This window comes from Canis lupus, chromosome 11, assembly GCF_048164855.1.
Source record: "Canis lupus baileyi chromosome 11, mCanLup2.hap1, whole genome shotgun sequence".
NCBI classification, from domain to species: domain Eukaryota; kingdom Metazoa; phylum Chordata; class Mammalia; order Carnivora; family Canidae; genus Canis; species Canis lupus.
In genome coordinates, this window is record NC_132848.1 from 35,276,437 (window position 1) to 35,420,615 (window position 144,179).

The following is a 144,179-nucleotide window of genomic DNA, read 5'->3' on the forward strand; positions in this document are numbered from 1 at the left end:
AACTGTGGGAGATGAGGTTGGAGATGTCGGCAGGTCCAGACTGTGAGGGACTCTGTAAGCATGGAGGCCAGAGCCCAGTAGGCATGGTCCTCCTCACCTTCCTGGCCACACAGCTAGACTACATTTCCCAGCCTTCCTTGCAGTCAGATGTGGTCATGTGACTGAGTTCTAGCCAATGGCACCTCCAGTGGCCCAGGGCTTGCTGCTCTTTCTCCAGCATGGTGACCTTAGAAGTTAGAGAAGGTGGAGCCATAGTTGGCAGGAGCCTGAACCTTTGAATCACTATTTGGATGTCAGCTGCCCATTTCTCAGGATCCTCGTTAGGACTTCAGGTGCTATCTTAGGCTGTCTGGGATGCTACAATGAAGACCTTTCTGTGTGGCTTTGTAACAAAGACTTTTATTTCTCAGTGTCCTGGAGGCTGGGAAGTCCAAGGTCAAGTGCTAGCTGTCTTGCAGACAGCCGCCTTCTTGCTGGATCCTCTTGTGGCAGAGAGAGAGCTCTAGTCTCTTTTTCTTAGAAGTAACCTATCCCATAATGAGGGTTCCATCCTCATGACCTCATCCTAATTACCTTCCAACATTGCACTGGTGATTATAGCTTCAACATATGACTTTGGGGGGCACACAAACATTCAGTCCAAAGCATATATGCAAGAAGTAAACTTCTATTGGGTTTGGCCACTGAGATTTGGAGATGGGCCATGTCAATAGCTACACACCCAGGTAGAGATCATTTTTTCCCCCTTTGAAGGCATGGGATCCCAGGAGAAGATTTTTAGCAGGAGCACAAGACCACTTGATTTAAATTGTGGCTGATTTACTGTTTCGGACAGAGTAGTCTGTTAGCTGACTCCGTGAGGGTGAGGTTAATTAAAGGAGTGAGAATGTCCTTTGTCAGTGCATGTGTGAATCTCATTCTATTTTTGTAACCAGGAGGCTATTTGGCCACTTCCAGAGACATCACTGGGCAGACAGTGGGCAACGCTTTGCAAACCATCTATCTTACTGGGCAAATGTTTGGTCCCAAGCACCCAGCTTCCTGGTGGTCAGTGCTACTGGCTCCTTCAGACAGAAAGCGTAGCTCCACCTCACGGGCTTTGCAGCCCATTGCTTTCTTCTCCCACTTCTCCACCTCAATGAACAGTGTCTTGTCTCCCCAGTTTCTGAGACCCCCAAACTTAGGAGTCGCTCAAATGTCTTGATGGCTGACAATGCCCCGATGATGTGACCACTTTGTTGTTGTTGTTGTTGAAGGTTTTTCTTACTTATTAGAGAAAGAGCATGAGCGAGAGAGAGAGGGTGCATGTGCACAGAGGCCGGGGGAGGGGCTGCAGGAGGAAGGAGCAGCAGACTCCCTGCTGAGCTGGGATCCCAATTCAGGGCTCAGTCTCAGGACCCTGGGATCATGACTTAAGCCAAAGGCAGATGCTTAACCAGCTGAGCCACTCAGGCACCCCTGGACCACTTTCTACTCTTGCCCTTTCCCACTTTGCCTCGGGGCCCTCTGTCCTCTGTCACCCAGTGCCAGTCACACTGGTCTTCTTTCTGTTCCTCAGACCAAAAGCCAGCCTGTCATGGCTTTGGGGTCTTGGCACAACCTTTCCTTCTGCCCGGGGTACTCTTGCTCCAAGCCCTTTGCACAGCTACCTCTCCTCCTCCTTCAGGTTAAGGGATCGCTCCAAATATCATTCCTCAGAGAAGATGTCATGCCTGCCCCAGTAAGGTTGCCCTCTCATGGCCCTCAAGTCACACTCTTATCTTCACATTTCACCACCTTCTTGACACTCATTGGTGTCTAAGGCAGAGCCCTGGAAACAGGCCATGGTAACTGGTGACTGAATAGAAGGCAGCGTTTAGGGAACTGTGGTGGGAGCTCTCATTAGACCCTGGTGCCTAAGGCAGGTTGGGGTGGGGAGCCTGTGTGGGAGGGGCCGGAACAGAGTCAGGCTGTAAGCTGTCCCAGCTTCCACACTGTCCAGGGAGTGGGGGAGGCTGAGATGCACCCAGACCGTCCGAGGGACTACGGGATGTCATTGCTGGAGCAGCAGAAAAAGAATGTCTCATGCTACCTGGTGGCTAGGAGGGGATATCGGTGAGCACACATGAGCTGCCCCTACCCCCCCCATGAGGACTTTCATAACTCTCTTAGAGGGGCTTTTGATGGTAGTTGGAGCTTCCCCAACTGTGTGGGGGTAGAGCCAGAGAAACTCTGTTCTTGGTACTAGGAAGGGGAGAAAATTGTGGCTGAAATTACATCCCTTCTTGTTTAAGGGAGCTGGATCTGGTTAACTGGACTAAGGCAGCAAGAGCTGTAGAGAATGCTGATTGCACTCAGTTCTCCACGGTGGGGAAAGGCCGACCTCACAGGACATTCCTGTGGGCCTGTTATAAAGGGTCATCCTTGCCAGTGAGGGACTTTTGGTCTTATCGGTCTTCTGGCTGCGTCAGTCCAGGAACATTTGGGGTGGGGAGGTGTTGGGTATGTGCTGTGCTGTGGGGAGGAATCTATTCCAGCCAAGTAGGAGCTGGATGCTTTGAGCTAGACAGCCTTTTAGGAGAAACTACTTCTCCTATCCTCATGTTTCTATGAGGAAATTTTACCCCACTTTCCAGGTGGTGAAAAGTAGTAGGAAATAATGCATTTCCTCCCTTTTGTTCACTGAATCTTCCCCCAAGGGAGGAAGAAGGCATAATCTGATTAGCCGAACCAGGAGAAGGAATTGAGTATGTATGCTCACCTTTCCTTTCTCATTTTATGATGGCCTGTCTGTAGGATAGAAGCTATCTCCCAGAGCCCCTTGTACAGCTGCTCCGGTTGTGCACTGCAAAACTCCATGGGGTCTCATTTGTATAAAAGGAGCAAATGGCACCTCCTAGTTGAGCAGGGTACCCTGCATTCTCTTCCAATTCCAGTCCTCAATGGTCAGGTCCCAGAGGCAGATTTGGAAGTCCATTTTTCACTGTCCCAGTATAGGACTCTGTGGTAGGCAGGATACTGACTTCACACTCCCAGAGATATACACACATCCCAATTCCAGAAGCTCTGAATATATTACCTTACATGGCAAACGGAACTTTGCAGATATGATTAAGCTAAGGATTTTGAGACAAGAAGCTCACCCTGGATTCTCTGGGCAGGCCCAGTGGAATTGTGGCATCCATATAAGAGGGCAAGTGATGTGATAAGGAAAGACAGAGACGAGAACGCGTGATGCTGCTAGCTGCGAGACGGTGGAAGGGTCCAGGGGCCAAGGAATGAGGATTCTCCCCTGGAGCTTCCAGAAGGGATGCAGCCCTGTGGCACCCTGCTTTTAGCCTAGTGAAATAAATATGTGTTGAGTTTCCGACAACCAGGACTATAAGGTAATACAGATGTGTTGCTTTAAGTCACTACAGTTTGGTACTTTATGACAGCAGTGACAGGAAACAAATATAGACTCAGTTGGTATTAGGCTGTGATTCCCCTTCTTGCTGCCAGGGTCCCTGGCTCTTCTCCGGCAGGTGTGCTCCAAGCTCTAGAGCTCTGTAGTCCCAAACAGTAACCAGTAGCCATATGTGGCACTGAGAATTGAAATCAGGCACAAATTTAAAATTTACTTCCTCAGTTGTGCTAGCCACCCTTCAACGGCTCAACAGCCACAGGTGGCTTGGTTGCCTCATGGGCACAGCAGATATTCTCTTCATCACCAAAAGTTCTACTGGATGGCACTGGCATGAGCTTTGGGAAAGGTGATGGAAACCAGTTCGCCGGGGGTATCAGCCGTGTTGTCCATTCAGGCAACTCACTAATAGAGCCGCTGGTCTACCTCCCACCGGACTCCTGCATCTGTATCTCTAGGTGTATTTAGGGGGGCAGCGGGGCCCAGGTGAGATTGATCCTGTTAAGTCCCACGGCAACCAACAAGGACAGCGGTGTAGTAGAATGAAGCCTGACCCCTCATTCCCTTCCCCAGGTGGCCCAATTCTCTCCTCTAGACTTCTAAGTATCTTGATAGCCTCAAGGTCAGTTTTGTATTGAGGCTAACCTCTCTGCACCATGTAAATCCAGACCCAACGTCCAGCTCCTTCCTTGATTTCAGTGCAAACAATCTCCCCACACCAGGTGTTTGAGAGGCAGTCTAAAGCAGTGGTTAAGGGAGCAGACGCTGATGTCAGACTGGCCAGGCTTTGGGAACTTACCTGACTTCTCTGCGCCATAGCTTCCTCATCTGGAAAATTGGGATTATGAGTCATCGTGCGGGGCTGAATGGGTTAATCTGTGGAAATTTTTAAGAGTTGCTGGCACCTAGTAAGCCCATAAAAGGGCGTAGCTAATATTCATAGGTATTTTGGGCTTTACTGACAATATCAGGTTCACAGAGAGAAAGGAGATTGTATGCCCTGCTGTAAATAATTCAAACACGCAATTGTCCATTCCTCGTCTTTAGCATCTGCTTAGCTGCTGCCGCTGCTGGTTCTGATTAGCCCTCACTGACCGTAGTACCTGTCTCCTGGTCTTTGCCTCTTCTTTTCTTCCTTTTCTTTGGCTGAAGTGGGGGTTTTGACAGGATGTAGCAGGGTAGAGAGTTTTATAATACAAGTCTCTGGCTGCTATTTTACAAGGAGGGCTTTTTTTTTCAGTCCAAATTTATTACAGTTCATGTTTTATGCCAGGAGCGTTTGAGGCTAAAATCACTGTTATCTATTTCAGAGGAAGTGGGAGATGGGTGCTTCCAGACACAGTCTGTGAGCAATCGGCTGCGGCTGTGAGTCAGGAATTCCTGGTGCCCTTTCTGCAGGGTCTAGCCTGGGGGCTGTGCTGAGCTGGCTTAAGGTTGATTCCGGGGTGTTGTCTAAGCCCAGTGCCAGCATCATTCTGAGAGAGAAAACAAAAGGACCTTGAGTGGGGAACATGGGGGAACTCCGAGTCAAAAAGATCCAGGTCCTCCCCTGGACCCTCTCCCCACCCGCCCGTTCGGTGACCTTGAGTAAGTTAGTTCACCTCTCTGGGCCTCTGTTTCCTTACATGCAAATCAGTAACAATAGTTATATTATGAGGCTGCTGCTGTGGATCCTCTTGCTGGTGTATTTAAAAGGCAACAGTGCATTTAAAAAGCCTGGTATACAGAAGGTGCTCAATAAACAGTGGTTATAATTTCTCTTATTCAGTGCTCATAACATTATTATGAGGTGATGCTGTTGCCTGATTTTGACTGAGCCAATTGCCACAGGTGACAAAGCTCAGCTACATGAGAGCCAGGACAACAGCCTGCCTGATTCCAAATGTTAGGATTTTCTTTGTCTCTTACCTATGACACGAAGGAAACTCATGAATCCCTTCTCTTTGTAAAAACTGAACAATTCAGAAGCTTATAGGCTAGAAAGTGAAGTTCATCCCTCACCCACTGACCCCATCGTCCTCCTCAGAGATAACCACCACAAGCAGTTCATTACAGATGGGTTTAGTTCGTTTCCCATGAAGTCTTATAATAAGTTGCACGTGCATTTTTTCAACACGAATGGGATCCATCTGTCTATGTGGCCAGTTCTGGACCCTTAGCTCCGTGTCTTAGAAATTTTTACCAAAACTCCATGTCCAGCTTTGCATCTTTTTTGGTAACCACTATTTAAGATTCCATACATAGAATGGCTGTATAGTAAATGGTGTAATCACCTTTATTAATGATTTTTCTGTTGAAAGCACTTTGGATTGTTGGTAGCATTTCACATTTGAACTTTCACTTGGGGTCCATTTGATAAAACTTTCAATACTGATTGAGCATTGAACATCTGTCAGTGTTCTGCAGCTCTGAATTTTGCATCTTGCTTAGGAAGACCTCCTCGTCTCAAGCTTGTAAGAACATTCTCGCAGGTTCTCTCCTACTCTACTAAAACCTCATCGCGCTAGAAGTGGGGCCTGAAGTATTATCATTCAAAATGTGGGCTCAGTGTTATTGCGCTGAAGGGCAGAACTTGTTGGAAACGTTATCTGAATTCATTTGCTATAGGACATACTCTGCAGTTTGGGTTTTTTTTATTTTTTTTAAGTTTTATTTTAAATTCCAGTTAGTGAACATACAGTTTCAGGTGTACAAAATAGTGATTCAACACCTCCATATGTCACGCGGTGCTCATCACAAGTGTCTTCCTGAATCCCATCACCTGTTTCACCCATCCCCCCCAGCCACCTCCTCCCTGGGGACCATCAGTTCATTCTCTACAGTTAAGAGAAGGTTTCTTGGTTTGGGTTTTTATGTTGAAGCTTCATACATCTGGGATCTATTGTTTTGAATGATGTTGAGCAGGATCTAATTTTATTTTTCCCCTTGTGAACTGAAGGGTTGTGTCAGTGCCACATATTGGATGGTTTTTCCTTTCGTCTTTCTGATTTAAACTGTCACCTTTATCATTACAATTTGTCCCTCTATGTGAGTCTGTCTCTGGAATCTCCTGTTCCATTAATATATTTATAGGCTCGATCATGTTCATCCATCTATTTTGCTCTATTTCTCTGTAGTTGAGCCAATACTACATTGGCAAAGAATGCATATTCAAATAATACAATAAATATTTTTGAATGTTAATAGAGTGAATTACAATAATAGATGTCTTCATGATTCTTGTATTTCTGAGGTTAGAATGCTGGGTCTGATCCATTAATATTCATTAGGAATTTATGATCTATTTTGATGAATATGGACTATGGTTTTTTATTTGTGTGCTCTCCTTGTTTAGCTTTTGGCACAAGTGAATCCATAGTCTTTCCTACCTCCTCTCGGTTGCATTTCCACATATGTTAGTGACAGATTTTATTCTGGCTGTCATGACAGATCTGCATCTTTGCAGCATCAGTGAGAGGTTGTAAGTAAGAAAAACTCAGATCTTCATCCTGGATGAAATCACTGGAATCTGGGGGGGGTGTCAGAAAGGCATTTATAGGCTCAGTGACTCTGCTCAATGGAAGAACACTGGCATTGGTTTTATGAACTTGACTAAAAAATATGCCAGGGTTCTAAACTCTAGCAGAGGTGTTTTTCTGTTACATGTTTTCATGGATGTTTGCACGTGTGCTTGTGATGAGCCTCTATGCATGAGCGTATGGCGTATTATGTATATGCGTGCCAACACGTGAGCAAGGCTATGCCCACATGTAGATGCATATGTGTAAGAATGTGTGTGTTGAAGAAATTTTTGCCTCTATCCAGGCTGGTTAGGCAGGATGCCACAGGATTGCTTAAGTCTTTCTTCATGGGTTTTGTGGGTAGATGGACCGGTAGGCCAAGATGAGGTTCAGCTGGGAGAAGCTGAGGAAGGGAAAGTGAGGCATGGGACTGACAGCATGGCTTTGAGAAAGCGGTGTGATTTCACTTAACCTGCCCTGTTCCCCGCTCTTGTCCTCAAACTTGGTGGGAGCTGACGTCTGTGAAAGCCCCTCACAGGTCACAAGGGAAGGAAATGCCATCAAGCTCTGGATTCTTGTTTCCCAGATGTGCTGTCTGTCCCCAGCAAGGCTGGACAGTGACGTGGTAGCCCAGGAGCAGGTCTGTTTTGTATGTACTGGGCTGTCAAATAAACACGTGGGAATGTGCTTTCCCCCAGAAGCTGGTGGCCTGGTCACATGTCACAGGGCTTGGATGATCTTCAGATGCAAGCTGACTTCACTTCTCTGTGTCCTGTGGCTGGAGATGCTGGATCCTCCTCTCCTCCACTCCCCATGGCACACAGACAAGCCAAGGCAGACAAACTGCATCTCTCTCTAGAGCAAACACTGGACATGTGGTACCTGCTTTGGAAGCCATCTGTGGGTGACAGGAGAATTTCAGCTGCTCCCTCTTGCTGACCCTGCTCGGCTGGCAGACTCCACAAACTTTCCCTTCGACAACTGGATTTGCAGGTTTACAGTTGCCTGGATCAGGCTTCAGCAGAGGGGCCTCCACTCTGCTTCCCCACTTTAGCTGCTGTGGTGTGGGCAGCAGGCCTTGCATAGGTCTGTGGGTGTGATACCACCCGCACCACTTGTCAGCTGAGGACTGGGAAGCTGGAAGATTAGGCTGCAAGGGAGTCTCATCACAGTTGACTATGCAGTAAGGAGAGAAATTTGCCACCCCATAGTGACCCCCTGACCAAATCGTGCCAAAACTTTCCAGTCAGGTTGGGTATCATGGTAAATGTATTAAGACTCTTTTTGATAGAAGTGACAGAAACAACAACGACCACAAACCAAACCAACCAAGTCAAATTACCTCAAAAGGAACACAAAACTTGTTGGCTTATGATTGGGAAGTCCATGTAGGTTTTAGGCATAGCTGGATCCAGGCCTCAGCATCTTCAGAGATAACTCTATTTTTTCATCTCTTTGCTCTTTTCCCTCCCTCTCTGCATTGTTTTTGTTTTCTTCCCCTAAGATAGGTTAACTCCGTATGATGGGCAAAGGTGACCACTAGAAACCATGACTTCACATCCCCTCAAGAACTCCTGTAACAGGAAGCGATCTTCCTAGATTGTTTTAGCTGAAAAGTCTCAGTGAAGACTAGCCCACATGGCTCGGGTCATGTGCCCACCTCTCACACAGTCACTGTGACTGGAGAGGTAAAGTGTTTTGATTGGTCATCCCGGAGCTGGAGTGGGGGATTGGCAGTCCCCGGAGAGCACCTGGACCGGGGAGGAGTGTATCCACAACTGGAAGAGATCCTCAACAATCAAGATTTGTGTTCAAATCTTGAAATCAGAACAAATGGTGGCCCAGTTTAGGGAAGACAGGTGCCTTCACTTAAGTTGCTTTCTGAGCCTTGGTGGGTGACATTTGCCTTTACTCTGCAGCCACCTCAGAGTAGAAGAGAGAGATGAGATTATCGTACTGCTGATGTTCAGTGTGCTGATTTCTCCCTCCACCTCACATTTCCAAGGATCCTTGCAAGAAGGCCATCACTTCTTATATATAGTTATATATGCTTGTCTATTTCCTTCTTGCGACTCTGAGAATGAAATCTGGGAGGACCTGCCTAAAGTGTCCCTGCATGGTACTTTCCTTCTGGTCTGATCACATATGCACAGAGAAAGTGCCGTGTTGGCTGCAAATGTTTGAGAGGACATACAGGGTCTCCTGGCCAGTAATTGTATCTAAGGAGAGGACTGATGTGGAAGTGTATTAGTTTGCTCAGGCCGTCGGAACAAAATACCACAGACTGAGTGGCTTAACAGCAGACATTTATTTTCTTACAGTTCTGAAGACTGAAGTCTTAGATCAAAGTCTGGCAGGAGCTGCTTCTGATGAGGGCCCTCTTCCTGGCTTTCAGATGACCGGCTCCTTCTTCCTCACGTGGTAGAGAACTCTCTGGTGTCTCTTCTCATAAGGGTGCTAATCACATTGGATCAGGAGACCCACCCTTATGACCTCATTGAACCTTAATTACCTTCATAAAAGTCCTACTCCAAAGATATAGTCACATCGGTGGCCAGAGCTTCAATGTATGAATTTTGGCGGGGCCCGGGGCTGGGGAATAACATTCCTTCTGTAACAGGGAGGGACAGTAGATTCATTCTTAATCCCAGAGAATCTCAGTCTCCTATGATTATGTGTCGGAAATGAGGCTAAGTGACTTATATGAATTATCTTAATTGGCTTTTTCCTCTCCTATGAAACAGATATTTTCCTTTTGTAAAAGACTTTATTAATTTGAGAGAGGGAAAGAGAGAGCACATAAGCAGGGGGAGGAGCAGAGGGAGAGGGAGAAGCAGATTCCCTGCTGAGCAGGGATCCTGACTTGGGGCTCAATCTCTGAACTTTGGGATCAGGACCTGAGCTGAAGGCAGACACTTAACCCACTGCACCCCCGAGGTGCCCCGAAACAGATATTTTCCTTACCTCAATTTTCTATAAGGCACTCAATGTCAAAGGCAGTTAAGTAAGGTATGTAAGGTCACAGAGCTCCAAGAGGCAGAGCCAGAACCAGAACCCAAATCTGTTGAATTTAATCTTAGCCATGATGCTTCCAGACACTGACCACCTGCCTGGTGAGGGTCTGAACTGCAGTTCTCCTGAATGTCCAGGTGTACATTCTTCGATGGGCTTCAATGTCTGCCTATTTCACAAAGCACCTAGTTTTTAAATACACAGTTCCTACGGATCACAGAGAGAACTACAAACTGGGGAATCAAAAGCCCATGGTGTGTTGGTTTTGGAAAGAGTCTGATGTGCCCTGAGACACTCACCTGGAATATAGTCTGCTCATCATGCTCTTACTGACAGCCCGTCTCTGAAGTTAGATAGCATCAGTGTTCATGGTTTGATGGAATCATATCAGGAAGCAAAACATGAAAAACTAAGAGTTCATGGTCTTAGATCCCTCTTGCGATGGGCTTACCGTGAAGCTAATGAAGTTTTGGAGCCCCCCACTTGCCTGGGAGTGGGTCCAGAGTCACATTTATGTGGATTATGTTTTTACATATTCAAACTGTAACAGGCTAAGACTGCTAACTCTTCCCCACTCCATTTTGCCCCCACCAACCTTCTCTTTGGGTTGGTTGGTGTTGGGGTTACCACTGTTTCATGTAAGATGGTACTGGATGGTCCAAGATATTTTATATGCACAGTTTTGTCTTATTTTTCTTGAAAGGGGCTCCTGAATTGTCTAAGCCTCAGCCCACCATAACTGATCTGGTTCCTTCCCTGTTATTATTGGCTCCATGACTCAGGCTCCTCTTCCCATGTAGCCAAGCACCCATGGGCAACCAGTAGGATGGAGATCATAATGCCTCTGTCTTCATGTCACCCCAGGATCCCTTTCAGCTCTAAGTACAGAGTCAACAGCCAGCAGGTCCAGAGTAACAGCCTGACCTAGGAGCCTCTCAGGAACCAGCCTATTATTCATTAACAAGCCTGGTTATTTTATGGGCCAATTAGCTTGGGAGGCCGCAGAAGGGAAATTCCAACCCTGTGCAAGCCTGCATCTCCCCCTCCTCATCTCCCCTCTCCCCACTGTAGTTTGGGTCTCTGCCACTGTTTAAATTTAAGCTGATTTGCTATCCCAGCATCTGCAGTTTGATTATTTGACTATTGCCTGGCTCTTGGTCAAACCACCAGGGAGCCCACTAGCCAGTGATTAAATCTGAGCCTTGATTATAATGGTTTTATTTTAGTGGGGCCTCTGTTTATGGGCCCACTGGTAATAGAGTGCAGTGTTATTGTAATGAGGTAGTAGCCTCATAGAAATAATCAGGTGAAGCAAGTGGCTGAGAAACACTAGACAAATGGAGTCGATTATTTGGGCAATCCATCTCTACTTGGTCTTTCATTTTGTTGTGTAGGAAAAGAAGAGAGGGGCCTGGCTACTACCAAACATATACTGTGGTCAGGCATGATCTAGGCACCTGTCCACGATATACATTTTATTTTGAAATGATCCAATAATGTAGCATTATGAATGTACCTATATTTCCAGAGGAAGCGTAAAGAAGTTTCGAAAAATGTGCTTAGCCACACAGCTAGCAAGTGCAGGAGACACACACAGAGCAGTCTGACTTCAAGGGCTATGCTTTCACTTTAAGCTGACTGATGTGGATACACTTGTAAGACACTCCTAGCTCCTACTGAGTCTTTGTTTTTGTTTGGTTTTAGTCTATCGATAGTCTCAGTATTAGAGAAAGGCTCTGTGGTGGATGCTGCTTGGTGTGGAAACCACGAGAAGAATTCAGATGAAGTGATCTATAGGAAAAACCACCAAGATTGTTTTGGAGGCAACTTTAAGTTGCCATTTTGTTTCTTTAGGTCTTTGTGAGCATAGTGGGACCTGAGATGGACAGGTGTGCTACTCCAGGGGCAAGGGCCCATTCCAGCAGTGCCTCTAACTTCTGTGTGTCCTTAGGCAAGTCCCTGTCTCTCCACCTCTCTGATCCCTGCCTACTTTTCCAGCATTAACACCCACCATTCTCCGTCTTGCTTTTGCTGCTTCAGCTTCATGGAATGCAAGTAGCTTATTTGGTAAATGATCCCAGGAAATGCTGAGAAGGGAGACGCAACAGGAGACCAAGATGGGGAGAAAGGCAATAGGGGGATCATTATGTACAATCCTTTGTGGGCACCTGGAGCTTCATCCTGCAAGGGAATGGCCAGAGCCAGAGTGGAACACACATTTCAGTTATCCCACCCAAAGGCAGAGTGAGCTTCTGTGACTTGGGAAAAGCACCTAAAGAGTTGCAAGTTTGGGCAGTAGGAAGACTGGCTGGTGTATGTTGTCCAGTGCCAAGAGGATATTCTGATACAGGGAGAAAAATAAACCTTGATTTGTTTAAGCCACTGGAGCAGGGTCTTCTGCTATTTGCACCTGAAGAGATTCCCAAGATGAGCCCTTGTATAAGGGCATCTGGCTTTCTTGCAGTCCCATGAACACGTCACTGTTTTTCTTGCCTTAGATAGGGACTCCCTGCCCCCTATACTACTGCCTCTGCCCGTGTGCTTTTTCCTCTGTCCTCCCTCATGGCCTCTCTTCATCCTTTCAATGCAGTGCAGTTTCCAAGAGGGGCAGCATATGACCAACCCACCAAAAGTGATTTCTTTGAACCCAGGTCTGCCCAAAACCAGACAAAGCTCAAGACCAAGATTTTCTTTTTCCTTTTTTTATAACAAGACCCAACAAGGAGGAAATCACCCTGTCAAAGGCACTTACTCTCAATATCCATACTGAGTGATAACTAACAGTTCGCTCTCTAGCCCTGGGCCAGGGACCACACTCTGAGTAGCACCACTTCATACAGTTCCGGCCACTGTGTGCCCATTGAAGGGTACTCCAGTTAGCAGTTGCCACGTACAAACGCCACTCCAGAAACTTGTTGGCTTTTTTAAAAATTTAATTTTTACTTTTTAAATTTTTTAAAAAAGATTTTATTTATTTATTCATGAATAAATAAATAAAAAGAGAGGCAGAGACATAGGCAGAGGGAAAAGCAGCCTCCATGCAGGGAGCCTGATGCGGGACTCGATCTTGGGACTCCAGGACCACGCCCTGAGCCAAAGGCAGATCCTCAACCAGTGAGCCACCCAGATGTCCCACTTATTGGTTTTAAATCACAATTATTTTGGGGTGTCTGAGTAGCCCAGTCAGCTAAACATCTGACTTTGGCTCAGATCAAGATCTCAGGGTCCTGGGATTGAGTCCTGTGTCTGGCTCCCTGCTCAGCTGGGAGCCTGCTTCTCCCTCTCCCTCTGCCACTCCCCCTGCTTGTGCTCTCTCTCTCTCAAATAAATACATACACACATACAATATTTAAAAAAAAAATCCTGCCATGATTATTTTATCATCTCTCATCATTTCTTTGGGTCAGAAATTTGGGAAAGGTGTAGCTATCAATTATTGTTTGAGGTTTCTCATGTGGTTGTAGCCAAGTGGTGGCTGACATTGAAGAATGGAGTGGCTGAGGCCACTGAGGGCCTATCAGGTGTCTCTCTTCCTTTGTGTAGCCCCAGAACCATCCCCTATAGCCTCTCTGTGTGTACTGATTTGGACTTCTCCCCAGCACAGCAGTTTCAGGGTGGCTGGCTGCTGACATGGAGACACAGATGGAGACGGAAGGCCTCAAGAGTGAGTGTCATGGTAGGTAAAGGGGTATTTGAGTCACCTTTAGGAACTAGCCTCAGAAGTCATGTAGTGTGACTTCTGCATACTCTCTTAATTGAAACAGTCACAAAAATGCACCTATATTCAAGTAAAAGGGAAAAAGACCCTACCTCTTATGGGATAGTGGCAAGATTCTAAAAGAACATGTGACATGGGAGATGGTGTTGCAATTATCTTTGGAATATGCAATTTACCTCCCTAGGGTGGCATATATGGGGTGGGTAAGGATGAAGGAGGACAGCAGAAAGTCTTGTTAGTAAGTTGGTATGGGTGACAAATGCAGTGGGGTATCATCTAGGCAGGGAGAGAGAAGAGGAGGAGCTGATTTGTGTCATGTAGAAGGAAGAGATTGCTAGGACATGGTGACCAGGAGATGAGGAATGAAGGAAAGAGTGCAGCAAGGATGTGCCAAAGATTTCAGGCTCTGGTGTTTGGGCAGATGGTGGGACATTTGTTGCCCTGGAAAACATGGGAGGAAGAGCAGGAAGCAGGAAGGAATGGGGCTGTTAATGAGCTTGGCTTTGGCCAGGCCACATTGGTTTCATTGACTAGTTGATCAAATTCTTCCAAGTGGAAGACTGAACCACAGTGTGGAGATCGGAGGAGACCATATCCCAGGTCTTAGAATCTCTGCATTGGGATGTGTCAGGTACCCAGACAAAGACTGGGTGGCAGGAGGGCGTGATTATTCGGCCAATCCATGCAGCTGGGGAAGGAGGCTGTGGAGTGCAGCACAGCCCAGTGTTGGCCAAACTTGCCTGACTGTCAGAAATACCCAGGGAGCCTGTTAAAAATGAAAGTTCCCAGGCCGCATCCCAAACTTAGTGAATCAGAATCGTCCCGGGAAGGGCCTGGGAAGCCCTATTTTTAACAAATGCCCTAGATGATTCATGATGAGACGAGTTTGACCCGCACTGAGGAGGTGATGACAGGGCTCTCTGTCATGTAAAACTGGAGCATCGTTCACAAACACAACAGGTAAATGGTACCCTTTGCACTGTGTCGAGCTGTCACCTGGATTTAGAGCTCAGGTTCTGGAGACCAACATCTGAGTGTTGGTTTGGGCTCCACTGTCTCCTGTGTGATCATGGGAATGGGAAAGCCTCTCAGTGTCCACGTCTCATGTCTAAACTGGGGATTATGATTATATATGTATATTATATATGTATAATGATTACACGTGTGCATTCCCATACCGATCTCTGACACATGGGTGTTCATTTTAATTCTGACACTAACTGCCTGGAGTTAGCATCAGATCCATTACTTGAAGGGCAAGGTTCCCAAAGTTGCCCTTACTCAGATGCCAGCTGCAAGTGGGGTCCCCGGGCTACTTACACTTCTGTCTGACTTGGTTATGAACTTGGGGATTCCCATGACCTACCCCTTCCCTGGTTGATAATTCACTGGAAGGACCTACAGAACTCAGGAAGGTGCTATATTTATGATTACCATTTCATTATAAAAGATACAAATGAACAGCTGGTAAAGTCATACATAGGGCAAAAATTGCAAGGGTTCCAAGCGTGGAAGTTTCTGTCTCCAGGTGACAATGATACGCGTTTAGGTTGGAGAATCACTGTTCCGAGGCTCCATGTGAAATCGGGCTGTCCGAGCTGTGGGGGAATGCTAGAGACACGGATTTGGCAAACACCTTTGGCTTCCCACCCAGCAGCCCCATTCTTCCTTGCTCACTGCCAGGACAACAATTTGGTTTTGCATGTTGGTGGCTGTGCTGTTTCCAAGAGGCTGAGCCCTTACCCAGCCCTGGGATGAGTCGTGATCAGTGAGCGACAACTAAGGGGCCCTCCTTCCACTGGCCACCCGGTTTTGGCTCTGGCCAGGTGACCTGATGCTGGCAGGGTGGCAGGAGGGGAAGCGGACAGGGACTCTGCGAGTATCCATGCCAGTGGGTTAAAGAGCTAAGGAAGAAGCAGTCCCTTTTCTACCTCTAGTGCTGTTTTGTTTTGCTTCGAGAAAGTATGGGTGTTCATTTTTATGAGTGAAAAGCATTATTTTTCCTCCCCACTATCCACCCAACTCCCTCTGATCTAACTAATATGTGATGTGGGATTTCTCCAGTCCTGGGCAGGATACGTTGGCCCCCCCTTGTACGGGTCCCCCGGCACCCTGTACCTCTCCTTCTGCAACAGCCTCCAAGCTCTGGTTAGCAGTGGCCACTTCTCCCCAGTGAAGCTCTGTGAGGGGGGGCAGGCTTGCCCCCTGCTCCCTGGGTGCCTGGTCTGTGGGCAGTGCATAGTAGGTGCTCCCTGAATGAATGCTTGCCCACTGAGCAACCTGCGGCCTCCTCTCCAGTCCTGGTTATCGGCTCACTCTGTGGTGCTGTTTTTAAGTGGCCTATAGGACAAAAGGGCATGGATGATGAAAGCGGGGATAGAAAAAGGGGTTGAGGAATTTTGTGCAAATGAACCACATTCAGGAACAGCAAATTCACCACATTCTTTAGAAGCCTGTGAAAATCTGGCAGACAAAAAAGGGTTTTGTGAGTGGGTGTCAAATGATGAGTGTAACCATGGACATTTTTTTAGGAGTGGGGGAAGGGGTGAAAAATCTCTCTGTCCTCTTGGACAACAGAGAATGATGTCTTCTAATTTAAAAATGTCTCTCTTTTTAAGGGTCCAGTGGCTTCAGAGTATTTTTTTCTCTTGGAAAAACAAATACACTATGTTAACATCAACAAGGAAGGCTTCTCTGGAATGAAGCTGTATCTGTAGGTGACACTGCAGAGAAATTCTGCTCTAGACTTTGTAGCTCGGGGCAATCACTGGCAGTGAGAAGATTGATTCCTTGTGTTTCTTTTCTCAAAACGGTTTATTTTTAAAGACTATTATTTACTTATTTAGAGAGCATGCAGGGGAGGGCAGACTCTAAGCCTGGGGCCCTATGCCGGGCTCCGTCTCATGACCCTGAGATCATAACCTGAGCTGAAAACAGGAGTTGGTTGCTTAACTGACTGAGCCACCCAGATGCCCCTCCCAAAACATTTTTATTTTGAAGTAATTCCAGATCTAGAGAAAAGTTGCAAGAATAGCACAGATTCCCTAATATTCTTTCCCTAGATTCTCTAAATGTTGCCATTTTGCTACATTTATTTTCTCTCTAAGATATATATATATATATATATATATATATATATATTTTTTTTTTTTTTTCTTTCTGAACTGCTTGAGAGGAAGTTGTGGGTATGATGTCCTTTTATCTCAAAATAACTTAATGTGTATTTTCTCAAGTAACAAGGACATTCTCTTACAATAATCAAAATCAGGTGATTTCCACTAATATAATACTATAACTAACCTGCAGACCTTATTCAGATTTTGCCAATTGACTTAATAATGTCCCAGTAGCAGAACCCCCTCACATTTTTCTGGTTCTGAGTCCAATCCAGGATTGTGTGTTAAACTTAATCATTATGTCTCTATAATTTCATTCAATATGGAGTAAACTTCAGGCTTTGTCTTTCATGACCTTGACATTTTTCAAGAGTATGGGCCAGTTATTTATTTATTTATTTTTTTGGAATGACCCTCAATTTGGGTTGTGTGATGTTTCCTTATAGTAAGATACAGGTTTGCATTTTGGGCAGGAATATCCCAGGTACAATGCAGTATCATAAAGACTAATTTGAAAAAGGTGATTGGTTTCAAAGAGTTTGGTGTTTGAGGAAGATCAACAGCATCCCAGTCCTTAGAATCACTTGCTAGAGATGGTGTGATCTTGAGAGAGGCATTTTGCCCTCTGAGCCTTAGTCTCTGACCTGTGAAATGGGAAGAGTGGTAGCAGCTTACATTTACTGAGAACTTATGATGGCTAGAGGTTGTTCCAAATGGCTTATACTCATTTAATTCTCAGGACAACCCTATACCAGAGGTATTTTTATTTTTATTTTTATTCTCCTTTTACAGATGAAAATGAAGCACAGAGAGGTAAACAACTTGTCCACAGTCACACAGCTGGTATGTGGTGGTGATGGGTTTCCAACCAGGTTCCTCTGTCTCTAGAGGCTACCTGTTTAATTCCCATTGCCATACGGATTCCTTGAAGTGATACTTCAGAAGATTGCTTATGAGACTAAAGAAACACATGCAAGGCAAGATCATTGTTCATATCTTCCTTTATTCAATGTGTTTTTCATTTTATAAAGGACTTGGGTCAAGATGTTCCAACTTGGTGACACTGATGTGATCAAGGATCTAAGACTAACCCCAGTCCAGCTGACGTTTATGAGGCCCCTGGGCCTCATGAAGCAATGAAATCAACCTTGGGCCCTTGGGCTGTGTTAAGGGATGAGGGAGAGAAGGGCAACTCAGCATCTGCACTTGGTTTTGGTTCTTGGACACTCACAGATGGTTGATGCTTAGTGGAGGCTGAGCCTGTGGAACGAAGCCTTGTGAAGAAACCACCGATGCCATTTCTGTTGGGTTTTGGAAGGCTTTCAAGTTGCCTTATCTCAATGGCATATTCCTCAGGCCATCATAAAGTGTGTTCACATTTCCCAAGTGCTGGCTGGCTGGGAGAATGTAGGGAAAAGCAGGCAGATCAGATCCTTCCCGGCAGGACCACTGATGCTTTGGGATTCAAATGTGTAATGTCAGAGAAGGGTGGAAGAGATGTTTTGTTTTGTTTTTTATAAAATCTTTTTTTTTTTTAGATTTTTAAATTTATTTATTCATGAGAGACACAAAAAGAGAAAGAGAAAGAGGCAGAGAGAGAGGCAGAGGGTAGAAGCAGGCTCCATGCAGGGAGCCTGACGTGGGACTTGATCCGGGGACTCCAGGATCACGCCCTGGGCTGAAGGCAGCACTAAACTGCTGAGCCACCCGGGCTGCTTGGAAGAGATGTTTTGAAGTGATCTGAATCCATCAAATTTTTGAAGGGGTGACCACATGTAGTCATCTTTTTTCTTGCATGGATGAGAGGGGTAGGAAATGAATTTTTTTTTTTTTTTTTGGTAGTTATTCTCTAATTATTCCCAATTTCTTTGCCATACTCAGAAAATCTATTTTTTTTTAAAATTTTTATTTATTTATGATAGTCACAGAGAGAGAGAGGCGCAGAGACACAGGCAGAGGGAGAAGCAGGCTCCATGCACCGGGAGCCCGACGTGGGATTCGATCCCGGGTCTCCAGGATCGCGCCCTGGGCCAAAGGCAGGCGCCAAACCGCTGCGCCACCCAGGGATCCCGGAAATGAATTTTTTATTATCTGTGTGTAGGACAGGGTAATTAACTGGGCTCCATGGGTACATTTCAGGAATTCTAGGAACTTCTTGAGTTATGTATAGAATTGACTATATTGCAGTTGAATTGTGAGTGAACACGTATGTGTTCACATGTATTTCCTAGAGAGAGAGTCCCAATTTTTAATCAAATTTTCAATGTGTTTTGTTAGTTAAAACAGAAAAAAAAATCCTTGGTGGCCAGAAAGAGAATATGAAAGAGAAAGGGGGAGAGAAGGAGAGAGAGAGAAAGAGAATATTATTTCACAATAGTTATACAAGAAGTTGCTAGGAAACCATTCACTGACTTTGTGAATTATAAACATTTTCTTCTTAACCAAAATAAATAGACCTCATATCATTTCAATCATGAGAACACAGCTGCTTGTGTGTTGGGAAGGAGTGGGGCTGTTGTGTGTGTGTGTGTGTGTGTGTGTGTGTGTAGGGAGGGGTAGGACTGATGGAGAAGGGGAGGGAGGATGGGTGGAGTGGGGCTCTCTGAGAGTGCAGAGAATAGGAATGCAGGCTTTTTCCCATCTTCCTTCTAAGAAGGAGCAGAGACCTTCCTGCAGCCAGCCTTCAGTGGGTGCCCCAAGAGAATGATCCTTGCTGACAATGATGATGGCTATAGGTGACAGACCTGTCCTTTTGTACCCAGTGAATGTGTGGGAGTTTCTGCTTGCCTTCAAATTTGCAAATCTCACAAATGATTCATATCCCCGAAAGGAAAAACAAAAGTGAAGTAGGCCACTCTCCTACCTAGCCTCTGTTTCTCCCATGGAGCTCTTCTAAGCTCTGGGGCCTCATTCTGGGTGTGGCCGTGGCCTGTCCCATGTGGCTTATAGGGACGAGTGATCAGACCTCTCAGATTTCTAGGGCATTCAGATTTAAAATACTTGTTTTATATTCTACAGATTTTTGTTACCTCTGAAATAAAAATATGCTTGAAATCTCTCTCTAATTATCAGAGCTGAGGACCAGTTACTTTTAATCCCTGAATCCATAGGGACTTTTAAAAAAAGATTTATTTATTTATTTGAGAGAAATAGAGACAGAGACAGAGAGAGAGAGAGGGAGAGAGAGAGAGAGAAAGAGAGCAGGAGCAGCGGGAGAAGCAGACTCCCCACTGGGCAGGGAGCCCGATGCAGGGCTCAATCCCACGACCCTGAGATCAGGACTTGAGCTGAAGGCAGATGCTTAACCAACTGAGCCACCAGGTGCCCCCATGAGGATTCTTTTTTTATCTTTTCATCTTCTGCCTCCCTTCACCGGTTATATCCTAGGGTTTTTTTCGACTTTAAACTGGAGTTAGAGAGCCAGCTTCTTGTCATCACTACTAATATTTTATCATATATTTTTGTGAAGCCATATAATTCTTATTTTTATTATAGTTTTGGGCTTTCAATTTAAATATATACACTGATTATTCATAAATACCATACTATATTCACACCCAACCCTTTATTCTATGCCCTCCTTGCCCTGCTGTCCATGCTGTTCCCAGGTCCACCCCCACCCTCTTTGCCTGCCCTGTCCTTACACTAAATGCGCTACGCAATCTAAAACCAATCACTTGATGATATTTCTAGTGATTCTCCCCAACCTCCCCTCCATTATCAATCTTGCTCTTTTGCTAGATCAAACCCACAAACATGCATGTGTGTTCTCTCTTCCATCTTAAAAACAAATGAACTACTGATGACTCTACTTTCCCAAAGCCTTTCTATTCTGTGTTTCCCTTTGCAGGAAAATTCTTTCAAAAGAGTTGTCTATACCTTGTCTTTATCTCCTCTTCTCCCACTTTCTCTTAAACCCACTCTGATCTGCCTTAGTGTTCCACTGAAAGTACTGTGGGCAGGGTCCACGATGCCTAACCTGAGACTGTATCCAAGGCTCACTTCTTAGCCTTTGTCTTACTTGTCCATCAACTGCATGTTACACAGCTGATCACTTTCTCCTCCTTAATTTGCTTCCACCCTTGGCTTCTAGAGTACCACTGTCTCTCTGGCTGCTCCTTCTCTGTTACCTCTGTGTTCCCTCGTCTGCTACTGGAGAGCCCTAAGAATCGGACTTGGTCTTCTTCTCAGTTACACTCATTCCCCTGATACTTCCATCCAGCTTCATGGTTTTAAATGCCACTCATATGCTGAAAACTCTGATTGAAATTTCCATCTGAGACATCTCACCCAAACTCTGCACTCACACATCCAACTGTATACCCAACATTTCCCCTTGTATGTTTGATGGATTTCTCAAACTCAACATTTTTGACTCCTAAACTTGCTCCCTCAAAGCCTTCCCAAATTTAGGCAGTTGATAGCAATTCCATCCTTCTGGTTGCTCAGGCCACAAATGGTGTTATTATCATTGATCCTCTGTCACATCCTAAAGCAATCCCTCAGGAAATCATACTGACTTTCCCTTCAAAATAGGCCCAGAATAAGTTCATCTCCCATCTTTCACTGTGGTCTAAACCACTGCCTTCCCTGAGCTGGATTACTGTGATAGCCCCCTATGCTGTTTCCCTGCTCCCATCCTGGACCCCCATGGTCTAGCCTCAATACAGCACCCCAAGTGACTCTTTTATATAGACTCAGTTATGTACCCCTTTACCTCCTAAAATTCCAAAGTCCTACAGAGAAAGTCAAAGGCTTTTCAAAGTGTCTTTTTGGTGAGGTCCCTTTTCACCCCCTGTCCTCATCTCCTCCCAACCTCCTCTTGCCCATTCCACCTAAACCACCTTGGAATTCATGTGGTTCCTGAAATGGCCAGGTACACCCCCAGTGGAGGCCTTTTGCACTGGCTTTTCCTCTGCCTGGCACACTTCCCCTCATTTCCACGGTTCCTTTGAATCTTTCCTCAAATGCTGCCTCCACAGGCAGGCCTGCCTTAAGCACTCTGGCAAAAGCTGTAGCCTGCCCCACCCCTACCGTCCCACAACTCAGCACTTCTGATTACCTTGCTCTACTTTTTCTCAATTTTCCCACTGCATGTATCACTTCCAGAAGATATGTGATTTACAATTTTCCCTTATCTTTTGCTCACCCTGTTAAAGATTTTTTTACCTTTTGGAGCATCTCTTTGGGCATTTGAATAGGAGGTGTGGAGGAGGCATACCTGTAAGGTCACAACTTGCTGTCATGTGAACCCAGACGTTACTCCATGAATCCACAGCTCATCCTTGTTTAATTTTCTCTGTATTCCAATATTTGTTTGATTGGCACACAAGACATTTTATGATGTGCTTTCTCCCATGCCACCTCCAACCTTGCGCTTTTCACAAAATCTACTGTCCCATTGAACTGCTTGCAGTTGCCCTTAATTTCTGCTTTTTCTTGGCTACTGATTCTTTAAGGCTTAGCTTAAACATTATTTCCTTTCTGGAAGCCTTTTCTGATCATTTCAGTCAACATTTAAATCATTATTTTTTTAACAAATATTTATTGAGTGCCTACTAGGTACCATGGAGATAAAGTGGAAAGTGGAACAGATATGGTCCCTGCTTGTGGTGTGGTGTTGGGAATAGGAATGAATACGTCATCATATTTGTTACATGGGGAGTGGGGTAGAGGGGAATTCTTCCCCACTTCTGGTTGTTCTTTCCATGGAGACTCCAGCCTTTCAAAGTTTTGAAATTGCATATTTTGGATTGGTAACTGGGAATGAGAGTCTCAACCTTTACTTCCCTCTTTCTCTGGTACATGATCCACTTTTCAGGAAACACACATTCTGTTTGACTTCTCCAAATTTGAGTTTGGCATGGCCAGGCCCCAGTGTGGGTCTAGGGGGGTTGTATGCAGTGAAAATCCGATACTGCCTGCAACTGACCAGGTGGGTAAACTGGTCTCATTCTAGGGCTTAGTATGAAGAAGTCTACTTATCCATAGACCTAAAGTCATATCCTCTGATAGTAGCTTATTTCTAAAATTTATCTCTCAATTAGCTCAGAGACAGGAAAAGGATACCACTAGTCAGGCTCTCTCAAACCTTAGCAATAGTTTAGAGTAAAATTCTGAGTGGAATTAACTCCTGTAGTGTCTTTTTCAAATCTCTTTTATGATATTGGTTATATCACTGTAATGATCCACTTATAGATGTCTTCTCCTCTAGAGTGTGAGTCTCTGCCTCTGGTTGTGAAATATGTGCACTGGACAAAGGAGTCAGGCTGGAGGGACAAATAGGGGGTTAAAATTCTGGCTAGGGCTGTGCTGGTTGGTGGTTGTGCCTTTATCTGAGGTCACATCACCTCAGAAGGTGAGGTGCACTTTTCTATAATTTTCACAAAACCTTCTTGTGTTCCAGCAAAGCCATATGTCCTTGTATTTGATGAATGAATAAATGTATACTCTTTAGATGGGCAGCGCTTTTGCCTTACTGAAACATAATCATCCAGAAGGGAGGGATCACATCTATTTAACTTATTTTTCACCATCCCTAGTAAAATACAAGAAGCCAACATATCAGGCAAGACCCAGACAGAATTGTGTGTGTGTGTGTCTGTGAGGGGGGTGGGGGTGATACCACCTTTCTCAGACCATTCCCTTAATTTCCTTCATTATTGCTATTATTATTATTATTATTATTATTATTATTACTACTACATTTAAGAGTAATAGAAAAAACAGTGGATTTGAATTCAGGAGTCCTAAAATCTGAACTTTAGTTTTCTTTTATCTAAATGAAAATCCTGGGGCACCTGGGTGGTTAGGCATCTGCCTTTGGTTCAGGTAATGAACCCAGTGGCCTGGGATCCAGCCCCACATCAGGCTCCCTGCTCAGTGGGAAGCCTGCTTTTCCTTCTCCCTCTGCCCCTCCCTGCAGCTTGTGTGTGCTCTTTCTCTCAAATAAATAAGTAAAATCTTTAAAAATTTTAAAAAAATAAACAGAGATCCTATAGATCTCAATGGGTTGTGATAAGGACAAAACAATGCAATGTATGTGGAAAAATATTGCACGCCATAAATTTATACAGATGTTAAGGGGTGTTACCGTCATTCCTTGATTGCTTAAGTTATACTCAGAAGCATTTGGTAGTTCAATTACTGTGTAAGACTCACTCTGACAATGTTGATTCTAATGATAACAACACAGCATGCTTATTTCTGGAAAACACCCAGAGGCATCTCTTTGAATTATTCATTTTCCAACAGGTTTTTATAGGTTTTTATAACATAATTTGAAAGGGCCTAAACCTACATATTAAAGGGGATTCCACTTAGCATCTGCACATATATTTACTTTTCTTTCTGTTGCTTAGTGTTTGGTTACGGGAATGTTCAGAGAGATTCTCCTTGATGAAGCCATTCTGCTCGTTAATGAAACTATGCCCCACATCACACTTTTTCTAACCAGATATACTCTCATAGAGCAGGAGCATCCTTCCAACAACCATCTACTTTCAAGACCTTGTGAGAGTGTAGCCCTGATAATTGTGTGGAAAAAGGCAGAAAACCAGGGCTGATAGGTGCAGTAGAGGGTAGAGAGTAGAGGGATCAACATCAAGCCTTTGTATTTCCCTATGATTGTCCTGACTGTAGTTCCCCAGTAAAACATAATATAGTACATACAGAGCTGATGAGGTGTGTAGTACAACCTCAAGGGCAAGAGCAAAGTCAAAATAGGAATGCCAGAAAGTTTAAGGAGTAAGGATGTGGATACCAGGAGGGGGCTGGAGTTATTCAACTGTTAGAATTATCCAGGCCTGGGTTCAGTTCCTGGTTCTACCAGCTACTTCCCTACATTAGCCTCAGTTTCTTGTCAGTAAAATATGGCTACTGTCCTCATTCCTTGGCACTAGCAGAGGGATCAAATAAAGAATGCACTTTCAGAATAATGCCTTGAAAATAATAACTACATGGTTGCCACGATTGTAATTATTATATCAATAGTAATATCTTAAAAAAATAGTAATATCTTAACTGGTAGTTTCTAAATACTGTAAATGTAAATAAGGCAGTCATGGTGGTCAAGAGCTTGGGAAGCCAGTTGACCTGAGTTCAAACCCAGCTCTGCCCCTTACCAGCTGTGTGAACTTGGACATGTATCTCAACCTCCCCAAGCCTCAGTATCTTCCTCCATAAAATGGGAATAGAATCAGCATCTACTTCATATGCTTTCAAGAGACCTGAATTGCATAATGAAAGTAAAGAACTTGGATACTGGACACCTCATTGGACCAAGAGTCCTCAATCGTTTTGTGTTCTTTCCCATGCTTTGAAGTTGTCACTGCCAGATTAGGAGAGCATGGAGGATTCTGGCTGTGGGACACTGGGGATGTCAGAAGGCCGGGTGCCACCTACCCCACCGCCATGTACCTGAAGTTCTTTCTAGGATAAAGGGTTTAGGGGTTTCCTAGGACCATCATGATATCAGGACACAGTGCCTCTGCCAGAAGGAGCTGACAAGCATCATGGCTAAACTTTAGGAGTCAAACAATTCAATTCCTATATCCACCCCTTATATCTGTGGGACCTTAGGCAATTACTTAATCTTTCTGAGCCTCAGCTTCCTTACCTATCTTACAGATAAGATATCTGGCAAGGCCAGACAAGAATTGGGAAGGTCTGTTTTCCCAGGCCATTCCCTTAATTTCCTAAATTATTATTGCTCCATAGAGTTGATGTGAAGATTAAATGAGATAATAACTGCAAAAATGTGCCTGGCGAGGTAAATGGAAACTATTTTTATTAGACCAGCAAAAATCATTTAATCATACATTTTGGTAACTAGTTACTGAATGTCAGATACCATGCCAAGTACTGTGAGACCATTTCTGATTTATTCAATGAGTTTTTTAGTATTTTTTGTATGCTAGACATTATCCTAGGTACTTATCCATTAAGCCTTCAGAAGTCTAGATAAAACACCCCTCGAGGCTATTCAATTCTATTACTCTGTGAGGCTCCAGGTTGTGAACCAGTTTTTCTTAATTCATGCATCAAACAGGATACCAAGAATTTTGTGAAACAACTGAAAATATAAAGAGGAATAAAACTCCGCCCTACCCAGCAGAGGTTTCCAGCCAGGTAAGGCCATTTTGACATTACTGTCTTATCATTTCTTTCTTTCTTTGAATATCTTCTGTGGTTTATTTCTCTTTTGTTATATACTCAATGGTTATAATAATTAATTAATTGAATAGACATACATTGTGCATCTACTATGTCCAGGTCATAGTAGGTTTTGCTTGGAACATAATAAAGACATACGATTTAGTCCCTAACTTGAGGAAGTTCTAATTTAATGATGGAGATAAGATACCCATGAGAAGTCAAATAATAATCACCTAATTGTGTTTTTCTGAAATGATGACTTTGAGCAAGTATCATGGTTAAGAAGCAGGGACTTTATAGGCATCTGGACCTGACTTTAAGGCCTGTCTCTGCTCTTAACTAAGTCTTGACTTTGCCAAGTCACTTAAGCTCTTTGAAAGTTCTATCAGCTTTACAATTAGGACAAGACATTATTGGTTGAGTCAATGCCTGTAAATGCTTAGAACAAGCATTTACATTTAGGGGTTTCCTAGGACCATCAACAGCTTTTCCTGGCACAGAAAAGCTTGACTTTTAGTCATTATTATCTGAATTAATAGTATTATTATCATACTCAGAAAACCTCACTACCCCTAGTGTGGGTGTGCATGCGTGTCTATGCCCATTGTGTGGGTACAGTTAGACATTTCACATGTCATTCATGATCCAATCTGATCAGAGAGATTCATTCAATCATTCTTCCATTGAATGAATAGTCAGTGAACACCTACTATGTGTCAGGCATGTCCTGGATACTGGAACACAGCAGTGAGCAATCAACCCTAGAAGTCAAGGTCTCTGCCCTCAGGGAGCTTATCTTATAGTGATACATATAAAATACAGATAAAACCTAAACTACAGGCCGTGATAAAATGAAGGAAGGGGACTGAGCATCTTCCGTCTTGCTATGGCACAAAGACTACTTTATCCCTGGTCATAGCACCCCACATCTAGATGAGCAAGCGAGTGACCTCTTTGTTCAGGTCACCACTCTCTTTTCACATTTCAGCCTCTGAGTCAGCAGGACACTCCTCAGAAGATGCTCCTGTCATCAGTAGGAGCATGTCTGGTCTCCCATGACTCGGAAATGGGAGGCTGGGTGATAAAAGGCCAAGCCCAAGAGAGTAGCTGGACTTTTTGCAATCACATTAGAAGGAAATAATTATGGGCGCTCACATTTGATCTGATTATTGGTCCAGATGCATGGCGTGAGTGGCTAGTGGCCAGCAGGGAACAGCTGCTTTTGCTGTGACTGGTCCCTTCAGTGAGAGCAGGAAGGAGTCTAGTTAGCCTGATTTATTGAACTATTTAACATCCAGTGGATATTCTGTATTTTACTGTTATTTATGACTTGCTGAGTCCTGGCAGTAAGCTTTGGATGAAATAAGGTGCAGGTGGAAGGCATGGCCTGGGGCCGAGGGGGTTTCCGTGTAAGGACGGGACAAAGCAAAGCTTCCTCAGCTCTCACTAAGCACATGGGCTGAGAAGGTGGTGACATCTCCAAGGTGCGAGTCTAGCTTGTCCCCCATTCCAGGGATTCCTTTCACACCTCCGACGTGCTCCCTGTCTCCTGGGCCTTCCCTCCCCCTCTTCACAGACATGTCTCCCCCTGGCAGGCGGGGCTTCGTGGTAGCAAATGACCCTCAGGTCCAACCCACCCAGATATCTTTGGGATTTGGTTTGCAGGCCAGGCCGTGGCACCGCATTTTATGTTTACAAAAGTCAGGAAGAAAGAGAGAAGGGAGAGAGGAGGCCCAAGGAGGAAACAGCAGCGCACACAGAGGCCACTTTACTCCCATGAAGAGGAGCAGATGTTTCCCATGTTATATTTTCCACGTCTGAGCGGCTGAGATGTGGGGGCATCATCCCTGGCTGCTCCCAGGGCTCGAGGTGGGGGGTCTGACCAGAAGCGTGAGGTGGGCCAGCCCCGCTTCCTCTGCTTCAGTCACGCACAAGGCCCTGACGAGCCTGCTCGCTGTTTACACTCGCAGCCAGGGAGCCGTTGGGGAAAGCAGCTCTCTGACCACCAAACCGCCTCATTGGCTCCAGAAGCCTCCGCCTGGATGGCCATCCGGGTGACCCCAGCCCATCCCTGCCTGACCCCAGCTTGCCCACTCAGGGCTGCCTTTGAAACCTTTCTGTCCTCCCTCTTTCTGGACCAGTGCGTCTCCTCAGCCTCTGCTGCCCTGGGCTCGTCTGCCCCGCGAGTGCACTTGGTGCCCACACAGATTCCTCCGAGCCGCGGGGGTTCGGCTGCAGCCGCCGGAGGCCGTGTGCACCCGGAACGCCATAGACTAAACACTGAGTCACCGCTCACTTGCCTGCTCTCCCCAAAGCTCTGGTTTCGGAGGGAGGACCTGAGGGCTTCACGGAGAGAAATAGTTTCCCCTCTTCTTGCTGGGTGGTTTTAAGGTGCGGCAGCGGCGAGATTGCTGAGAAAGTTGTGGGTGGGCCAAGGGCCAAGGACAATGGACGTATCACTGGGTCAGCACTTGGTGTGAGCACCAGCTCGGCCTCTCTCACCCCCACCCGGGCACCCCCACCCGGGCACCCCCAGGCTGCAGCCACGAGCTGTGCCCTGTAACATACCACCACCACCCTATGCTCACGGAGGGGAGCAGCGTGGCAATCATGTCACTGGGTCGTCGCCACAGCCCCGTAGGAAGGCCAGGGAGGGGACTCCCATTTTGCAGATGAAGAAGTGGATCTCCAAGAGGCCAGTCTGTGGCTGGAGAGTGCTGGAGACCAGTCCGGGGGCCAGATCTCCCGGCCCAGTGCTCTCATCCCAGCAGGCGGTTGCAGGAAACAGCTGGCTTATGTAATGAGAAAAGACGGACTGGGAAATTCAATGTTGGATTCTTAGGGAAAAAGGAAACTGACCTCCCACAGTGAAGTGATCAAGGCGTGGCTCACGGGCCAACTGGGCATTGGTTCAGTGGCCTGTGCGGTGACCCGAGCCACAGTGCTCCATGGGTGGAGAAGAATATAGCAGAGTCCATTGGCTTTTAGGATCTTGACTGGAGAGCTGAAACCCTGGGAATTTGCTTAGCTTGCTTATCAGGGGCTGGCTTCCCCTGAGCTACCTGGTGAACCCGAATGCTTAGCGTGGCTGTTTGAAGATTAGGGCTAATCTGTTTACGGATGGGAGGGAGGTTTGGTCATTTCGTATCTTAGAGAGACAGTTAAAGTCACTGTTAAGGCATCTCCAAGAATAGCCCATCAGAGGAATCCACAGTTGAGGTTGATGAGAAGCAAATTCTTGTCCGCTCCATGCGTCAGTACCGCCCAGCAGCCCGTGCTGTCTCTGTTGTGTCTGCTCCATATGGATGGATCTATTAATGGCTAGAAGGAGGGTAGGAATGAGAAGGAAAGGAAGGTAAGAGAAGCACTTTATAATTTAGCATGACATACATCTCTGGCTCCTTTTTAGAATGCAACATCCAAAAGCTGGAGGATTCTCTTCTATCTGCTTTTCCAATTTTAGGAAAGCATCCAGTTGCCATCATAGACCTCCAGCTTACTTTTCTCCCAAAGCCATTTCCTTGGGAGTAGATGTTAATAAAAAGACTCTGACTTAGGGAATGTTCTTAAATATTTTTGACCATGATCCACACACCCATGTAAATGTGACTGAAACAAAAGTTTTACAGAGCAGTATTTACCCTTACTTTTGCAATTAATTCTGATAGGTTCTCTCTACTATATTTTATATTACTAAAAAAAAAAAAAAAAGGAACTGGTTGATCTACTAGTGCATGATTGGAAAAACTCTGTTATAGACATCTTTGTAAATGGTCTCATCAGCTTCTCATAAAATGGCTTCATTAATTCATCAGTCCCAGGCCCAGTACCCTGGACCCCACAGACGAAGCCAGTTACAGTCAGCTGCTTACCCACACAGAGCAGGATGATGATGGGGAGCAAGGTTTTATATCCTCAAACAAAGTGTTACCAGAAAAATGACTTCACAATAAGTAACTATGACCTAAATGGTTGTGGTGGTGGGGGAAAATCAAAGGACAAATGAGAATGACCAATTTAACTTCATTTTTCCTGCCACCTGGCCTTTTTTCATGCTGTTCCTTTCTCCTGAAACACTTTTCCATTCCTCTGCCTCTGTGCAAAGTCTGACAATCAAGGATTGCCTCTTCTAGGAATTCTTCCCTGACTACCTTTCCCTTGAAAACATTTGACCACCACTTAATTTGATGCATTGTCAGGACTTGTCAGCAGCTGAGTTAGAATACCTTAGTATCTTGTGATTGATTTCTTTTAGATGAATATCTGCCCAGCTTCATGTACTACCTGCAAACCATGTCTGTGAAGTGGTCTTCTGCACCCTGGTCCTAGAAGAGAGAACCAAGGGGTTAGCACTTGGCCAAAGCAGGGCAGTGGTGGGCCCTGCTCTTGGGCCCCGTGACATAGCCTCATGTCTTTATGTCTTTATAATCTATTCTTAGAATGACCATATGTCCTATTGGTTGGCCAGTCTTGTTTTATGCCTATTATCCAAGCATAATTATTTCTAGTATCCTATTTGCTCTTAAAGTGCACTCACCTTACTTTACACCAACTAGAGTTGGCTTCTGTTACTTATCATTGCACATTTATAATATCTGTAGCTTATAAAGCAATTTCACCTATATCATTCTCTTTCCAAGTTAATTATTTTCCCCTTAGAACTGCTCCTTCTTCTGTCTGCCACCACTGGCTCCCTGTCCTCTTTAGCCAGAGACCTGGGAGTTAGCCTAGACTCTTCCTTCTCCTTCACCTCATGAATCCATTCATTCATCCCTTAAAAAAGTTTGAGCACCCACCAAGGACCAAGCACTATGGTAGTTGCTGGGTATATAGGTGGTGAATGAAACAGTCTTTGTCCTCCTTCGGTTTATATGCTGGTTCAAGAAACAGCCACAAATAAATAGTTTCAAATTGTAATAAGCGTGGCAAAGGGAAAGAATAGGCTCTCTGAGAGAGAAGATTGGGGGAGGTATGTGGGGCTGGACTACTTTGTTTTGGGGGCACAGGAAGGCCTTTCTGAGGAAGGAACATTTGAGCTCAGATCTGAAGGGTCAGAAGGGCCAGTTAATGAAGGGATTTCAGTAGCAAGGGTTGAGTGGAGTTTTCACATTTTAGGTTGATCACTCTGAGATCCATGTGGATGAGGGGCAGGAATGGAAGGAGGGAGACCAATTAAAAGGTGACTGCAGTTGTTCAGACAAGGGTTTATGGTGGTTTACACTAGGACTAGCAGAGATAACTACAAATGGACAGATTGGGCAAGTATTTTGGAGGTGAAAAGCAACAGGATTTGGCAGTGGATTGGATGTGGTAGAGGGGTGGGGTTGGGGGAGAGGGAGAAGGAGGTGTCTACCAGGTGTGTGACTTTAGCCCAACAGTGGACAGTGGAACCATTTACTGAGTTAGGGAGGAGAAGATGAGAATATTTGATGATAGTTGTAGTGTGTAGATCAAGACATCAGTTTGGGATGCATTTAGCTGGAGGGGCTGGTGAAAATTCCAAATGCTGCCTATTTCAGCTTCGTGGGCATGTGCAGGGCTCTTTGCTCAGAAGGATGGGCCCTGTGCTTTGTTTAATGCTCTGCTATTGCCATCTTGAAATTCTTCATAATAAAGTGAAGTTGGATTGGACAACTGAGCATGTGTGCAAGTAGAAGGACACGCACTATGTATGTCTGCCATTCCTTGCCGCCCATTCACATATAGTAGTTGTCATGTCCCCGACACAGATTTTAGTAGATTCATGACGTGAAGGAGTTCAGTGAGACTCAAAGTGAGTATAAGGTAGATATATTACATCTATGATTGGCCAAGTGGGGCTACTGACAACCTCAAGAAGCCATACCTCCATTTAAAACAATTTTCTTAGAACACAGAAAGAAGGTAATAGTGTTCTAAGAAGCAGAAACAAGGAACCCATCTGTATCCTTACTTAGGCTGAAAATGTAGGTATAGAAGGAAAGGGAAACATAGACAACCCATAGTTCCTTTTTCCTTTTGTTCCTTCCTTACTCATTATTTTGGGTAGAATGTTGGTGAATTAAGAAATGAAAACAACTGAGTTAGTTTGGTGCAGCATTTCTACTGCTCTGGTAAAAATGAAATATGTATGCATGTAAGAGCCATGAAACAAGACTTGTGCACTTTTGGTGATTCTGCATAAGAGCTAAATGCTCTTCTATTTGCATTTAAAACTGACATTGCTCAGTATAAAGGTGAATGGTAAAACTCATGCTACTAATTTAAATTTTTAATTTTTCTTTACTTAGAATGACAATAAACAGCAAATTAAAAGTACCATGGGGGACACCTGGGTGGCTCAGTGGTTGAACGTCTGCCTTCGGCCCAGGGCGTGATCCTGGAGTTCTGGGATCGGGTCCCTCATTGGGCTCCCTGCATGGAGCCTGCCTCTCTCTCTGTGTCTATCATGAATAAATAAATAAATTTATTTAAAAAAAAATACCATGAAAAGTCGTAAGAGACACTCTGTGGAAGAAGAGAAAAATGCATTAGTATCTTTGATGGCACTTTTCTTCCTGCATTTTGAACAGGATCCCAAATTTTTATTTTACACTGGGGCCTGCAAATTATGGAGCTGGCCTTGAGTAGTGCATCAAGGAAACAGGATCAAGAGCCCTACGTTATCAAATTCTGTTGAATTAAATATCTTTTCATCTGTCCCCTGAGTCTTATTCATAAGACTTCCTTCATATCCCTCAATTCTATCACTATGTGAGACACTCACCCCCCATTCTTTAAGGGGGGGGGGCGTTGTCATGTCTAGGAGAAAGCAGAGCAGAGATACTGTACAGGGAATGGCTTAAAAAAGAGAGAACTGTAGAACCAAGGAGAGACAAGAGAAGTAGAAGGCAGGAGGAGGGGAGACTCCATGTGGGATGGAGACCTAGATCCCTAGGTCTACGTCCCCAAACCTAAGAGGCCTTGTCCTTTGTATGGTAGGAGGAGATAAGTCCTAATTGATTCCTGGTGTTGAGGCAGAACCACCCATGAAATACTAACTTCGAGGAAAACAGCAAGGCCAATTTTCTCTCTACATTGTTTTCCCAGAAGGTAAGTAGAGACAAACTCTACAGGGCTGTACCACTCAGTGTCTGTTTGAGGGGTTCATGTCCAGGACTTCAGAACCAAGGTATAATGTCTGGGTATTCCTGAACTCATTCTACTCTAGGCCTGAACAATGGTCCCACCTCCACAGATCCTACCATCTCCCCCTAGTTGCTACACTGTCAGCCAAGACATGCCAGTAGGTAAAGGAAGACCCCACTGTGAACTTCCCAGAGTGTGAGGGACCCTGTGAAGACATAAATAACACCAATCAAGAATCTCTGTGAGAGCTGAGCCATTTCTCAGTCCAGGAAGACCATATTACCCAGCCTCCTTTGCAGTTATAGTGGGGCCATGTGATTGGGTTCTGGCCAGTGGGATCTGAATGGGAGTGATTTGATGGTGAGATGGATGTTATAATGCCTGATGTTCTGGATGGAAAATCAGACTTAGGCAATTTTATGCAAGCTCACCAGATGGTTCTTTTATCAATGCTTCCTTGGGGGCTATCAGGGAAGGTGGAAAGCAATGAGTCTAGTGTGGCAAAATGGATATATCATGTTAAAAAAATAAAGATAATTATAATTTTAAAAAGATGGACACTTTGTAGCAGCTCTCTCTTTTTTTTCTAAAGATTTTATTTATTTATTTGAGAGAGAGAGAGAGATCATGAGCAGTGGGAAGGGGCAGAGAGAGAAGCAGACTCCTTGCTAAGCAGGGAGGCCAATGTGGGGCTCAGTCCTAGGACACTGGCATCATAACCTGAGCTGATGGCAGACGCTTAATTGAGTGAGCCACTCAGGGGTCCCTCGTGGCAGCTTTCTTAAGAGTGTATAAAATATTTGTGGTAAATTGCTACAATAATGGCCCCGGATGAATTCCTCCTCCTGGTATCCATGCCTTGGTGTGTTTCCCTTCCATCCTGATGCCATGTGACTTGATGTGGCCAATGGGATGTCAACAATCGTGGTGTCAGCAGAGGATCATGCTCATGGAACACAGTCTTCCAGTTGTCTCTGCTGAGCACAATGCACAGCCAAGCCACCAGGTAACTGCAGCTGTGTAAGTGAGTCCAAGTGAAACTAGTCGAAGAACTAGCGATACAGTAGTATCAACCCACATAATTGTGGCACTAAAACTGTTGTTTTAAATCACTGAGCTCTGGGGCAGTAGATAACCAACAAAATGTCTTAAGCATGTTTGTTTCCCCAGAACCTACTAATTGCCTGGCATATTTCTGCCCTCCATGCATTTTTATTGACATAAACTTTATCTTCCCAACAACCCTGTCAGGTAAGTATTACTGCCATTTTCTATTTATTTTTAATTATAAGAGTCACAGAAATTCTCATCCCAACCCTGCATGCTGAGGGAACTGATTATTTTATGGCTGTAATTGAGGTTTGGAAAGATGCAGAAACTGGCATCTGGTCACCCCAGCAGGCTTAGATCACCTATGCTATGTATATAGACTATAAAGAATTGACAGTCTTTGCTACTTGTTGAGTGCTTATTATGTGCTGGGTGCCAAGTGCTTTAGTTATACTGTATCACTTTCATTCTCCCCAAAACCACATGGAGTGGGCGCTATTAGCATCTCATTTTAGAAAAGGAGACACTGAGGATCAAGAAGGAAATGAGGCTGGTTAACAGCAGCTCTAAGCTCTAAACCCAGGACTGATTCCTCTCTCTTTTGCTCTTCACGATTTCACTTGATGTGGAGTCATAGTTCACATGGAGATTAGGTTCCAAAGTCAATGCATGGAACAAAATTCACACACTGTGAAAAATACTCTTGAAAATCTTCCAAGTCTCCTTTGAAGTTAAGCATATACTACTTTACTTAGTAATAGATATGTAGAACTATATAATATATTTTAGGACTGTATCATGTTTAAAAAATGGCTTTCAACATAAGCGTCACACTGTGGCAAAGTCTGGCTGGATGCTCACAAATTCCATTGCTTTTCTTCTGGGACTCACAGAAAGACTCCATTTCCTAGCATTCTGCAGTTAAATTGGGCCACGTGACTGAGCTCTGGCCAATGGAATATGGACAGAGTGATCTATGCCATCACAAGGGCTGGATCTTACATACTTCTGTAGTTCTCTAGCCTAGACGTTGGCAGACTATGGCCCAGAGCCAATCTGGACTGCTGCCTGTTTTTGTAAATAAAGTTTTATTGAAACATAGCCACACTCATTTGTTTACACATTGCCTCTGGCTGCTTTCATGCTATAACAGCAGACACAAGTAGTTGTGATAGAGACCACATGGCCAGCAAAACCTAAAATACCAAAAGGAAGAATATCCAATGGGAAAAAGTCTCTTCAACAAATGGTGTTGGGAAAGCTGGTCAGCCACATGAAAAGGAATGAAAATGGACCACTTTCTTAAACCATACACAAAAATACATTCAAAATGATTTAAACACCTAAATATGAAACTTGAAACCATAAAAATCCTAGAAGAGAACATAGGCAGTATGGTCTCTGCCATTGACCATAGCAACATTTTTCTAGATATGTCTCCAGAGGCAAGGGAAATAAAACCAAAAATAAACTATTGAGACAACACTAAAATAAAAATCTTCTGTACAGTGAAGGAAACAATCAACAAAATTAAAAGGCAACCTACTGAATGGGAGGTGATAGTTGCAAATGATATAGCTGATAAAGAGTTAGTATCCAAAATATATAAAGAACGTATACACATCAACACCTCAAACCCAAAAAATCCAGATAAAAAATGAGCAGAGGAAATGAACAGACATTTCTCCAAAGAAGACATCCAGATGGCCAACAGACACATGAAAAGAGGCTCCCAATCAGCCATCATCAGAGAATTGCAAATGAAAACTACAATGAGATATCATGGCACACCTGTCAAAATGCCTAAAATAAAAAACACAAGAAATGACAAGTATTAACAAGGGTGTGGAGAAAAAGGAGCCCTTTTGCACTGTAGGTGGGAGTGCAAGCTGGTGCAGCCACTGTGGATACAGTATGGAGATTCCTCAAAAAGTTAAGAATAAAACCACCCTATGACCCAATAACCATGCCACTAGGTATTTACCCCCAAATACAAAAACACTAATTCAGAGGGATACATGCTTTCCTATGTTTATAGCAGCATTATTTCCCACAGCCGAATTATGGAAGCAGCCCAAGTGTCTGTCAGTAGACAAATGGATAAAGAAGATGTGGTGTATATACCTGAATACCATTCAGCCAAAAAAGAAATGAAATCTTGCCATTTTCAATGACACACATGGAACTAGAGAGTATAATACTAAGTGAAATAAGTCAGAGAAAGACAAATACCATATGATTTCACTCGTATGTAGAATTTAACAAAAGAAACAATAAAGAGAAAGAAAGAGAGAAAGACAAACCAAGAAATAGACTCTTAAGTATAGAGAACAAATGGCTGGTTACCAGACGGGAGGCAAGTGGGGGGATAGGGGAAACAGGTGATGGGGATTCTGGGGTGCACTTGCTGTGATGAGCACTGGGTGATGTGTGGAAGTGTTGAATCATTGTATTGTACACCTGAAACTAATATAACACTGCCTGTTAACTATACTGGAATTAAAGTTTTCAAAATTGGAAGGGGAAAATTCTGGGGAAAAAAACCATTTACCAAAAGTTTGCTGACCTCTGCTCTAGTCCTCTCATGGTGGTGGCTACGATGTACTACGCAGCTCTCCCTTTAGCAATGACAACTTAATTCCTCAGTTGCTGGGAGTGCTGCTGGAAGGTGGTCCTCCTCTGCACTCACTGACTGATAACACAGAGATTTAACAGCATAGCCATCTGGCCCCAACTCACAACAGCTCTGAGAGGCCGCTCAGCTCCAGAATTTTTCAGTGGGTTCGCAGAAGCCTCTTGGTTGCAGCTCACCATCTCCTGCTGCCCAATCTTGCATCCTGGTCTCCCTTCCACAAGCGTTGATCCCAGGAGCTTTCCCTGATAAACATCCTGCATTCTAATCTCAATCTCAGAACCTTCTTCTGGGGAGTCCCACCAGCAGCAGCTGTCATCCCCTTCTGGAGTGTGTAATACGGGGATGTCACAGATGGAAGGTGCTGGACCTTGCATCACTGTTTAGAGAACAGTCACTAAGGAACACCTCCAGACACCCATCCCCTGTGACAGTGGGTTAGCGATCCGCCTCTATTGTGTGACGCCTCTAAGATTCGGTATTGTTCGTTACAGCAGCCGGCTCTGCTTATTTTGACAAATATATTCAACAAGGCAAGGTTTTATGTGATGAGCGGTCTATGAATACTGAGACCACAGATGACATAGACCCCCTCAAAGTCACTGCAGAGCAGCTGCCCTGTGAGTGGGATAGAAGAAGGTCAAGTCACTCACATCCGTGATACATTGTTCTCTTTTGGTCTCTTTTCGCCCTCTCACCAAGCACATTGAGCAGAATTCTCCTAAGTTAAATGTGGCCATGATGCGACTGCCCCTCCAGCCCTGTTTGGGGCTCCACTATCAAAGCATCTTTGAACAGCCTGCATTCTGCAATAGTTGAAGAATGAGTAGCATGTGGATGGCTGAGAGGTGGATAAGTGGGGGATCAAATCAAGCCCAGATGTCACTCAGTCTCCCCCGACCCAAGCTGTAGGCTGGAACAGAAATCAGAGGAAGAGTCCCCAGTGGGGGTTCCCAGGAGCTGAACATAAACAGCCCCTCTGAGGCCTGCCCACCGGGCATGGCTCCACTGCAGGACTGTCTGCAGAGGCAGCTGGAGCCCAACGTGGTCTTTTGTCTCCCCTCTCTCTGAAGTCATCCTAGGACACAGGTGTGCATCCCCCACAGCCAGCCGACAGAGAAGATGAATCAGCTTCCCTGAAAGACGTGCCCCAGAGCAGTCTGTCAGCTGAAACTTGTCTGAAGGAGCATGGTTCCCTCCTGACCACAGCTAATGAAAATTGTGGCTTGCCCGAGGAAGAATCTGTGCTATTCTTTAAAGGAACAGTGCTAACCACAGATGTGCAACATCTGGTATGTGGAAGGGGTTTCCCTGAATGAGGACTGTAACTGGACCAGCCAGTTCATGAGATGCCTTTGGGTCCAGGTATGTATTTTTCTACTTTCGGCTCTGGATTTGAGTTCTCAGAAGTTCAAGGGAGGTCCAAATGCCTCTTTCTATCACTTAGTATTTTTCATTATATACTCCTCCTTATTTATCTTCTATGTATGGTTCTTGATGAATATGACTGAGATGCCCCAAAGCCTATGCTCCTGCTTCCTCTAGGTCTTTGTTCCTGTCATTCTCCATGTCTCTATGGCCTCTCTATTTTAAGACTACAAATTTTGTAGGACTCTTTCCACCACAATTAAGTGAAACCCAGTCCAACTCCCTTAAAGCCAAAACCTACATTTAATGAGTAATGTAACTTAAAATTCAGAACCACTTGACTTCAAAGACAGGTGTAGCTGAATCCAGGGGTTCAAATGATCTTTCCAGGATCTGGTCTTTGTCTGTTTCTCCAGGTCCAGACTCTGTTTTCTTTTACATTGGCTCCAGTTTCAGGTAGTCACTGAATGGACTCCAGTCTTTTATGTCACCATATTAGCTCCTTCCTGGAAAGAGATTGTATTTTTCCCAGTTATCCTGAGGATGGGACTGATTAGACCCCTTGAGACACATTCATGTTCACTTATGAACTTAATCACTATAATCAAGGGGATGTGATCCCTATTGTTTGTCTAGGCCTGTGTCCCTTGCTCACTCCTAGAGTTTAGGTCTTTCCCCAGGGGAGAATAGGATTCTATTATGAGAATGGGGTTGAATGCATGTAGGACGAGGAAAGATCAGTAGATACATAATCCATAGCTTGCTTCTCAAGCTCAAGTTCATCCCAGATAAGATTCCCCTTTCTTGCCCCTATAGCACTCTAACAGTTGAATATGAGATTATATGTACCTCCTCTGCTTCTCCCACTGGGACTAGAGGGCCTTCTTTGTTAGGAAGGCATGGGGTAAGATATAGGTAGGACATGAGTGCTAGAAATTGCATTGTGTTTCCTTTCTTTGTTTGAAACCTAGTGAAATCAAATAGAAATGAGGCAGCTTTGAAGCAGGGGAAAATAGTTACAACAATTAATAGTTTGGAACAGGGAAGAAATGGGGCTTAGTGACAAAGACAGGGGCCAGTATGTATGAGGGCCCCTCTGCCTCATGCTCCCTAGTAGCTGCCTCCAGGTTCAGATAGGACGCCAAGATTTGCCATAATTTGGGGTCAGCCAAATACTCTTTGTGAATTATTGAGCTCTTGGTGGTCAGTGCTGTCTGCCTTATATTTTTCTTATACCACCCTATGTATCTAGCACTTTTGCAAGCACCTAATAATTACTTGACAAGTTTTTGTTGGGTTAAATTGTGATACCGGTGCCAAGAAATGGCAAGCCTGAAAACCAAAGAGGTGTAGGTTGTAATCAAGTCTCTTAACATTGGCTGAGCAAAGTAGCCATACCAAGAGAGCAGAGAACAGGATAACAGCTATTTTTGTCTGGTGTTTCTAGTTCACAATACTTGCATTGCTGGCTTACTCACAATAGCCCTGTGAGATGATCCAAATGCTATGGGGTAAACTTCAAGGTTAAGTCTAAGGCAAAAACTGGGTGTAATCAAAATTTCACTGGAAACTCCTATAAATCATCCACAGAGTACAGTTTAAAAGGTTTTGTGATTCAACCAAATACTGGAATACTTGTGAATTATGTGGCTGGGGACAGTAACATATTGCCTGTTATTTAGCAGGAGTCCATTCCCTAAGAGCAATATTAAAATACACCATTTATGCATTTAATGCAGCAAGTTGTTCACAACTAGAAAGAGACGGAAGAGCCGTTCCACATCTTTGGTTTTAAGATCATTTTGGGACACATGTGCATTGAGTGGATTGTCAAGTAGAATCTTCTGGACTACTTAAATAGTTGTTTTTATTTCTTTCTCTTTGTTCTTCATTAAGTGCAAATGGGTAGATTCATGTAAATTGTTGTATAATGCATTTCCCCAATCTTACTTGATTAAAAATGTTGGTTATAGATTTAGAAAGTGCTCAGCATGGGGCCAGGCCCAGGGAATTCAATGGTGAAGAAAATAGGTGTGATTTCTGACCTAATGGAGTTTATAGTCTTTGCAGATTGCTTTGTACCCAAAGAAACTAAAACCAAAGCTCAGAGAAGTGCCTGCCAAAGATTGCTCAGCCAGCAAGGGGCCGAGCTAGGATCTGAACCGGGGTCTTCTGGCTTTAACCCTAAGATTCTCCCAACTACTCCCCACTGGCTTTCATGGTAACTGAAGTCACTTCCAAAGCCAAAGTCAGAGTCCTGGAGTTCATTACAGAAGAAACAGACCATTGGAACTGGCCACTTGCCTTGGCAGTCAGGATCTGGAATTGAGTTCATACGTGGTGTTGAATTGTTCCCTCCAGAAATGGGATGGGTTGGAATGGAATGGTAATGAGGGCCCTGTTTGCCCCAGAGGACCCACTCCCTATCCTGCCCACCAGCCATAATGGTTGACCACCCTGTTTAAGCCCCCTATTGATTACAGAGAGTTGATTTCTTCTGATGCAAGTGGCTGAGCCAAGGGCAGTTACTGCTGAGCCATAGCCCCCCAAATTACTGCCTTTCAGATGAAGTATGTCAGGCGTCTTTCCCAACAGCCCTTTCCAAGGACAAAGAGGCTAGTCGTGGACTTGCATCTTCCTTGTCTGATACCCAGGGTGCATATGTTCTTTCTCCATGTGTACCCCAAATGGTCTGAGAACAAGGGTGCCCCCTTTCCAAGTCCCAGGCACCCTACGAGCCTCTCAGGCCCCTTCCAAAGAGGAGCCTTGAGGATGGTGCCAACAGGACGCATCAAAAGGCTGTGGTTTCCCTGGCTCTCAGTGTGCTGACCCAGCCCACCACTGGGGTTGCAGTGCCAGACCTGGGGTTCCTCATCACTCGGCACAACCATTTGGGTGATTTAAAGAGCAATCTTCATATTGAAGGCAATGGTGACTCCCCTCCCAGCCCCTAAGCTGGGTCGGATTTGCTTCATCAACTCAGTTTCATTAAGGGAATGTCTACAGTGAGCAGAGGCTCAGGTTAGAATTAATTCTTTTCTATTGTTCCTGTCAGAAATATAAAAATAAAGCATTTAGCTCAAGGAAAGTTGACTTCTCTCTCAGACTTGTGTATTTACTCTTTGGAGAAATGTCACTAATGGTGTTTTAATAATGCTTTATGTGCCTGGAGACCAATCATAAAAAGAACTTACTATTTACCAAAGCAACTGCTAGCCCCTTAATGATGGGCTAAGTATCAGCTACTGGCAGGATATGTAGTGGGTAAGTGTTGTGTAATTACCAAGCAAATTCATCATTATTTCTGTCTTATAAACCAGAATATGTGTTAAATAATACTTTGGGGCCACTGAAAGTAATTACCAAGTCCCATCTCTGTAAGAACTGTAATTATCCTACGGTTGCCCTGTGTTTACTAAGCAAATCTATGCAATTATTATCTAAAGCCCAAACTCTGCCCTCAGAGCCACAAAAGTGCACCCGAGGGCAGGTCTGCACCCAGAGTAGAAGCAGCATGTGCATGGGGTCATGAAGGTTCCAGGCCTCCACTTCCCAAATCCCAGCTCTGCCCTCATTCCTGGCCTCTGAAAAAAAAGCCACAAGCAAGGCTTTACCAAACAAGCTGATTGTGTCTTCTCTTCCCCCCCAAGCCCAGCCTCTGCTCTGGGCTCCCTGCTCTTCCAACCTGCCAGTCCCTACCATGAGATCTACTAGGGGGACCTCAGCCTCCGGCTGCAAAGGTTCAGTTCTGCACCTCCAGGAAGCTCTTTTCTTTTCCAAGGCTCACCTCATGTCAGGAACTGTACTGGTCTCTGAGGACCTGAAGATCGATAAAGTACGTCCCCTGCTCCTGAGGGCCAAGGTAGGAGAGGCAGACTGTTCCAGCAATGGTGGGTCTGGTACACAGAGGCTACATAGCACTGAGGTCAAGAGCTTGGGCTCTGGAGCCAGGCTGCTTGGCTTCAGATGTGCTTTCGCAAAGTGGAGATAATCAGAGGGCCCATGTTAAAGATCACTGTGTGAGTTATAGCAGGAAAGTGCTGAGAACAGTGCCTGGCACACCCAGCGGCTGTTCTGTGCCAGTTTGCTATTATTTGAACGTGGTAAACATGTGGGGGAATGCACGCCTGAATACTTCAGCACTCACATGCCATGGTGAAACAAAGCCTTCTCTGCTCCTGCCCAAGGAGGTATTCTTTTCTTCCTCAGAGCTCACAGGGCATCCCACCTCGATGTCTCTCGTGGCAGCTAGCATTTTCTACCAGGTACTGTGTTAACCAGGGTCAGTGTCTGACCTTCTTTACTGAGCATATTGAGTTCCAAGTTTGGGTTTTATTCATCATTGTGTCCCTAACGCCAAGCACAGAGCCAGGAGTGTAGTAGGCACCCGTTACATGTTTGTTGAATGAATAACAGTCACTCAATAAACACTTGTTTCAAAAAAAAAAAAAAAAGAAAAGAAAGAAAAAAGAAAGAAAGAAAAGAAAAAGAAAAAAAAAGAAAGAAAAAGAAAAGGAGCCCTTCAAAGTCCTATTTGACCACATGGCCAAGGCAGTCAGCCAAAACCACAGATTTTATTCTGTTTTCACTAATGTGGGTACATGTGGGGGTGTTGGATTTTGAAAGGATTGCAGAAGAGATTCCTTTATGACCCAGACTGGTGAACAAAAGGCCAATTAATTAAAAACAAAGAAACAAGGGCCTTGAGCATTATGGGTTCCTTTCTGCTCACTTGGTATTGATGAGCTGACATTTGACTGTGAGGCTGGATCTCCAGGCAGGACCCCGGCTCCTTTCACCCACCCCAGGCCGGAGCAGGCCGTGGTGAGCTGGACAGAAGAAAGCAGTATTGTTAACTGCTTTTGTTCAGGAGGTCCTCCAGCTGGTCCTGGGTCACCACGCTTCACTGTTTACTTGTGTGTTCTTAAGCCGCGGCCCTCCGTATTATCAGAAGATTAGATATTTCTTTCTTCATCGCCAACTGTTCCTCTCCCACCCACATGCCCACATCTTCCATCTCTTTCATTCCTCAGCTTCAAAATCTCTCTGGGTGAATGTTAATTAGGCTGAACACAAGCTGGAAGGTCAGTGGCCTGTGCCTCTTCTGTAAGTCACCCTCTCTCTTGTGGATTCCTCTATTTGATAATAGGAACAATAACCATGGTGGTATATTTACCATTTCAAAGAACTTTCCCATACATGATATCTTTTTGTCTGACTTACACGTCCATGTGGCAGGCATTTTATTATTCCCATTTTAGAGCCAGGAAATGTAAGGCCCAGGGCTGGTAAGTGATCTGCCCATCATCACAACCAGGAGATGGGAGAAAACTCAAGGACATGCTTTCTACCTCCAGAGCCTGTGCCCTTTCTCATATACCATGCTGACTGTGATGCTTTGAAAGACACAGGAAAGTCTGTGTGGTATCTACCAAATCTAGGACATTTGAGATGAAACATAGCTACAGTTGTAAGCATGTAACACTCATTGTCACTGCATTTGAGAACTTTCTAGATGATAGAGTCTGGTTGTTTCTTGGGTTGGACAATAGGATAGATGAGGGTGAGCTGGAGGTCAATGAGAAGTATGTTAACCAAAAAGCTAACTGTCCACCAAATGATTCACCAACTCCTGTCCATTCCACTCAACCAAAGAACATTCCAAGTTCAATATGTGCTCATCTGGGCTGCCTGGGGCCAGGACGAGGAAGTCCAGCAAGTATGACTCCTGTGCTCTTAAAGGAGCTTTCAGCTGCATCACAGAAGCAGGATGAACAGTAAATACCAGACAGAAAGGCTCATCCCCAATTATGGTTTAGAAAATACTGCTAAGGCACTTAGAAGTAAATGTAAGGATAACATACCAATTGGATTTCAGAGACTTAATATATAAAAAAGAATGTAAAAGAGCACATTAATGATTTTTATGTTAATTACATGTTAAAATGATATTTTGAATACATTGGATGCATTTCATTATTAAAATGAAAAAGACACAGACGTGAATGAGGTTTGACCTAGGCCTACAAGGATGGTCAGTGTTGGCACAGGGGGCAAAGTTGTGGCTTGGCCCCTGAGCAAGAAACTCAAACTTACAGGGCCTTGTGTTTATGTAGACTCTGGTAGGATAATAATGACAACCACACATAAACAATAAGAATTAGCATTTATAAAGTGTTTGCTGTACCTCACTACCTGCCCTAAGATCTTTGCATGGGTTAATTCATGTCATCTGCATGCTAACCCTATCCAGCAGATATCGGTATTATGACATGGAGACTCAGCCAAGTTAAGCCGCTTGCCTGACCCAGCTGGTAAGGACTGGAACCCATAAAAATTTGCTGCAGAACACAATTAATACTGCCCAACTGTTTAGAATAAGCATCAGGGTCCACATAACCTAACTGTGCCATGCATGAGACAACCTGGTACTGCTCATCCATGAATTAATTCTCTAAATACATGTTACCCAGAGATCAAGTGGGGGCCTAGCTTATGCATGGTATCACCATCCAAGAAACATTGCTTTAACAACCAACATTTCTTAAAAGCTATGTCAGCCTCTACAGACTGGCAAGAATATCACAGAAGATCCAGTTCATAAATCTCAGCAATATTTTTCAAATCTTCTTTGACTATTTCCATCACTTTCAATGTCTCTCCAACCTCAGAGTGGCCCCCAAGCCCCTCTCTTCTTCAATATCTGTTCTCAGCTTTTCACCAAAACCTCAGCTAAAACCCCGGCCACGTGACTCTTGGCTCGTCCCCCTTCCTCTCATCTTTTGGGGCCTCTGCTTTGCCAGTCTTTCTGATAGAACTGTTTCTCCAATGTAAGCATCTATTCACTGCCTGTTTCTTAAATTCTTACCACACCGATTTTCCTGGCATGTATGATAACTTCCAGGAACTCAACTGAAATCCCAAAAATGTCCTTTAGGAAAAAAAGGAAGATGATAAATGACCCAAGTTAATTTTTTTTTTTTTTTTCTGAAAGAGAGCTCATGAGGACGTAAGGGTGAATGTGTGAATGTGAGCATTTGAGAACATTTTCTTAAACTCTGTCTGCAGTGTAAGTATGTTGACTCCTGAGCCTGCTGCTAGATCATAGGGTTTACCTGTGTCTCATGCATGAGAGATGTCAGTATCTGCAAAGAGAGTGGGAGAGACCAACAAAGAAGCAGGACAGAATGGCACTCCGCATCCCCAGAAGTGAACATGAGGATAGCAGCAAGCACACTGCATGGGTTGGGAAGCCTTTACACAGAAAGAGAAGCCAGGTTGTTGAGACCCAAATGGGAACACGATAGGACTGAAATTGGGATTCCCACAGGAGAGATCCTAGAATTTCTCCAGAATACTGAGGGACAACACAATTTTCTACTTTTCCTAGAAGGGGAGCATACACAGATGCTCAACCATTTGTTAAATGAATGAAAATGGTTTGGTGGTTGGGAATTTGCCTGATGCCTCACTGCTCTGACCCTAGGCCCTAAACGTAGGATCAAAATAGAATCTGGAGTCCACTTCTTGCTGGAAGCTCTCCCAGACCATCCATTACGTAGAGATCTTCTCTGAACCCAAAGGCAACACCTAGCTTTCAAGACCCCCTCCACACTTTGCACCGAGCGCATATTGTCTTGTGCTGTGTGTTCCAGTTTCCCCATCAGACTGGAAGCCCCTGTGGACAGGGCATCATGGCTAGTGAGTCTCTGCCTCCTCTGATGTGGGTACATGGAGGCTGCTCTGTTGTGCTCCAAGAGTGAGAAAGTGTTGTAGAGAGACCATCACATCTGACTTCCTCCCTGCCAGATGGGGACACTGAAGCCCGGAGACTGGGCAACCCTTGGTGGCAGGTCAGGAGCTGAGCTGGGACCAGAGCCACCTGCCCAATCCTCTTTCACTTTGATGGGCTCCTGGCTGCCTCCACTGCTGCCCTGGGAAGGTGCAGCTGACTTTCACCCAGAACTCACCACAAGGTGAGAAAGGCAGTGGCTGGCACCCAGTGATCACTCAGCTTCTGTTAGTGTTCTAGCAAGTAGATGGAACCTGGAGTCCTTAGCTCTCCTACGGCAGGCCTCAGGAAGACAGTCGTGGGGCAGAAATGAGACGAGGAATTTAGTCTGTCCACAACTGCAATTCCAGATCTTACCAGAATGGCTCGTGGATATTCTCAATTAACATTTGCTGAATATTAATACATAATTCTTACAGTATCTGCATCTGTGTCCATTTTGCTGTCTCTTCACAATACTCCCATGTTTCCCATTTTATAGATGAGGAAGCAGAGACTCAGAAAGCAACGCAGTCAAGGCAAGCTCCTCCCACCGTCAGGTGGCAGAGTGAGGAGGGTTCATCCCCAGATGGATCTCTTTTCTCTGTCTCCCTGCCTCATGCATCTGTGAGTGGTTAGCAAGGCGTATTGCACCTTGTCTACTCATACGTTGGGTGCTCTGCTGGCTACATGCGGCACAACGTTAACAAGCCAGGTCAGTTGTGTGTGGTGTGATCGACACCATTAGTATGGGAAGGTCTGAACTACTGGCTGAAGTTCTGGGTGGATGTAGGGAAGGGAAGAGGGCCAGCCCCTAGTTCTACCTCGGCTTTCTTTAAATCACAGGCTCCTTTGCTTGTGGTTGGGTCGGCCAATGGTCCAGCAGCTCTGGGCCTCCAAGCCCAGGCCAAAGGTCACCTCCTTGGGGAGCTTCTCTGACCCCTTCAGGTTGTGAGGCATTTTCATCCCGAGCTGCTGTAGTACCGGTGCTCGCTGCTCTTTTCCCTCTGGTGGCTTGGTGTTGGGATCACCAGCTTTTGTCTTTGCCCTTCCTGCTACACAGAGAGCTCCTCATGCGCAGACACTGTGTTGTTTACCTGTCTCTAGCACCTAGAAAGTTCCTGGCATGACAAAGCAGATGCTTAATGAATCAATGTTGGTTGAATGAATGGCCACAAGGAGCTGGAAGGCATCCTTTACTCCTTGCTCCTCCTTTTCTCCCCACAAGGCTGTAAATGTCGGAGAGTTGGAGGGGACCAAGGGTGGTGGTGTGTATGTGTGTATACAAGAGTGTGCATAGGGGTAGATAAGCATGTGCACTTAGACAATCCTTCCTTACAAAGGTAGCTCAAGATCATGAAGCGTGGAGTGGCCTCTCCAGCCCAATTTGATCTATTTTCCTTCTGATCGTCTACTGCCCACACCACTGTCAGCACCTAACATGTTCTTTTTTTTTTTTTAATTTTTATTTATTTATGATAGTCACAGAGAGAGAGAGAGAGAGGCGCAGAGACACAGGCAGAGGGAGAAGCAGGCTCCATGCACCGGGAGCCCGACGTGGGATTCGATCCCGGGTCTCCAGGATCACGCCCTGGGCCAAAGGCAGGCGCCAAACCGCTGTGCCACCCAGGGATCCCTAACATGTTCTATCTTTATTGATTATGCCTCGTTGGGGGGAGGAGATGGTACGGTGGAGCTCCAAAGTAAATAATTGAAACAAGATGTCCCATGATGGTCTCCTGGCTCATTCTTAATCTTCCTGCCCTTTCTAAATGGCACTTGCTACAACAGGTTTAAAGTTTGCCTTGAAGTTTCCATTTTGGCTGTGAGTTCTGATTCCCCCAGCTCTCCCACATAGGCCCAATCCACAGGAGAAGCACAAATAGTCATCATATCAGAAAACCACAGATATTTTCTTTTGCTTCACATTCTGGGAAAGCCAGGCCAGATTAATCCTCACTCAGCCAGCACACCTTCTGGAACAGTGGGCAGGAGCCCTGCACCCTTAGATTCTTTTCTTTGTTAATCTCGCCACTTTGTAGCAAAGTGACTTCTTTACAGCTTGTAGACTGTGAACTCCTGGCTACAGAGTGAGGGCCACAGAGTATTTCTTTCACATTTTGTGCCTCCAGCGTCCAGAACAGTGTCAGAGATGTAGCTTTGAGTGGTGTGACTCGTGCAGGCATGAACAGAAGTGGGGGAACTGATAATGGGAGTGATAATCAGCAATTTCCTCCTCATCATCAAGGGAGGGTGTGTTATTGACCTCGCATCTCAGGCCCAGAATTCTTTTAAGCACTTTATATGTACTGACCTTTGTTTTCTTTGGCTGCTGCAGCAAATTACAACTTAATATCTTAAAATAACACAAGTATTCTGGAGGTCAGAAGTCCAACAAGGGTCTCATTAAAACTAAGGTGTAGGCAGGGCTGCATTCTTTCCTAGAGCTTCAGAGAAGACTCCTTTCCTTTGCCTTCTTCAGCTACATGGGATCACCCACAGTCCTTGGCTCCTGGCCCCTTCCTCCGTGCTGAAAGCTAGCCTGATGCCTCTCTGTGACCATTTTTCAAGAGTCAACACCTCCCTCTGACTTTTTTTCTCTGTCTCCCTCCTGCCTTGTGATTACATTGGGCTCACTGGATGATTCAGCATGATTTCCCTATCTGAAGGCCAATTGATTAGCAAACTTAATTCCATCTAAAAACTCAATCCCTTTTCCCTTTGTAAGATAGCATCTTCACAGGTGTAGGAGGAAGCATGTGGCCCTCCATTCTTCTGCCTACCATGCCTTGAAAGCGGGCACCATGATTATCCTCATTTTACCAATTAAGGTCCACTGGGATGAAGTAATTTGCCAAGGTCCACTAGCTAATTAGTGGCAAATTGGGATGGAGATACAAATGGTCTCAGTTCGTGTGTGAGTCACGCTTTTAACCACAGCACAGTGCTGCTTCCTGGTGATGTTAAGTAAAGCTTTTCATAGTGCTTGCTATGTGTCAGGCCTGTGCTAAGTGCTTGTCTTCACCTAAAACTAAGAAACCAAAATGAACACCCAAATGATGTGAGTCTGGTACGTGTCTTATTTCATCCTCTGAGTATGGAGTAGGTATGAAGTATGTGCCGTTATTATAAAGTAAGGATGTGGAATAGGTACTATTATTACAGAATATATAGTAGGTACTATTACTACATACAATAAAAATTGGGGGAGGTGTTCAGTTCTATACTTTTTGGCAAATGCACAGAGTCATGGAATCACGTCACCACTACACTCAGGTAAAGGAGAATTCTCTCCTCCTGCCCCTTTGTCCCCTGCCCCTGGCAACCCCTAATCTGGTCCATCCCTATAGTTTTACCTTTTATATAAAATCATATAGACTCTTCTTTCACTTAGCACAATGTGTTTGAAGTTCATTTATGTTGTGTTTATCAATAGTTCCTTTCAATTGCTCATTGTAATCCAGCGTATAGATTTGTTTATCCATTCTCCAGCTGAAAGATGTTTGGGTTCTTTCCAGTTTCTGGCAATTATAAAGAAAATTACTATGAGCATTCACATGCAAGTTTTTTGTGTAGATATATTTTATTAGATATATTTTATTTTTCTTGGGTAAATGCCTAAGAGTAAAATTGTGTCATACAGCAAGTGCCTGCCAAACCATTTTCCGAAGTGGTTGTACCATTGAATATTCCTACCCACAGTAGGAATAGTAGGCCATCTAGTAGGTTATAGGTGAGGGGTGTATTTGCTCTACTTCCTTGTCAGTACTTGATATTGGCAGTTAAGAGAAAAAGTTAACTGTTTTAATATATATGTATTGGTATCTCATTGTGGTTTTAATTTACCCTCCTCCAATGACTAATGATGTTGAGCATTTTTTTATGTGCTTCTTTTTCATCTGCATATATATATATATATATATATATATATATATATATCTTCTTTGATAACATGTCTGCTTAAATCTTTTGCCCATTTTTTTTTTTTTTCTGAGCTTTTTGTTTTGTTGTTGAGTTTTGAGAATTCTTTCTATGTTCTGGATCCAAGTTCATTGTTTGATGTCTGATTTGCAATTTTTTTTCTCCTAATCTTTGGGTTTTCTTTCATTCTTTAAACAATGCCTTGCAGAGAGTAAAAGGTTTTATCTTGATCAAGTCCATCTTATCCATTTTTCCTTTTATAAATTATGCCTTTGGTGTCATTTCTAAGAACTCTGCCAAACTCAAGATCACAAAGATTTCCTTCTAAGAATTTTAGAGTTTCACAGTTTGTTTTTAAGTCTATAATCCATTTTGAGTAAATTTCTAAAAGTAAAATATGAGGTATGGATTGAGGTCCACTTTCTTTTGTGTAGGAACGTCCAATTTTTCCAGCATCATTTATTAAAAAGGACTATCCTCTCTTTATTGGACTGGTTTTTTTGTTTGTTTGTTTGTTTTTGTTTTTTGTTTTGTTTTTTTTTTTTTGCTGAAAACCAACTGATCATATCTGCCTTGGTCTATTTCTGGATACTTCATTCTATTCCATTGATTTATGTGTTTAATTTTTCACCAATATCACGTGTCCTGATTACTATAAATTTGTAGTAAGTCTTGATATCAGATAATGTGGGATCTCTTCCTTTCTTCTTCTTCTTCAAAATTATTTTTGGGTATTCTAGCTCCTTTGCCTTTCTGTAGAAAGCTTTTTAGAAAGCTTTCTTTTTAGAAAGCTTTTTAGAAACAGCTTTTTGAGATCTTAAAAAAAAAAAAAAGCCTACTGGTATTTAATTCAGTATTGGGTTGAATCAACTTGGAGAGAAAGGGCATGTTAATAATATGGACTGTTCTAACTCATGCAAGCAGCTTTTCTGGCACTCTCTTGAATTTAAACACCCCAGACACCCACCTTTGCCAAAGCACACCTCTCTTGTTGCCTCCTTTCTCCTTGGCCCTTGTTTGGGCTCATGTGTCATTCTGAAGACTTTCACTTAGGCAAGATGACCAGGTGTGGAGGGACTTCTGGCCTCAGCCACATGCTCTATGGGGCCAGGCCATTTTCCTTGATCTTTTTAGGCTAGACACCTAGTCATCAAAAACAAAATCATGACATTTTATATAAAAATAATATTTATGGTTTCTCTTAAAAAGAGATGTGAAGGTCTGGCTCTCTTTTGCCTACATCATTGTCCAGCAATGACCAGCTGGAGCTGATGGCTAGGGACTCTCTAGTGCACCCTGCTTCCCATCTTTTATAATGTTTCTAGTCACTGCCTGCTGAGCCCCTACGTGCATTTGGACTCACAGGTCATGCTTTAGATCCCTATAGAGGACTTTGGTCCTGTGTTTATTCACTGATGTAACACTTATCAAGTACCTACTGATCTCCAGGCCCTATGCACTAAGAATACAAAAAAAGAACAAAACAAGCAGTAATTTTGACTTCCAAGAGCTTACATTCAGTGGGGAGCATACCCAATAAGCCAAGTAAGTGGCTCAAAGGATTCATGAGAATGTGAAGTGTTGGGGAGAAAAATAAAAGCAGAGAGGAGGGAGGTGGAAATGAAGGACGACACAGGATTGCAAGTGTAGTTGGTTGTGATTCAAGGCCTCAAAAGGAGGTTGAGGGGGTAAACCATTTTCACAGTGGAGGGAAGAACATTCCAGGCAGAGGGAACAGAGGGCGCCAAGGCTCTGAGTCTGGAGGTGCCTGGCCTGTCTGAGGAATAGCAAAGAAACAGTGGGCTCAAACAGAGTGAATGAACAGGGAGGGGGTAGTAGGAGATATCAAACAGTTGATGGGGTTCAGCTCATAAAGGGCCTTGTAGGCTATTGTAAGGACTCCAGACTTTTCTCTGAGTGATATCAACCAGGGAGTGACCAGGGCTGCCCTGGGTTTTAAAGCTGGGAAGGCATCACTTTGCTGCCATCTTGGAAATAGAGGATTGGTGTTCAGAGGTTTAGCATGGAGAACAATTAAAAGGCAATTTCAGTAATCCAGAAGACAGAGGCTGGTGTCAGGCCAGGGTGGTCATAGCGGACATGAGAACTGGTGAGAAGTGGTCAGGTTCTGGATAGCTTCGAGATTTGTGGGGTTTTGGTGACTCTTTCCTACCAACATTCCCTGGTGAGGGCCATGCCAGCATGTCCCTAAACTTTGAATTTCATGAAAAAGTAGCTGGAGGTCTCAGGACCTTTCTTCCTAGGAGACCTCTGAGCTTTTTATACAATTTGTTCAAAACCTTCTCCAGAGCTCTGGTGCCAAGAGAAGCAGAAGTACCACAAAGCTTCAGTAAACCATAGAAAACATTAGCCATAAACACTTCTGTTTCAGCTTTTCTTCAGTGCCAGGGAGATAGCCTTTGGGTCTTATACAGACAAAGGGAGGCCCCTTAAATAATATGTCCCCAAGCCCCATTAATAAACCCTTCCAAAGTGACTTGCTCTCTTCACCTGATAGAGAAGACGATGATGTGACTTTTAAAATTTCATCTATTTATCTGATACGTCATTTGCAAATATCTTCTCCATTCTGTAGGTTGTCTTTTAGTTTTGTTGACTGTATCCTTTGCTGTGCAAAAGCTTCTTATCTTGATGAAGTCCCAATAGTTCATTTTTGCTTTTGTTTCTTTTGCCTTCATGGATGTATCTTGCAAGAAGTTACTGTGGCTGAGTTCAAAAAGGGTGTTGCCTGTGTTCTCGTCTAGGATTTTGATGGAATCTTGTCTCACATTTAGATCTTTCATCCATTTTGTGTTTATCAGATAAAGGGCTAGTTTCCAAGATCTATAAAGAACTTATTAAACTCAACAGCAAAGAAACAATCCAATCATGAAATGGGCAAAAGACATGAACAGAAATCTCACAGAGGAAGACATAGACATGGCCAACACTCACATGAGAAAATGCTGTGCATCACTTGCCATCAGGGAAATACAAATCAAAACCACAATGAGATACCACCTCACACCAGTGAGAATGGGGAAAATTAACAAGGCAGGAAACAACAAATGCTGGAGAGGATGTGGAGAAAAGGGAACCCTCTTGCACTGTTGGTGGGAATGTGAACTGGAGCAGCCACTCTGGAAAACTGTGTGGAGGTTCCTCAAAGAGTTAAAAATAGATCTGCCCTACAACCCCAGCAATTGCACTGTTGGGGATTTACCCCAAAGATACAGATGCAGTGAAACGCCGGGACACCTGCACCCCGATGTTTCTAGCAGCAATGTCCACAATAGCGAAACTGCGGAAGGAGCCTCGGTGTCCATCGAAAGATGAATGGATAAAGAAGATGTGGTCTATGTATACAATGGAATATTCCTCAGCCATTAGAAACAGCAAATACCCACCATTTGCTTCAATGTGGTTGGAACTGGAGGGTATTATGCTGAGTGAAATAAATCAATCGGAGAAGGACAAACATTGTATGGTCTCATTCATTTGAGGAATATAAATAATAGTGAAAGGGAATAGAGGGCAAGGGAGAAGAAATGGGTAGGAAATATCAGAAGGGGAGACAGAACATAAAGACTCCTAACTGTGGGAAATGAACTAGGGGTGGTGGAAGGGGAGGAGGGCGGGGGGTGGGGGTGAGTGGGTGACGGGCACTGAGGGGGACACTTGACAGGATGAGCACTGGGTGTTATTCTGTATGTTGGCAAATTGAACACCAATAAAAATAAATTTATTATTAAAAAAATAAAAAATAAATAAATAAATAAATAAATAAATAAATAAATAAAATTTCATCTCCCAGGCACCCTATTTGTAGATCTTTTCCAAAAGGAAGATTGCAAAGAAAGATTTGCCTGTTATAAAATAGCAGAATAGGCTGAAATTGGTGTGACTGGGAACTAAATTAAGCTTGATGAGGTGAGGAGGTGTAGGGAAATTCTGTGAGGACCAAGAGGTCTATGCCCAGAGCTGGGAGCAACAACAGTTAAAGATTCCCCCAGAATGAAGGTGGACATGTCATAGTCCTGTGCAGTGCTGATTTTATGGCTTTGGTAGTTCTGTTTTGAGAATAAATCCCTTCCAACTCTAAAATTCTCTGGATTCTGAGGTCCCAAAATGGATTCTCACATGATAAGTATAATATTATATGTAATGGATTATTATACAAATAGGATTATTATGAATTGTTTTTCTTATTATTACTTCATTTTTAGAATCACTATCTTATCTCACATCTTCTTATCTGCATCATGTCTTTTTGCCACCCTCTGCAGGGGCGATCCCAAATCATTACTGTTGTCTCCTGCCCTCCAAAACCAGTTTACTTTGTTTTCAGCAGATAATTTTAGTTCTGACTTCTTTGAGAAAATAAAAGATATTAGTGATAAAAGTCCCTTTCTTGCATCCTCAAAACTCTACCTTCCTTCCCTTTTGCCTTAGAAGGAGTGTGTTGGAAGGAGGTAAGAGGACAAAGCCTGTGCCTTCCCACCTTTTCTAGAATGAATGTCCACTTCCTCTTCACTGCCTCTCTCACCTTCCTACAAACATGCCCACATTTCTGTGCTCCTGCCTTTGCCTTTCTGTGCAGCCACTGCCCTACATGTCTTCTCCTTGCTGAGCCTCTGAAATATCTTGGCTCCATCGTTGCTTTGATCTTTCTCAGTGTCCTGCCACTCTTCATCCAAAGCTTCAACCACTGCCACTTTATTAAAACCCCTCAAAGGTCCCCAGTGGTCTCCTAAGTGCTAAATTCTATGATTTTATCTCTGTCTTCATTCTCCCTCCTCGCTATTCGAATGTGGACAGAATCAAGAACATCACCTGGAAACTTGTTACATATGAGGACTTGGAGGGCCTACCTACTGGGCCCAAATCTTCATTTTAACAAGCTCTTCAAGTGACTCAGTAGCACATTAACGTTCAGTCTCTCTGAGGCATTTGACACAAGACTTGGAACACCTTCATCTCTATCACCTCAGTTTGTCTTTGGCTATTCTTTCTTAATCTCCTTTTCTTGCCTCTTTCTCTAATAGTTCCTCCCTAGGGTTCTGCCCCTTCTGTTCCTCCTGTCTTCTCTGGGACCCTCAATTACCACAAAATGATGATGATTCACACATTTCTATCTCTATCTTCAGAGATTCAGGCTTCTGCATCCAACTGCTTTCCAATTTTGCATCTGTTCGGCAATATTTCAAACACAACATATCCCCAGCAGAATCCATTATCTTCCCCACACCCCACTGTTGCTCCTCCTCCTGAGTTTCCCATCTTGATTCAGGACATCACTGACTCTCTGTCCTTTCACAAACACTGGACACCTTAGGGTCTTCCCTTCCTGCTCTTTTTCCTCCATGTCCAATTAGTCGGCAAACTGTCTATTCTACTCCAGACGGATCTGTCCAGTACCAATTCTCTTCATTCTTCCTACCACTGCTGGGGCTGAGGCCCTTATTGTCAATAATTTGGACTATTAAATTGGCTCCTCAGTGTTCTTTTACTCTTACCTCTTGCCTCTACCCTCCAGTCTATCCTACACTTTAACATTGGTACATGTTTCCAAAAATGTATGCCAAATGGTGATTTTCACTGCTTCCAAATGAACTGCAAAATACACAGGATCAAGTGTATGCTCATTATTTTGGTAGGCAAGGCACTCTGTGATCTGACCCCTGCTTATATCCCTTGCAAAATTTCCATTTGTCCTTTTCATTCCAGACATATGATATTTCTCACAGGTCTCTCTCTCTCTCTCTCTCTCTCTCTTTCTCTGCTCATACTTTTGGTCTTCAAACCATCTTCCTTTCCAGAATATCTTTCCTATTTTCTGACTCTTCTCATCTTTCAAGGCTCAATCATAATATCCCTGCCCCTGTGAAATCTTCCTTAAATTCTAAACAACAACAACAACAAAAAAACTGATCAGGTTTCTGTGCTCTGATGGACACTGTGTTCATATCACATCTATTCAATCTGGACATGGTGGTGTAGCTAGTTCTAAACTTCTGCCCTTCCAAGTACTCAATAGGCCTTGTCAGGGCAATGGCTGTAACTGATTCATTTCTGTGTCCAGTGTCTAGTACATAATACACACTCCATAAACACTGAATTGCATGAAGCAGTCGCCATTTGCCCCTATTTCTGTTGTGTGAAGTATGCTTAAAGATAAAGATGCAAATGTTTGTTTGTTCACTTATTTATTTTGCATATGGATTACTAAGGAGAGGTTTCCGCATTGTTCTGAGTGACCCGGGATTTGAAGCTCATGAAGACATTTTCTATCTTAAGCATTGCTGTGCAATCCTATCGGTACTGATGAGCTTTTGGTTCTCCACATGCGCCTACATCAGGGCATTTAATTTTTAGTCCCATCAAAGCTATTCCCCTCCTCAAATACACCCCAAACATTTCACACAGGATTGCTCTTGATAGTCTTGACACCAACTATGCACCCCTGCTATGTGGCAAAGGGGAGTCTTGTGGTTAAGAGCTTGAAATCTGGCGTCAAATATACTGGGATTCAAGTTTCTGCTCTGCCAAATCCTACTTTCTTAACCTTGACTAGATTGCTTAAATTTCTTTACTTGTAAAGTAGAAATTATAATAGTACTTACCTCATAGGCTTGTTTTGAAATTGTTTGAGTTTAACCATGTCAAGTGGCCAGTATATCCTGAGAACAGGAAATTGCTAATGATGATGAGGAATCTGTTGAGAATCAAACTGTGAGCTTAGGGCAGAAGACCAGCAGGTACCAGTGAAATCTGGCTCCATGGGACTCATTTGTGAGGCCAGAGAGGACCACACACGTTCCAGGGCTGCCACACCAACTTGCCTGACTTCTCAAGAATGAAGAAGTTGAGCAGAGACAAGACAACCCCTACTTGCTCAGATATGTTTTTTCTTTCAGAACAAATAACAACAACAAGCCCTTCCATTCCTCAGCCTCACATGTCAAGAATAGTTTCCAAAGACAGTTAACACATATAGTTTTCTCAAATACTTTCTCTTTGGGAAGAAAATTCTAACACAAATTCTTCACTGTGGGGGTCTGGTACAGGGTTATGGCAAATGATGGTGTCTCCTTTCCTTGCCTGAAATATGGGTGTGGCTTCCTACAGCCCTTGTGGTAAGATACAAATTTATTCCACATTCCACAGGCCCTTTGTATCGTAACTCCTGCCTCATCATCTTGGGCCTTAGTTTCCTCCAATGTAGAGTAGCAATTAAAAGTTCATCCTTTGGATTCAGGTCTTGTGTCTGCAAAACTCCTAGCTGTCTGGCAAGTTATTATTGTCAGGATAGCCTTTGGGTTTCTGAAGTGCCCCCAGCCCCCCTCCTTGCCATGGAGCTGTACCAATGGAGTAGTAGGCCTTAATTCATCAGCTTTGTTACTAATAAAGCTTGATGGGACCTGACAGCAAAATCAGGCGCCTGAAGTCTAGACATCTGTATTCATCTGTCGGTGACTCTTACCCAGGTGTTCAAAGCAGGTTTCCTCCTGTGGTAATAGTTGGCTTACTAGATGGAGAAGCAGAGAATGTGTGTGTGTGTGTGTGTGTGTGTGTGTGTGTGTGTGTGTGTGTGTATTACAGGAGGAATAGTGGGGATGGGAGTAGGTTACTCTGGAAAAGTCAAGAACCAGGAAGGGAATGAAGGACATGTACCCAGGGCTCCCTAATTGGGTACATCTCCTTGATGGAAGGAAATGAAAGATGGAAAGGCAGATAGAAGCCCCTTCCCAATCCTTCCAAGAGGCCTGTTGTTTCCCCCAGTACACACAGGCAGAAAGCCAAAAAGAAAGTGGATTACCACACAATCCTTCTGTCCTGGTTTCTTCATCTATCAATTGGAAGTAATAATAATAATAACAGTCTTTTGTTATTGTTGAGAGAGTTACAAAAGATAATATTCTTCTCTATGCAGACTTTTTTCCAAGGACCTGAGGACTGTCTTTCACAGCTGTCTGTGATTTAGAGCCTCTGTTCATGAGAACCACTGGTGTCCTAAGCCCTTCAATTATTTCCTCTACTTCTGGCAGGGTAGAGAGGCAGAGTGGGGTGGCTCATATTTCTCTTGTCAAGAATTAAAGCTTTTTTGTTATTGCTGCTGTTGCTTATCATTGCTTCAGACACACTCAGTGACCGTGGCACTTTTACTGAGGTTATACTATCAACTGCTACCAAATGGAAAGAATTTTCTGTCCCCACCTTAACTGGTCCCAGGAATTCAGCTCTATCAGTAGATTCCAAGAGAATAGCCTGTCCCTTCTTCATGTAATACTCTTCCCAAAGAAACTTGAAGAAATTCTTTCTGTACTGAGGTTAGAGAAGGTTTGTGTGGTGCCACCCCCACCCCCATGTACTATTTAACATCATTCTCCCAACTTAGAGTGGAATCTACCATCTCAAGTCATCCATGGCTAGGGTGAATGTCTTGACGGCCATGGGATATCCTACAAGGACTAGGAATGGTCTCTGTGCTCCTTCGTCTCCTTCATGGCCAAGAATCTCCATCCTAGAGTCCTGAGATCTAGCTTCAGTCTCCAACTCTTCCCATCCTGTCTCCTGGGAGTAATAGCCGGTCCTCAGCCTGTGTACCTATGGCGGGGCTTTGCTCTGGGACTCTAGGCAGAATTCTCAGTTCCCAAGGCAGGCATGCAGAATAACCCAGACCTGGCACCTAAACCCAGGAATCAAGAGACATTCAGGAAGAGCCTACTGCAATCCAGGCTGCTTCTCTCTTTTGAATTTGCAAGGAACACTGGTCTTAGTTGGGCTGCCTGGGGATCTGTCAGAGATTCATTGTAGGACTTTAGACAACTCGTGTGCACTTTCTGAACCTAAATCAAATGGATCAATCAGTTTTGAATCCAGGTGAGTCTGTCAGATTAAATTGTCAATTAACAGATCCTGCTGACAGTCCTTGGAGGTCCCTAGAAGTGAATCTAAACAGAATAATGTTAGCCAACCTCCATCAGGAAGGTTAAGCCTGCAGATTCTTGAGCCAGACTGCCTTGGTTCCAATTGCACTTCTACCATTACTAAACTTGGATCTTGGACAGTGTATAAGTTCTCTGTGCCTCATTTTTTCCCCCTATAAAGTGAAGATGATAATAGTACCTACCTCCTACGGTTGTTAAAATGAAGAACTTAGAACGGTACCTGGCATGCAGTAAACAACCCTCAGAAAGCATTAGCAACTTATATTATTTGTTCAGTCACAAGAAAGGCAGGGCGAGAATAATTAGAAAGAAGAGATATTATTAAATCTTCATCAACTGTTGCATGCATAATGTATTGGAGGGGACGGTAAGTGTAAATTTCTTTTCCTTATGATATTGCAACCATAGCAACAATAATGATGGCTAATCTCCATTGGCTCCATGCTATGTACTAACATTGTGCTAAGTACCCTATATGAGTTTATTATTTAATTTATAACAATCTCATTAGATAGTATTGTTATTAGCTTAGTGTAATTTGTGTTAGGTCACATCATTCTTAAGTGGCAGAGCTGGGACACAAACTCAGGTCTACCTGATGCCAAAACTTGTGATCTTATTGCAGTTGAATGGTTTGTATCCTCAAAGTCCTGACTAACTAAGAGGGAAAGCATGTATTCCTGGTCCAAGTCATTGTCAGGAAGAAGCCAGTCTTGGATACAAAAAGCCAGAGTGTAGTGAATAGGCACACAGAAACCAGAGTCATCTCAATTTCAGTGTGTTCAGACTTGTCACCATCTAGAGCTATGTCGCTATCTCATGGCAATTGGCCTCATTCCAGTTCATAATTCTTGCCAAGGTCTTGTTTCTGGAAGCCTCTTTTGGGCCTTGACTGAAACTTCCATTGCATCACCTAATAACTACATTCTTCCAACCGTGGCCTACAGGTTTGTCTGCAGATAAGTGGTCTTTTAAGTGGATTGGACATAAGCTGAAGATGTTCCAGGATACTCTCAGTTTTGGCTCTCGGATCCAGATCTGAAAGCACAGTAGGATTCCAAGAGTTTGGAATGTCACTGATAAGCTTCTGTCTCTTGGTTTATAGGCACTGTCAACTTTTGAATTGACTTTAGAAAGAGCTAGGAAGAGCCCCTTCCCAAGTTCATTGCTGAGTGAGGAGCAAGGGAGCACTGGGTAGGGGAGGCACCTCCGGCCAGCCTCTTGCAAGAAAAATCTCCTGTATTATCTAGAGGCACCAGGCTTTCCTCTGGATTATCTCTACTGACACAGGAAGTGGGACCTGCTGGGACCTTTGACAGGGCATGCAGGAGTTGAAGGGTCTGTGTTGTCAAGAGCAATTTTAGCAGGGACTGTGCTGGTTCAGCTAGAGGGGCTGATCCTTATGTTAGCCAGTGAAACTGAGGTCATGGATTTGAGTTCTCTAAGGCTTACTATGGGTTCAATAGTGTTCCCTCCAAATTCGTGTCCACTCAGAACCTCAGAATGTGACTATATTTGGAAGTACTGTATTTACAAATGTAACTTGTTAAAGATCTCAAGATGAAATCTTCCTGGATTTAGGATGGTTAGTGTCCTTATGAAAAAAGGAGCAGACACCGAGAGACACACAGAGAAAACCATGTACATATGGAGGGAGACAAACCATAACAGACTCAACTCTGGGAAACAAACAGAAGGTTGCTGGAAGGGAGGTGGGTGGGGGGGATGGGGTAACTGGATGATGGGCATTAAGGAAGGTATTTGATGGAATGACCACTGGGTGTTGTATGCAACTGATGAGTCACTAAATTCTACCTCTGAAAGTAATAATATGTGTATGTTAATTAAGTTGAATTTAAATTTAAAAAATTTTAAAATATGGAGGCAGAGATTGGAGTGATATGTCAACAAGCCAAAGAATACCAAGGATTGTCAGAAACTACTGGGAGGTGGGAGATAGCCATCGAATTGTTCTCCCTCTGAGCCTCCAGAAGGAAATAACCCTGCAGACGTCTTGACATCTCAACCCAGACATCTACCCTCCTGAACTGTGAGAGAATAAACTTCTGTTGTTTTCAGTTTGTGGTGATTGGTTATGGCAGGCCTAGGAAATACAGGGCTTGTGTTGGGGAACAATGGAAATTCAAGATTCCCACCACCCTTTGGAATGCTTCAGAAACATGTTTCCCAAGAGACAGGGGAAAGTGTGGGTGAATCAGAGCCTGCCCTTCCCCATTGCTGGGCGGATGGAAGCAGGGCACAGACATGTCAAAGATGACCTTCCTGGGCCAGTTTCATATTCAAAGAGGAAGGAGCATGTACGCCCTGTAACTGGAATGAGTCTCTTCTCTCTGGTTTTCTCTTTTTTCATTTATAAGGTGGAGGGACTAGGCCAAAGCAGTGTTAAAGTGGGGCCCCTGCTGTATTCCATGAGGTCCTAAGCGTTGGACATAGGTGCTTCAGTGGCTGCTGTGGTGGCATGCAAAGGGAATGCTGAACAGGGGTGCTCCACTTCCCTGACCCCCACTTCAACTATAACCATTCATCTTTCATCAGATTTATATTTGGGGCTTTCATATAAGAGGGTTTAATTGCTAATAAAGGTATAAAATTATTTCATTAGAGTGTTTCTGAGGTCTAGGCCTTCGACAATGAACAAAAATGGCTGCATAGCTCCGTTCAGCATAGAAATGGGTCTCCTCTCAGCCCAAGATATTCTTCAGAAACTGAAGTGCCCTTGAGTCTTCCACTGGCCTCAAAGCTAACAGCTGAGGCTTCCTGCCTGCATTAAGTATTTAACTTGGCAAGATGGAGTCAAGAGCCCTCCTTCATACCCATCCCTGTCTTCTCTTACTCCCTGTCTCCATTTGAATCAGAGCCTGTGCTCTATGTTCAAGCAAACCGAGGCACAGAGCCTGAAGTGGAGGCAGATGGAGATGGTCCACGCCAAGTGGTATCAATCATATCTGCATGAGTGCTTTCAACTGTTTATTGACTTCCAACTCTGGGTATGTGTGTTTGACCTTTTATTCCCACTACATTAAGATTGTACATTCCATGATCACCTCCTATTTTTTTAACTGAAATATAATTAATTAATATGCAATGTGATATTAGTTCAGGGTGTTCAACATACTGATTTAACAACTGCATACATTCTTGGTGCTCATCATAAGTTAGTCACCCACTGTCACCACACAACATTATTACAGTATTATTGGCTATATACCTTATGCTCCACTTTTCATTTCCATGATTTATTTACTTTATAACTGGAAGTTTTTACTTCTTAATCCCTTATCTATTTCATCCCTCCCATTATCCACCTCCCCTCTGACAACCACCACCAGTTTGTTCTCTGTATTTAAGAGTCTGCTTTTTTGGCTTGTTTCTTTGTTAATTTATGTTGGTTTTTAGACTCCACATATAAGTGAAATCATATGGTATTTGTCTGTCTTTGACTTATTTCACTTAACATAATACCCTCCAGGTCCATCCACGCTGTTGCAAATGGCAAGATCTAATTTTTTCATGGCTGAGTAATATTCCACTGTATGTACATATTTATATCTGTAAATATGTAAATATACATACCACATCTTTTTTTTTTTAAGATTTTATTTATTCATTCATGAGAGACACAGAGAGAGAGGCAGAGACACAGGCAGAGGGAGAAGCAGGCTCCATGTAGGGAGCCTGACGTGGGACTTGATCCCGGGACTCCAGGATCACACCCTGGCCTGAAGGCAGCGCTAAACCCCTGAGCCACTGGGGCTGCCCCATACCACATATTCTTTATACATTTTCCTACCGATGGGCATCTGGGCTGCTTCCATATCTTGGTCATTATAACTCTTTAGTGGATGCCCAGGGAATAAAGATGAATAACCAGGAGCCCATATCAAGGAGCTCATGGTCTAGTGGGAGACACAAATCATAAACAAGTGGGTACATCGATTTATTACAAGTGCCTTGAAAGAAGTAGATTCTCAGGCACTGTGAACACAAAAGAGAACATGGTTGGTTCAGTGGGAGGGGAGTGCTTGGCCCCTAACATCAGCATGCCTTCCTTTGAATCCTGACTTGATTAGTGACTAGTTCTGGAACTTTGGGCTAGTAACAAGCTTTCAAAGTCTCAGTTTTGTCATTTATAAAATGAAGCTGATACTTACTGGTAATTATGTAATGTGACACTGTATAGAAAGTGCTTAGTGTAATGCTGGGCAGGTATGTAGTACAGAGTAAATGTTAGTTATAATTATTACTATTATTATTGCCACCTGACAGGGAGGCCAGGAAAGCATTCAGAGAGAACACTTGAGCTGAGTCATGGAGGATGAGTGGGAATTGGCATTGAGGAGGTCAGCAAGAAGGGAGAATCACCATATGGCACAGCTCCAAGGGGCACCATTTACATGGCAGTCTATGCGCATGGCTCCCCCTGGACTTGTGTGGCACAGAGCTCCATGGCAATACTTCATCCTTGGAGTAAGGATGTTCCCTCAGTAGGAGGAAAGTGCTCGGCTCCAGCAAGACTTGTCTTCTCAGGAATGACTGCTGATTTCCACCATGCCCAGCTGTGGTTGTGGGGACAAAGATGATGCTATAGCAAATTCATAGAGAACATCTTTGGATAATGGGACTTTGAGGGCTGCAATTCACTGTGGAGACTGGGCGTTGTCTTAATGAAAGCATCTGGCCACCTTAGTCTTATGCTTTTGGAATAAAGCTTAATTTTATTTAAAACAGGTCTGGGTTGAATTCCACTCAAAAGGTGGCACACCTCCAGAAGATTCAAGAGGCCTTTTATATCAGGTGAACACCTTGATCTCTGACTCATCAGGGCTGGGCCCAGGTGCAGAACCCTGACATCTCTCTTGGTTAGAGTGCCATCCTGAGGAATAGGGCATCTCTCCTGGCCCATCAGGCTGTGTAACTGGAGATTTGGGAGAGGATATGGCCCTTAACCCTGTCAGCTGTGGCTGCCTTTTAGAATTCCAGACTCTGAGCTTCAGCTGCCCAGATTGAACTCTTATATGATCAGACCTGAGACACCATTCTGCTCTCTATTCAGCTGATTTTGCCTTACTCATTCTCCTGTCTCTTTAAATTTGAGCAGCTCATCATTAGTCTATTTTTAAATCCTGGGGGCACCAAAAGTAGCTAAGTGATCTTAGACTTAAACTATCTAAGCTTCTGCTTCCTTGTGCAAAAAGTGGAGATAAGATCGATGACCTCATAAGGCCGTTGGGAAGATGAATGAGACTTAATGACATAAAGCGCTCTATGAATGCACATACAAGTAGTTGTTTTCCTACGTGGGACTCTCTGGTGGTGCCGAATGGTCAATTATTCTGGGATGGTTGCTCTGATTGCTCCTCCTGAGACTCTGCCTTGCCCATTGCCTAGAATATCGGGGCATAAGTGACACAGGTGACCACCCTACAGCAGATGCAAAGCCCTCTCCACTTACTCCATTCTACTGAGCCCCAAATATGGTGCCGCCCAAAGACCTTTAGTGTCATTGAATTTTGGCTAGAACAAGTTTTCTTTTACTTTTATTGACTTCCTCTAGAAATTGTATTTTTCTTAAAGGTCCCCGGTAATTCATGAATAAAGGATTTGGTCCTTAGGGGGTTGCAAAGTATTTGTCCCTATTGTTGCCTTGTTCCCTGGATGGCTGACTCAGAAGGTGGGGATTCCAGGTGAGGAAATGGAAACCATTCCACTGCCCCCATCTTTGAATATTTATGTTCATTCTAGATTACTGCAATTTACTTTAGACATTCATTTTTCCAGAACTGATAGATGCTTCCAAGGGGGAGTTGATAACTTGAGTTGTTAGGAAATTCATATTTTGGTGCAGATAGAAAATAATTCCGGAGATAATGCACAGATAGGACATTTCGCACCCTGACAACCATGCTCATTCCCTCATGCCCCTGCTAGCTGGTCAGAAAGGAGTCTGAGAAGTAGGAGAAGGTACCAGCAATTCTTTTTTTGTTCCAGTCCAGCACTTGAATAACAGATTTTGTAGAATGTTACATGATAATGATGAAAATAAATCACTCAACACATTAAAATACAGAGAAGAAACCTAAAGATGGCATCCAATCTTACTCCATGGAAATAACTGCTCCATCGTCTCTCTCCTTCTATCTACAGATAAAAGAAGAGAAAAAATAGGAACATTTCATGTGTGTCTTGAGAAACAAAAAGTAGTAAATTACATAATCTGCTACTTCACAGAAGTAAGGAAATAAGGAAATCACTAAAACCACATGTAAACATTTATTGACAACTAGTGAATAAGTTCTTGGAAGAGACTACCAAAGGTAAAAGCATACGATTATAGAAAACCTGACAAGTTGGGGTTGCTAGACCTTTTGAACATGTGCTTTAAATGTAGACAAATCTACAAACTCCATAATATGTCACACTTGGAAATTAGAACTTTCATCCTTCACCTTTATTAGTTACCTGATAATTTTTACATTTTGTTTATTTTTTTTACACCTTATTGCAATTATTGTATCTCGATAGCATGAACTTTGTACTTTGATGATATGTTAATGTTTGCCACCTATTCTTTTTAAAGCATTTTAAAACTGGATTTTTCTTTTTCTGAGTTCTTTATGTTCATTTATTTTTTTTTTTCATTGGCTGGATTTGATTGATAAATTTTTTTTCAAAAGCTATTTCTCTCTCTCTCTCTCTCTGGTATGTTTTATCTGGACTGTTGCTTTTGAATTTGAAGGACAACTTTCTTACATATAAAATTCTGGGGGTCACTCTATTTCCTTGACATTTAGGATTTTCTGTCTTATATTATTCAGATGTTTGATGGCAGTCTGAATTTTACCCTGTAGGTGACTTGGTTTTTCTGCTTATGTATCTATGGGATTGTATGATAGTGAAGCTAGATGTGGGGAGGTGGTGGAGGTAGGGGTTGCTGGTGGTGGGAAGATGGTCAGCTGGAGAAGTAGAGGTAGAATGGTAGGAGAAGGAAAAAGAGCAGCCCTAAGGAAGAGGACATTGAACCCCTTTCTCCATAATTTGCAGCTCTATTAAGAAGAAGTAGAACCAGTTACCAAAGAAGCTGTTCTATGGGGAATAGGAATTTTAATGAAAACAACAGTATGATGACTTTATCTTGTAGGAAAAAAGCATATTTGCAGGAAGACTTAGAGAGAAATGGTACATTTCTTTAAGTGATTTTAGGGAAAACTCTCTATAATGCAGCAAGGGCAACTCTACCATTTTTTCACATTCAAGGAATCAGCTTCATGTTCCTTGCTGTTAGGGAGGCCTTCAGCTCAGATATCTCCAATTTATTCCTGTTTGGCTTAGCAGACCATTAAGCAATGAATTTGGCCACAGGCTCACCATTCCTAATGATGTTTTTCTTGGGTTAATATGAAAAACCAGTTGGCAATTGCTGAGTAACCACACGATGACAGCATAGAGGGAGGACACAAAGGCTCCAGGTGTGTGACAAATGCCAAAAGGAAACCGGAACATGATTGAGACAATACTGAATCCACAAAGTGGGCAAGGTGCCCCTAAAGAGACGTATGTAACCATTCTGTTGGAGGGTCTGACACAGATGGAGTCTGTGTGGGTCTGAAAAGCAACCATCACTGCTCTTGGAAGACAAATGGAAAAAAAGAGCCTTTGAGTTACAGGCTCCTCCATCCATCGATGCCTAATTGGTTGTTCTGGCACAGAGGGCTTTATGATGTCAGAAAGTGAAGTTCTGTGATGATGGGATGGTGGAAAAGAAAACATTATCAGCCTTAGTGCCTAAAATGCCACCACACAAAATGAGAGAGGAAAACATTTGAAATCTGTGTTGCATTCTGGTGTTTCCACCTTGAAAAGAGGAAGGGCTGATGGAACTTATAATCTAAACAAAGCAAATAACATGTGGTTGAAACACCAACAAAGGCTACTACCTCTGCAATAGGCACTCTGCCGTGCATTGTCTCAGAGACCTCCATACACTTTAACTTCTAGGATCCTAACAACTGTTAAGAGGCAAGAAGATTATGACCCCTGTATCCTGGATGCTAGTAATGTTCTCTTTGGCCACAGAGATGGCTTTAGCTCTAGTGGGGCAGGAAGACACCCAGGGAAATAGACCTTGGCATGTGTTCTCTATTAAGGAGTCTCCTCCTTCCCCCGATGTTGTCTTAGGTTCCCGGTAGTAGCTGGGAAGCTGGTGGTCTATTCCTCTGCTATTGCTGGGTGACACTCTTTTTATCTGGTTCATAGTGATGGAGAAGAGTTGGTGAAAATTTGAATGTGGCACCTGAAAGCCACTGCTCTGATATTTGGGCCACCTCTGTCCTCACCCATGTGTACCTTGTGATAGTCCCTTGGCAAATTGCTTCCTCCCAATTCCTGCACACACACATCCCCATCCCCAACAGCTTGTGACCTGGAAAACTTAAGGCCTTTGAACTTGTCTTGCTTTATCTCCCTGCCTGCATAGGGGGAGGGGGAAGTGCTCAGTCCCAATGGTGACCAGTCTTGATCAGGGCATGCTCAATTTGCCCTTCCCAATCCTGTTGGCTTGTCATGCCTGCAGTGGAAGGGAAAGAGAAATAATCTCATTTAAGGGATGCATTGAGAAGTCAGAGGGGCTTAGAGAGGTAAAAAGCTTGCTCAACTGAACACATCTGAAATGTGCAGAGCTGGAACCCGAACGCAGACTCCAAACCCCAGTTTGGAGGCAGAAATAGGGGTCAGTCTAAGAAGCTGTGCCATAAACAACCAGTAGTCATTCCTTTCTGCCCTGTCCAAACCTGACTTCCCTGTCAGCAAAGACAAGCCCAGATTTCTGAGTTCTTACTGTCACACCCCTTGCCAAATGCAGGCCTGAGTCTTCCTGACTGGGCCCGGCCCCATAGGACAAGTTGCACTGAAGCGGGGGGCTGGTTTCCAGCTGCCCCCATCCCTTCCCACCCAGAGACCCCACCCCTTCCTCTCCACCCTCCCCTTCCTCCCCTACTCCCTACCAGTATTATCTCTCTGGATACAGAGCTGCCTTTGAAGTCAACCAGGAGATTTCTTTTGATAAAGAAAAAAAAGTGTCTGGAGAGGGTGGCAGAGGGAGAGGGATGGGCAAGGGGCCTGGTCTCCTTCATCCTCTTCTTTCAACTCTGACTGCTGATCAAAGCTCTGGTGGAACTGCAGGATTGAAGAGATCACATGCCAACAACGGGAAGGGTGTCAGTTCCTAGGATGGTATTAAACACTTGGAAAGGGACAAGAAATCAATTCATCAAGTAGATTAAATAAATAAAGAAGGAAAACAAGCAGAAGCAGGAAAAGAAGCCCTGGCATTTCCCGCGTTTCCATGGAGCCCTTTGATAATGCAGTGACTCTAGGCCATACACATTGGTCACATTATTTATCACTGGAGCATGAACGTCCTAACCACATCCAAGGGCTTTCACTGGGCTCCTTAAATCATCCAGGACCACAATGAGATGCAAATGGCCTAGCAAAGGATTCGGAACAGAGAAAAGGCAGTCCTGCCGCCCCCCCCACCCCCCACCCCCCAGACTTCTCCCTCAAGTCTGGAGGCTGCCCCAGGCCCAAGCAGTACTTTCTCTTTTGTTTCCCATGCCTGGCACCCTGGGTTGCTCTGTCTGGCTGCGATGACCCATTTAGTCTATGCACTGGGTTCTTGGGACTTTTCTTTTCTTTGCTGTTTGTTCTTGAAAATCCTGGATCTTGCTCCTAAGGAATGTAGGGCCTTGCAGGTAATTTACTTTCCCTCACATACCTATAGAATGTTTCTGTCTTTCCCCCCCCCCCCCCCAAGAAACTTTGGAAGTATGAAAAGACACAATGGCATTTGTTCAGTGTTGGTTGGGAGTTAGTTTCACAAGGCTCTTTAGGACAGTGAGTTTGGGGTGTACTTTCTCTCTCTCCCACTTAGTTCATTGTGTGATTCCGAGTCAAGAAACCTCTCTAGTTTTCTGTTGCTTCATGTGTAAAATGAGCACTGTAATGGATGTTTGGGGATTACCATCCAGCATGACCCATTCCTCCTACCTACTATAACCCAAGTTCTCCAGCCATGTGGTCTGGGTAGGATTGACATTTCTCCTAGCTCCAAGGATGAACTCTGGCTTGGGCCAATAAGCATGTTGCATCCTCCTTTCCCATCGTGATTGGTTCAGAAATGGGCTTATTGGGATGCCTGGGTGGCTTAGTGGTTGAGCGCCTGCCTTCCGCCCAGGGTGTGATCCTGGAGTCCTGGGATAGAGTCCCACATCAGGCTCCCTGCATGGAGACTGCTTCTGTTTCTGCCTGTCTTTTTCTCTGTGTCTCTCATGAATAAATAAATAGCATCCTAAAAAAAAAGGAAAGAAAAAGAAATGGGCTTATGATCTAAGCCAGTCCGATCAGAAGAACCTTACAACTTCTGCTAGAGATTCTGAGATACAGATTCTATTTCTGCTGGATTGAATAAAGAATCATGTAGCTCTGAAAGCTATTGCTCATCATCTTGACACAATGAAGGGAGAGACTACTTTTTTTTTTAAAAAAAAGATTTTATTTATTTATTCATGAGAGACACAGAAAGAGAGGGAGAGAGAGGCAGAGACACAGGGAGAGGGAGAAGCAGGCTCCACGTAGGGAGCCTGATGCAGGACTAAATCCCGGGACTCCAGGATCACGCCCTGGGCCAAAGGCAGACACTAAACCACTGAGCCACCCAGGGATCCCAGGAGAGATTGCTTGAGAATGGAGCCAACACCAAAGTAAGTAGATTAAATTAAGCTTAAAAATGGGCAGGAAGATATTAGGTCTTGATCTCAGAAAGTGGGTGCTGGATCAAGCTTTGTCTGAAGTTTCACTCATCCCTGGGCCATTCACTTTCATGAACTAATGAATTCCTCATGTTGTTTGAATTTAGTTTTCTGAAGGCTAATATATGGGTTTGGCCTGGTTGATAGGGAATAGACCTTTTTTAACTTTAGCATTTCTTTTAGAGAGGAAGGAAAAAAACTAAAAATATTTTTGTGGTTTTTCTAGTCTGTTGCAGGAACTATGTTAGACAGGAGAGAGGTGAGGAGGCTCTGGTTCTGCAGTTAGACAAATTTAGTTCAGATTCTTCACACCCCAAAAGTGAGCCAAACCCCAATCTCAAAGGTGAATAAGTCCAAGGCCTTCAAAACCCTAAGAAGTAGTTTTATCTTTAAAATGCTTTATCTTCTCAGCTGCAAGTAAGACCTCAGTTGTTCATTTGGGAGATTTGGGTTTCACAAATGCATGAAAGCTCCAGGTATTTAGCTTAATACAAAGCTGCTCATAGGGTACATAGATTCATATGCAGTTCCAGTGCTCACCTTGTACTGAGAGAATTAATCCTTAAAATGAAACTGAATACTAAACAGAAAAATAACAGGTTCATAGAAGCCCTTGTAAGACTCATTTTGGCTTGACGCTTGGTTGGTTCTCTGAAAGCCGATCAGCACATTAATGTTCAGGGATCTACTACTTTACAAATCAGATGAAATCTCACTGCACTAGTTTCCCTGATATCCTGTGGGATAAAAATTGGCCAATTATCTCGTGCCAGGCAATGAAAGTTGGATGTGTTTCTAAACCCATTTTTTTCCCTGGTAAATGGAGATTGGAGTCTGATCAATGATCAGCATCTGTGAAACTAAAGACAGGATATTTAGCGCCATATAGATTTGGATTTATTTATTTCCTCAAGTATGTGACATCAGTGCCAACATTCCTTGTCCCAACCAGGACTCACACCAAGGACAGATATTTCTAATCTGTTGAGTGTTCTCACTAAACCACAAATGTTCATCATATTACTCAAGATAGTGCTCAGGAAAGGCACTCCCTGTTTCTTTTGCTTAGGGTTCTTTTGGTTGTAAGTGATAGAAAATTCAACCCAATTTGATGTACGCAGAAAGGGGAACTGGATAGCTTTTGTAATGGAAGGTGCTGTCTGCAGGTGGGATGGGAATCAGGCCTCGAATGATGTAGCCAGAAGCCTGTTTCCATCTCTCAGCTCTCTGTTGCCTTTATTCCCAAGCTACCTTAATGGTTCCTACGTTAATGTTTGCCAGGAGCTGCTTTTCAACTGCTAACATGTTTGTATCTGGGCACATTTGAAAAGAGCAGCATGGAGATAGGGTTTTCATACCTTATGCTGAGGTTTGATCCTGGGGCAATAATGAAGCTTCGGTGGGCTTAGGGGCTCAGTGTGAAGGACAGTGAGTGAGGCCAATCTGTTCAGGAGGCCCACGAAGAGCAAGGGACTTGGCCAGGCTGAGTTGGAATCAACAGCTGTCCCTACTTTGCTTCTCTTGCCTTTCCAGATCCCAGATTCCCACACTAAGGTCCAGATTCAATGCCACACTGGTTCTCACTCCTGAGCTTGCAGGCCTGGTTTTATTTACCCCAGTTCTTGAGCAAACGTAAAAGAGCTAAGAGATATTTTAACTTCTTGGAATAAAGTCTATTTGGGTTTCTGTTGCTTTAGACTTTCCGGAACACTTCTCCTTATTTTGGTGATAAAAATCTTTCTTTCCTCTGGGGACCCTCTTCCATTTAGTTCAGTTGAAGCTAATACTCTCCCACACAGGAGTGGGCCTCTGACCTTGGTCCACAGAAGTTTGTGTTCCTTTGGTCACAGGGCATGGTTCAGGGAAAGCAGTTACCAGCTGGGGCAATCAGAGGTTCTGGAGCTTCTGAATGAGAAAGCTTGGATTCTCCTTCCCGCTATGCACAGCCGTAAATTTGGAGCCAACAGTCACAGTGACCAATTTTGCCAAGGCATGGAGGGAGCCTGTTTGGGAATGAAGCCAGCATACAAGTGAGTGGAGGAGACGGGTAGGGGAGGGGAGACTGGGATTCCTAAATATGGTACCATCTTGATTTTTTCCCAGTCATGGGACCTAACAAATTCCTTCTTGCACTTATATTTACTTGGGTGTCTATCACTAGCAACTCTAAAAATTCTTGCTAGTTTGGTCATGATTTTCTGATGGCTGACATTGTGACTTGTAAGCCACTCTGATGGCCATCATGGGCATTGATAGCTTGAGTGGATGCAGAAGCAGGAGTTAAAGATGTCATTGGAGGTGAAAGTGACTTATCACACAATATGCTCCCTGGTATTGGTAATTGGAAAAGGGTGAAGCAGTTTTGTGAGCATGGAGGAGGTGGCCCCTTTGCAAGAGGGAACTCTTGGGAACATCTGAGATCTTGCAACAGGGGTGGGGCTGGAATCAGCCTATTAACTCTGTGCCATTTTGCCCCAAGGCTGATGTGTCTTGGAGAAACACCAGGAATATAAGGGCTGGCTTAATATGGGGAAAATCTACCATGATGGTTGCTACAGTGATTGCATTAAAACATTATTCTGCTAAGTGTGGAAGGACAATAGGGTGGGTTATATGGGGAATCAGAAAACTTCTGGGTTGGAATTCACCTTCAGTAAAGAGTAGAGGTGCAGAGGTTTGTTTTGGGGGCCATAGAACTGTCATAAGACAGTGGGTGATGTTTTGTACAGCCCATATGCGAGTCTTTGTCATCTCACCCAGCACTGAGAGGCTCCTAATTGTGTCCTCAGGGAATGAGGGTGGAGAAGAAAGTAGAAGGAGTCATTTCAAGGGATTCTGACAATGCTGGAGGACCAGGGCCAATAATGCTGGTATCAGTATATCCAGGGTGGATTTGTGAGCAGCCGAGGCTGGGATGGGAAACATTCCTGATAGAGCGGAAGCTGAAGTGTGAAGGGGACTCGTTCATGGGCACACCCAAAGTGATCTAGTGACTTCAGAAATGTTTGAGGGATTGTGTAGGGGAACAGAGTTCTAGCAATTTCTTTACTAGGATTAGCCTTAGAGAAACACTGAAGACACAGTTGCTTCTCCTCTTCTGATCCTTCTGTTTAACTCTTGTGCTGGGCCTCAAGTCTCTCTACAAACCTCTTTGCCCTCCAACTGGCTCCCCTGGGTCCTGAAGCCCAAGAGATCCTCCTCACTGGTAGACACACTAGGGGGGCTTCAATCCCAGGGAAAGGGCCTGGGCATTAATGGCAATAACATTTTTTTTGGTGATGAAGGCATGGTGGTGGAGGTATGTTTTTAAATGAGAGAACTTTGAGTATCCTCAGCTTGTCCACCATTCTGCTCTGGCACAAAACCACCCTTTGTCTTATTCCTCTATTTGAAGTGATATGTCAAATGCCAAAACACACCCAGTTTGGAAACAAATGATATTTACTGCCAAATGCGAAACCAAATTCCTTTGGAACACATAGGTTATGATTCTCTCCTCAGGCAATGGAAGAGTGATTAAGTAGATATTTGCCTACAAAATCAGATGACAGTTCAATCTTTGGGATCTTGGATTCTCCAAACCCACCTATTAAACTGAGGGAAGGTGCATGCCTGTCTCTGAGATCATGGCCTACAACTTGAAAGTTGGCCTTTCTGAAAGAGTCGTAAATTAAAGCAATTCCATGGCAAGTGTAAGCTCATACCAAAGCTCTGGGCTTTGGTGACACAGGGTCTATGTTTGCCATTTGGGAAGATCTGTGGGGTTTATATATGGTAACCATAGGGCCACTTATGCGGATAAAAAACAAATGCCATGTCTGGAAACTCCTAAAACATCCAACGTGTCTGATTGTCATAGATAATATCTGGGAAGTGTCCACATCCAATATTCAGACAGCAATGTCCAAGCAATAGCCAAGTTTTATTGTGACCTGCCAAGAGCATAGGAGGTGATGATGCTAAGAAACATCCATAAAGGAGGATCGTACCTCTGTCTTCCAAATGAGAGGGGTCGGATTGCAAAAATGATCAATTAGTTATCTGGGTCCATGAGTTTGATGCAATTCAATTGTAAGTTCCAGAGGAGACAATTCTTTTTTTGATGTCTCAGTTGGAGGACAGAGGTAGGTTAAAAATCCAATGGCCACTCCTGTTCCTTGTTGGAGTGGGTTTATTTCAATACTTCTTCAATAAATGTTAGCTCATGTTGTCAGTACGTCATAGGGGCTAAGGCCCCAGTGGAGAAAATATGAGCATTAGAGTCTGAAACCTGCATCTGGATCTGGGCTCTACCACTTACTTGCTGTGTGACCTTAGGCAAGTTACTTAACCACTCTGAGCTTTAGCTCTTCATTTTGTATTATGCATGTAATTCTAGTCCCACAGAGAGCATAATTTCCGGAAGGCAAGTAGTTAGTTTGTGCCCCAAATAAAAGAGTCATCAAGAAGAAAAGGGTGTGGGGAAGGTACAGGAGAAAGCTCACATTCCATTGAGCTTGGTGGATGAGTCCTGTTATCTATTTACATTTCACATAGCCTTTTCTAACACAAATTCTCAAACTGGGTGAGGATTTCTGTGCTTTAAACTTCTGGAGATGCTTATTCTTTTGATATATCTTCTGAAAAGCAAAGAAAATCCTTTTTGTTGCTTTGTCCTGGGCTGGAGATAGTGGCTTGGGGAGAGGGGCTGGGTCATGACAAAGTAGATTGGGCTGAGATCTAGTGTTTGTAGGGTGTGGGGGTGCTTCATTCTTCTGAAATATTTGTGTGCATTTCTGCTCTAAGCTTGTTCTCCATGGCTAGAGTGATGGTGTTAAATAATGCCCAGGAAGCTGGAGAGAAGAGAGAGTGGATAGGGCAGGGGTAGAAAAGGAGAACCCTATGTCCAAGTCCATTTTGTAGCCAGTGAAATCTTCAAAACAGATGAACGATAGTGTCATTAATTAACCAGATGGAGTCCTTAGGGGATGTCCTTTAAAAAGCATTCTTCTTATTGTAACCCAAATTTACTTTTAGAAGTCTGTTTTCTATCACATTTTCTATTAACTGGTTGGAAATTTTGGGGGGAAATGTCTTCTGAAGATTTTGCATCCAATGCTCTCTTCTGGTCAGGAACTGCATAGTGTGACAGACACAAGGGACTGGATCCTCTTTCCAAAAGTGCCTTTCATGTGCTTTGTAGTCTTGGACACTCCCTCTCCCTCTCTGAGCCTTAGTTTTTCCATGTGTACCATGAAGATCTTGACCTAGAGAATGTGGTTCAAAATTTTTTAAAAAATTATTTGCAAGGAATATAAATGAAAATTCTTGGAAATGAGTTTAATATGAAAAAGGTAAAAGCTGCTCTGTGTCCTTAAGAGTGGGTCCCCTGGTATCCCCAGTTAAACTCCTGGATCTCCATTCGAAACTGAACAAATTGAACTGCAGATTTCAATTTGAAAACCACAGAATGTAGGATCTTCAACATCAAGTTCAGCCCCATCGTTCTGAGGACACGTGTCCTCTGGTGCATACCAAGCCTCGAGGCAGGAGATCAGAAGAGGTTTGGGACTGAAGTTCCCTGAACACGGAGGCAGATGCTAGCTGCTCAGTGGAGGCAGGAACAGTAATCCTCAGCGCAGATGGATCACGATGAAGAGGGGCTGGAAGGTCACATGGCTTCTCATGACCAAGGAGAGGAAGCCCCTGTCCAGGTCGCTGCTGTGGGGACAGGATCAAGTCTTCACTGTCTGGCTGACATTCGGCTGGAGGTAGCTGGCAAATGGTCAGCTCGTGTGGGATCAGGCCATAACCAGGGTTTGCTTAGCCAGGGACACTCCAGAAAGATGCTTTTGGGTGATCCTGTTTATACTCTTCCTCTGAGTCCACTGACTCTGTGCCTGGGCCATTTAAAAATGAAACAGGCAGCCTGTGGGAATAAGTAGAGAATGCTCCACCTTCCTCTCTCCCAGGACACATGCCAGCATCCACGAGGTCCAGCTTCACCCCAAAGCCCTCCCTGAGAGTGGCATCTCCTGAGCCAGACAGCCCTGCACTCGCTTAGTCTAATCGCTGCTGAGCCCACCCATGGGCCCTGGACTGTCCTAGTTCCCAAGGCAGGCCCGGGAAGGGTGCAGCAGTGTCTTCCAGAGAGTGTTTCATGGAACTATAGCTCCACGGGAGATCAGTAAGTACTCCATGAGAAATGAATAGCATGTCCAAATGAACTTGGGAAATGCTGCATGAAACAGGTTTCTTCATTATGGAACATCTCACAGTTTGGGAACTTTAAGAGGCAGGCGTATATGGGCTTTCTAAATGGTCTTGTTTCAGCCTCACCATCACTGACTCCTTTTGTTTTCGTGTAGTACCTGGTCCATGGAACTGCTTTTGGGAACTGCTGGGTCAGAGTGTTAGTCAATTATCTCCACACTCCTATTCAGTGATGCTTAGAATGAACTCCCAGTCCTGTTATTTAGGAGTTGTTGGCCAAGCTGTGATCACCAAATTACTTAGTTCATTTGTTCAACCCAAGTTTTCTGAGTATCACAACGTGTCAGGCCCTGAGTTGGTGCTGGGATGACAGAGAAGCATGAGTCGCACATTTCCTGCCTTCTGGAGTTCATAGCCTCCCAAGGCCACAAAATAAGCAAATAGTTGCAAACGTAGCAGGATAGACTCTCAGCTGGGGAGATGCACTCAGCGCTGGAATATCTTCAGCACCAAGCCTCGTGTCTGGGACCCACTAGGTGCTCTTATCAGCTTGGATTGCCTTTAGCTGTGAGTAACAGACAATCGTCAAATAGTTTATACAAGAGTTTATTTCTCCCACTGTGGTAGGATGAATAATGGACCTCAAAGATGTCTTCATACTAATCCCTGGAACCTGTGAATGTGTTACCTTAAATGGCAAAAGAAACTTTGCAGATATGATGAAATTAAAGTTCTTGAGATGGGAAGGTTATCCCAAATTATCCTGAGGTCCTTGATGTACTCCAATGTGACCCAATGTCTTAAAAGACTCCTAAGGGTCCTTGAAGAGGGAGGAGCAGGAGTAAGAGAGAAGACAGGGTAATGAAGGAGGCAGTGTGTAGCCATGCGCTCTGGCCACCACCACCAGCTGGGGAGCACCAGTGGCCATAGAAGCTGAAAAGGCTAACAGAGGGAACCCGCCCTGCCAACACCTTGTCTTCAGCCCCCTGAAGCTAATTTTAGACTTCTCTCCAGAACTGTATGAGAATAAATTTGCTGTTTGAAGTAACTAAGGTTATGGTAATTTATTACAGCAGCAATAGGAAGCTAATACTTCCCCTCAACCAAATGTGCAGAAGTAGGCAAACCAGGGAGCGCACAGGTGCTTGAGAAAGTCATCGGGGTCCTGGCTCCTCCAGCTGCACCACCTTGCATATGGCATCCTTTCTCATGGGAGTAAGAAAATGCATATCTCTGGGCATCATGTCCATTTTCTAGGCAGGAAGGAGAGGAAGGACCAAAGAAAATGAAAAAAGAATTTTTTGTAGAAGACTTATTTTTCCCCCATTCAAGGAAAGAAACACTTCCCAGAGAGTGCTCCCTACTTCTCATTGGCCAGAATTGTGTCACACAGTTACCTCTACTTGTAAGGAAGGAAGCCTGGGAAAGGTAGTTGTTGTTGTTGTTGTTGTTGTTGTTTTTTAACTGTGCATATTACTTTCCAGAACACATTGGGATTCAGTTGGTAAGGAAGAAGGTAAGAAAGGATATTGGGAAGGCAAATAGCCTCGTATCTGCTTCAAAGCTCCATAAATATTTGTTGGAGAACTAACTGCATAGAAAGGAGGGAAGGTTGCAGTAAAGTTGTAGATCTGTTAGTCCAGGCAGGAAGGGGGTGTCTGAACTACAGCAGGGATGTGGGGGACGGGGAGAAGGAGGGGCTATATACGAGAGAGAATTCAGATCCCCTGAGTGGAGAGTCAGTGAAGATACCCACACTCTGACTCTGGTAGCTTGGTGGATGGCGGTGCAGTTTACCAGGACATGGAATACAGGATGGGGAGAAGTCTTGGCTGTTCTGAGTTCAAGGTGTCGGAGGTCTAGTCCTACTGCTCAGGGCTGTTTTGCTCAGAACCCACAATGAGTCAAGACAATCTCTGGCTGAGCACATGCAGATGCTGGGTGACAGTTCTTTCTGCTTTCTCTGCTCACCCCTTTCCTGTCTCTACCTCTTAGAGGGATTCAATCACAAGGCCTTATTTAATCCTCCTGCCTGGGTCCTGGTCACCCCTGTAGACCTGAGCCCCACCCTGGATCCGGCCATCTTACAGACCATGCTCTGGTTAAAGCATCTTGGCGGGGTCCTGGTGTCCTGCCAAGCTCCAGACGGGGCCCTTCAACTCACTGACTCACTGGCAGAGATCTTGCTGCATCTGGTCAACTTTTGTTTTTGTTTTTGTCTTTTCAGAGGAGCCGGGGGAGGAAGAGCCTCTGCTTATGGTGTTCCTAAGCACTTAGTCACTGCCTGGAGTCCTCTGCTTCAACTTGCTGTGTCCCATCTGCACAACTGGTCATTCAGGTATCTCTGGACTTCTTCTAGGGTTAGGACTAATGCTGTTTTACAGCAGTTTGGATACTAGACACTATGGCTGTATATTTGGGGTTGGTGTTTGGAGCTGTCTCTCTATTCTCTATTCTTTTTGCACTTGGGTGAATGTTTTGGGTCTTTCGTTGTGTGGCAGAGATCGCGACTGCTCACTGGTGCCCATGTTCTTCCTGGACAGTTGGCCAGACTATACCTTACGGATTCCCTTGCAGCTAGGAATGGCTGTGTGGCTGAACACAAATGAGGGATGCCACTTCCAGGCTGGTCGTAAGTCCCTCTGTATGAAGAGGCTTTCTCCAGGAGAGATTTAGAAGAGGACCCCATGGCCCTAGGGAACTGGGGAGTCACAGGATGGAAGGAGCTTAAGTCCCTGAACCACTGAAGGCCTGCACCGAACCGCTATGTGGCAGGTGAGAAACTTCTGTCACGTTCAGCTACTAAAGATTTAGGGTTGTTTGTTACAGCAGCTGCTGTTATACACCTACCCAATACAATCTGATTTCTTTCCTTCTGAAAGGAAGTATATCATAGTGGTTAAGAGCAGCTTTTTGAACAAGACCATCTGAGTTCGAAACCCAGCTCTGTTGCTTACTGGTTGTGAGACCCGAGGTAAATTACCTCTCTTCTCTGCACCCCATTTGTTCATCCTTAAAATGAGGATAATAGTAGCACCAACTGCTTAGAGTTACCATGTGGATTAAAGTGAAAACATATGTAGTGTGCTTGGATTCGTATCTGGAACATAGTAGCTTCAGTGTAAGGATTACCTATTGCTTTCCCCTATCAACTTCAAGTTTTAGTGATCTCAGGCCTATTGAAAGGGCCAGCCAGGGATCCCTGGGTGGTGCAGCGGTTTGGCGCCTGCCTTTGGCCCAGGGCACGATCCTGGAGACCCGGGATCGAATCCCATGTCGGGCTCCCGGTGCATGGAGCCTGCTTCTCCCTCTGCCTATGTCTCTGCCTCTCTCTCTCTCTCTCTGTGTGACTATCATAAATAAATAAAAATTAAAAAAAAAAAGAAAGAAAGGGCCAGCCAGACCCTCGGTATCCATTCCACCCCTTCTGGATAGTTTGTTCTTGAATAATCCCAGGGATTATGACCACTGCCACTCACATTAATATTTAGCTACACACCTTATTTTAGGCTCATTGCATTTTTTATGTTAGGTTTTATCTCTGTTTTTGCCATGTCCCCAATTAGATTGAAAGCCCTTTGAAAGCAGAAACCATATCACGTGGTGTTATGCATTCAGAACAACAGCACTGAGTAGATAGTAGGCTCTGACAAAACTTGTATTTTAAAAACTAGATATGTTCTTATCACAAAACAATGCCACGCCCTTTCATCTTAACACTTTTATAGGACATTATAGACAACAATAAAAGATATAAAATACAACTACAATCTAGTATCCTTCCCACAGCACATAGCAGCTCTTAATGGGTTACACAGAAGCTTTTCACAGTGCATAAACTAGACGTTAATGATTATCAAGCACTAACAAGTTCCCAAAGGCTGTAATGAAAGCTTTATTAAATTGTCTTTTTTAATATTCAGAACAACTATAGGTCCTACTACTTTTCTCACTTTGCAGATGAGAAAATGGCCTGTAAGAGAGATTAAGCAATGAGTTTAGAGTCACATAACTAATAATCATAAGATCTGGCATTGAAGCAGAGCTCTAGTTGCAAAGGCTCTGCTCTGTACAGTAATTTTCTGGTCCATTCTTTCCCACACAGTCTGTTGAGTGGCCCAGGGCATCAGCGGGCTTTACCATGCGGGCTCTGCCAGCAGAGGCACGTAGCCCTACCTGTATTCCACGCCCGGGGAAGGACCCCACCTGCTCAGGGCTGCAACCGACTGTGCAGATTCCGTGGGCCTGTGCGTGTGTGCCAAGACAGATGTGAAACCTTTGGTTGGCAGATTAGCATCTCAGACTCAAATCCGCCCCCGCATCTCGGGCCCAGCTCCCGGCTGCTCCCGGTGCTGAGGTGGGGCCGGCAGGAAGCCAGACAGGAGCACAGTGTTCACCGCCCATCGGGTATTGTCTGACACCTGCGTGGGATTAAGGAGTGAGCCTTCAGGCTCCGAGGGACGCTCCCTCAGCGGGGAATGACAATGAAGTCAGCGAATTATCAGAACTTCAAGCTAGGGAGAGGGACCTCACAGGCGATTCTGAAGGCTGCGGGGATCTGTGCTCAAAGGGGTTGTTGGTAGGAGCAGTGAGAAGTCGCAACCAGGTCTGCAAAGCTGAAAAATACACAGGCTTCAACAGCTGCAAGCTCCGACTCACCGGGACGTCCTCCAGAGCCTTCCACTCAGGGCCCATCCCAGATTATACCGGGACATGGAATACTGAGGTCATACTGATGACAGTGATGCCGAGGAGCACTGCTCTTTGAGCCTTTACTAGTGCTCTGCTACACACTTTATATGTGCATGTCACATTTAACACGACAAACATGAGGAAGGGATATATATTTTTATCCTTTTTACAAATGAGGAAACAGACACAGGGCAAGAATAGTCCAGGCTTACTTACATGGTTCAGTGGGTATGGGGCTGGGTTCCACCCCAAGTTTCTCTAATCTTCCATCAGCTTTGGTCCGAGGGTCCAGTGGTCAGTGAATTGTGACAGTAGCTTGGCTAGGAGAAGGAATACAAGCTTCAACACCACCCAGGTCTGGATTCAAATCCTAGCCTCACCGCTTACTGGCTGTGACTCCTTGGACAAGTTAGCCTCACCTCCTCGAGCTCTGGTTCCTGATCTGTGAGGTGGGAATGACAGCACCAACCTCTGAACACTTGTGCAGACAACTGAGAGAATGCCCAGTGAGCAGTTGCTGGAAATACTACTTTTTCCTGGGACATTGACCTCTATGAACTAGGGCTTCTGTCCTTCTATTATTAATGCAGTCATTTACTCATTATGACTCATTCATTAGGCATTTACTGAGCACCTTGTACATTCTAGAAATCATGTTTTTTGCTGAAGATATGTTTCATGTGTTGACCAGGTCTTTTGGTTAGGAGGGTTTAAGTCCGCATTAAGTTGGGTTAAACCCAACTACAATGGCTTAACCAAAGAAGGGGTTATTTCCCTCCCATAACCAATGATGTTTGGAAGGGGGGAGTGTGAGGTAGGGTGCAGAAGCCACATGATCCCGTCAGGGCCCCAGGATCTGCGCACCATTCCTCCACCAGCTCTGGTAAAGCCTTCATCCTTGTGGTTGAGAGATGACTCCTCTACTTGCTGTTCTTTGACTACATCCTAGAAAGAAGATGCATTTTTTCATTAGATTTTAAAAATTTATTTATTCATGAGAGGCACACAGAGAGAGGCAGAGACATAGGTAGAGGGAGAAGCAGGCTCCCTGCAGGGAGTCTGATGTGGGACTGGATCCCAGGACCCCAGGATCATGACCTGAGCTGGAGGCAGACCTCAACCACTGGGCCACCCAGTGCCCAGAAGAAGACACACTTAACTTATATCAAAAGGACAAAAAACTTCCCTGGCTATCACCAACAGACTTCTGGTTATGTGTCATTGGCTGGAATTGTATCCCTTGATTACCTCAGTCTGCCATTCCAAATAAAGTTGGGGTCCTGTTAGTGAAGAAGATGGGAGCAGACTTGGGGGAAGTGAGTGGCTGTAACCCCAGCTGAGATGCTATTGAATAATAAAAGAGACTTTAAAGTAAGTTGAGGCAACTTGCCAAACACATTGGTGCTTTTACTTGGGTTACTGTATTTCATATCTCTAGATTCTCACAACAACTGGGTGGAGGAGATAGCTTCCACGGGATAGCCACAAGAACCCCTCAGGGCCCCAAGATCTGCGCACCATTCCTTCTGCACACGTCCCATCCCTACTGATAGTGAGGGCTCCAGGAAGGCCAGGCCTTTGGTCCATAGCCAGTGGGGGGCTAGCTGACTCTCCTTCCTTCATTTCCCCTTCTCCACTGCGGTGTGGCTGGAAAAAGTACAGGGTGCTCAGTGAGGGAAGAATGCGGAGGGTGGAGGAATGTGGAGGGATATGTGGTCAGAAAGAGGTGTGAAGGCCTTTGGGGACAGTAGGGAAGACCATGGGCTTTGGAGGTTGGCTGCCCAACTTCTTATCCTGGCTCTGTACTATTTGTGTGATCCTGGCAAGTTTGTAACCTTTAAAATACTAATAGTAGTGGGAATTTGAATAAGTTAATAATACATGAATAGATCCTGGCATAAAGAGAGCACACTATTAATATTAGTAATTATCTTGTCAAGGAGCATGGATTATTTCCTAAAGACAATGTTATAGGGCAGTGGTTGGCGGACGATGGCAAGACAGCCAAATCTGACCCTCAGCTTGTTTTTATAAATAAAGTGTTATTGGACCACATTTGTGACCATTAATTTACATATTGTCTAAGACTGTTTTCATGCTAAATGGCAGAACTGAGTATTTGCAAGTGAGACCTTATGCCCTGCAAAGCCTAAAATATTAACTTTCTGGCTGTTCACAAAACAAGCTTGCTAAGCCCTATTCTAGTGAAACATGTAATGCTGCTTTAACTTTGGGACTCAAAAGGACCAAAAGTCAAAATTCCTTTTATCTGCTTGCTATCTATATGATCTTGGGCAAGATACAGCTTTTTAGAAGATCACTTTCTTCAACTGCAAAATCGGGAATGGTCATGTCTTCTTTCAAAGGATGTTGTAGGATTACATACAATAGAGATGGAGCACCTGGTTTCCAGTAGGTGCACAATAAATGGAACCTGCTTTTAATTTTTGTGGAAGGACTTCAGGCAGAGATTGGTGTGATCAGATGTGCATTTACAAAAACATCTTGGAAGCTGCATGAGTTTGCAAGGGCTGCCGTAACAAAGCACTGCAAACTGGATGGCTTAGACAACAGAAACTTATCTCACAATCCCAGAGTCTCCAAGTTTGGGATCAAGGTGTCAGCAGGGTTGGTCCCTTCTGAGGACTACAGGGGAGAATCTGTTCTGTGCCTCTCCCCTGGATTTGGTGTTAACTGGCAACCTTTGATGTTGCTTGTCCTGTAGACACAATCACCCCTCTCTCTGCCACCTTCCTTACGTGGTATTCTCCCTGTGGGCATGCCTGACTCTGTCCAGTTTGCTTCTTTTCATAAGCAGATTAGGACTCACCCTGGTGACCTCATCTTAAACTTGGTCATCTGCAACGACCCTATTTCCAAATAAGGTCATGTTCACAAGTCATGGGGGTTAGAACTTCAAGATCTTTTGGCACAGTTCACACAATTTTTGATACAATTCAACCCGTAACAGAGGGGCAGTTTTGGCATGGGCAAAATTGGTGGTTGGACGACCTTAAGAAGGTTCTTTGAATGACCAAGGAAGTCAGAGGTGGTCAGATGAGAAGGTGACAAGAGTTGGAAAAGCATCAGGAACTAGGGTCAAGATTGAACTTAGTGACTCAATATGGAGGGGAAGAGGAGGAGTGACCATGGCATTGAGACTACTCACTTGGCCAGTGGCTGAATAGATGAAGCCCTTATTAACATCGAGAGAAAACACTTGTTTGGAAAAGAGCAAAGGATGATGAGTCCATTAAGCAGGAGTGTGGTTATATGCAGACTAGAGAATGGAACCCCAATGAAAAGGAGCAAGAGTGAAAGAAAATAACATTTGCTGAACAGGTAGTGTGCTACCTGTGATTCTGGGGCAACAAATAGTACCTTAGTGAGAGGAGGCGTGATTAGTAACTCAATGGCGTGGTAAAATCACCCAGAACTGGAGTGGACAAACTTGGGGGAGGAATGGAAGTCAAGAGACTGGTTGGATGTCTTCTGACATCATGTCCCTAAACTTCTCTCTAATATCCATATTTAGGCATTAGCTCTACTTCCCTCTCAACAGCTGTCATTCTGCACTTGTCAGGAACTGCCCTCAATCCTGCCCAAATGCTTCCTGTTATGCCAGGTGATCACACCTGCTGGAACCAGGCCAGCCCCACGTGTTGATTGGTTCCTGCCCAGACAAAAAATGCATCAGAAGTTTCCTGGTGAGGGAACTCTTTTTTTTTTTTTTTTCTTAAGTAAAAGCCCAGTCTCTCATTTCTCAGCATCTCTGTCTGTACAATTGGGATAAAAATATCCACCACATGGAGTAAAATGCAGAATTAAATGAGACAATGCAGACAAAGCCTGAGCACAGAGCTGGGCACACATCAGCTCTTTTTTTATTGTTCTTTCTGCTGCTTTGAGTTGGTTTCTTTTGCTCTGGGTACCTCTTTCACACTGCTACCAGAAAGATCTTCTTTAAAAATCAGTCTAAGGGGGGATCCCTGGGTGGCACAGCGGTTTGGCGCCTGCCTTTGGCCCAGGGCGCGATCCTGGAGACCCGGGATCGAATCCCACGTCGGGCTCCCGGTGCATGGAGCCTGTTTCTCTCTCTGCCTGTGTCTCTGCCTCTTTCTCTCTCTGTGTGACTATCATAAGTAAATAAAAATTAAAAAAAATATATCCATAAAAAAAAATCAGTCTAAGGGATATTCTTTCTGTACTTGCTCCCCAGTGCCTAAGGAATAAGATCCAATGAACTCGGGGTGGCTGTCTACCTTCCTCTCCTGCCTCATCACCCACTGCTGAGCATCACCTGAGACCCTCTGCGCCATCCTCACAAGACTTATTTGACTGTCGAGTGATTCCATCAAGACTTGTCACCTCTCTGTGTCCTCTCCTGCTCTCCTCTGTTTCCCTTACCTGGTAACACCTAGACATCCTTCAAGACTCAGACCAACCATGGCTCCTCAATCCTCAAGGTCACCTTTGGCCACTCCTAGGCAAAGTGATATTCTCCACCTTTACAATTTTTGTTTCCATTTTTGAGCCCTAACCATGTGACTTGTAACCACCTGGTTGCCCATATGAAACCAGCAATGTGGGTGCAGGACAGATGTTATTTTCACTTGGTAAGCCCTCAACATTTTTTGCAATTGATGCAGGTGTGCATGGCTGCTTTCTGTTGGGAGCTCTTCTGTTCAATACTTCATCTAGGAGTTCATAAAATCTGGCTATCATTGGTGACTAAAACAGACACACAATCTGCCCTCATGGGGCTCACAATCTGATTTCTTGTCCATATCTCATATGATTCAACAACAAAAAAGGGTTTTCCACTTTTGTTTTGGGGAGTCTGTGTTATCTATATTATCAGAATGATAGTTTTCCCTTTTACTTTCCAAACATGAAACTACCTTATGATATTGAATTTATGTTTCCAAACTACACACACCACTCTTTCACTCCTTACTCACATGAGCTTATTTAATTTTAGTTTTTACAAACCTAAGTTAAATATAGGTCTCTAATTTAAAAAGCTAGTCCTCTGTCTCACCTCTTCTTCATCTAAGGCCCTTTCTTACCTTTGTTTTGTCATTTCATATTGTTTTGCTAAATGTTGTTTATACTGCTATTCTTGACTAGTCATTTTTGAATGTCATCTTGACTTTCTAGTAAAGAAGTGAAGATTAGCATTCTTTCATGTGACCTTCCTCTCAATACAGTGATGGGATAGTGCATGCTAATTAAATAACTACTCAGTATTTACATGTTCGGAAGCCATTAAACTCAGTTTCCAACCCACCTGCTGATACTCTCTGTTCCGTGATGCTGGAGCTGGTACTTTGCAAAGTACATTTTCTCTCTGAGCAGCTGGTAAGGGAGATACAGCACCAGCTAGCACAACCACTTTGCCCAGGTCCATGGAGGGCTTCTTCTGATCTGCTTGCTTCTGTTCACACCAACCCTTTGACTGCTCAGTAGTCCAGCACTGTTTACTAAAGGGTCAATTTTTGCATATATAATTTGAGAGACTACCTTTATCACATACTAGATTCCCAAATGTACTTGGATCTATTTCTGGGTTTCCAACTATATTCCATTATTTGATTCTTGTGTCCGTCCTACATTGTTTTAATTATCCTGGCCTCAGAGTATGTTTCAACATCTGGTAGGGCTAGTTCCCCCTGACGTTTCCCTTTTTTAGTGTTTCCTGGCTCTTCTTCCATGTTTGCTTTTCCATTGAACTTTTTTAGTCCTACAGGTGTGGATGATTCCGATAAGGTTATTAATGAAGAAAGACAACTTTCTAGTGAGTTCACTGCCCTACTGCAACCAGCGGCAAACAATAGGCATCTCTTTATCATGAAAACTACTCATCAATGGATTTACATGGCTGGTGATCTAGCTGTCCTATCCCACTGTGCAGGGTCTGTGGCAAACAAACCACAAATGCAATGACAGCTTCAGGAAAATATGACTTTTAGCTACAAATCACAGCCCTTTGGAAAGGAAAAGTCCTGATAATTTTAAATAGCTATTGCAATCTCAAAACAAACAGGGTAAGTGCTTAGCTAAAAAGGTCACATTTAGGTTTGGGGAGCAAGTTACTTAGTAGCAGAACCTACTGTCCCCAAGGGAAAAGTCACATAATTGGTAAAAATCTAATAATGCTAGTCAAATTAAAATGGGCAAAACAGTAGGGTAATATATAGGAGGAAAAATGGAAAAGCTTCTACTTTCAACCCATTTAATTAGTCTGTGTGCATCCATGACATGTCATGTGATGATAAAGAGGTTAGTGTAATAAACGGTAAAACAATAGCTTCTCTGTCCAAATTAATGAGTCAACAGATTTCACCAATAAATGTCATGATGTAGTATTTACAAGATTTGTAAATGATGATGAAATTCAGGGAAATTTTTACTGCTACCAAATAAAATTGCCTGAAACAAGCAAAATCCATCTGTATTTAATATTTTGTCTTTGTATCTAGAAATAGAAAGTCTGTCTTGGAGGAGCTGTGTTGGTGGCAGTACTGCTGGTGACCCATCCGTGGTTGGTTGGCTCCATGGCAGATTTCTACATACAGAAATTTGGTGACTTGGCTTGGTTTCCATAGACAGACATTTGGTGGCTTGGCACAACAGGTGTTTGAGCCAAAAGGCGAGTGGCAAGGATACTTTCAAGAAAGCATTCAGTCAGATTTGAGGCCTTTGAAGGTAAAGAGTGGTCAGAAATTAGCCCACCTAGAAGACAGTGTTCATCACATGGGCTGAGGGAGGAAGTCTTAGCAGGGCCTGAGGAGGAATGTTTTGACTGCAAATGGTGAGATTCTTGGGAAAAATCCTGTTGCAAAAGGAAACCTTGACACATATCCGGTGCTACTTGGGCTTGCATGAGAGAGAAGTTATCAGCATGCCTCAAATCTTAACATAAACCATCTAGAAGATATGTAGGACCAAACTGAAGAGTATTTTCCCTTTTTCAACACATATGCCTGTCGAGTGAGGGACCCTTTTTCTGAATCTTCTGCTTAGCCCAAAAACTTGACTTTGACAGAGGAGAAAGAACTCCATGGCGGGCAGATCATACATTCAAGATAAGGTTTCCTGAGCCATCCCTCCCAAGTTCTGGTTTCTGTGAAGAAAGTACCTGGCTTTGTGTGGGAAACCAAGGGCCCCATTTGCTGCAATCTTCAGCTTCCCGCGTGTGTGACCAAGCTGTTCCTTGTTTAACATCCATCAAAAGCAAGGGCAGGAATGGTCTCACCTCAGCGGGAAATAAAATTTGCGTGAGCTTATCACAAGTTTGACCAGTAACTGAGTATTTATGGAGTAAAGAAGTAACACGGAGATCACACTCCAAAGATAAATTTTATTTTTGGTTTCCAACATAAAATTTTGTACACACATGCAGGCCTAAAAGAAACCAAAAAACAAACCCGTGTGTAATTATTTTGGAACAGTTAGGCCTGTAGTTAAGCCTGTTTACATTCGTAAGAAAATGTTTTTTCAAAGTCCGTACTTTGTCTTAGGCTGTATTTTTATTCATATTGCTTTGGTTCATGATTTCTGCAGCTTTCCTGCTCAACAGCACCAATCTATTTTCATGTTTCAAATGGTACTTATTAAACTAATTTACAACCTTTATTTAGATTATATCGATCTACCTATAGAAAAATTAAATCCCATTTGCCTTAAGCCAACTGCTTAACAGAAATATATTGTGTTCTCCTTACAAGTTTTAAAAATTTGTAAAAAGAAAGATTAGTTTTATGAAATGTAAGTTAAGTGTAATTGCCTTTTTTCCTGAGTAAAGTTTAGTTTAGAAAGTAGTTCTTGGTTTTAAGTAAGGGGATTAAAGCCACTCTTGCCCCTGCCATATACCACATACCAGATCCATTACCTTCTTGTATAGTAGACATTTATTATATATAGTAATTGTTTTTGTTTGTTTGTTTTTATATATAGTAATTTTTAAGATCCTTGAGGCCTGAAAATTATTTCAAGGGTTAGAGAAAAGGGAGTCTGGAGGCTGATTGGTCCATTTCATGGGAGACCCTCTCTCCGTCTCACGCCCTGGGTACCTGAGTGGGGGAGGCGGGGCCGCAGGGTCTCAGGCTCCTGTTATGTGCATGTTCCACCAGCCCCATCTCCAGCCTAGGTTCACTTCTCACCTTCTGCTGTATCTGCTTCTCCACTTCCAGAGACATCCCAGGGCTGTCAGTCACGAATTAGCCTGCCTCTGGTTGCCTGCTGCCTCTGCCTCTGCTGGGCCTTCCACACTTCGGCGTGGATGGGCAGCCCTGGGAGAGAAACACTGAAGACTGAAGTGGGTGAGGCAACAGTGACTCGGCTACCTTTGGGCCACTGCTGGCCTTCAGCTCTCTCCCAGAGCTCTTCCTCTTCTCACTTTCTTCATTCTTTGCCTTCTCCCAGCTTCCTCTGGCCATGCCAACCCCTTCTTCCCACTGTCCCTCCTCCCCAAAGCAGCCAGTGTCCTGTCACTTACTTCTGGAGTAGCTTATCTCATTTGAGGATGATGCAGGTCCTTTCCATCCCTGGGTCCTTATTTGCCACTTGTCCTGTGACAAGCCCTGGGTAAGTCATATTAATAGACAGTGACTCACAGCACAACACAATGAGACAGCCACTAGAACCCACTTAACAGAGAAGATAGCAAAGCCCTGATTCCAGGTGGTGCGGGTCATCTAATCAGTATGGCTTCTTTGAGGTGGTGGTGATGATGGTCCTGGGTCTACCACTCGCCAGTCTCCTTATAGAGATTGTTTATTTAAGCTTCTCATACCTCTATGAAGTGGATATTCTCTATTTTGCAGACGAGGAAACGGAAACTCAGAGGTGTGAGTTGACTTGCCTCAGGCCTCACTTGGCAGAGCCAAGACTGGTAGGGAAGTCTGATGTGTAAGTCCATGTTTTTCGCCCTGCCTGTTGCCTTGACTTTAGCTATTTTCTGAGCAGTTTTCAGTGAGAAGGGACTTTTTTTTTTTCCCAACTGTCCATTATGTTTCTATTTAGTTTCTTAACAACTATTTCTATTTAGGTTTTTTTTGACCATCAGAGGCAATTTCTGTCTCCAAGTGTACTCAGTTGAATCATCTCTTTATGGATGCAGCACATTGGCTCATGGATGGATTGGCTGTGGTTTCCTTCATCCCTGCCAAACCCTTCCCTGGTGCCCAGTAAGCAAGAGCTGCCTGTATTTGTACCATGCACAGACCTAATTAGTGGCTTTAATCATTCAGTACATCAAGTGCCTTCCTTTTTCTGCTCTTGAATTTTTCAATGTGCCTGTAGCGTGGTTCTCCATGATGCGTGGTGGTGCTGTCCACCAGGTGGGTCCCAGATCATGTGCCAATTCAGCCCTTGTGCGCAGAACGAGTGGCACATGTTAGTGTTCTTCAGAGAAGCCCAGACATTTTGTTTGTTGCTCTCTGGACCATGTGATTCTAGAATAAGTGTCTCAGATAATGTGTTCTGGTTGCAAAGGGGAGAGATATAATATTAATTGGGTAGAATCTCAAGCCAAACATCACGCTAGCCATTGGACATACATTATTTCATTTAACCATACAGCACTTCAAGAGAGAGGCAGCACTGAAGTCATTTATTCATTCATCATGTATTCATGATCAAAAGCACAGTATGATCCAGGTCTGTGTTAGGTTGCCAAACGCTGTGGGTACAGAAGCAAATAAGAAGGAGAAAATTTCTGTCCTCACGAAACATGTTGTTGCAGGAACTCATAAACATTGAAACAAATAATTACAATTGGTGTACTTGGTTATTGTTAGTGTTAGCACTGCAGACTATAGGCTCCATTACCGTGCTCACAACTGCTCAGATGCTCTGCTAATCCCATTAGTGGCATTGCTCAGATATTCCCTCTAAGATCTTTAAGAAGCCTGAAATAACAAAACTCTATCTTCTCCTGAGGTGAGAGACTTAGGGAGTTAAGTTACTTGCCCAAGTTCCCATTAGCAGAGTTGTTCTGAAAGTTAAAGAAGAAATTTTGTCTTGAGTGTGGTAGACAATGCAAGGCAGAGACCAGATTGCCTGGTTTCAAATTCCAGCTGTGTTATTTATTAGTTGTCACTAAAGCTCTCTGTGTCTCAGCTTTCCCTAGCTGTGAAATGGGGATACTAGTAGTGTCTACTCATGGTTATTATTCCCATATTGCTCTTGAAGAACCTGAAACAGAGGTATTAAGTCACAGGCTCAAGGTCAATGGGAAAGCCAGGACTCAGCTCAAGTCTCCTGGTTGCAAAGTTCATGCTTTTACTCTTTGCTACCAAGATCTCCAGAAGAAATCAGATAATTTCCAGGTAGCCCAGAATATTGAATTGGTTCTTGGACCCCTTATAATGGTGTCAAACAAGGTAGAATGCCAAAGTACCTCCTAAGAGATGCCGTCAAGCCTCCGTCATTTAATATCTGGATCTAGACACATTTATAGAGCATATTCTAGAAGCACCATTTATGTGAATAGTTCATTTGAGAGGAATGTGAGTAAATATAAGTGCTGATGTGTACATATGAATTGATGAGGAAAAAAGAAATGGACAGGCCTTCAGTGCAGAGAAGGCCTCTGGCCAGGATCATATGCATGTGTGACTGTGTGTGTTTAGTTGGGCTGGGGTGATTTCATTCTTATAAAGAGCTTCTCTGGGATAAAAGAGATTCCCTTTCTGCCAGGGGCCAAAGAAAAATGAAGCTGTCAATGTGAGTGGTGCCAGTGAGAAACACCAATCCTCCTTTAAAGGTGTCTCTCTTATGTGATTGGTGTTCATCAGCTGAATTACCAAGACCATTTGTTCTCTGCAACATCTATAGACAGAGAGCCTGGTGTTTCTTCTGGGGCACATACTTGCATGTGCATGCACGTGCACATACACACATACACACATACACATTTTGGCTGGTTTGGGCTCCTTGGCTGCCAGCATACACCCTGCCTTTGTTTCAGTGATTGTTGATAACCCCATTAACATCTCATTACAGATGCTGGCAGCTTCACAAACCAGTCCTCACCTCAGGGCAGGCTGCTCCAGAACATTCCTCCCCTTTCCTCCCTCCACCACAACCCTATTAGGACCAAACATGTTTTTCCTCTAACCTTAGACATGCATCTTCTTGTCTGGGCTCTTGTTTTTCTCCTGTGCAGATTTATGAGGAGGATTTAAGGAAAATTCTTATCCTCAGCTGGTCCTAGGGATAGAACTTGCTTCTAAGAGGCAATCTTGTAGTTCGACTTCCAGTCCACACCCCTGACTCCATGTATCATGGATGTTCAGGCACACACGTAGAAAGGTAAACCCACTGGACATGTGTCTTTTAACCAGTCACCAAGTTTGGGTTTTTCTTCCTCCTGAGTATCTCTCAGAACTGTCCATTTCCACCTCCATCAGCACCCCCCCAATCCAGAGCACCACAGAATTTTGCCTGGACTTTTTCAAGAATGTCCTAGACCTTTCTATTGGACTCCATGTCTTCTGTCTTTCCCCATTCAAATCCACTCCCCACTGTGCTCTTTCTAAAATGTGAATGGGATCTAATAAGTCCCTTGCTTTAAGCCTATAAATGCTCCCCTAGTGTCTCTAGGACTGAAGATAGGATCTGGTTCATGATGGATGCCCAGTAGAAATTTCTAGAATTGAATAGAGTTGAGTCTTCAGTTGAATCCACTGGAATATCCATTCTGAGAACTCAGAAAATGGCCTTGTCTTGAGAGCTTTACTCCTTTATTTTTAGTTCTCACCTTTATACTCACCTGAAGTCCTTCTTTCATTTTGAGGGATATTTCTACCTTTAATTCTGTGGTCCATGACTTCGTGGGTCTTATGGGAAGAAATCATCTCATATTCCACAAGAAACAGAATGTTTCCCCCCCAAAAGGAACCTTTGAAACTATGCTTTTAGCTTCAACGGGCTTTTGACATGTTAGGTTCCTGATAATTTGACTAAAGGGCATACTATTAAAAGTGGCAAACAGCTGCATCAGCATCCCCACGTTAGGAGCCAATGCTCAAGAAGGGACATAATTGTCCACCCACAAATGGGGATAACATTCATGAAAACACAAAGAACTATTTTGATTTTAATTTATTCAGAGGACTTTATTATTATTAACTAAAGCTTGTGCTTTATTAAGATTCCCTTAGTTTTTACCTAATGTCTTCTGCCTTTTCTAGAATCCCACCCAGGATGCTACATTACATTTAGTAGCCATGTCTCCTTAGGCTCTACTTTGCTGTGACAAGTTTCTCAGATTTTGTTTTTGAGGACCTTGACTACTTTGAGGAACATTGGTCAGGAATTTTGTAGAATGTGCCTCACAATTGTGATTTGCCTCATGTTTTTCTCATGATTAGACTAAGGTAATGTGTCCTTCGGGGTAAAAGTGCTCTTTTTATTGCATCGTATTCAGGGTTTCTACTGTCACCATGACTTCTCACTATTGATGTCATTCTTGATCATCTTGCTGAGATGGAGCTTCCAGGCTCCTCTGCCTTGCCCTCCTTTCCATACTGTTCTCATTGGAAGAAAGTCACTAGGTATGGCCTCCAACATAGGGAGCAAGGAGTCATACTCCTTGAAGGCAGAGTGCCCATATAAATTATTTGGAATTCTTCTGTATGAAGTCACCCATTTACTCAACTGTTCAAGTCCAACACAATGTTTCAGAATTGTTAACCTGTATCTTCATGGTAAATGACTATCAGTTAGGCACAGTGCTCATGTACAGTTCCTTTTGCCTTTAGTCTTTCAGACTCCATGAATTTTCAAAATTGCTTTGGTTAGATCTTATTTCCTCAGCCCTGTCAATGAGGTTATTCCATATACTTGTAATACACTTAGAATTTTTTTTTTGCTATACTCTGCATTTCATCCTGGATCCCCTGACCTTCTGATTTAAAAAAAAAAAAAATTGTGTACATTAAGGTTTACTCTTTGTGCTATGAAGTGCCATAGGTTTTGACAAATGCATAGAGCCATATTTCTATCATCACAGTATCATATAAAGTAGATTTACTGCCTTAAAAATGTACTCTGCTCTTCTCCCTTATTTAACCCTTCTCCACACCCTGCAGTCACTTCTGTTTATTGCCTCTATAGTTTTACCTTTTCCAGAATGTTATATAAATGGAATCATGCAGGATGTAGCCATTCAGACTGGCTTCTTTCACTTACCAATATGCATTTCAGATTCATTGATGTCTTTGTATGACTCAATAGCTTATTCCTTTTAATAGCCCAATATTATTCCATTACATAGATGGAATACAGTTTGTTTATCCATTCACCTATTAAGGACATTTTGGTTGCTTCCAGTTTTTGATTATGATTAAGGCTGCTATAAACAATCATGTGAAGATCTTTGGGTAGATGCAAATTCTGAAATCAGTTTGCTACCAATAAGCTAGGAGTACAATTACAGGATCATATGGTAAGACTATATTTAGTTTTATAAGAAACTTCCAAACTGTCTTCCAAAATGGCTGTACCGTTTTGAATTTCCACCAGTAGTGAATGAGAATTTCTATTGCTTTGTATCTTTACCAGCAGTTAATATTGCAGTTTAAAAGAAGAAAATTAGCCATTCTGATAGGTGTGTAGTGATATTTGTTGTTTTGTGCATGAATTTTTGATTTATGTAAAGGACATTATATATATCTCATTTTTTTTCTCATTGAGCACTACATTTTAAAAATAACTTACATTGCTGTTTGCATACTGAATCCATTGCTTCTTATTGTTGTACAATATTCAACTCCTAAGGGTGGTGGTGGGGGATTAAACTCCCTTTACCATCAGCACCACCCCTCTATGTTATGTGAAAGTATCCTTGTAATCTAAGTATAATCAAGGTAGTTTTTATGCAAATGTGGCTTCCAGGCAAGTTTCCCAAACTTCTATTCTAAAAAGGTGATGATGGTGGTGATAGCCTGGGTGTGTGTGGGTGAATGTCTTGATAAGATGTGAGATGTATTTGACTTATTTACTGTCACTCCCTTCTCCCATGACATGGACTAATCACTTACGCATTAAAAAAATATGTATGTTGCAATGATTCTGAATTCTGTAGGTGGCCACTACAAACAGGTGAAGCTGACATGGGGAAAGAAATGTATGTACCATCTCTAGACCAGAAAATATCTAAATTTTTTTTTGTAAACTTTTATTTATTTATGATAGTCACACACAGAGAGAGAGAGAGAGAGAGAGAGGCAGAGACACAGGCAGAGGGAGAAGCAGGCTCCATGCACCGGGAGCCCGACGTGGGACCCGATCCCCGGTCTCCGGGATCGCGCCCCGGGCCAAAGGCAGGCGCCAAACCGCTGCGCCACCCAAGGATCCTTAGACCAGAAAATATCTAAAATCTTACTAAACCCCCAACATTCTATATTCTGTGGGTAGCCTAATCTGGCTGGAAAATAGGGTTCATGCAAGAGAATGGGGATAGATAAGAGAGGAAAAGGTAAGAGGGAGGCAGCTTATATGTGTTAAATAGCTGCTATCTATAAAGTACATACCATATACCAGCCACTGTGCAATATGTTCTCCATACATTCTTACAGGATGCACACAAAGTCTGACAACATGAACATTTATTTTCACTTTTAGATGAGTTATCTAAGACCCAAACAGGAAAAGTCACTTTCCCAAGAAGACTCAGCTAGCAAATAGTAACCTGAGATTAGAACTGAGGTTTAAATTCATAATATTCTCACTATGTCTTGGATCCTTTCACATGGATCTTTAGAAATGGCCAAGGAGCTAGGGCTGTGTAGAATAGGCACACTCTACAGTGTGGTGGTTTTTAAATGGAAAATGTCAGGAGAGGTATGCCTGGTGAGTGTTCAACAACAAAAGAGTTAGGTTGGGTGGACTAAGTCTATTGCAAAGTCTGAGCATGAGATGAAGTCTGCATTTGGGTAACAGTGGGACTGAAGAGGAAGCAACTGGTACTTCCAAATGTTGAGTCAAGATGTCCTACAAGTAAGATTAAGAGGACAGTGAAGAGACATCTTTCAAAGGAACAGAGTAGAGATTGTTCCTGAAGAGGTTTTTTGTTTTGTTTTGTTTTTTTTTGGAATCCAAAAGAGCTGCCTTTATTTTTATTTTTATCTTTTTATTTTTGTAATAATAAATTATTTTTTATTGGTGTTCAATTTGTCAACATACAGAATAACACCCAGTGCTCATCCCATCAAGTGCCCCCCTCAGTGCCCACCACCCAGTAACCCCCGCCCCCCGCCCTCCTCCCTTTCCACCACCCCTAGTTTGTTTCCCAGAGTTAGGAGTCTTCCATGTTCTGTCTCCCTTTCTGCTATTTCCTACCCATTTCTTCTCCCTTCCCCTCTATTTCCTTTCACTATTATTTATATTCCCCAAATGAATGAGACCATATAATGTTTGTCCTTCTCTGATTGAAGAGTTTAAACAGCACAAGCCTGAGGCAGAAAACATACACTGTTGGAAAATGGATGTCTTTCTTTTGGAGCTAATGCTAGTGTTGATTTATTCCTTCTTATAATTTATCTACCAGTTGAAGGAAAATTGCCTTTTATGATGGTTGGAGGGGCATCTGGCTGGCCCAGTTGGTAGAGCATGCAACTCTAACCCTCAGGGTTGTGAGTTCAAGCCCCATGTTGGGTGTGGAGCCTAATTAAAAAAAAAAAAAAAAAAAAAGGAAAAGAAAGGAATCATATGATGGTTGGAGTCTTTCTGTTAATCCAATGGTAGAACCATATAGTCAGCCAGGTAGAGGAAACAAAGCTTACAGTGTGCTGTTGATTGTATTGTGCCCCACTTTGAATCACTGAAGTACTTAACTCTAAAAATAATACATTTGAAGTATTTGTTTATTACTTTTTATCTTCTAGAATGCTAAATAAGTCATATGGACTCATTTCAGTGTAGAATGTAATTTAAGTTTTTTACCTTGTGGTCTTGGCCTGGACTGTTTAAATTGTACCAACTTCATTATTGACTTTCTTTCCTTCACTGTACATTGTTCCATTAATTTCCCCAAAGTCATTTTTCTTTTTTTTTTTTTAAGATTTTGTTTATTTATTCATGAGAGACAGAAAGAGAGAGAGACAGAGACAGAGAGAGATAGAAAGAGAGAGAAAGGCAGAGGGAGAAGCAGGCTCCATGCAGGGAGCCCAACATGGGACCCGATCCCAGGTCTCCAGGATCACGCCCTGGGCTGAAGGCGGAGCTAAACCGCTGAGCTATCAGGGCTGCCCCCCAAAGTCATTTTTCTTGAGGTCCTGCCTTTGTAAGTTTTGCTGGGGTGAGGAAGGGTAAATGAGTTGCTGACATATCAAATGCTGACTGCTTCTAAGCTATTTGAGTTTGTGGTTTGGCCAGTCTGTTAGCAACTTTATTCTTTCATTACTAGATCAATATTTTCTTCATTTTTTTCTCCTAGATGTAGGTATTTCACTGGTGCTTTGGATCCCGAGATACGTCAAATGCCTATATGAAGTTGTACTAAGGAATCATTTATACATTTATATATGCATTCACTCCATAAATATTTTGAACAATTAACTGTATAGCATTGTCATTCTGCAAAATACCAATCCCATGAGGTGATCTTTAAAAAAAAAGGATTTCCTGGTCAATTTCCTGGTCAGCATTTGAGACACTTGTCTTAGAGGATGACAAACACACCTGAACCTATTATAAGAGTTGATCAGTCTCATAGTAATTAGTTTAATTTCTTGTTGCTGACATCTATCTTGTCCTTAGAAACACAGTGTTATGTTAGCTATCTCTGTATATACTTGAATGTGAGGCCTCCCTGGCTGCCATTCCAACCTTGCTGATCATTTCTGTACTTCTGTTTACATGATTTCTGAAGTTAAACACCATCAATTGACTTCTTCCACCCATTGCTGCTGGGAAATTCGTACTATCAGCTCAGCTACAGAGGACAAGCATTGCTGAGCTTCTGAATAATGCTAGTGACCTCCTGACCAACATACTCCCAATCACCTTGGTAAATAGAATGTTCTCTGGGCTCTTCAAAGGAACATGGACAGCCAAAATATTCTCTGGTCTTCTTCAGTAGACTTACTCTGCAATGCCCACTGTCATGGGCTTTTTGGTCTCTTCCTTCACAATCTGCCCAGTAGATTCAGTATCAACTTCATTTAATATCTGTAGTTATTTCTTCCAAGTTTCCAATATCCATCTCAGCAGTCCATATCAGACTGGTGCCCAGGTCAGTATTTTAACAGCAGTCAGTGTATTCCAACAATTGTTGGGGACCTGTATTACAGAGAATACCCTAATACTGTAAAACTCTCTCTTATCCAATGTTATATATTGTTCTCCTTGATCTAATACCTTCACAGTCCATCTCTGACACTCCCTCCCAATTCCTACTGGCACATTTATCTACATTTCTTCTTCAGTTGGTGTAGAGTTTATTATCTGCTTTAAAGGCCAAGGACTTTCCCAGTCAAGTCAAGCTGAGATTTGACCCTAATTATGGGACTATGGCCAGGAAGGGAAACAGAGTCAGATCTTGAGAAGGGCAAGCACTGTCTTCTACTACAACTGTTTCATCTGAGGCCTTTGTGCAATCTTCAAGTAAGACTGGGTGGGGATAGGAGGCTCTGTCTTCTAACAAGGGCGGGGGGTGTTGGCCCAGTTCTATAAGCTCAGAGTGTTCAAGGAAAACTGGTAGTTCAAGATTCTTAAGTACGTCTACCCAGATATCCTCATCTCAAGTCTCTGGATCCCGCTTCTTCATCAGAGCCTAACTTTGGTATTAGAAGACTTAAAACTAGAAGTCAACCTTCTTTGAAGTTCTACTACTCTTACAATTAGGTTTGAGCCCAGTTTTGGTTCAATTGGCCCTCTGCTATGGGATAAGAGAGTGTCTTTAAACATTGTCAAGGAGCCTATTGAATTTCACACTTTCTTTGAGTTTGTGAGTTATCAATCTGAACCTATGAGGTTCTCTTTCTTTAGTATATTAAAGGCACTCACCAACAACTACCAATTTCACTATCTTTATAATGACTATTTTCCCTCATACTTTCCCTTGTACAGATACATTGCACCAGTCAGTGCATCTCCTTAAACTTATATTCTATCCAAGTTCAGGGGAAAGCATTTACTGTGCCACAGCATGCCAAGGACCATCAATCTCCAATGACCAATAGAGGTGGGGGATCTCATTTCTGGCTGCAATGAGTGCGTGATCCAACTCCAGAATACTTAGAGGTAGTTTCCTGGGATAACTTAAATAATAACTCTTTTATGTTCAGCTTATTAGAAGCAGAGTCTAAGATGGGGATTATTTCCAAGTGATTTATTAAGGGAACTCTCAGGAGAAATCTGTAAGGAAATGAGAGAAGGAGCTTTGCAAAGATGTGGGTTCAGCTGAAGTGTAGCCTCAACTACATCCCATTGGGAGCTATAGAGCATGAATGACACTACAGAGTTGTCTCATCTTGAAGAAAGTGGGATGAACTTTTTATGCCAGTATTAGACAGCTATTACCTTAAAGTGACCCTTTGGAAAAGAGGGCAAAATCTCTGAAATCCCTAGGCAAGTAGCCTCCCACAGGCTAAGGGCAATCTTTCTTTTGTAAAGGGCATAGCAATGACTTGTTAGTTGCTAACAGTCAGATCATTGAAGGGATAGATGCACCATCTCAGGAAAGGAGATGTGGGTGGTACACCCAACAGCATCAACTATAATATTAACCTTTGTTGGTATCATATGGAACCAGGGTTCTCTAAAACACATTGTAGGAAACATGCTATATGCCAGGCACAGGAGTGGGAATAGATACATGAACAAATAATTGCAACACAATCACCTCTATTCAACATTTGTTGATTATGCCTCACTAGGTGATAGGTGCTGTGCCAAATGTAAGGTAACTAACCATCTTGGTTTATCCAGGGCTGAGACGATTCTCAAAACACAAGTCTCTCAGTTTTAAAACTGGGACAGCCCTGAGAATCCAGGGTGAGTTAATCACTCTAGCTAGGTGCTGGGTATATAAAATGGAGTAATATCATTGTCTACTGCAAGAACCACAGAATCTTCTAAGTCCAATGAATGAAGTGCCAGGGATTCCTGGAGAAGATGGCTGCTCACTTTGCTTGTGGAGAAGTCATAGAGGAGGAAGAGGTGTTGTGCTGACTTGTGCTTTTCTAAAGCCACTAGGCTGTGATTTTGTAAGTTTAAGAAGTAAATTTATTTTGTTAGGCTATAAGATTTGGAAATTTGTTACTATAGCTAGTTTTACTTACCTTACATGGTTACACAGTTTACAAGTCTGAAAGCTTATTTTATGGAGGGGCAAAACTGGAGGCCATTGGACTCAGGGATACCAGGCATGAAGTGTAGACACTATATCAAAAAGAAGGGATTTAAGTGACTGTTAATATAACACATGCTGTATGCTGAGATGTCCCTCCCTCTTCCCTATTATTTTTTAATATTTTATTTATTTACTTGAGAGAGAGAGAGCAAGCCAAAGAGAGAGAGAGAGAGAGAGAGAGAGAGAAAGAGAGAGAAGGAGAGAGAGAGCACAAGCCGGGGTAGGGGGAGACCTTTCTCTTCCCCATTTTGACCATAGAATACTGTCAGAATCTTCCTCTCCAGGCCAGAGATGAGTAGAGTATTCTCTGGGGTCTCTAACCTCTAGCCAAGAAAACAAACTAAAAGGTACTGATTAAGGGGGTTTCCTAATACGCAGTCTGGTAAAGTCAATGCTGACAAACTCTGCTGCTCAACTGAGAGCTTCTCATCAGTTTTTTTGTTTTTCACTGTCATTCATAACAAGAAAGCAGGATTACCAGAGGTGAGGAGAGGCGCTAACATGAAATACAGAGACCAGATAAATAAACAAAGGAAATACAACACAGAGGGAACATGGACATGATGAAATGTCAAAACATCTTTCATTAATGTTCTTAAGAGAGATAAGATAGTCCATGAATGAAATGAGAAAAAGATGCTCTAAAATAAAGAAAGAGAAAAAAAACAAGTTTTGGATAATTAAAAACATCAGGACAAAAATAAAAAAACTTTATAGAATTGGAAGATTAATTTGAAGAAATATCACAAAAAAATTTGAGCAAAAGGACAAAGAAATAAAAATAGAAATGAAATTGGGAAAATATTAGAGGACTGGTCCAAAATAAATTCCAGAAAAAGAGATCTGAGAAAGCCAAAGGGAAGGCTGGAAACAATCCATGAAATGATTTAAGAAAATTTCCCAACACCAACCAACATGGGTTAACCGATCAAAAGAGCTGTCACCTGGTGCAGGGGGCTGTACAGGGGGAAAATGATCTGCATAAAGGCTTATCATGAAGTTTCTGACTATTGAAGACAAAAAAAATTCCGTGAGTTTCTGGAAAGAAAAAACCAGATTATATACTAAGGTTCAGGTATCAGAACAGCTTCAGATTTTTCAATAGCACTATCTTCAAAAATTCTAAAGGCAAATAATATCCAACTAACATTTATATATTTAGCCAAATAATTAATTATAACTGAGGGTTGAATAGTTATATTTCCTAATAGTTAGAGTCTCAAAATACTCTCAAAATCCACTGGAGGACATACTTCAACAAAATGAAAGAATAAATCAAGAATGAGAGAGGCATGGAAATAGCACAGAGCAGAGCCTAAAGAGGAGAAAGGTGAAGAGAATACCCAGGAGCACGGTAAAGAGATATCCCAGGATAGCTGGTGTGCCCACACATGATGGGCAATCAGCAGATCTGAGGAGAGACAGACCAACTGAGTGCTCTCAATACCAACTTGTGAATATCCTGAGTGTAGAACACTCTGGAGAGTCTGGTCTGGACTCTGAACTATACCTGGTTTCTCTTAACCATATACTGCAGAAGTTCTTGCTCTCTGCGTCATACACTGCTGCTTAGACAAGCTGAGAACATTCATCTATGTAAGGAATGTTCTGCTTTGATCTGACCTTGAGAGCTGGACTTAGCCCATGTAAATTCAGAATAGCCCACTCACCCAGCCTATGTTCCTTCTGTAACTTCTGGTTCTTGACTCACATTACTGTCCCGTCAGACAAGTTCCAGTGTTCCTGAAGTGAGTTCTATGTTTTTGAGGACTTGCTTGTGACCTTACCCAGTGACTTCCCCAGAAGGGGCTCTTGTAAAACCTCAGGGGAGCTGAAGCTAGACCATGACCTAGAGACTCAGCTCAGCCTGTTTTCTTGTGTAGCTTTGTGCTGCTATCTCATTTTCCTAAATGAACCCTATTGTTTGGATCTTCGTGCATAAGTGGAGATCCACAAGTAAATGCTAGGGAATGATTAACACAGAAGGCGGGTTGGTAGTTACTTCCAGGTGGGAGTGAAGGGGGAAAGGAGAGGCATGTGACTGAGAAAGGACACAGGTGATACCCAAGGAACCAGTAATTTTCTTGTTATTAACTGAATAGTAGTACAAGAGTACTTTAAACTTTTCTGTATGTATGATCCATTTCATAATTTTGAAAAATGAACAGTTGAGCCAAGAAATTGTCTGAGTTCCTTCTAACAATGATAAGCTTTAATTTTGTCAGGCTGCAAGTGGAATTGGACATGAAGAATGAACCAGATGAACCAATTCTCTGCAGTTTATGAGATCACTCTGGTGGAGAAAACACTGATTTGGTATGAATGTTTGCATGTCCCAGAGACAAGGATGGTGAACTGTTGATAGCAGGGGTCAGAGAAAACTCTGTGAGGTAGGTTGATCAAGAAATACTTTTATCTTTGCATTGTCTCCCCCCACCCGCTTTATTCTCAATAGTCTCCAGAAAGATTCTTTAGTAACTTAAGTCAGTTGGTTTCACTTCTCTGCTCAAAACTCTCCATAGAGTTCCCATGTCTTACAGGGTAGAATATGGAAGGACAATGTGTTATCTGGCCCTGTGCCACCTCTGTGACCTCTTCTCCAACTAACCATATTCACTGTCCACCATTCATAATACTTTGGCTTCTCTAATCTGCTACTCTTTCTCACAGGGACCAGGTACACCTCTGCTCCAGGGCCTTTGCACTTGCCAGCTTCCTCTTCCAGAGGATTGCTACCTACTGATATTCCTGGGGCTTGCATCCTCATTTCCTTCAGGTTCTTGCCAAGATGCCACTTTGTGAGGCCTTTCCTGATGATTCTTTGTGAAATTTCAACTTTCTTCCATCCTTAACATTCTTTTCCCTTTGTATTTTTCTCATTTCATGTATTTATTTGTTGATTCATTACTGCTTTTCCCCTCCACATCTTGCCCTCCTAAGTAAAATATAGCCTCCACAGAAACAGAATTTTTGTCTGCTTTGATCATTGGAATAGTCCTGATATGCAAAGAGTGTCAAAGCAACATCTAAGTTTTCCTTGTGGCCTACCTGGTCCTAGGACTCCATTTTTCAGATCTGTGGTGTTTCCTTGCATAAGGAATAATTGATGGAATAGCTAAACAGTGGATGTTGATAAAGCATGTTCACCCTGAAGAGCATGAAGAGTGCCAGTCAAATGCCAAAGCTTATTACTACTGTTAGGAAAACACAAGGACGTCTGATGGGCCTGGGAATAGCTCAACCTTCCAGGCTCCAATGGTACCTTCTAGATTGCCTGAGCTGCCCCATTGGCATGCTCTGAGCCCTCTCAGACATAATTTAGCCAATTACTTGACATGCATGCTCTTACTGCTTTTTAATGCTTTCATCAAATTATGACTTACAACAGATCAGGACAAGCCTAAGTAAAAACAGAGAACTACTCTTTTGGTGGAGTGTGTCCAAGCTGACAGCAGAGCAAACACCAAAGACTACTTAGGGCTTAATGTGAATTATTCTTCCTATTTGATTTGGAAGGCTTTGTTGATCTCAAAGAAGAAAAATTCAAAGATTCCCTCATGCCCAGAAACTGTATTTTCTTGAATGCCCCATTATGGATGGAGAAGCTGGGATGAGTTTTTGGGAGGAAAAGTTAAAAAACCAGTAGTGAAACCTTCCTAAGTAGGCAAAGGAAAGATTTGTGACCTGAAAAACTCTTTGAATGGACCAGTGGATTTGCTTTATACATAGGAAAGACTTTAGTTATGAAGGAAGGGGGAATATATCCACAAAACTTGCTCACCTTAAAGTTAGTCACTCTGAGTGATTATTTATTATTTTAGAAATAATAGGCCTGGGGATGCCCAGGTGGCTCAGACATTTAAGTGTCTGATTTCACTGACTCTTGATTTCAGCTCAGGTCATAATCCCAGGGTTGTGAGTCCAAGCCCCACATTGGGCTCTGTGCTGGGTGTAGAGCCTGCTTAAGATTCTCTCTCTCCTTCTGCCTCCCTCTTCCCCCCAAAAAAGAAAAGAAATAAACTGCCTGGACAGAAGCATTCTGGTTTCTTGGCAATAAAGCAAGGCTGACCATCTTTGGTAAAAGAAATGTCTGGACTCTTATCACAGTCTTTACATTTGTATACTGTTTTATATTTTACATACTCCATTGGTTTACCTTCTCAACAGTTCTGGAAAAGGGACAAGAAATATGGTCCCCATTTTGCTATCGAAGAAACAAGGGCCCAAGGAAATAGTTTCATGCAACATCCCTTGTGCAGTACGGCCCAACTTTCTATGATTTTCTGGAATATTCTACATTATCTCATATGGTAGTCACTAGCCACAAAGGCTATTGAGCACCTGAGATGTGGCTAGTATGATGGAGGAACTGAATTTTTAATTTTTTAAGCATTTTACTAACAGATTTAAATAACCATTTGTTGCTAGTGGCTACCATGTTAGACAGTAACAAGTAGACGCAGCAGAGACTCTAATCAAGAATGGCTGATTCCATGTCCGTTGTTTCCTAGTTGGGGCAAGTTGTAATTAATTATGCAATAGGAAGTGGAATTTGCTAAGAATGTCATAGCTTTAGGAGAGAGTAAAGCAGAATTGGCCCCAGAGGCCCTTAATCCAGCATACCTGGGTTCAACCCCACAGGCATTTTTATGTAGGCAAGTGCCTACAGCTTGGCTTTTATAGTAAAGCACAGGACGAAATCTGGTTGCCATTATGCCTGCTATATGATCTTTTTTGTGGCTTCCATTTCCTTAAAACAAGAAAAAAGCCCTTAGCCTCCCAACATATGCTAGAATGATAAGCACCTATTTAATCTCTGTCACTGCAAAAGAGAACAGAATACCTCCTTTGAAGTGAGAAAAGTTGTTTTGTGAATTTAAGCCAATTCTCTTGGGCTGAGGTGGGAGTGAGGGAGGTAGAGAGTTAGGCCTCATGCTTCCCGGCAAAATCCCAGATCTGAGGGTACATTAGTATTCTGTGCTACAGAAGGAGGAAGGGAAAAGGGGGGTTCACACTTAGTAGGAGCAAGTTGTTCATTTGTTTCTACATCAGCCTTGTGGGTTTGGAACTGTTATAAAGCAGAGTTTCTCAACCTCAGCACTATTGATATTTGGGGCCAAATAGTTTTCGGCTGTGGGGGACTGTCCTGTGCATTGCAGGATGTTTCACTGCACCTCTGGCTTTCACCCATCCCTCAGCTGTGACAACCAAAAACTGTCTGCAGATATAGCCAAATAAATCCTGGTTGTATCCAGGTTTAGAACCATTGCCGAAGAGTCACCTTACAAGAATCTATCCAATATCACATAGCCAATATTTTGCTTGGAGTATTTTTAAGCTCAGGTTCTCCCTCCCATCCACAAAGCCCATTATTTTTTATGTTATACCATTTTTAACTCTTGGTGGAGTTTGGGAAAAAGCATTAAAGAAATTAAAACCAGAAAGAGAGTAATAGCTTTCCATATCCATCCCTTCCTTCCATAATCCAGTAATCAGGTATCTCTAGTGTTTCAAATAGAGCCTGAGATAGTGAATGCATTCAGTAAATTTTCTAGACTGTGTGCATGAGTGAATGAAGTTCAAAGATATCACATCTTCCATTTTAGGACATTGGATGGGCCAGGGCCAGGCTTTATGTTCTAAAATGTCAGAATGTGGAAATAGAAAGGCTTAAAAGAATTTGAGTTGGGGATGTTCCACGAGGTGAACCCAAATTAAGAGTCTTTGGAAGACATTCTCAAATCAGGATCCCAGAGAGGAGCCACAAAGCTGAAACTTAAGTGGTTAAGAATGTGAAATCAGACGGATCTGGTTTGGATTCTGACTTTTTTGATTGTTTGGCACGTGACCATCACTCTTTTTCTAATCAGAAAGAAAAGATAGATCCACATGTAAAGGATCATAAGAGAAGAGGGTGGAGCTGGAGCAAGTCAGGAAGAGAAGAGGGGTCCAGGTTGGCTGCCCTTATGAGACTGCCAGGGTAGGGAGGGCGAGTACTAGGCTGCTGAAAGATGCACAGTCTCAAGGAGTAACCTTCATCTGGTTGTCTCGGGACAGGTTCTGCAGAAGCAGATCCTGAGGTGGCAATTTCTGTAATAACAAGGAACTTATCAAGAATATACTCCCAGGAGAAACTGGAAAAGGACAAGGAGAGCAGGTTGGAGAAGACAAAGTCGATCTAGGGTACAATTTCAGGCACAGTTTCAGGTTCTAACCTGCTCCTGCAGGGAGCTCTGGAGAATAAATTACATCTTGAGAGTTCCTCCTGCCTCAAGGCCAGGTTGCTGAGCTTTCCTACTCCAACCAGTGGCCATTGGCTGTAGGATTCCTTGAAAGCTTCTGGCTCTCTGCACATTCAGACAGTTTGGCTCATTGGCTCCAGAGTATTTCTCTAAAGAAAATTGTAAATAAAAGCTATTAGAAGTAAGCATACAGAAGCTTTGGATAGATGTACAAAACCAGTAAAAACAGATGTGAGTGAATCTGGGCGTAGCATTGAAAGTGTTCACTCCAGGTGTTGAGGGTTAAATTGAGTTACTCCTTGACCAAAGTGATGAGTAGCCTTGTAAGCGATTGAGACACTGTTGAGAACAAGAGAATTGGATAAATCAGACCTGATTAGTCAAAAAGGATTGAGGTAGCCAGCCCTGGATCCTGCATAGTCTTAAGGTATTTCTGATCTACTTCAGCTTCAGGCCATCATAGTTATGCACTCTGGGGCTCTTGGCTCTTTTTTACGGATTCAGTACAACTACCTTTCCGGGCTCAGGGCATGGGCATACAGGCTGGCTGCACAGAGATAGAAGGTTAATTTGATATTAGGAAATAATTTCCATTGACCAGTGAGAATGATGAAAATAACAATAATAACTAAAATGTATTGGAGCACTTCCTACATCCCTGGCTAAGGACTCGATTGGCATCAATTCTATCCTTCATCATGACTCTGCAAGGTGGTTACTGTTACCACCAGCATAATTTCTAGATTAGAAATTGAAGCTAGGAGAGGCTGCTTCTGCAGGTTATGCAGCTCTTGAGTGATGGAGTCAGAAGGCAAATTCAACTCTGAATCCAAAGCTCCTTTTCTTAACTCCCAAGAGACAAATATCCCCCAGTCATCACTAAGCATTTGTGAGACTCTTGATACTCTCCTGATTCTTGCAGAGTTTGTGATCCAGGGGAGAGAGGGGATAAGTAAGCTCTGATTACATGAAAGCCAAAACTTCTGTGCAGCAAAGAAGGGTCCAAGCACATATCATCAGACCAGTATAATGGTGTTGGATGCCTAGAAGCTTTTAGGTTGTGTCTTATCAGCAACCTGCAGCAGCAAAGCCTGTTCAAGCCAAATGCCTCAGCAGTGATGTGATGGGGGCCAGGGAGATGGGCTGGGTTGGAAGAAGAGGAGGATTGGTGACAGCAACCTGGGCTGGTGGGGAATTTGGTGACTAATTCCCCTTCTTCTTGTGCTGATCTCTTGGGGGACAAAGAACATCTGGCTGGGGGTAGGAGGAACTCTGAAGCTGCTGCATGGGGAAGGCATCCTATCATGGTCCCTGCCTGCCCCTTACCCCTTGCCTTTGCTGCCAGGACGTGGACAGTCCCCCACCCTGGCCTTAGTCAGTGTTGGCTACAGGCTAAACAGAGAGAGTGCTTTGATTAGTCTAGAAGAGGCTGAGTTGTCCTGGGGAGATCACTCAGCTTAGAATCTGGTCACTTGGGGGTGACATGTTACTCGCCAGCTGAGTGTTCTTGGGAAACTGACTTAACCTTTCTGATCCTCAGCTTTCACATCTTCAATAATAGGGTGGCTAACATTATAGAATACTTAATAAGTCCCAAGCATTGCTTTGAAAGCTCTACCTATAGTGTTTAACTCAATCCTTAAAACAATCCTATAAAACAGGTACCATTGCCATCATTTTATAGATGAAGCAATTGAGCTCCAAGGAGTTTAAACAGAAGAAGACCACCTGTCCTGGACTGCTGACACTGTCCGCACTTAAATATGTTATCCCAGCTTCTTGTTGAGTTTAACCTTCTATCACCTTCCATGCTCAAAAGTTTTGTATTAAATTATATGATCACTTAGATTACACAACTTGCCAAAATCATAGCACTGTAAGTAGTAGAGCAGATACCTAAACCTGGAGAGGTTTAGGTAAGTAGTAGAGTAGATACCTAAACTCTGGGGAGTCAGATTCCAGGGCCCATGCTCTTAATCACAAACAAATACTGGACATACCCGTTTCAAAGAGTTAGTGTTTTCCTTCCCCTCTCCCTTCCTTCAGTCCTTCCTTCTTCTTTCCCTCCTTCCCTGTCCATCTTTTTCCCTCTCTCTTTTCTTCCACATTTATTAGGCATCTACTGCAGTGCCTAGCATTAAGGATATAGGATGGTGTGTGTCCTCAGAAAGTTTAGAGTCTGTGGGAAAGCATGAAATCAGAAATCAGAAAGCAGTCCTTCCAACTCAAAGTGAATAGTGTGGTGGGACAGACAAAATACCAGGCATGAAAAAAAAAAAATACCAGGTATGACAGAGGCACAAGCAGGGGACCCTAACTGTGAGTGAGAGGCTTCAAGCAACATTCCGGTAAGAGGTGACTTTTAAGCTGTGTCTTAACGATGTGTGGAATTGTCTAGACACTGCCAGATCTGTTAAGGAAGGAGTGAGGTGCAGGGCAATGTGAGTGGAGGGAACCATTTGCTCCCACACAGACATCAGTCTGGGATGCGTTCAGCCACAAATAGTAGAACATCCAACTAAAAGTAATTTCAGGCTCAAGCACTGTTTTCCTTGTCTAACAAGAAGCATGGAGGTGGGCAAATCTTCACTGTTCAATATCTCGTCCAGAACCCAGGTTCTTTCCCTCTTTCTGCTCTGCCATCTGTCCCTACATAGACCGGCTCTTTCTTTTTATGATCTAATAGTTCCAGGGTGGCCTTTGGAATGGGATAGACCTGCCCTGGAGCCTGGCCCAGCCACTTCTCCTTGGAATCTTGCACAAGTCATTTGACCTCCCTGTTTCCTCATCAGCCAAATAAGGCATGACCTCAGCTGAGCTGCTTGGCAGATGACATGATGCTACTACATGTCAAGCACAAAGTATAAAACAAAAGAGAAAATGGATTTGCTTTCCTCTTTAATCCATTTCTGGATTGTTGTTGTTATTGTTGTTGTTCTGCATGCATTTGTATTGTTTTGGGTGGAGGGTAGGGGCTAGGGTAAAAAAAGAGAAAACCCCACATTCTGGGCTACTTTTAGGAATTAAATTTATAATCATAGCAGCCAGATTTATAAGAAACCACCCATACTTTCTAGGTAAGTATAGCTTATGTAATTAGCAGACAGCGGGCCAAGCTGGCCACAACTGCTGACCCATTGCAAAGCCTGCCATGTGGTCAGCAGCTCAGAAACTAGGGCAGACAGGAGGCACTAGAGAAGGCCAAGGGGTGTCTGGGTCTTTCCTGGGCTTTTACCTTGTGCCATTGGCTAAAGCAGCTCAGCTTTCTGAAGATTCATATCCAAGTTTGTTGGATTTTTGTCCAAAGCCAGAACTTGAGATCAGCCACAGTTACATTAGAGAGCTTAACTGTTCTATTAGGGAAGGGTGCCATTAATTAAGCCCCAGAGGCGGTCAGGATGGATTATGGCCCTCAAGAAGAGTGGATACATCCTGCTTTCAGGGGAGACATAGGGAGAGGGAATCAGTTTCCAATGAGCTTTGTGTAGCTTCACTGGACATGTCCTATTCTCCCTGACTTAGAAAAGATATACTTTTTCTTAAAATGTTTTTGTTTGTGAAGTCTATAAAAAGCAAGATGACTTTGTTATTGGTTCAGTTATGATGGTGATCCCTGAGCCAATGAGTTCATTACTTGGCATTTTGAAAAATCAGATACAAATGAACTGGAAACGTGTTAAATGATTCTCCTCTCCAAGTAGGTGATTTTTAACATAATAGCTTATTTTTTATGGGAAACTAGAAATAGTTCATTTAAAACAAAGGCAAACCTGTGGCCCAGTGTAGACACAAGGACCAAATCAGTTTCTGTAGCTTCCAGTGCTAGTATCAGCAAGACCATATAGGAATGTTGTTTTCATTTTTTAAAAAAATTGTATTCAGGGATCCCTGGGTGGCGCAGCGGTTTAGCGCCTGCCTTTGGCCCAGGGCGCCATCCTGAAGACCCGGGATCGAATCCCACATCGGGCTCCCGGTGCATGGAGCCTGCTTCTCCCTCTGCCTATGTCTCTGCCTCTCTCTCTCTCTCTCTGTGACTATCATAAATAAATAAAAATTAAAAAAAAATTGTATTCAGTCCTGAAGACATGCAAGAAGAGTCTGAAAATTTTCCAGGATGAGCTAGCTTCTCCTAGGGCATATCCCATCTGTCAAGGGTTGGCAAACCTTTGCTGTAGAGGGCCAGACCGTAAGGTGTGCAGGTCACATGATCTTTATTATAACTACTCGACTCTGCTGTAGCAGCACAAAGGCAGCCATAGATAAAAACGAATGAATGAGTGTGGCTGTGTTCCAGTAAAACCTGGAACTGCCTATGGTGGGCTGCTTTGGCCTATGCCACTGTTTGCCAACTCCTACTATAGAGGGTATATTGGAAGGGCGATTAGAAACTACGTTTATTTAGACACCAACATTTTTATTGGGTTTAAAGTGATGCCTCCAACAATAATCAAGTTATCATAACAATAAACTTTTAAAAATTACTTTTTCAATAATAAAAGAAATGTTTTTATGATTGACAAATAGGAGAACACAAAAAAAAGAAATTCAAGAATATATATACATATAATATGCTGTGGAAGACAAATTGAGTTGAGTAATCTGACACCTATCCACCCTCTTCTTCCTTGCCACCTTTATTATAGTGGCTGGACATCCAACACATTCACTGTCCTGGCTTTTCTACTTCTAGGGATAGCTGTGAGCTCATAAATGCCCAACAGAATGCAAAAGGAAGTCTGTACAGGGATATTGGGTCTGTTAGGAGGCCTCCAGAATAGTTTTTCCTTTACTGATAAAAGGAGAAAGCCATTTCAGGAAGTTTTCTTTAGCCTCCTTATTCTTCCTACTTGGAATATGGATGTATTGTCTGGAGCTATAGCAGCCAAATTGTCACCTTGAGGTGAGAAGCCAACAGACTTAAGGCTATCTGAGAGGAAAGAAAGAAGGATCCTAGATATGATGATATCACTAAACTGAAGTATATTTTCTTGTGTCATCTGCTACCTTGGAATTATTTTTTTAAGATTTTATTTATTTATTCATAATGGACAGAGAGAGAGAGAGAGAGAGAGAGAGGCAGAGACATAGGCAGAGGGAGAAGCAGGCTCCCCGTGGGGAGCCAGATGCGGGACTCAATCCCAGGACCCCAGGATCATGACCTGAGCTGAAGGCAGACACTCAATCACTGAGCCACCCAGGCACCCCTACCTTGGAATTCTTGTCATATGAAATAAAAACAATACTCTCTTGGAGCACCTGGGTGGCTCAGTGGGTTGAACATTCAACTCTTGATCTCAGCTCAGATCTTGATCTTAAAGTTGTGAGTTCAAGCCTCACATAAAAGACAACAAAACAAAACACCAAAAAACAAAACAAAACAAAAAACCCACTCTCTTTGTTTAAGCTACTGATAGTTGGCTTTCTGTGAAATGCAGCCAAATATATCCCTAACTGATACACCATGGAGTCACTAAAAACTTGCTAAATAGCTTACATTGGGAAACCCAATGTTGCACTTATACCTTAGAATAAAGCTTCCCTTACATTTGGGAAGCTTTGTGGAAATGGGGTGGGGCCTTAATACTTAGAATATGCCTTGGGGGTAGATACTTAGGAAAATTGTATTACATTCCCACACTACAGTGAAAGTTGTTTCTTCTATTAAATACATGGTGTCCAAAGTGAAGTAAAAATTTGATTATGATAAATTACTTGCTTGAAGGAAGCTGAGATTCAGAGAGGCTGTGACTACCTGGCAGAGGTAGCAACAGACTCAAGCTTCTACTGTGAACATCATGGTGTGGACAGCAGGAAGCTGGTCCCATTGTGTCCTGAGGCAAGAACATTTCAGACTCCTTCTGGACAGGTAACTCAGGCTAACTCGTGTCATCCAGGCAGATTTCAGAAATGGCCCTCCTCCCCAGAGTAAAGGCAACGTAGACACCAGTTTGCTATTTGCTGCCTTCTGTCTTCATTTCCAGGGCCATTCCACACTCTCTAAAACAACCTCTTTCAAAAGCAATGATGATAATGCTCATTTGGAATCTGTAATTGTGGCTTTACTGAACTGTATTTAAAGCATGATATCTCAGAACAAAGACCAGTCACAGATGCTGACTGCAGTCCAAAAAAGAGTCAAGGGTCAGGGAGGCCTCTGGAGGCTAACTTCTGGTTGCATGCATGCCTTTGTTTGACAGTTTAAAGCTTGAGTCATCATAAATGTTATTGTATGTAAAAAAAGGAAATCTTCTAAAGCAAATGTTCAACTGAAAATGTAAAATTCCAAATCAAGTGTTCATTATGTATGACCTGGTCTGAGAACCAAATTATTTTCTAGTTTTATTTTATTTTGGAGAAATTCATTTTAGAATCTTGGATGAGGGATCCCTGGGTGGTGCAGCGGTTTAGCGCCTGCCTTTGGCCCAGGGCGCGATCCTGGAGACCCAGGATCGAATCCCATGTCGGGCTCCCGGTGCATGGAGCCTGCTTCTCCCTCTGCCTGTGTCTCTGCCTCTCTCTCTCTCTCTCTCTCTGTGTGTGTGTGTGTGTGTGTGACTATCATAAATAAAAAAAAAAAACAATTAAAAAAAAGAATCTTGGATGAGCTTATCTTCTTCAATATTGGGCTGGTGGAAATATTCATGTATTTCTTGAATTTTTAAGACAGAGGTCGGCAATCTATAATCCATGGGCCAACTTTGATCCACCATCTTTTTTCTTTTTTATAAATAAAGTTTTACTGGAACACAATCCTATCTACTCATGCATTTTTGTGCTACTACAGCAGAGTTGAATAGTTAAGACAGAGACCATATGGCTTGAAAAGGCTAAAATATTTACTCTGTCCCTTTACAGGAAAAGTTTACTGAGTCTTAGTTTAAAAGATCTGGAATTTAAACTTCTTGCAAACACATATAAAGGTGGTTGAGTGGAGTGAAATTGTTGGTAAGTGCTCACTAAATATTTGTGGAAAAAATGATTGAGGGGGAAGAAATGCAAAAAAAACCCTAGGTTTTCACTTCTTGATGCACTGTGACCTTGATATCTTTTGGGCAAGGACTACTTGCATTAGGGAAGATAATCTACCATTTATTGAGAACCCACTTTGGCCAACTTAAGTGTGTTACATCCGTGATATAGTTTAGGTCCCACAGCAACCTGGAAGGTTGTATTATCATTGCTTGGGCTTGGTGATGGCTAATTTCCTCGTGCTCAGAGCCTTGTTCATTTTACCTTAGAACTCTAGGTCTATTCCAAGTGATTGAGCTCAACAACCATCTGATTACCTGGTAAATAATGCAGTTTTTAAAACTTTTTATATAACAATCATTTTTTATTTATACAAAAGTTGCAAAAGAATTAGAATTCCAGTATATTCTTCATTCAACTTTTCCTAACATAAACACCTTACTTCCATATTATAATGCCCACAATCAAGAAATTAGCATTGAAACAAAACTATTAACTTAAAATACAAATCTAACATAAATTTGACCAATTTTTCCAGAATTCTCTTTTAGAATTAAATCCAGGATCCCATACTGCATTTAGTTGTCATGTCTCCTTAGTCTCCCCTAGCCTATGATAGATTCTCAGTTTTTCCTTGTCTTTTATGATGTTGACATTTATGAAAAGTACCTATAGTTATTTTTTTAAGACTCTCTCTCAATTTGATTGTCTGATGTTTTCACATAATTAGATAGGTGGGATTCATTTTGATGAGAATACCAAAGAAGTAATGTGCCTTTCTCTGGGGATTTGTGATGTTGCTACATCTTATGACTGGTGATGCTAACCTTAATCACTTGGTTAAGATGGTGCCTGCTAAGCTCCTCCACTTAAAGATACGTGAACACCTAGATACAATGAGATGTTTTACCTGCTTGAACTCTTCTAAATAACTGCTTACATCAAATCCCATTCTCTCTGTAGTCTTCAGCAGGACACTTCATTTATTCATGATTCTAAGTCTCCAGGTTAGATTTACCCACAAAAATTCTTACAAACTATTGCTGTGTTTTCTTTGAACTTTGCTCTAGAATGGAAGGTATGACTACATTTATTTATTTATTTATGCATGCATGCATGCATGCCATTCTCCTGCATCCTCCGACCTTATGATCCAAGGGGAAAAAAGAAGAAAAAATGTTCTTTGTAACATACTGATATCTGCACATATCCTTTCTTCCTGTAACAGTGGAAGAAATGTCTTTCCTCTATGTAAGGTCAGTTCCTCACTCCGTGTTGGATCCCAGACCCTCTTCTCTCACTAGGTTTTTTTTTTTTTTTAATTTTTATTTATTTATGATAGTCACAGAGAGAGAGAGAGAGGCAAAGACACAGGCAGAGGGAGAAGCAGGCTCCACGCACCGGGAGCCTGACGTGGGATTCGATCCAGGGTCTCCAGGATCGCGCCCTGGGCCAAAGGCAGGCGCCAAACCGCTGCGCCACCCAGGGATCCCTCTCACCAGGTTTAACTAATGATGGTGAATCCTTAGGATGGAAATGGTGCCATGGATAAATATTTAATTGTAGAAGACTACTGACATGGGAAACTGTTCACAATGTAGTTCATTCCTTGGTGGGCATCCACATTTCCCTCTGGTATTATTTTCCTTCTGTCTGAAAAAGGATTTCCTTTAACATTCGTTGGAATGTAGCTCTGTTGTGATGAATTCTTTCATTTTTTATGTATCTTCAGAAGTTCTTATTTTGCCTTTAAAAAACATCTTTACTGAGATATTATTCACATACTACACGCTTCACTCATTTAAAGCATATAATTCAGTGGTGGTGAGTGTAGTCACAGAATGATGCTGCAGCCATAACTATAATCTAGTTTTAGAGCATATTTTCATCACCTCATGAAATAGCCTGTACCCATTCATGGTCACTCTCAATTCCACTGTCCCCTTGATCCTCTCAGCCCCTGGCAACCACTCATCTACTTTTTGTCTCTATAGATTTACCTGTTCTGGACATTTCATAGAAATGCATTATAGAATACACAGTCTTTTGTAACAGGCTTCTTACACATAGCATGTTTTCAAGGCTCATCCATCTTGTCCTTTTCCCTCTTTTTTGCCAAATAATATTTCATTGTATTTATTTTCATTTTTGAAAGATTTTTGTGGTGGGGAAAAGACTCTAGGTTGATACCTTTTTTCCCTTTAAAAATTTTAAGTATGTTGCTCTATTGTCTTCTCATTTTATTTTTTTTTAAGTTATTTATTTATTTATTCATGAGAGATAGAGAGAGAGGCAGAGACAGACAGATGGAGAAGCAGGCTCCTCACAGGGAGCCCGATGTGGGACTCCATCTCTGGACCTTGGGATCAAGCCCTGAGCCAAAGGCAGACGCTCAACTGCTGAGCCACTCAGGCATCCCCACTTTACTCTTTCTGAAGATAAATCTGTAAATCTGATAAATCTTTTCTTTGTTTCTCTGCATATAAAAATCTTCAACCCTGGTCACTTTTCATATTTTATCCCTGGCCATTTTTATATTCATATTTTATTACATTCATGTTTTCTAAATTTCATTATGATGTGTCTTGAGCTATTCTTTAGATAGTTCTGGTATTTAATGGAACTTCTTGGATCTGTGGATTTATATTTTTCATCAAATTCAGAGCATTTGGGATATTATTTTTTCAAATATACTTGTATTTTTGTCTTAATTTCCCCCATCCAGACTCCTTCAGTTCTTCAATTGTATGCATATTAGAACACTTAAGGTTATTTGCTAACTCTACCATCAGTCAGTTCTAAGTCTGCATCAATTGATTGATGATTCTCCTTATGCATCAAATTTTTTTTCCTCTGCATATCTGTTAATCTTTGATTGAATGCCAGACATTGTTACTTTTTACCTTCTTGGTTGTTGGATATTTTTATATTCTTATGAATATTCTTGGGCTTTTTCCTGGGACACAGTTAAGTTACTTGAAAATAGTACTGTCCTTTCAGATGCTCCTTTTAAGCTTATTAGATGGGACCAGGGTGACATTTAGTCTGGGACTAACTATGCTATCTCTCTGTCCTGAAGCAAGACCCTTCTAAACACTTCACCCAATGCCCTGTGATTTATGAAGCTTTCCAATTTGACTCTCACAAATAGATGCTCTTTCTTCCTTTGTGTGAGTGCACTATGCTGTTTCCTCTAATCCTTTTTGGTGGTTTTTTTCCTGGCCTCATATAGTTTTCCCACAAGTCTCTACTAATCAGGTGTCTGCTGTATACTTAAGGAGAGCCTTCTGCAGATCTCTGCAGTTCTCTTTCCTCTCCAGGACTCTGCCCTGTCCTGGTCCCTTTGGTCTCCCTGGATTCTTAGCTCTGTGTCTTCAGCTCAGGAAATTCCCTGAGCACTACCTGGGTTTCCCCTCCCTGCCCCAAGTCCTGGAAGTTCTTTTAAGATAGTAAGCTAAAAATACTACTGGCTCTACCTTGTTTGTTTTCTATCTAGTCTTCATTGCTTAAGGGCCATTGTCTTGAAAAGCATTGCTTCATATATTTTGTCTCATGATTTCAGTTGTTTCTGATCGGGAGGTGAATCAGTTCCTGTTACTCCATCTTGGCTGGAAGCAAAAGTCCTCCATCATGGAGTTGTAAAGTCAGAAAGAAGTTAGATCATTTAGGACAATTCTTTTTATGGATGCATGCAAGGCTGAAGAGATTCCTGTGGTCTAGATTAGAAAGAGTCCTGAACTTGGTGGATGCTGTGTTATAGTCTTGTTTCTGTTATTAACTAGTTGTGTGCTCTTGAGTAATTTGCTCGAGGAGGAAAGGATTTACTCCTGCCACTTCTCCTGTTTGTCCTCCATTCCCTTCTCAGGAGTAATTGAAAACAGTTTTACCAAAGGCTTTTGACTTTAATGCATTAGCAGTTAGTTCCTTGTCATAGCTCAGAACTGATTTGATATATGAGGCTAGCTCTACTGAGCTACTTCACTAAGAAACAAAAGTTGAGGGATCCCTGGGTGGCACAGCGGTTTGGCGCCTGCCTTTGGCCCAGGGTGCGATCCTGGAGACCCGGGATCGAATCCCACGTCGGGCTCCCGGTGCATGGAGCCTGCTTCTCCCTCTGCCTATGTCTCTGCTTCTCTCTCTCTCTGTGACTATCATAAATAAATAAAAAAATTAAAAAAAAAAAAAAGAAACAAAAGTTGACATGGAGCGCCTGAATGGCTCAGAGGGTTAAGTGTCCAACTCTTTATTTCAGCTCAGGTCGTGATATTAGGGCTGTGAGATCAAGCCCCGGATGGGGCTCTACAGGGGGCATGGAGCCTGCTTAAGGTTCTTTCTCTCTCTTTCTCTTTGCCCTCCTCATCCCCGTTTATGCACTCTCTCTAAAAAAGAAATAAAGAAAAGAAAGAAAATAAAACAAAGTTGACAGACAGAAGGAAATAAGCAAATCACCATTCAATGTGAATGTTGAGTGCAGAGCTGATAGCCCTCTAGACCTGCCTCAATGGCTTAATAAAACAGTGAAGTGCACAATATTTATTAAAAATTTCTGCCCAAATGTTTAGTATTTAACAGTAGCCTAAGCTCTCTTAAAGTATGCTTAAATTGAAACTCACAGATATGAGAAGATTAATAGGACGTTGCTGTCTATATATGTAGAGCCATAATGCTCAATAGCAAGCTTTCAGTGGGGCCCCATTAATAACTCCCACATGCACCTTTGCTTAGTTATTCCCTAACACTTTACTCTGTTTGCTTCCTCAGAGCATTTGTCACAATCTGAAATGATCCCTTTTATGTCTTTCTTCTTGCAGTATAACCCTTGCCCTTACCCCACCACTTGGGGGAGAGCTCTGTGAGGGCTTGAGCTTCCCTCACTGCTGGATTCAGTGTTTACTACAGGGGCTGGCACAGAATAGGACCTCACTGAGGACTCACTGAATCATTGGATAGAAGAACAAAGCTCCTATGGGAATTCGATACAGCTAGGATGGATCAGGACAGCAAGAAGCTGAACTGGGGTTCAGAAACTTTCAGCCCAAGATCAGTTCTGACATGAGCTGTGTTCATTCATGTAAGAAGTATTTAGTGCAAATTGACTCTGTTGGAAGCTCTGGGCCATATGCCAGACATTGGACAAGTCCCTTCAATAGCCTGGGCCTTATTTTCTCCCCGTGCAAATGGACACAGTGTGATCTACCTCACAAGATAGTAATGTATGTAAAATGACTCTGCACACTGCAGTGGTCTACATAAATGTACTATATATATATATATATATATATTTTTTTTTTTTTTTTAATGTACGATATTTTTGACTACCTATTTTTAATCTAACTTTATTTTGAATTTCTAATCTTTCTAGGAGGATCTTCATGACCTCAGTCTGGGAAGACTTAAATGGTTTCTATGTTTATTGTATAAGTCTCTTGGCTGATATAAGCATCTATAGTTATTTTCCTTTATCTCATTTTCTTTTCTTTGGTGGGAGCATCCTAAACCTTTTGGATTTTCTCAGGGACTGATAAGATGTCTTCATCCTCTCTTGACACCTCTCTCTGAGATATATGAGTGTAGGAGGCCTGCTTGGAAGTTGGCCACTGGGGAGAAGAAGAGGAGAAAGGAAAAGTTGGTTGTTTGCACGTTGCCTTGGTTACAGGTATCACCTCCCTTCTGATGAGGGCCTGCCCTCTCAGAAAGCCTGGTTTTAATTTCCCCTTTGAAATGGGGACTGGGCCTTGTTGCCAATTTATATTTCACTGGTCAGCTGTTTGGCAGATTCCAGCCCCCTGAGGCCATTTCTTTTGCTCAGGCTACCCACTGGCCTTTTTGCAGCCATGTCTTATTGGTCCAACAGTTCTGATTCAGGTTAGGATGAATGGCCTTAATACTGCTGCCCACTAGTCACCTTAAAAAGAACCACTCTAGCCATGATTGTGGGGTGGGGCAGGTTGTCAACCCAGGGGAAAAAATGTGATGAAATCTTATTCTACTGAATGAAACACTTCTTGTTTTGATAAACACATTTCATGGCTGGGATGTCACTAATGTTCTTACAAGTGAAAGATGAACTGGTGTGGGGGAAAGAGTAAAGGTACAGGTGTGGGAGGTTCTGAAAGCTGGAATGACATTGGGGTGACACAGTTGGGTTGATTGTATGGATCTGGGTCGTTCATCATCTACCAGATGGAGTTTGCTGTCCAGGTTCCATTACTGGAAGTATGGGGAGAAACTTATGGGGCAATGTACCAAGGAAGGTGTTGAGGGCCAGGTTGAGTTGGCAGAGAGGAACACAGAAGGATGTAAATATGCAATCATCAAGCTAAAGAGGAAAGATAAAAGTAGAAGCCAGGAGGTAGACCAGGACACCAAAAGCTAGGGAAAGAGTGAGACACAAGTTGAACTGATGGGTCTCAAGAATTATAGTTGAGGGGAGAGAATGAGTGGTTGGTGATGAAAGGGGGAGAAAAAGATTTCAAAAAAGATTTAAGGGCAAGATGTTCGGGGGAGAGGCTGCTATTCAAGTATCTGAATCTGCAGATGCTGGATATCTGCTAGAGCATTTCTTGGATGGAATCCCAGGGGAATTTTTCCTAGGTGTACTGGGAGGAGGGACATAGTTTCCTCATTCTGGGAAGTCAGGCCAAACCATGCTCTTGTGAAGATGATGTTAATACATGTGACAATGCCTTCTTAACTGCAAAGAAGTTTGAATGTTAGTGATTATTGATGTTTACTCTATGATAATAACAAACATGTGTATTGTTTCCCCTTCCCAAGCCCCTGAGAGGATCCTTTCCTGCCAGCTGACCTCAGTCAAGTCCACCTCCGCCCATCAGAGAGGTTCTAGTCATGGAACCTACAAAGAGAAGAAGTTAGCCCCTTCAGCCCTCTCCCAGTGGTCCCCTTTGCCCTCATGCAAAATTGGAAGAGACTGGGAAGGAGTGGCCTTTTCTAAGCCAAGAAACTGTCCTCTTGAGTCCTTCCTCCAGAGCAATGGGGCTCTTCTCATCCTACATCCACATAACCAAAAGGGGCCTTTGAATGAGTCTTCCAAAAACAAAACAATTTCCTGGAAAATGACTTGTTATCTTCCCAATTAGGGATACAGGCATTTGGCAACTCAATAGCAGCCTCCCTTGCTAAAATGAAAATCATAAAGCTCTCCACCCCGATCCACATGCAAAGTGCCAGGCACTATTATTAGTGATGATTAGGTGAATAGATTTCCAGAGCAGTTGAGTAACTTATCCCAGGTCCCACAGCTAGTACAAGGCAGAACTAGGTTTGGAAGTCAGTCTCTAGACTTTAGACCTCATGTGCTTTCTTTGCCTCTAGAATGCCACACTACTTTCGGGATATTATGTCAATGACCCCCATATGCTCTTCCTATTTCTGGAAGAAAGAGTATGTCTTTTGTGAACCATGTTCTTTAGTATTAAACAAAGCACTTTAAGCCTGGGGCATATTTTGAATAGTGTTTAACATCCTTGAACTTGAGATCTGGCCATCCTGGCCTACTCCTTTTGATGGTAAGTTAAACATCAAGGCTGTAATAATAGACTTTGCATGTCTTAATAGAGAATAAAAGCTGGGTATTTTGCACATGCACAGGAAATTCTTTTTAAATAACCAAATATCAGGAGTTTATTTTTTATTCTTAAAATACAAAGTTGATTTATCTTCAAAAGTTACTTCCCAGAATTCTTCTTAAACAGTTTTTTTTTTTTTTCAGATGGCTGTAATGTTAATGTCTGTTCAACTAATATAAGTAAGACACAAAACCCATCATCTTCTTTCTCCTGGGTCATTGGAGAAGTCTCTTAACTGGTATTCCTGCTTCTCCCTGCCCATTCTGCCTCTCTGCCCTCTCCTTTTATTGTTTTTTTCTTTACTCAGTACTTATTCATTCAAAATGAATGTCAGAACAGTTCACTCCTTCCCTGTATTATTTTTTCTTTGTAGGCCATTTCTTCATTCACCAAATGTTTGTGGAGCCCTTGCTGAATGCCAGGAGCTGTTCTAGGTGCTGGGAATATATCAGTGAATAAGACAAATAATGATAAAATAAGCATAATAAATAAGGGGAAAGAAACAAAGACTGTAAGGAAATAAAGCAAAGAGAAGGAGGATCAGAGTGCAAGGATTGAGTTGGGGTAGGGAAAAGCCTTTCCAATTTTAAAATATGGTGGTCACATTAGACCACATTAGGAAAATGTCATTTAAGCTCAAAACCCTCCAGTAGCTTTCCATCTCACCTAGAGAAAAAGCTAAAGGCTTTACAATTGCCGGTAAGAACCTACAAGGTCTGGACTTCCCCCAATTTCCCTGGCTTCCTCTCCTTTACTTTCCCCCTAGATCAGTGGTCCTCAAACTTTAGTGGACATCACCTTGAGGACTTGTTAAACCAAAGATTGCAAACACTAGTAAAATCCAAATATAGTTTGTGTGTTAGTAGTATTGTACCAGTGTTAGTCTTGGTTATGTAAGGTGTTAATATTAGGGAAAGTAGAGTATAAGGAAAATATCTGTACTAGCTTTACAATTTTCCATAAATATTATTATTTCAAAATAAAAAGTCCCCCCCCTCCCAAACACACCACAATACACTGCTGGTTCCACCTCAGAGTTTCTATTTCTGCAGGTGTGGAATGGAGCCTAAAAATTTGCACTTTCCTAACTAGGACCTGGGTGGTGCCGATGCTGCTGGTCCAAGGGCAGAACTTAGAGGACTAGTGACCCAGATCACTCAGCTCCACCCATGATGACCTCTGTGGTCCTCCTAGAACAGCCCTACAGACTCCACCCTGGGACATCTGCACCTGCTGTTGTCCCTGCCTGAAATGCAACTCCCTTCAGAACAGGTAAAGTAACCTCCTTGCCTCCCCCAGGTGTCCATTCAATAGGGAAGTATGCTTCTCCAATTTAAAGTGGTCAGCCCACTCCTTCCCCCAGTATCCCCTGTCCATCTTGGTTGCTTCCTTTTTTTCTCCACAGCCACCTCACCACCATGTGACACACTCTGTATTCTGTTATCTGCACATTTTTCTGTCTCCCATCACCTCTACCCAGCAATGTAAGCTCTACAAGGGTGGCTTCTCTGTCTCATTTTCTTCGGCACTTTGAACAGTTCCCCATTACAGTGTGACTCAAAGACCATATGTTTACTAGATAAGTGAGGGGATGAATAGAGTAAAACAGACCACGAGAAATGGCATAGTAAGAGCTCCAGATTCAAGAGTCTGAAATATTTGGGCTCAAATACTCATCCAGTCCTGTACAGTTTGCTTCATCTTGGGCAGAGTATATTCCTCAACAAAAATTGAAGGGAGTCCCAGTTACACTATCTCAGAGGGAAATGTAAAATAAAAATTCAATGCCATAATGCAGATTAAGCATTTAGCACAGGGCCAAGCACAGGGAAATCTCTCAATAAATGTCAGCTAACAGTGTTTTTGCTCTACAAAATTTGGTCTTTGTAATAATTCAATCAGGGCCTTGGTTAAAATTCAGTTTTGTATGGGAATCCTACTATAGACTATTTGTGCCCCCCCTCCCCCGCCATTTCCCACCAATTCATCTGTTGAGACTTAATTCCCAAGGTAATGGTATTAGGAAATGTAGCCTTTGGGAGGTGGTTAGTTCATGAGGGTGGAGTTCTTGTGAATGGGGTTAGTGCCTTATAAGGGGTTGAAGTAACCAGAGTTCTCCCTTTACCACATGAGGACACTGAGAAAAGAAGCCTAGTAAACCAGGAAGTGGGCTCTCACCAGACCAGCACTGTAGTCTTGCATGTCCAGCCTCTAGAGCTGTGAGAAATAAAATTCTGTTGTTTATAAGCAAGCCAGTCCACAGTATTCTGTTATAGCAGCTTGGATGAACTAATACAAATGTTATGGGTAACATTTAAGTTACCAAGAGAGGAAACTATTTTCAAATACCCTGGAGCACTTTCAAAGTATCTAGCTGGTGTTCAAATTATATCTACACATATTGCAAACCATTCTATGTAATCATGAAAGTAAAACCCCTAAGGATTGCTCCAAATCACAATCAGAAATGCTTCAAATTAACTTTGTTGACCCAGCTTATGTTAAAAATTATAAGAATATATTTCTTTATATAGTATTTATAAATATATCACCTTATATATTAATATACTTAATACTAATATTTAATTATTGTGTTGCATTCTATTAAAATCAATATTAGACCACATCAACATTATGATTTGCAAATATTACAATACATTTTAATAAGATATCTTATATATGACTTTAAATCAATATAAATGTTAGTATTTGATATAGTTTATATATCTTTATTTGCAAATACTTGAATGTATGCCTCCCTCTTTTTCCTTTTGTTCATTTGTTTTGTTTCTTAAATTCAATGTATGAGTGAAACCATATCATAATTGTCTTATTTTGCTTAGCATTATACCCTCTAGCTCCATCCATGTCATTGCGAATAGCAAGATTTCATTCTTTTTGATGGCTAATATTCCAGTGTGTGTGTGTGTGTGTGTGTGTGTGTAAATCACATCTTCTTTACCCATTCATTGGTTGATGGACACTTGAGTTGCTAGTATAATTCGACTATCATAAATAATGCTGCTATAAACATAGGGGTGCATATATCCTTTTGAATTAGTATTTTATATTTGAGTAAGTATCTAGTAGTGCAATTGCTGAATCATGTGGTAGTTCTCTTTTAAACTTTGAGGAAAAAAAGACACCTCCAAAGAGAATATACAGATGGCCAACAGACACATGAAAAGATGCTTATCATCAGAGAAATACAAATCAAAACAACAACGGGATATCACCTCACACATGTCAGGATGGCTAAAATCAATATAAGAAACAACAGGTGTTGGTGAGGATGAGGAGAAAGGGGAATCCTCCTGCACTGTTGGTGGGAATGCAAACTGACATAGCCACTCTGAATAAGTAAATCATGTTCCATGATTTGAAGTTCAGATGGAGTTATCTTTCATCTTAATTAACACAGCTTTTGTGTAGCTTCTTGTGATCTAACAAGTGCATCCACATTACGTAACAGGTGAACCAGATAATCCATTTCATCTGGGGCCAGATGTATCAACATGGATCTTCTTACCTTGCCCCATTATGCTCCTTCCAACACTCACATCCTGGCCACAGACTCTTTAATAAAAGCTTCATCCATGGGTGGCATCATGGTCAGCAACTTCAGAACAGGAAATGGCAAATAATAAACTAGCTACCCTTAGCTTAATAACTGTCTTTGGAAGACTTAGAGACATAAGTTTAGTAAAGAAAAGAAGTTGACTTACAACAAAGGAAAGGAGTCAGGCTTCACTAGAACTGGCTTTCCAAATACGAAACACAAAGGTATTTAAAGAACAAAACCACAAGATCATCAAGGTCACCAAGTATGCGTCAGTCTGTTCATGGTGGGGAAAAAGCAGCATTCTTGCATGATTATCATATGCAGAAAGGTTGTGACATATCTTCAGCTATCAACATTGCAAAAATTAGGAACACAGTTGTTTTTGCTAGGGGATTCTGCGAATGTGGAAAGGTTCAAGGTTTCATTCATTTGGGAGACCAGAACCAGACATAGTTTTTTTTTTTTTTAATACTTTCAGGGTACAAAGTTTGTTGTGTCTGCTCTCCCCGCAACTGCAGAATATGTGGTGCATGTGCATTAATAATGATGATGGGGCAAGATGTCAGCTTTGCCTCCAGAACATTTCCTTAGTTGCAAAGTTCAGCTTCTGCTCAGGATACAGCTCTTGTTCCTGCTGTTTTTAATGGGTTTCCTGTTTTCCTCAACTGACCACCCATTTAACTAACAGTAGCTGCCATTTACTGGGTGCCCATGAAATGCCAGGGACCAAGCTGGCCCTTTCTGTAATAATAGCTACTATTTATCAAGCTTTACCCTGTTCCATGCTCGTCTGTTCTAAGCACTTTACATGTATTATCTCGTTCAATGTTACAACTAGCACCTAAAAGCTAGGTGCTATTATAATCTCTATTTTACAGATTAGGACACTGAAGCACAAGAAAATAAGCAACTTATTTTGGCATCACACAGCAGGTAAGCAGAGAAGCTGAGATTTGAACCTGACCTCTGAGTCCCAGCTATGCTATGCTATGCTGCTCCTACTATACTTGCATATTATTTTATTAAATCCTTATACAACCCTATGATGTGGGCATTCTTACTCTCCTGTCATAAATGAGCAACAGAGTTTCATTCATTTGCTAAAATAATACAGAAAATGGCAGCAGGGATTTACATCTGGAATTTTTGTGTCTAGAATTTTCCAGTATACTTTCACGATGCCTGTGAGACACCCAGGTTCCAGGTGGGCACTATGTGGCCTTTGGACAGTCCACATGGGTTGGCTGTGTAATATATGACTCACTTGGGCCCTCACTCCAGTGCTCAGACCTATGAGATCGGTGGATTCCTTGAGCATGTTAGGAGTAAGGATAAAGGAATTCTCCTTTATTAAAAGAAATCACTGTCTTCTCACGATCAGTTTTATATTTGGATTCAGTTCAGTCTTCGCTAAGAGACTTCTGTGTGCCAAGTCCTGTGTTGCGAGTGTGTTTTGGGGGGTCAGGAAAAGAGGAGAGAATTCCTCTGAGATATAGCTGCCTCCTTCATAGAACTCGATCAGACTGAAAAAATAAAAATGATACTGAGACACAGGTGTCCACTGAACTCTATGTTAGATAGAAGGCTCTAGGGGTTCACAAAAGGGGTGCTAGAGCTCCTGGCCAGGTTTGGGGCATGAGGACCTTATAGGTCATGTGGAATCTGCATGCAACTATGAAAATGTTCAGGCTTGGACAAAAAGGTTGTTAAGAAGGCCAGTGCAGAGGTGTTCTTGGTAAAAGGGAGCGTCAGGTGATGCATCAGGTGATGAGATAGGCACTTGATAATATAACATTTCAATGACTCCTGAAATTCGCCCTGCAAAATGTATAGTGTTGTGTCCATTTTACAGATGAGAAATAATTTGGTTTTGGTCACACAGCTTTAAGTGGTAGAGTGGGGTTCAAATTCACTCGACTGGGTGCCAAAACGTATGTTCTTCCCATACTTTTAGGATTTTATAGGATTTCCAAACTTCCTGGGAGCTACACAGGCAGCTTGATTCCTGTGATGGTTAATTTTATGTGTCAATGTGACTGGACTGTGGGATGCTCAGATATTTGGTTAACTATTATTCAGAGAGTGTCCCCAGAGAGTGCAGCTACTATTTGGGATGCCAGGTGGGACAGTGGTCCCCAGGGTGTTTTTGGATGAGATTAACATTTGAATAGGTAGACTGAGTCAAGCAAATTGCCTGTTCAATGTGGGTGCTTTATCCAGTCTGTTGAAGGCTTAAATAGCACAAAAAGGCTGAGAATTCATTCTTACTGCCTGTCTTTGAGCTGAGACATCAGTCTTCTCCTGCCCCTGGACTCAGGTTGGAGTTTACACCTTCAGCTCTTCTGGCCCTTAGGCTTTGGGACTTGGACTGGAAGTACACCCACAGCTCTCCTAGGTCTCCAACTTGCTGCACATCTTGGGACTCCTTTGCCTCCATAATCACCTGAGCCAGATCTTTAGTCTCCCTCTCTCTCACACTTCTCCATTCTCTCTCTCTCTCTCTCTCGACTTACAGTCATAGATATAGATATAGATATCATATATCTATAGGTATATCTGTATTCTAGATATTATATATCTCTCTATATATCTCTTTGGTTCTATCTCTAGACACTACATTCCTTTCTGATTTTATGGCAAAGATACTCTGCTTTTGATGAGGCACAACCTGGGCCGTGGCATGGTTGGGTCAGCTGTGCCCAGCAGAAGACAGAGGCAGGGCCTGGAAGCAGAGTTCTAAGCCTAAGGATGTGGCTTTAGGAAAGTGTGAAGCTGCTGTTGCCCAGAGAATGCAGCCAACCTCAGGAAGCCTTTTATGGGTGCCATCAGTTTGATCCCATCAACTGTATGATAGATAGGCCCTGTGCTAGGAAGTAGAGATATCAAATCACTTTTGTCCACATTGGACACAAACCTGGCCCTCATCAGGCTCACAGTTTGGTTTGCGTTGGATGGGCAATGAGATCATTTCAATACAACTTTACATGTGCTACTTATTTCTTCAGCCCACCAGCCCCTGCATTTAGCCTCCATGGGTTTGGCTTTGCCTTTAGAAAATCACCAATCACTGAGTACCTGTGTTAGCATAGTCTCTTGCATCGGGTTGTCTGCATGATCTATGCTCTTGTGACCCTGCAAGTTACAGCATGTCTACCCAGTGGAATAGAAGCATGTCACTTGAAATTATTGTTCATTCCTGAATATGTATTTTCAAATAGAGGACCACAAGCTAAGTATATCCTGGAGTGAAGATTCTTCTTCTGTACTTCATACATTGAAGTTCCATCAGTTTGCTAGAGCAACTCAAGTACTTGTTATTGCAAAATACTGTAATAATTAATGAAGCAATTAAAACTATTAATTTTAAATATAAAAGTTATCAGATGTTTCAAATAGTAGAAACCATGCAATGCTAATATAGATATTGTAAAGGGAATGGTTCGCTAGATAAATTTTAAAACAGCTAATTGCTTTTTTGAGCCAACAAATGTTTATAAAGTTTGAATAATAATATATGACAGAATAATCAAGCTAACAGATGAGGTTAGAGTGCAGATGTTTGTAGCATTACTTGGTATCCTAGTATTTGTCCCAATACTTAGCCTTTAAGAATCAGATTTCATTTTTTGAGATTTCTTTCCCATTTAGGCCATGAGTCTTAGGAGAAGAAGTTTTGTTTAGAATGCTTCACTTCTTGTGAGGATGAGTTTTTTTTTTTTTTTTTTTTTAAAGGGCAATGCCAATTTTGCCTCCTCAGCGGGGAAATATCTCCAAATTCATGTTAAGCAACATCTATGATAAATCCTCTCCAACCCACACATGAAGAATATACAAAAAAGGAAGAAAAGAACATGGAGAAGAACAGCATAATACTCAAACTACACTTTGTTCCGGTGGGTCAAAGTGTTAACAAAAGCGACTTTATGTAAGTCCACTGTAGCTCTGAGGGAGCAGGGGCTTCGCTTTGATTAGTCCCTAGCAGAAGAGGACAGCTCCCAGGTGTGACACCCACACGGAGCCTCTCCACTGCTACGACCAGCCAGAAGGAGCCATGCTCCTCTCCTACCACCATTGCAAAGGTCTCAAGCAGTCACCATAGTGGCAGCTGGAGAGCAGAGTGCTGAGGATTTTCTCGGTTACACTCTAAGATCAAAAATTTTAAATTTGGTGGCAAATATTTTTAATAATAAGATTTAATAGTAAGTGAGCTATTGATTGATATCAGATTCATGTCATAGCCTGCTATGTACCACTTCAGGTCCTTCTGACCTCTCTATCTTGTCCCAGTACCACATGGTTGTCAGCTCTTTGAGGTTCTGACAGGTAGGTCCTGACCTGCTTCCTGTAGGTGCAGCCTGATGCCCAGGCTTGGCCCATGCACAAACCTCTCACCTCCAGCCTGGGCTTCCCTGTTGACACCATTGGATGCCTTGCTCAGGCAACCTGGAGTCCAGGCAGATAATGCCCCTGGTGAGGGGCTCTAACCAACTGAAAATGGAAGCTGGTGAATCAGTTCTCCATTTCTCTTGCCACAGATGGTCCTGAGACTCAATTTACACATCCTCAGAGGATGGTCCCACAGTAGCCAAGAGCCAGTTACACTTAGCTTGTGCTAATTCAATAATGCATCCTGCTCTTGGCTCTCCCTCTGTATTGATTTTAAAGAATCAACAGATTCTCTAGTATTCCTCCCCTCAGCAGACAGAATTTCATCCTCCTCTATTTGAGTGTGGATGGGACTGAATACCTGCTTCTAGAAAACAGAATTCAGTAGAAGTCATGGAACGTCACTCTCAAGATTAGGTTATAAAAAACTATGGCTTCCTCCTTGGGTTGTCTGTTATTGGTGGAACTGTGTCCCTATCCACCCCCCCAAGAAATTCACATATCAGAGCTGGGCCCCCCAGTACCTCAGAATGTGGCTGGATTTGGAGAGAGGGTCTTTGAGGAATAATTAAATGAAAAATGAGGCCATTAGGGTGGGCTCTGATCCAATAGGACCAGTGTCCTTGTAAGAGGAGGAAGAGACACCAGGGATGTGTGTACAGAGAAAACCATGTGAAGACACAGCTAGAAGGTGGCTGTCTTGCAAGCCAAGAAGAGAGGCCTCAGGAGAAACAAACCCTGCAGACACTTTCATCTTGGCCTTCCAGCCCCCAGAACTATAAGAAATGAATTTTTGAAGCCACTTGGTCTGTGGTCTGTTGTTGTGGCAGCCCGAGCAAGTTACTACTATACTTTACCTTTCTCTTTCAGATCACTGACTCTAGGGGAAGCTGGCTGCCATGACATGTGAGCAGCCCCACGAACAGGCCCCTGTGGCCAGGAACTGAGGTCTCCTGACAACAGATTCATAGGTAAGCCTGGAAATCTTAGAGCCCCAGCCTATGACATGAAGAAAACTCTGAGAGGTCTTGTGCCAGAACTACCTAGTTAAGCCACCCCTGTGGCTTAACACAGAAACCATGTGTTTGTTGTTTTAAGCCACTGAGTTTGGGGTAATTTGTAACACAGCAACAGAAAATTAATGCTCCTCCTTGCCTGCCTCATTGCCCTTCCCTTCACCCCTCTGCTCAGAGGTGGCCCCAGTGCAATGGCTTACTTCACATGGACCTGCCACCTCAGGCCCTGCTTGCCAGGCGAACAGACTAAGTCACTCCAGACTTTCATCTTCCATTCTGTGTCATGTCATGATTCAAAATGCATCACTCAAACATCTACGCTAGGAAGAAACTGCCTTAAACCTGAGAGATATGCTAGTCAGCAAAAACGGACAGGTGCCTTTCCTCATGGGGAGCCCAGGAGTTGGGTTACAGCTTTTAACTGAATATGTCTGATCTGGTTCTGGCAGCCTCTGAGGCTCCAGCCTCCCCCAGACCATGAGGTATGTGCTTGGTGTCAACCCTAGAACCAATGGTCCCTTCCTTCCTCACTCTTTTTAATGAAAGGTCCACTTACACATGACACTGAAGACTTAAATCCCCTGAATATGCAGTTCTCAATGCCTCTGTTTGCCTCTTCCACCTGTCAGTAGGTGTTTGTTGAGAGCTACTATTTGGAATGCCAGGTGGGACAGTGGTTATGAGCAGGACCCAGGAGTCAGGCTGTCGTCATGGCCCTTACTCACCAGCTGTGTGACTTGGGCAAGGTGAGAAACCTCTTGGCTTCCCTAGCTATGGTAAGATAATAGTACCTAGTCATAGAGTTGTTGACAGCATTAACATTAATCATGCTTTTATGGTGCTCAAGATGGAGCCTGGCATATAATAAATGTTAGCAATTGTTATGGGTGGGGAATTGGGGACAGAGCCAAATACAGTGTAACTCATACCCCCAAGAAGCTAATAAACATGGGGGCACTCATGAAACGGGTCCAGCTATTGCTAAGGCATGGAAGCAGTGCCTGGGTCTGGCTGGAGTGCAGTGCAGTGCAAGCTTGCTGAAAGAGTAAGTGAAGAAGGCCCAGGAGCCCAACCTCCATGGACTGAATAATGGTCCCCAGCAATGTCCACATTCTAATACTCAGAATCTTGTGGATGTTACCTTTCATGGTAAGAGGGACTTTGCAGATGTGATAAAGTTAAGGATCTTGAGATGGAGAGATTATTCTAGATTGTTGGTGTGGGTCTAATGTAATCACAAGTATCCTTATAAGAGGGAGGCAGGAGGGTCAGTCAGAGGGGATGTGATGATGGAGGTAGACTAGAATGATGTGGCCATGAGCCAAGGAATGCAGGCCACCTCTAGAAGCTAGGAGAGGCCAGAAATGGAATCTCCCCTGTTGTCTCTAGAGGAACCAGCCCTGCCCTATAAGATACCAGGATGTTGGACTTCTGGCCTCTAGAACTGTCAAGAGTGATGTGTGTTGTTGGAAGCCACTAAGTTTGTGGCAGTTTGTTACAGCAGCAAGAGAACTAATACAGCAGCTTTGCACTGTCAGGGGTCTGAGTGATAAGCAGCTGCAGCAGATCCCTTCCTAAAAGGACTTCTCAGAGTAAGGGCCACTCCACCTCCCTGCAGGGCCCAGTCAGGTGCCAGCTCAGTAGGCTTAGGAAGGGAGACAGCCCAAGTTTCAGGAGTATGGGCATCTCTGCTCCCTTGCATCTCCAAGCAGAGGGCCTCCAGGACAGGGCATGTAGAGTCTTCCACCACAGACAGCCGACAGTGGCCTGGAGAACAGGGACTGGGACATGCTGATGCCCAGAGCACTGCTACCTGTTTCCAGAAATCAGGACAGATTGGGACGCCTTGCGGAGTGTGGCTAACTCCATGTGGGAGGCAGATGGCAACAGCGAAGGGACAGCAGTCCCACATAGCTGAGGTGCCAAGAGTGGCTCCCACACAGGCCCACAGACTTTTCTACAGGAAGGAAGCAAGGTCCTCACACCACACAGTTTGTACAGAACAGGCCTTTATAGACTGGCAAAGGAGACCTCAGTTTCTAGAGCCAGGAAGGCCTAGCTTTTGACGCTGGCAGTTGTTCACTGCCCATTTTTCCTCAGGCTCATGCCATAACCTCTCCAAGCCTCAGTTTGCTCATCGTAAAATGGGGATAGTAAAGGTAGTAATAAGAATAATAAGCAGGTAACACTTATTGAGCACTTACTACATGCTAGGTCTATTCTAAGCGCATCCCAGAAACTATTTTATTGAGATTCTATAGAAGGGAAATCCTCAGGGTGAGTCCTAGTATATCCCTATTTTAAAGATAGTGAGGGACTTCATCAAGATAAGAAGGGGACTTTATCAAGAGAAGAAGCTTCTGCACAGCAAAATAGTCAACAAAACTTAAAGACAACCTGCAGAACGGGAGAAGATATTTGCAAATGACGTATCAGATAAAGGGCTAGTTTCCAAGATCTATAAAGAACTTATTAAACTCAACAGCAAAGAAACAAACAATCCAATCATGAAATGGACAGAAATCTCACAGAGGAAGACACAGACATGGCCAGCAAGCACATGAGAAAATGCTCCGCATCACCTGCCATCAGGGAAATACAAATCAAAACCACAATGAGATACCACCTCACACCAGTGAGAATGGGGAAAATTAATAAGGCAGGAAACCACAAATGTTGGAGAGGATGTGGAGAAAAGGGAACCCTCTTACGCTGTTGGTGGGAATGTGAACTGGTGCAGCCACTCTGGAAAACTGTGTGGAGGTTCCTCAAGGAGTTAAAAATAGAGCTACCCTGCGACCCAGCAATTGCACTGCTGGGGATTTACCCCAAAGATACAGATGCAATGAAACGCCGGGACACCTGCACCCCGATGTTTCTAGCAGCAATGGCCACGATAGCCAAACTGTGGAAGGAGCCTCGGTGTCCAACGAAAGATGAATGGATAAAGAAGAGGTGGTTTATGTATACAATGGAATATTACTCAGCCATTAGAAATGACAAATACCCACCATTTGCTTCGACATGGATGGACCTGGAGGGTATTATGCTGAGTGAAGTAAGTCAATCAGAGAAGGACAAACATTATATGGTTTCATTCATTTGGAGAATATAAAAATTAGTGAAAGGGAATAAAGGGAAAGGAGAGAAAATGAGTGGGAAATATCAGAGAGGGAGACAGAACATGAGAGACTCCCAACTCGGAAATGAACAAGGGGTGGTGGGAAGGGAGGTGAGTGGGGGGTGGGGGTGACTGGGTGGCAGGCACTGAGGGGGGCACTTGACGGGATGAGCACTGGGTATTATGCTATATGTTGGCAAATTGAACTCCAATAAAAAGAAATTAAAAAAAATAAAGATAGTGAGACTTAACTCGGTGTTAAGTTGGGAGAATTCACTAAGTTAAAATTCGTAAAGCTCTTGCAGGCATGTGGTCAGGCATACAGTAAAGGATCTCTCTCCCTCCACTCCCCACTTCCCCACGGAGAGCTGGCTTCACTCAGATTCTTCTGTTCTTCTTGTGAGGAGTTTGCACCCCTCCAAAGGTTGCAATGCATGGACTCTGAGTTAGTTGCCCGATAGTTTAGAGCCTTGGTCTACTTCTCCATGTCTGGCTCAGTACTGGGCTCATAGTGGGAGTCAGAGCATCACATCTGGGCTGTACTTCTGGTGCAGTGTATATGGCCCGTGAAGCTTTCTCAGATATGTCTGCTTTTTGTCCCTTGACTGACCCATGAAACCCAAGGGCTCTTCTGAATGACAAAGGCAGTGATCCATTTGTTTTTCCTTCTGAGCTCAGCAAATGGCTTTTCAGTGTGTCTGTCCCAGGTGGCCTGGATGTCCAGAACCGCATGGCTTGGACTGAGTCTCCTGTAGCCCGATTGAAGCTGGCTTCAGCTACTGTTCCAACTACAAGCACTGCATTCCCCGGGAGCTCAACACAGCCACCTCTCAGGAACGCATGCCTGGTTTTGACTCAAAGGAGCAGAGTCCTGCCTTGGAGGCAATGCTGGGCGTACCATTGACTGGAGCAAACATAATGGGCTGGTAAGCTGTCTGAGTGTCACAGAGTGTTGGCTTCTTACAAGAGTCCTGGCATTTGCTAGTCTCTTCCGAATGGATCCCAGATGGAGCCCCACCAGTGCTGTCCTCCAGAATCATCAAGGCTGGCTTCGCCCTCTCAGATTGGGCTACTCTTCGAGCATCTGTCTCCCCGGGATTCTGGGCAAAATCCTTTTCAACCTGAGTTCCCACTGGTTGACAAACCATGTACTGTCATCCCTGATGAATAGGACTGTGAGAAAAGCTACCACCTCATTAAGGGCACAGGTTAACTGAGGGTGATTGATTTTCCATAGCTCTGAGAAAGCTTACAAATCCTTTGTATAAACACTAGTTTGACAGTGAAAACAGTTTTCCCTTCTTCCGTTGAGGGCAGCAGACAGAGTAAATATTGACAAATGGACAGGTTTACTTTCCTAAGAACCCCGAGGCAGGTAAATGGGGCAGGGGAGAAATGCTTTGGTTGAGTCATTATCAACAAAGGGAAAACCATTCTTTGGGGACCATCTTTGATGTGGTCTTTGGTGTGACCGGAGTTTTCTGAGGCTAAAGTTGTAAGTTGGAACTCTGTAAGGCAGGGGTGTTTCCACCCTGACCAGGCAGCAGGATCATCTGGACCTTGACATCCCCACCCCACCCCCAGGGATTCTGATGTGGGAGGCCTAGGGTGGAGCCCCGGCATCCATCCGTATGTTGACAAAGCTCCCAGTGGCTTGATGTCAGCTGAGACTGTGAGCCTCTCTTAAGAGAAAAATGTTTGTGCTAAGCATGACCCTTGATCCCCAGCCATCCCCCAAGTGTAGACAATGCAAAGATATTACCTTAAGCTAAAGCTTTCAAAATGTATATCTTTCACATTGCTGGGAAGAAAGCCCTCTCAGGTACAAAGACAGAGGCCCAAAGTGACTTCCACAGACCCTCAGAATAAAATCCAAATCCTGCCAGGCCCTCCTGCCCTTGAATGATCCCACCTTGCTGCACCCTCCCTCGTTAGGGCACTTTAGGCTAACTGCCCTGACAGCAGCTTTCTCCTCTGCCCAGCCACACACAAGATTCCTTCCACCCCAGTTCTCTCTATCTGCTCCCCACAAGGCGTTCTCCCCGAAGGGACGCCCTGTTACTCTCTCTGCTCATACTCTGTTCCTTTCCTTATTTATCAGCATGCCTGGCTTTCTGTGTACTGTTTGTCTTCCCCATCGGACAGTAGGTTCATGATAGCAGGGACATGGTTTCCTTCCAGCACTGAGTGATCCCCAGAGCCCCACACCGTTCCCAGCTCCCAGTCCACAGTCCACAGTCCCTGCTCAACGTGGGTTTATTGGGTGACTGAATGAACCCACACAGAGCTGCATGAACATGCCATCAGCTCTCGGGGGAGCCCTGGGGACCACAGCTGACATTTTACTCTGTAGGCTGTTTTTCTAAGAAAGACCCATGGAGGGTCTGAAGACTGAGGCAGCATTCTTTCCTTCCTTAGTAAATGGCCCTTGAAGTCTCCTGGCATTTCTTTCTCCCATTCGGGCTGTCCTCTCCTACTTTCCTTTTTTTTTTTTTTAATAATAAATTTATTTTTTATTGGTGTTCAATTTGCCAACATACAGAATAACACCCAGTGCTCATCCCGTCAAGTGCCCCCCTCAGTGCCCGCCACCCAGTCACCGCCACCCCCCGCCCTCCTCCCCTTCCACCATCCCTAGTTCGTTTCCCAGAGTTAGGAGTCTTCCATGTTCTGTCTCCCTTTCTGCTATTTCCTACCCATTTCTTCTCCCTTCCCCTCTATTCCCTTTCACTATTATTTGTATTCCCCAAATGAATGAGACCATATAATGTTTGTCCTTCTCTGATTGACTTATTTCACTCAGCATAATACCCTCCAGTTCCATCCACGTCGAAGCAAATGGTGGGTGTTTGTCGTGTCTAATGGCTGAGTAATATTCCATTGTATACATAGACCACATCTTCTTTATCCATTCATCTTTCGATGGACACCGAGGCTCCTTCCACAGTTTGGCTATTGTGGCCATTGCTGCTAGAAACATCGGGGTGCAGGTGTCCCGGCGTTTCATTGCATCTATATCTTTGGGGTAAATCCCCAGCAGTGCAATTGCTGGGTCGTAGGGCAGATCTATTTTTAACTCTTTGAGGAACCTCCACACAGTTTTCCAGAGTGGCTGCACCAGTTCACATTCCCACCAACAGTGCAGGAGGGTTCCCCTTTCTCCACATCCTCTCATTTGTGGTTTCCTGCCTTAATTTTCCCCATTCTCACTGGTGTGAGGTGGTATCTCATTGTGGTTTTGATTTGTATTTCCCTGATGGCCAGTGATGCGGAGCATTTTCTCCTGTGCTTGTTGGCCATGTCTATGTCTTCCTCTGTGAGATTTCTGTTCATGTCTTTTGCCCATTTCATGATTGGATTGTTTGTTTCTTTGCTGTTGAGTTTAATAAGTTTTTATAGATCTTGGAAACTAGCCCTTTATCTGATATGTCATTTGCAAATATCTTCTCCCATTCTGTAGGTTGTCTTTTAGTTTTGTTGACTGTATCCTTTGCTGTGCAAAAGCTTCTTATCTTGATGAAGTGTGACAGGATACAAATTCAATGCCCAGAAGTCAGTGGCATTTCTATACACTAACAATGAGACAGAAGAAAGAGAAATTAAGGAGTCAATCTCATTTACAATTGCACCCAAAAGCATAAGATACCTAGGAATAAACCTAACCAAAGAGGTAAAGGGTCTATACCCTAAAAACTATAGAACACTTCTGAAAGAAATTGAGGAAGACTCAAAGAGATGGAAAAATATTCCATGCTCATGGATTGGCAGAATTAATATTGTGAAAATGTCAATGTTACCCAGGGCAATTTACACGTTTAATGCAATCCCTATCAAAATACCATGGACTTTCTTCAGAGAGTTAGAACAAATTATTTTAAGATTTGTGTGGAATCAGAAAAGACCCCGAATAGCCAGGGGAATTTTAAAAAAGAAAACCATATCTGGGGGCATCACAATGCCAGATTTCAGGTTGTACTACAAAGCTGTGGTCATCAAGACAGTGTGATACTGGCACAAAAACAGACACATAGATCAATGGAACAGAATAGAGAATCCACACGTGGGCCCTCAACTTTATGGTCAACTAATATTTGATAAAAGAGGAAAGACTATCCATTGGAAGAAAGACAGTCTCTTCAATAGATGGTGCTGGGAAAATTGGACATCCACATGCAGAAGAATGAAACTAGACCACTCTCTTTCACCATACACAAAGATAAACTCAAAATGGATGAAAGATCTAAATGTGAGACAAGATTCCATCAAAATCCTAGAGGAGAACACAGGCAACACCCTTTCTGAACTCAGCCACAGCAACTTCTTGCAAGATACATCCACGAAGGCAAAAGAAACAAAAGCAAAAATGAACTATTGGGACTTCATCAAGATAAGAAGCTTTTGCACAGCAAAGGATACAGTCAACAAAACTAAAAGACAACCTCTCCTACTTTCCTTTAGGCTCCTCTCACCTCCCCTTGCTCATGCTTCTGTCCCATTTCCTTTTTCAGGGAAAATCACAGGCTGTGGAGAAAACCTCCCTCAAAGCTCTTTCCTTTTCTCCTTCATCTCTGCCTATTAATTCTCTATGCTGTAGTCCCTCGGAAGGGAAGATGTCTTATGCTCACGATAAGTCCTGGAAGGAGTTGGAACCAAAGGCAGGCTCCCATTTTCCTAGCCATCCCTTAGTAGCCTCAGCCTTCTGGTCTTCCCAGGGGACTAGGAGCCACTGTGGATGATGTGTCCTCCATATGCCCTTACCACTGAGTGTCACAGAAGAAAGATGAAATCAGGTTTGCCTTCAAGGTCATTTGAGTCAGATTTTGGCATCTCTTCTCAACCCAACACACACACAAACATACACTCACATGCACACACATGCATTTGTTCACATATATTCCCCATTAGACAAAAAACAATTTAAATTAACAATTTTTAAAAAAACAATAATAGAATCTAACAATTCTATTATTAGATTGAAAAACTGAAAATATAAACCAAGTAGCATTAACGCTTTAAGGAAATGGTTTTTCATTGCTTAATTAGGTTAGCGCAGCAGCGTGAGATGGTAGGAAAGATGGGAAGACTAGGAGTTTAGTATCAAACCTGATTCGTGCCCTGCCTCTGTGCTAGGCTTTGCTAAATCACTTAACCTTTGATCTTTAGTGAGATACTCTCAAAACTTGGAATAATTCCTAATTTTCCAGGCTTAAGTGATATTCTCAAAGTGAATGTTTCTGGTACAGGATAAGAACAGGGTGTAATAGGTAACATTAATGAGTGCTTGCTGTGTGCCAGGAATGTTTCTAAATGCTTTGCCTTTATTAACTCATTTAATCCTCACAACAGCCCAATGGATGTTAGTCCCACTCAACGGAGGTGGAAACTGACCCACAAAGAGGTGGAGAGAACAAGTCAGCAGGTAGGGACTCAGGACTTGTATGCAGACCTGGGCCTTAGCCGTAGTTCTAGAGTCACTCTGCCCGGGGAAGACTGCACTTCCTGTATATATGTTCCCTTAGGTTCTTTTCATGTGCTGAAATGAGGGAAGAGGTGGAAATGGTATCACTTTAAATCTCACAGCATGAAACTGGTAGGTGAAAGCAGAAGGGACTGTCCAGGATTGCAAAAGTAAGTTGAGCCCATGATGTCTTTTAAAGCATTTTGCCACAAAAAAAAAAAAAAAAAAAAAGAGGATGTTTGAATTATACAGGATGTCCTTGGATGCATGAGTTAACCATCTCCCTTCTGCCAAAGGCCAACAGAAATGCCCTCTTTTGGATTTTGGCTTGTGAGGGGAGCTCCTACCTGTGTAGGGACTTGTGTTCCTTATCTTTTCTTTAGACGTTAAGCTGCTGTTGGTCCCTAGTGCCCTCTGCACCTGTAGGCTGTATCTGAAAGATGCCTTTCTCATCATCAAATGGCTAGAAGTTCAGACTTACAAGAGTCAGCATTTCCAAACATTTATAGCTCTAGCTATTTCCATTTGTGCTCACTAGGTATTTGCTGCCAGTGCCTAGGTCCAGGGATGACATTTTGATTGGGCAAAACAGCTGGCCTCAGCTTAGTGTTTCCTGTCTTAGCCTAGTGTTTCCATTGCTCAGTTGCTAACTGTGGCAGTGTGGAGGGTTTGGGCATCCAGATGACATCTCAGAGGAAGAATGTCTGCTTCCCCTTCCCGCCCCCAGGCTCTGAAGTCACTGACACCTTTGACACCATGCCTCATCCTTTGTAACTCTAAATCATGATGACTCCAAAAGGTTGGGGTCTGATTATTTCATTCATTTCCCCATCCATCATCCATCCACCCACTATCCATCCATCATCCATCCATCCATCCATTCACCCACCTATCCATCATCTACCCATCCATCTATCCATTCATCTACCCACCCATCCATCCATCATCGACCCATCCATCCAACTATCCATCCATCCGTCCTTCCACCCATCCATCCACCCATCATCCATTCATCATCCACCCATTGTAAGAACTTATTGAGCACCTATTGTGAGCCAACCCAATTCTGGGGAGTCAGCCATGACTCAGACACTGAGCTCAGGTCTCTAAGGGATCAGCATGTCACATCTGCCATCTTTTAGATTGTACTTGCTAATGCATCATCTCCATACCTCCTAGACTTCACATAGTCCCCATCTGCACAAATTCCACCACATTCACATACAACTTGTATGATGATTTGCTTAACATTTTAAAACCTAATCTAAAGACATTTATTTAAATATAAATAATACAAATGAATTAATAAAAATAACATTTTGAAATAAATGTATTTTTAAATTTTTTTTTAAAAGATTTTATTTATTTATTCACAAGAGACACAGAGAGAGAGATAGAGGCAGAGACACAGGCAGAGGAAGAAGCAGACTCCATGCAGGGAACCCGATGTGGGACTCCATTCCCGGTCTCCAGGATCACGCCCTGGGCTGAAGGCGGCGCTAAACTGCTGAGCCACCAGGGCCGCCCAAATAAATGTATTTTGAAAGGAAGCTCTGTGTCACTGGTAACATTATGCATTTGATCTTTGCATATTTTCATAAAGAATAGTGTAAGTACCTACAACGTACACCTGTGCACTACTTAAAACTACCCCAGGAAAAAAAAAAAAAAAAAAAAAAAAACTACCCCAGGAACCACCAGTAGTCACTACACCACCCCAAGGAACTGAATTATTTCATGTTTCTCCTATAAAGTTACTCTGAAGTAATTATAATACCCATTTGCAGATACAAATTCTGAAGTGAGGTTCTCCTAAGGACAAACTGCTGGTAAGAGTTAGATCTGAGACTGAAACACATATCTTTTGGCTCCAAGTCTAGCAACCTAGGAGTTGGGGCCCACCCAAAGACTGTGAAATTCCTTGTATTGGTTGCTGCCAATTTTTTAAAATATTAAATAGAATGTAATAGAATATACACTACCTTAGAGCCTATCACCCTAAGTGAGGTTAAGTGTGGCTTTATGAAGCTCAATTGTGGTATGAAATGTGGATCTTACGGTGGGGCTTATAGTCAGGCATGTTTAAAAGCTGCCTCTCTGCTTTGCCATGCCATTTGAAAACTGGGCTATGTTGTTGGTACTGCTGTGGGCAAAGACTGCTGCATTACAAAATCCCAGGGGCTACCACTCACATCATCATCAAAGTTGCCCCACTGCTTGCTTTTTATAAAGAAAGTTTCGCTGGAGCACAGCCATGCCATTCATTTCTGTTTTGTCTATGGCTACTTTCCCATAAACATGCATGATGTCCTGTATTTTATCAAACTACCTTAACTGTAACAGCAAAGCTGAATAGTTGTGACAGAGGTTAAATGGCTCACAAGGCCAAATTATTTATTATTTTGGCAGAAAATGTCACCCATCCCTGATCTGTGTGAATGGCACTGTCTGGAATTATGCAATGCCCAGATTGTGCAGCTGTGTGTGGCAGTACCGTGGCCAGCCAGTGGCCTTTTAGCAGCTGCATTTCTTCCAACTTCTTATTCTTTCATTGCATTTCAGTGTTTGCTTCTCTTCAGGGCTCTGAACCAAGGTTGTGTGAACAGAGAGGGCTGAGCTTTCCCTCGTAGGAGCTTTTCTACTAATCTCTCCCAGAACTGCCCTTTATCCCTGCTCCCGGCTGCCCCCATCACCACTGCTACTCTTCCCAAGCCTCTGGCCCCCTAGGATATATGAATGGAGGCCTTTGGACCCTTTCTGTAATAAACCCTGAGTGACACCCTTAAACAGAGGAGTGGGGTTTGGGAATAATGTGAAAAACTGTGAAATTCTCCCAGTGAGAGGGGCCCAACCCAGTTTTGGACAGTGAATCATGGATTTGGCCAAGATGTTCTCATTACAATCTCTGCTGACCTCCTTGGAGGAGTGAAAGCTGTTGCTTGCAAAAATAGGCAGCTTCTCAGCCTCCTCTGCCTCCATGGCCCTGCTTCACTCCCTGGTGGTCTTATTCTGTACCCCACCCCCATGCATCTTCTTCCTGAGCCACTACTTACCTCAATTATTAGAGACATGAGTCCAATCTGAAGCTTACCTATATACAAGAACCAGAATGACGGCAGTGATAACTCAGCTCCATTTTTATCTCCCTGTTATTTCTCTTATTGTACATTTTTGAGTTCAGATCATGCCTGGAGTGATATGTTTAAGCCTGGGGCCTCATGTCAAGATGAACATCAGCCACTAGAATGGTCCAAAAGGAAGCCAGACCCTGGACACTGGTTCTACAGGCATGTTTAAGTGAATTGGGGCTTATAAGACATGTCTTAAATGTATGAATCTTTATCATCATAAATATGTCCTGCATTTTGTACTTGAGATCCAAAGGATATAAAGAAAGGCCACCCAAAGTCATCATATAAGAAGTAGCTACATGATCCACCAAAAACTCTGACATGATGCCAGTCTCTCCATATCACCATGGGATGAAATTAATCAACTTTCTTTGTTTTCCTTTTCTGGCTTTATCATCATTATCCTTGACATCATTGTGTCACCCTCAATATGGTGTGGTCTTCACAGCTAACATTTATGGAGTGCTCCCTGTAGACCAGTGCTCCCTGTAGACCACTGGGCTAAGCACTTTACACATCTTACCTTATTTAAATATGGCAACCCTATGGGGTAGATAATATCATTATTTCAAAGAGGTGGAAACTGAGGCATTGGAAAGTCGAGTCACATAGTAATATCAGACTAGCCCTTGACCACAAATCTGTTTGACTTCTATGCTTTGTTTATTTTTTTGTCTACTGCTGTTTTGTTTTTCTACTGCTGTTTTACTATATGTGTCTGACATATAGTAGGTATTCGATAAATATTTGTGGAGTAAATGAACGTATGGAACCAAAGTTGGTGCTCTTGACCATTTTGCGGGTGGGTCTCAAACTTGGTTCATCATTAGAATTGCTTCCAGAGCTTTTCTGAATGCAAATGCTACAGGCCCCTGTGGAGATTCTGAGATGAGACCCAGGAATCTGATTTATAATACATTTCCCACCAGATACTGATGAAGCCAGCTCAGCCCCAAGCTGCAGACAGAATTTGGCATCCACCGCTGCCACGCTATAGTGCCTCATGACAAATTTGCAATTTTTTAAGACTTCTGCAGAACAAATAAAACCACAATTTATGTTTCACAATTCATGTGGCTGATCTCATGTCCTTCTGACAGGCCTTTCACATTTCAGAATGTTACAAATTGCTTTCTTTTCTGGGATATAAGGACATAACATTGGTTCTTACAAGACAACTAGTCGTTCTCATTGTAGCCCCCAAAAGTCATAGCTATTTCTTATTCTCAGCCCAATGATCTTTCCACTAAAGAAATCAGTCTCCTTTACTCATTCTAGAGGAGAAAAGATCAGAATTAATTCAAGTGTTTTTAAATATGAGTGACTCTTAAGGAAGGGGAAACCCTAGGGTAAACTTAAGACTGGGACAGTCTTAAGTTTTGTTTTGCCAAGAGAGTTCCAATTTACCTCTATTGTCCTGATATAATTATTAACAGTGCTTCTATTTAGTCTCAAACATAAATCTGGGTTTGGACAATAAATAATATGGTCATTCTACCCAAGACCAGAAAGAAAAGAGCTATAAGAAGATAAGTTTCAGTTTATTACAAGGAAAAAGTCTCATGAGACATGAAAAATAAAACCCCCAAATCCCCCAAAATATGCAATCAGGCTGCCAATTTAGGGAGTGAGTTTCCTGTTACTGGAGGTGTTAAAACAGAAAGCTCATGGCCATTTGTTGAGGATGATGGACAGGAGGTCAAGCATCACTGGATGACCTTGAAGGTCCCTTCTGACTAAACATCGGAGGACAGCAGAATCTGTGGTGCCTGAGCTGTTAAAGGAGTACATCACGCCCACATCCACATGGAAAGAAGCTGGGAACAGCAGAGCCTATCCCTCTTGGGTAGAAGGCCATCCCATGGTCAGCAATACAAGATGTTTTCCCAGTACTGTAGAATTGGAGAAGGCTCAAGGTACTTAGGATTTGGCTCTTAACATCACACCAAAGCTCCAATGGCCTCTGCTGAACAGGCTGGGCAAATCCTCAGGATGTGAGTACACTAGATGGGGCTCCTTTTCTGGGAGCCAGAGCCACATCTGCTCCCATCCATCTTTGCGGAAAGTGTGGAAAGTTTAGGCCACCACTCTGCTTCCCACCCCTTCCACCCCAGGTCACTTGCCAAATGTCCATTTGACTGACCTTTGGTGGAGTTTGACCCCTGCTCACATTGAGTATCTCAGAGCTATGCAAAGTGTTAGGGAGTTCCCCGACATTCTTCAGAGGCGTTATCACTTACAGCCCTGTCCTACTTCCTATTCCCTTACATAGTCAGAAACTAAGGCACTGGCCTATGTGAATTTCCCCAAGATCACACAGAGCGTTGACTGTGGGGCCAGATATCCAAGATATCTGGGAGCGATGAGGTATGGGGGGAGGTTAACCTTAATGCCACACATCTTTCCAGGTGGATCCAGTGGGAAAGAAGCAAACTACAAGTCCCCAAGCTGGAGCACTTCATCTCCTCCTTCTCCTTTTGAAAGTCAGTTTATCTGAGATTGTGTGGAAAATGAAGAGCCCACTGGTAGCAGGAAGAAGCAAGAGTCTTCTGGAGTCAGGCATCCCACGAGGTTGATATTCAGTTATCATGCATTTCCATTATTTTTCCATGGCAGAACATATGGCGGACTTGGGATGTGCATGCCTGAGGCCACGGCTCTCTCCTGTCCCATAACTATGTTGCTGGCAGGGCTGTTGCCACAGTAGTTGGCTATGCCTCAGATCTCATATGAGGCACATCTGTCACACAAATCTTTATCACAGTCTTCATTGCAAGGAGCTCATTGTCATGTGCTCTTAGAGTAATCTTGTCCAAAGTTCCTGGTTTGGTTGACAAGATCCTGCTCAATACAACTTATGTCATGGCATAAGATAAGATGGCTGATTTCTGCCAAGAAACCTGGTGGTGAACACCACAGGAACAGTCTGGAACATCAGAATAATG

At 43.2% G+C, this 144,179-nt stretch overlaps 3 long non-coding RNA genes across 3 annotated transcripts; 1 reads left to right on the forward strand and 2 right to left on the reverse strand.

Annotated features, from left to right (window-relative positions):
• Positions 1-1,985: 1,985 nt before the first annotated feature.
• LOC140642243 (uncharacterized) lies at positions 1,986-78,477 on the forward strand. The gene is made up of 3 exons (XR_012038741.1): positions 1,986-2,094; positions 77,930-78,040; positions 78,246-78,477. It is a non-coding gene; the product is annotated as an uncharacterized lncRNA (long non-coding RNA).
• Positions 25,500-42,008, reverse strand: LOC140642985 (uncharacterized). The gene is made up of 4 exons (XR_012039368.1): positions 41,829-42,008; positions 36,781-38,547; positions 30,111-30,209; positions 25,500-29,205 (listed from the first exon to the last, which is right to left on the reverse strand). It is a non-coding gene; the product is annotated as an uncharacterized lncRNA (long non-coding RNA).
• On the reverse strand, positions 70,385-80,748 carry LOC140642242 (uncharacterized). Its single transcript, XR_012038740.1, has 2 exons — positions 80,611-80,748; positions 70,385-71,513 (listed from the first exon to the last, which is right to left on the reverse strand). It is a non-coding gene; the product is annotated as an uncharacterized lncRNA (long non-coding RNA).
• Between the last annotated feature and the right edge of the window lie 63,431 nt (positions 80,749-144,179).